General features: G+C 47.6%; 1 protein-coding gene across 1 annotated transcript; it reads left to right on the forward strand.

The window, feature by feature from the left end:
* The first annotated feature begins 20,426 nt into the window (after positions 1-20,426).
* On the forward strand, positions 20,427-113,044 carry LOC141096657 (vomeronasal type-2 receptor 26-like). The gene is made up of 3 exons (XM_073583369.1): positions 20,427-21,356; positions 62,528-62,651; positions 112,137-113,044. The coding sequence occupies exons 1-3, from the start codon at positions 20,427-20,429 to the stop codon at positions 113,042-113,044; spliced, it is 1,962 nt and encodes a 653-aa protein (XP_073439470.1).
* The last annotated feature ends 31,135 nt before the right edge of the window (positions 113,045-144,179 follow it).

The raw sequence follows: 144,179 nt of genomic DNA on the forward strand, positions 1-144,179 counted from the left end.
ATGAGAGACTGAGTACTTTCTTGACCTACTCATAGTGTCTGGGAGGGTGAGCTGGACTTGAGAGCTGCATATGGTGGAAGTAGCGGTGGACAGGGCGGACTGAGAGAGGGTTGATGATGGTGATGGAGTTGGTGTTCTTTCTGATGGCCTAGAATCAGTCTTTCGTTGATATAACAGTGGGATTCCCTGACTGCTGTGGCCTTGCAACGACACCTCAACATTTGCTGCTGTGCTAACCGGTGGGCTTACAGTGGGGGAAACAATGTAGCATTGCTGACTACCTTCTTTGTGATCAGTTGCACATGTGGCACTTGAGGTTTGGTGTTGTGTCCACGCTTGCAAGTGCATGGTGGTTAAATGTCTAAGCATGCAACTGGTATTCAAATTTTTCAGATTTTTCCCTCGGCTAAAGGTCTTTGCGCACTTCTTACAGATAACCTTGGCCTGATCATGAGGATTTTGTTCAAAAAAGTGCCACACTGCACTCTTCCTACTTTGGCAGACATTTTGCGGCCTAGCACGCTGTGATATTTTGACCCTCTGGACAAGCTGTCCAGCAACTCTTTTGATTTTTGGAACCTGTCTTTGGAGTGCTTCGTGCCTGCCAGATAACAGTTGTTGCGATGTCAATGTCTGCTGTGGATGCTCCTCATCTGAGCTATTGGAAGCAGCACCCTCTTCCCCAAATGGATGCCAATCTGGGTCAACAACTGGGTCATCCATCACCTCCTCTTCAATGTCATGTGCACCTTCCTCTGTGTCACCGTGTATGGTGGTATAGTGTGCGGGAAGGGGCACCTGAGTCTCATCAGGGTCAAAATCTGGCTCTGTACACTGCGAGGACAATGTAGTGCTCTGAGTGAATGTACCAGCAGAATCATCTATCAGCGGCTGTGCATCAGTGCACTCCATGTCAGATTCATCTTGGCCTGGGTAATTCACCATTTCACTTGATAACCCAGGCATGGTATGTGAAAACAGCTCCATGGAGTAATCAGTAGTATGGCCTGCGTCATCCTTCAATCTTGGTTGGGGTGAAGGACACAAGGAAAGGTGTGGTTCATGAACATGAGCCTTCAATGACGACTCTGTGCTTTTACTTTTTACAACTTCAGAAGAGGAGGCGATAGAGCTGGAGGCTGAGTCAGCAATGTAAGCCAAAACTTTTTCCTGCAGCTCTGGCTTTAAAAGCGGTTTGCCAACTCCTAGAAAAGTAAGCCTTCGAGGCCTTGTGGAGCCAGATGATGACGCAGGCTCAACACCTCCTGCATTTGGTCCTATTTTGCTTTTGCCACTACCATCAGATCCACCACCAACACCAGCTGCCAAACCCCGCCCAATTCCATGGCCTCTTCCACCAGCCTTCCTCTTTTTTGGTAGAAATGTAGACAAAATCCAACAAACTATATAGTAATGTAAAACAAGGTACAAGGTGTCTATAGGACAGGGGAGATTTTGAATTTCTGCACACACTTGTGGACACTGGACACTTATGGATTGTGTGAGGCCCACTGAATATCAGAGCGCTATGTCACAGGCTCGATGGCACAGGTGTGAAAAAAGTGACTACAGGATCACGGAGATTTTGAATTTCTGCACACACTTGTGGACACTGGACACTTATGGATTGTGTGAGGCCCACTGAATATCAGAGCGCTGTGTCACAGGCTCGATGGCACAGGTGTGAAAAAAGTGACTACAGGATCACGGAGATTTTGAATTTCTGCACACACTAGTGGACACTGGACACTTTTGGATTGTGTGAGGCCCACTGAATATCACAGCGCTATGTCACAGGCAGAAATTGGCTAGTGTATCACAAACTACAAGGTGTATATAGAATTGGGCAGAATAGGAATCTCCCTAGAGTGTAGGTCTGTAAGAACGGAACAAGTCCTCCACTTATCCTTCCACAGTGACACACAGATAGCTTCACTGTGGCCGTGATAACAGCCGTTACACGGTACTGAGAGGAGCGTGCACGTACACGGCTGTCCGGTGTACGTAAAATTGTCAAGCTCCGTGTTTTTTAAGTATACGGACTGACACACGCTGTCTCTCTATAGTTTTGAATGTGATCAAACAGCAAATATATTTAACTGTTTGAAAGCTAGACAAAGCTAGAAGGTGCAGGTCTGTAAGAACGGAACATGTCCTCGACTTATTCTCACAGAGTGACACACAGATAGATTCACTGTGGCCGTGATAACAGCCGTTACACGGTACTGAGAGGAGCGTGCACATACACGGCTGTCCGGTGTACGTAAAATTGTCAAGCTCCGTGTTTTTTAAGTATACGGACTGACACACGCTGTCTCTCTATAGTTTTGAATGTGATCAAACAGCAAATATATTTAACTGTTTGAAAGCTAGACAAAACTAGAAGGTGCAGGTCTGTAAGAATGGAACATGTCCTCGACTTATTCTCACAGAGTGACACACAGATAGCTTCACTGTGGCTGTGATAACAGCCGTTACACGGTACTGTGTGAGGAGTGTGCACCGCTGTATGGTGTGAAAAAATGCATGCTCAGTACCTCAGCAGGACAAAAAAAAATTGGGATTGCTTTTAAAAAAGCAGTTTGCAGAGCAGTGGGTAAACAGCAATGCAGCCGTCAGGAAGCCTTAGAAGGCAGCCCAACAACCAACACCACTGATACACCACAATATAGCCTCCCCTTGCACTGCACACACAGTGACTGGTGTGTTGTACAGGCAAAATCGCTAGCAGCAGAAGCAGTTTTTTTTTCTTCTTCCCTGCCTAACGCTCTCCCTTATACAGATTCAGCAGCAACCTCTCCCTATGCTAAGATCGGCAGAAGTAAGATGGCGGTCGGCGTTCACGCCCTTTTATACCCCCTGTGACGCCCCCCAAACCAAGCCAATCACTTGCATGCCCTTCTGAAAGATGGTGGTGACCCCTGCCTATGTCATCACATTGCCCACAGTGTCCGTGGATCCTGATTGGCTGAAAAAGAGCACAAAACAAACTTTTGAAACGCGACTTTGGCGCGTAAGTCGCCGACCTCGTGGCCGACCTCATCCTAGGGTCGGGTTTCGTTTCATGAAACCCGACTTTGCCAAAAGTCGGCGACTTTTGAAATTTTTCGACCCGTTTCGCTCAACTCTATTCACCAGCCTTCATCGAAGCTTTTCAGGTGATAGGATACCTCTGGAACTTGGTAAGAACGTGATAACACAGTTCACCTCAGCATCACAGGAGCATCATCCTCTGGTTGTCAGGTTAGACACTTTAATTGTGACTGTCAGTGGTGGATACTGCACTTGTGAGTGTCAGTGGTGGATTCTGCACTTGTGACTGTCAGTGGTGGATACTAGACTTGTGACTGTCAGTGGTGGATTCTGCACTTGTGACTGTCAGTGGTGGATTCTGCACTTGTGACTGTCAGTGGTGGATTCTGCACTTGTGACTGTCAGTGGTGGATTCTGCACTTGTGAGTGTCAGTGGTGGATTCTGCACTTGTGAGTGTCAGTGGTGGATTCTGCACTTGTGAGTGTCAGTGGTGGATTCTGCACTTGTGACTGTCAGTGGTGGATTCTGCACTTGTGACTGTCAGTGGAGGATTCTGCACTTGTGACTGTCAGTGGAGGATACTGCACTTGTGACTGTCAGTGGTGGATTCTGCACTTGTGACTGTCAGTGGAGGATACTGCACTTGTGACTGTCAGTGGGGGATACTGCACTTGTGACTGTCAGTGGTGGATACTGCACTTGTGACTGTCAGTGGTGGATTCTGCACTTGTGACTGTCAGTGGTGGATTCTGCACTTGTGACTGTCAGTGGTGGATTCTGCACTTGTGACTGTCAGTGGTGGATTCTGCACTTGTGACTGTCAGTGGAGGATACTGCACTTGTGACTGTCAGTGGTGGATTCTGCACTTGTGACTGTCAGTGGTGGATTCTGCACTTGTGACTGTCAGTGGTGGATTCTGCACTTGTGACTGTCAGTGGTGGATTCTGCACTTGTGACTGTCAGTGGTGGATACTGCACTTGTGACTGTCAGTGGTGGATTCTGCACTTGTGACTGTCAGTGGTGGATTCTGCACTTGTGACTGTCAGTGGTGGATACTGCACTTGTGACTGTCAGTGGTGGATTCTGCACTTGTGACTGTCAGTGGTGGATACTGCACTTGTGGCAATCAGTGGTGGATACTGCACTTGTGGCTGTCAGTGGTGGATACTGCACTTGTGACTGTCAGTGTTGGATACTGCACTTGTGACTGTAAGAGGTAGATACTGCACTTGTGGCTGTCAGTGGTGGATACTGCACTTGTGACTGTCAGTGGTGGATACTGCACTTGTGGCTGTCAGTGGTGGATACTGCACTTGTGACTGTCAGTGGTGGATTCTGCACTTGTGACTGTCAGTGGTGGATACTGCACTTGTGACTGTCAGTGGTGGATACTGCACTTGTGACTGTCAGTGGTGGATACTGCACTTGTGACAGTCAGTGGTGGATACTGCACTTGTGACTGTCAGTGGTGGATTCTGCACATGTGACTGTCAGTGGTGGATACTGCACTTGTGGCTGTCAGTGGTGGATACTGCACTTGTGGCTGTCAGTGGTGGATTCTGCACTTGTGACTGTCAGTGGTGGATTCTGCACTTGTGACTGTCAGTGGAGGATACTGCACTTGTGACTGTCAGTGGTGGATTCTGCACTTGTGGCTGTCAGTGGTGGATTCTGCACTTGTGACTGTCAGTGGTGGATACTGCACTTGTGGCTGTCAGTGGTGGATACTGCACTTGTGACTGTCAGTGGTGAATTCTGCACTTGTGACTGTCAGTGGTGGATACTGCACTTGTGACTGTCAGTGGTGGATTCTGCACTTGTGACTGTCATTGGTGGATTCTGCACTTGTGGCTGTCAGTGGTGGATACTGCACTTGTGACTGTCAGTGGTGGATTCTGCACTTGTGACTGTCAGTGGTGTATACTTCACTTGTGACTGTCAGTGGTGGATTCTGCAATTGTGACTGTCAGTGGTGGATTCTGCACTTGTGACTGTCAGTGGTGGATTCTGCACTTGTGACTGTCAGTGGTGGATACTGCACTTGTGACTGTCAGTGGTGGATTCTGCACTTGTGACTGTCAGTGGTGGATTCTGCACTTGTGACTGTCAGTGGTGAATTCTGCACATGTGACTGTCAGTGGTGGATTCTGCACTTGTGACTGTCAGTGGTGGATACTGCACTTGTGACTGTCAGTGGTGGATACTGCACTTGTGGCTGTCAGTGGTGGATTCTGCACATGTGACTGTCAGTGGTGGATACTGCACTTGTGACTGTCAGTGGTGGATACTGCACTTGTGGCTGTCAGTGGTGAATACTGCACTTGTGGCTGTCAGTGGTGGATTCTGCACTTCTGACTGTCAGTGGTGGATTCTGCACTTGTGGCTGTCAGTGGTGGATTCTGCACTTGTGACTGTCAGTGGTGGATTCTGCACTTGTGGCTGTCAGTGGTGGATACTGCACTTGTGGCTGTCAGTGGTGGATTCTGCACTTCTGACTGTCAGTGGTGGATTCTGCACTTGTGACTGTCAGTGGTGGATTCTGCACATGTGACTGTCAGTGGTGTATACTTCACTTGTGACTGTCAGTGGTGGATTCTGCAATTGTGACTGTCAGTGGTGGATTCTGCACTTGTGACTGTCAGTGGTGGATTCTGCACTTGTGACTGTCAGTGGTGGATACTGCACTTGTGACTGTTAGTGGTGGATTCTGCACTTGTGACTGTCAGTGGTGGATTCTGCACTTGTGACTGTCAGTGGTGAATTCTGCACATGTGACTGTCAGTGGTGGATTCTGCACTTGTGACTGTCAGTGGTGGATACTGCACTTGTGACTGTCAGTGGTGGATACTGCACTTGTGGCTGTCAGTGGTGGATTCTGCACATGTGACTGTCAGTGGTGGATACTGCACTTGTGACTGTCAGTGGTGGATACTGCACTTGTGGCTGTCAGTGGTGGATACTGCACTTGTGGCTGTCAGTGGTGGATTCTGCACTTCTGACTGTCAGTGGTGGATTCTGCACTTGTGGCTGTCAGTGGTGGATTCTGCACTTGTGACTGTCAGTGGTGGATTCTGCACTTGTGGCTGTCAGTGGTGGATTCTGCACTTGTGACTGTCAGTGGTGGATTCTGCACTTGTGGCTGTCAGTGGTGGATACTGCACTTGTGGCTGTCAGTGGTGGATTCTGCACTTGTGACTGTCAGTGGTGGATCCTGCACTTGTGACTGTCAGTGGTGGATACTGCACTTGTGACTGTCAGTGGTGGATATTGCACTTGTGACTGTCAGTGGTGGATACTGCACTTGTGACTGTCAGTGGTGAATTCTGCACTTGTGACTGTCAGTGGTGGATACTGCACTTGTGACTGTCAGTGGTGGATACTGCACTTGTGACTGTCAGTGGTGGATACTGCACTTGTGACTGTCAGTGGTGGATACTGCACTTGTGACTGTCAGTGGTGGATTCTGCAATTGTGACTGTCAGTGGTGGATTCTGCACTTGTGACTGTCAGTGGTGGATTCTGCACTTGTGACTGTCAGTGGTGGATTCTGCACTTGTGACAGTCAGTGGTGGATCCTGCACATGTGACTGTCAGTGGTGGATACTGCACTTGTGACTGTCAGTGGTGGATATTGCACTTGTGACTGTCAGTGGTGGATACTGCACTTGTGACTGTCAGTGGTGAATTCTGCACTTGTGACTGTCAGTGGTGGATTCTGCACTTGTGACTGTCATTGGTGGATTCTGCACTTGTGGCTGTCAGTGGTGGATACTGCACTTGTGACTGTCAGTGGTGGATTCTGCACTTGTGACTGTCAGTGGTGTATACTTCACTTGTGACTGTCAGTGGTGGATTCTGCAATTGTGACTGTCAGTGGTGGATTCTGCACTTGTGACTGTCAGTGGTGGATACTGCACTTGTGACTGTCAGTGGTGGATACTGCACTTGTGACTGTTAGTGGTGGATTCTGCACTTGTGACTGTCAGTGGTGGATTCTGCACTTGTGACTGTCAGTGGTGAATTCTGCACATGTGACTGTCAGTGGTGGATTCTGCACTTGTGACTGTCAGTGGTGGATACTGCACTTGTGACTGTCAGTGGTGGATACTGCACTTGTGGCTGTCAGTGGTGGATTCTGCACATGTGACTGTCAGTGGTGGATACTGCACTTGTGACTGTCAGTGGTGGATACTGCACTTGTGGCTGTCAGTGGTGGATACTGCACTTGTGGCTGTCAGTGGTGGATTCTGCACTTCTGACTGTCAGTGGTGGATTCTGCACTTGTGGCTGTCAGTGGTGGATTCTGCACTTGTGACTGTCAGTGGTGGATTCTGCACTTGTGGCTGTCAGTGGTGGATTCTGCACTTGTGACTGTCAGTGGTGGATTCTGCACTTGTGGCTGTCAGTGGTGGATACTGCACTTGTGGCTGTCAGTGGTGGATTCTGCACTTGTGACTGTCAGTGGTGGATCCTGCACTTGTGACTGTCAGTGGTGGATACTGCACTTGTGACTGTCAGTGGTGGATATTGCACTTGTGACTGTCAGTGGTGGATACTGCACTTGTGACTGTCAGTGGTGAATTCTGCACTTGTGACTGTCAGTGGTGGATACTGCACTTGTGACTGTCAGTGGTGGATACTGCACTTGTGACTGTCAGTGGTGGATACTGCACTTGTGACTGTCAGTGGTGGATACTGCACTTGTGACTGTCAGTGGTGGATTCTGCAATTGTGACTGTCAGTGGTGGATTCTGCACTTGTGACTGTCAGTGGTGGATTCTGCACTTGTGACTGTCAGTGGTGGATTCTGCACTTGTGACTGTCAGTGGTGGATCCTGCACTTGTGACTGTCAGTGGTGGATACTGCACTTGTGACTGTCAGTGGTGGATATTGCACTTGTGACTGTCAGTGGTGGATACTGCACTTGTGACTGTCAGTGGTGAATTCTGCACTTGTGACTGTCAGTGGTGGATTCTGCACTTGTGACTGTCATTGGTGGATTCTGCACTTGTGGCTGTCAGTGGTGGATACTGCACTTGTGACTGTCAGTGGTGGATTCTGCACTTGTGACTGTCAGTGGTGTATACTTCACTTGTGACTGTCAGTGGTGGATTCTGCAATTGTGACTGTCAGTGGTGGATTCTGCACTTGTGACTGTCAGTGGTGGATACTGCACTTGTGACTGTCAGTGGTGGATTCTGCACTTGTGACTGTCAGTGGTGGATTCTGCACTTGTGACTGTCAGTGGTGAATTCTGCACTTGTGACTGTCAGTGGTGGATTCTGCACTTGTGACTGTCAGTGGTGGATACTGCACTTGTGACTGTCAGTGGTGGATACTGCACTTGTGGCTGTCAGTGGTGGATTCTGCACATGTGACTGTCAGTGGTGGATGCTGCACTTGTGACTGTCAGTGGTGGATACTGCACTTGTGGCTGTCAGTGGTGGATACTGCACTTGTGGCTGTCAGTGGTGGATTCTGCACTTCTGACTGTCAGTGGTGGATTCTGCACTTGTGGCTGTCAGTGGTGGATTCTGCACTTGTGACTGTCAGTGGTGGATTCTGCACTTGTGGCTGTCAGTGGTGGATTCTGCACTTGTGACTGTCAGTGGTGGATTCTGCACTTGTGGCTGTCAGTGGTGGATACTGCACTTGTGGCTGTCAGTGGTGGATACTGCACTTGTGACTGTCAGTGGTGGATACTGCACTTGTGACTGTCAGTGGTGGATTCTGCAATTGTGACTGTCAGTGGTGGATTCTGCACTTGTGACTGTCAGTTGTGGATTCTGCACTTGTGACTGTCAGTGGTGGATATTGCACTTGTGACTGTCAGTGGTGGATACTGCACTTGTGACTGTCAGTGGTGAATACTGCACTTGTGACTGTCAGTGGTGGATATTGCACTTGTGACTGTCAGTGGTGGATACTGCACTTGTGACTGTCAGTGGTGGATACTGCACTTGTGACTGTCAGTGGTGGATTCTGCAATTGTGACTGTCAGTGGTGAATTCTGCACTTGTGACTGTCAGTGGTGGATACTGCACTTGTGGCTGTCAGTGGTGGATACTGCACTTGTGACTGTCAGTGGTGAATTCTGCACTTGTGACTGTCCGTGGTGGATACTGCACTTGTGACTGTCAGTGGTGGATTCTGCACTTGTGACTGTCATTGGTGGATTCTGCACTTGTGGCTGTCAGTGGTGGATACTGCACTTGTGACTGTCAGTGGTGGATTCTGCACTTGTGACTGTCAGTGGTGTATACTTCACTTGTGACTGTCAGTGGTGGATTCTGCAATTGTGACTGTCAGTGGTGGATTCTGCACTTGTGACTGTCAGTGGTGGATTCTGCACTTGTGACTGTCAGTGGTGGATACTGCACTTGTGACTGTCAGTGGTGGATTCTGCACTTGTGACTGTCAGTGGTGGATTCTGCACTTGTGACTGTCAGTGGTGAATTCTGCACTTGTGACTGTCAGTGGTGGATTCTGCACTTGTGACTGTCAGTGGTGGATACTGCACTTGTGACTGTCAGTGGTGGATACTGCACTTGTGGCTGTCAGTGGTGGATTCTGCACATGTGACTGTCAGTGGTGGATACTGCACTTGTGACTGTCAGTGGTGGATACTGCACTTGTGGCTGTCAGTGGTGGATACTGCACTTGTGGCTGTCAGTGGTGGATTCTGCACTTCTGACTGTCAGTGGTGGATTCTGCACTTGTGGCTGTCAGTGGTGGATTCTGCACTTGTGACTGTCAGTGGTGGATTCTGCACTTGTGGCTGTCAGTGGTGGATTCTGCACTTGTGACTGTCAGTGGTGGATTCTGCACTTGTGGCTGTCAGTGGTGGATACTGCACTTGTGGCTGTCAGTGGTGGATACTGCACTTGTGACTGTCAGTGGTGGATACTGCACTTGTGACTGTCAGTGGTGGATTCTGCAATTGTGACTGTCAGTGGTGGATTCTGCACTTGTGACTGTCAGTGGTGGATTCTGCACTTGTGACTGTCAGTGGTGGATATTGCACTTGTGACTGTCAGTGGTGGATACTGCACTTGTGACTGTCAGTGGTGAATACTGCACTTGTGACTGTCAGTGGTGGATATTGCACTTGTGACTGTCAGTGGTGGATACTGCACTTGTGACTGTCAGTGGTGGATACTGCACTTGTGACTGTCAGTGGTGGATTCTGCAATTGTGACTGTCAGTGGTGGATTCTGCACTTGTGACTGTCAGTGGTGGATTCTGTACTTGTGACTGTCAGTGGTGGATTCTGCACTTGTGACTGTCAGTGGTGGATACTGCACTTGTGACTGTCAGTGGTGGATTCTGCACTTGTGACTGTCAGTGGTGTTTAATTCACTTGTGACTGTCAGTGGTGGATACTGCACTTGTGACTGTCAGTGGTGGATTCTGCACTTGTGGCTGTCAGTGGTGGATTCTGCACTTGTGACTGTCAGTGGTGGATACTGCACTTGTGACTGTCAGTGGTGGATTCTGCACTTGTGACTGTCAGTGGTGGATTCTGCACTTGTGACTGTCAGTGGTGGATTCTGCACTTGTGACTGTCAGTGGTGGATTCTGCACTTGTGACTGTCAGTGGTGGATTCTGAACTTGTGGCTGTCAGTGGTGGATACTGCATTTGTCACTGTCAGTGGTGGATTCTGCACTTGTGACTGTCAGTGGTGGATTCTGCACTTGTGACTGTCAGTGGTGGATTCTGCACTTGTGACTGTCAGTGGTGGATACTGCACTTGTGACTGTCAGTGGTGGATTCTGCACTTGTGACTGTCAGTGGTGGATTCTGCACTTGTGGCTGTCAGTGGTGGATACTGCACTTGTGACTGTCAGTGGTGGATTCTGCACTTGTGACTGTCAGTGGTGGATTCTGCACTTGTGACTGTCAGTGGTGGATACTGCACTTGTGGCTGTCAGTGGTGGATTCTGTACTTTTGACTGTCAGTGGTGGATACTGCACTTGTGACTGTCAGTGGAGGATACTGCACTTGTGACTGTCAGTGGTGGATTCTGCACTTGTGACTGTCAGTGGTGAATACTGCACTTGTGACTGTCAGTGGTGGATACTGCACTAGTGACTGTCAGTGGTGGATTCTGCACTTCTGACTGTCAGTGGTGGATTCTGCACTTGTGGCTGTCAGTGGTGGATTCTGCACTTGTGACTGTCAGTGGTGGATACTGCACTTGTGGCTGTCAGTGGTGGATACTGCACTTGTGACTGTCAGTGGTGAATTCTGCACTTGTGACTGTCAGTGGTGGATACTGCACTTGTGACTGTCAGTGGTGGATTCTGCACTTGTGACTGTCAGTGGTGGATTCTGCACTTGTGACTGTCAGTGGTGGATTCTGCACTTGTGACTGTCAGTGGTGGATTCTGCACTTGTGACTGTCAGTGTTGGATACTGCACTTGTGACTGTCAGTGGTGGATTCTGCACTTGTGACTGTCAGTGGTGGATTCTGCACTTGTGACTGTCATTGGTGGATTCTGCACTTGTGACTGTCAGTGGTGGATTCTGCACTTGTGACTGTCAGTGGTGGATTCTGCACTTGTGACTGTCAGTGGTGGATTCTGCACTTGTGACTGTCAGTGGTGGATACTTCACTTTTTACTGTCAGTGGTGGATTCTGCACTTGTGACTGTCAGTGGTGGATTCTGCACTTGTGACTGTCAGTGGTGGATACTTCACTTTTTACTGTCAGTGGTGGATTCTGCACTTGTGACTGTCAGTGGTGGATTCTGCACTTGTGACTGTCAGTGGTGGATACTTCACTTTTTACTGTCAGTGGTGGATTCTGCAATTGTGACTGTCAGTGGTGGATTCTGCACTTGTGACTGTCAGTGGTGGATACTTCACTTGTGACTGTCAGTGGTGGATTCTGCAATTGTGACTGTCAGTGGTGGATTCTGCACTTGTGACTGTCAGTGGTGGATTTTGCACTTGTGACTGTCAGTGGTGGATACTTCACTTGTGGCTGTCAGTGGTGGATTCTGCACTTGTGACTGTCAGTGGTGGATTCTGCCCTTGTGACTGTCAGTGGTGGATTCTGCACTTGTGACTGTCGGTGGTGGATTCTGCACTTGTGACTGTCAGTGGTGGATTCTGCACTTGTGACTGTCAGTGGTGGATTCTGCACTTGTGACTGTCAGTGGTGGATACTGCACTTGTGACTCTCAGTGGTGGATTCTGCACTTGTGACTGTCAGTGGTGGATACTGCACTTGTGACTGTCAGTGGTGGATACTGCACTTGTGACTGTCAGTGGTGGATTCTGCACTTGTGACTGTCAGTGGTGGATACTGCACTTGTGACTGTCAGTGGTGGATTCTGCACTTGTGACTGTCAGTGGTGGATATTGCACTTGTGACTGTCAGTGGTGGATTCTGCACTTGTGACTGTCAGTGGTGGATTCTGCACTTGTGACTGTCAGTGGTGGATACTGCACTTGTGACTGTCAGTGGTGGATTCTGCACTTGTGACTGTCAGTGGTGGATTCTGCACTTGTGACTGTCAGTGGTGGATTCTGCACTTGTGACTTTCAGTGGTGGATACTGCACTTGTGGCTATCAGTGGTGGATACTGCACTTGTGGCTGTCAGTGGTGGATTCTGCACTTGTGACTGTCAGTGGTGGATACTGCACTTGTGACTGTCAGTGGTGGACACTGCACTTGTGACTGTCAGTGGTGGATACTGCACTTGTGGCTGTCAGTGGTGGAATCTGCACTTGTGACTGTCAGTGGTGGATACTGCACTTGTGACTGTCAGTGGTGGATACTGCACTTGTGACTGTCAGTGGTGGATTCTGCACTTGTGACTGTCAGTGGTGGATTCTGCACTTGTGACTGTCAGTGGTGGATACTGCACTTGTGACTGTCAGTGGTGGATACTGCACTTGTGGCTGTCAGTGGTGGATTCTGCACTTGTGACTGTCAGTGGTGGATTCTGCACTTGTGACTGTCAGTGGTGGATACTGCACTTGTGACTGTCAGTGGTGGATTCTGCACTTGTGACTGTCAGTGGTGGATTCTGCACTTGTGACTGTCAGTGGTGGATTCTGCACTTGTGACTGTCAGTGGTGGATTCTGCACTTGTGACTGTCAGTGGTGGATACTGCACTTGTGGCTGTCAGTGGTGGATACTGCACTTGTGGCTGTCAGTGGTGGATTCTGCACTTGTGACTGTCAGTGGTGGATACTGCACTTGTGACTGTCAGTGGTGGACACTGCACTTGTGACTGTCAGTGGTGGATACTGCACTTGTGGCTGTCAGTGGTGGATTCTGCACTTGTGACTGTCAGTGGTGGATACTGCACTTGTGACTGTCAGTGGTGGATACTGCACTTGTGACTGTCAGTGGTGGATTCTGCACTTGTGATTGTCAGTGGTGGATTCTGCACTTGTGACTGTCAGTGGTGGATACTGCACTTGTGACTGTCAGTGGTGGATACTGCACCTGTGGCTGTCAGTAGTGGATTCTGCACTTGTGACTGTCAGTGGTGGATTCTGCACTTGTGACTGTCAGTGGTGGATACTGCACTTGTGACTGTCAGTGGTGGATTCTGCACTTGTGACTGTCAGTGGTGGATTCTGCACTTGTGACTGTCAGTGGTGGATACTGCACTTGTGACTGTCAGTGGTGGATACTGCACTTGTGACTGTCAGTGGTGGATTCTGCACTTGTGACTGTCAGTGGTGGATTCTGCACTTGTGACTGTCAGTGGTGGATACTGCACTTGTGGCTGTCAGTGGTGGATTCTGCACTTGTGGCTGTCAGTGGTGGATTCTGCACTTGTGACTGTCAGTGGTGGATTCTGCACTTGTGACTGTCAGTGGTGGATACTGCACTTGTGACTGTAAGTGGTAGATACTGCACTTGTGACTGTCAGTGGTGGATACTGCACTTGTGGCTGTCAGTGGTGGATACTGCACTTGTGGCTGTCAGTGGTGGATTCTGCACTTGTGACTGTCAGTGGTGGATTCTGCACTTGTGACTGTCAGTGGTGGATACTGCACTTGTGACTGTCAGTGGTAGATTCTGCACTTGTGACTGTCAGTGGTGGCTTCTGCACTTGTGACTGTCAGTGGTGGATACTGCACTTGTGACTGTCAGTGGTGGATACTGCACTTGTGACTGTCAGTGGTGGATTCTGCACTTGTGACTGTCAGTGGTGGATTCTGCACTTGTGACTGTCAGTGGTGGATACTGCACTTGTGACTGTCAGTGGTGGATTCTGCACTTGTGGCTGTCAGTGGTGGATTCTGCACTTGTGACTATCAGTGGTGGATTCTGCACTTGTGACTGTCAGTGGTGGATACTGCACTTGTGGCTGTCAGTGGTGGATACTGCACTTGTGGCTGTCAGTGGTGGATTCTGCACTTGTGACTGTCAGTGGTGGATACTGCACTTGTGACTGTCAGTGGTGGACACTGCACTTGTGACTGTCAGTGGTGGATACTGCACTTGTGGCTGTCAGTGGTGGATTCTGCACTTGTGACTGTCAGTGGTGGATACTGCACTTGTGACTGTCAGTGGTGGATACTGCACTTGTGACTGTCAGTGGTGGATTCTGCACTTGTGACTGTCAGTTGTGGATTCTGCACTTGTGACTGTCAGTGGTGGATACTGCACTTGTGACTGTCAGTGGTGGATTCTGCACTTGTGACTGTCAGTGGTGGATACTGCACTTGTGACTGTCAGTGGTGGATACTGCACTTGTGACTGTCAGTGGTGGATACTGCACTTGTGACTGTCAGTGGTGGATTCTGCACTTGTGACTGTCAGTGGTGGATTCTGCACTTGTGACTGTCAGTGGTGGATTCTGCACTTGTGACTGTCAGTGTTGGATTCTGCACTTGTGATTGTCAGTGGTGGATTCTGCACTTGTGACTGTCAGTGGTGGATTCTGCACTTGTGACTGTCAGTGGTGGATTCTGCACTTGTGTCTGTCAGTTGTGGATTCTGCACTTGTGACTGTCAGTGGTGAATTCTGCACTTGTGACTGTCAGTGGTGGATTCTGCACTTGTGACTGTCAGTGGTGAATTCTGCACTTGTGACTGTCAGTGGTGGATTCTGCACTTGTGACTGTCAGTCTATTACTCAGTAATCATAGCTTTGTTATCTTCTGGGACTTCTGGATCGCGGCATTCTTCTTCTTGCAACTGATAAGAATCAATTCAGAAATATGAAAAGTCTTTATTAACGTAATTTCAGTATCTTGCTTGAAGTCTTCATTCCCTATTCTATACCAAATCTGGTAATTTTCCTATCCTATAATATCACAGCGTACCATAGCAATCAGTAATATCCATATAATTATTATCAGAATTTGTACCGTATATGGATTTCAATGTTTGGAATAATAAACCAATAATAAGTGATAATACATTATTATCCATATTCTTCATGTGATAGAACATTTTTTTATGTCATAGGTGTAATTATCTTTTTCAACCCATAGGTGTCAGTGTGTTTTATGTAACCAGTGTTTTCATCTTTATTAATAAGGAATATATTTATTATACTAATAATATGTAAGAATGTATAGCCATGAACCAAAATAAGAAGATATGAGTGAGCGAATGAATGAATAAAAGAATTGTTGCATATAACTCAGAAGTGAAACATTTTCCTTTGTAATGGAACCATATCCTCACTATATTTAATGAAGCAATATTCTATACTAAACATTACTTTATTAAATATTGATGGTTTTTTTCTTGATTGACAGGAAAAATAAAAATTTAAGAATTAAAAATAATAAAAAATAAAATTAAGAATAAAATAAGAATAAAAAATAAGGCCTTTATGTTGATGCAGAGTAGTTATGTCTTCAGTAACATATACCCTTAATATTTCCATGATCAGGATTATTTCTTAATTGTCATAAACTTGTATTCCCAAAATATTCAAAGTATGCAACTTTGCATGTAATACTCCTCTTAGTGTAAAGAAATGACTCTTTATAATACTTAATGTTATTATACCCAATACTTATACCATTGTACCTTATTAATATTTCCTTTTTATTAAAATGTGTGAAGAAGAGGTATTAATCAAATGTGATGATGTAGTCAGGATCAAAAACATATTTCCCCCTTAATACCAAAAAATATTGATTCATGAAATAATTCATTTATCCAAACCAAAATTAAAAATAATTAATTTATAAGTTGTGTAAATATTATACTTGCTTATACCATTATTTGTCTGAAGATGTGTGACCATTAAAATTAATTTGAATATCTTAAAATTATCCTTTGGAAAATTAATTTAAATGTAGATTTTCTTCATAAACCATTTTGATGTGCGATTGCACTTATCCACAATTAACTAAATCAAAAAAATAGTTACTAAAGAACTATAGAAATATATGTTGTGTAGATAATATTTCATTATATCCTAATATTCTAATAATTTAACTGATCTGCATATTTCTCCTAAAGACAGTTTTTCTTCATACAGAACCTCGAGGCGTCTCACACATCAAACGTATCACATTAGGCCTCTTTCACACTTCAGTTTTTTGTGTCAGTTAAAATCCGACAAATAGGCGGAAAAGCGGATCCGTTCCTAACTGATGTGAACGGATGCCACAGGATCCGTTTTGTGACGGATCCGCAGAATTAAGAATTTTAAAGGAACCGCTGGCCGGGAAGGAGAGAGAGAGAGAGAGAGAGAATTTTTTTTCGTCTGCCAGAAAGGATTTCAGGATTAATTTTCTCCCTGACTTCCTTTCTCCGGGCATGCGCAATGGAAAATGTGGATCCAACAACAAAAAAAACGTTGCAAGGTCCGTCCAGGCATGCCGGCGGACGAAAGAATTTTGGCGGATCCTCACAAAAACGGATCCAACGGATGGCCATCCGTCAAGATCCGCCAGTAATGCAACTCAATGGGGAAAAAAACGGATCCGCAAAAAAAAATGGCGGATCCGTTTTTTTTCAAAACCTGGCGGATTTTGACTGATGGTCAAAAACGGAAGTGTGAAAGAGGCCTTACTCCTAAGCAGCTGCTCATACACGCAGTCACTGTCACTCAGACTGTGTCACATATAAGTTTAAACCAAATTATCCCACATACAGAGGTGTGATGAATACACGTATTTTAACCCAAATTATCCTAATTATCAATCAATGCGTATTGTAAACTATTAAGTTTAGTATCTTAATATTTCTTTGAATATTCCCCAAATACACATAGCATAAAAATATATATGTTATATAAGCTATACTTAAAACGTTAGGCCTGAAGAAAAATTCCTTTGATTTGCAAAAGTTGAGACCCCCTTAAAAATTCTATTTCCTAAGGCTACAGGGACATGATATACTTATTATTAGAACAAGATTCAAATTTTACATGCTGTGGTAGTCATTCAAGCCAGCAGTAAAGGCACACACAGAACACATTTTAAAATGCAGTTAGTTATTTCCTTTTAAGTGTTAAATATAAAATCATGCAATTATTGCATCTTCCTGTGTAGATAAAGGCATAAATCCTTGTAAGAGAATTTTTCCCGATTAAGTCCTGCTTTGAAATGAAAATTCTAAGGAAAAATAAAAGAGAAGGTTAATATCATATTCATAATTCTAAATATTATTACTGGAGTAGATTTTAATTTTCACTAAAAAATACAGTTCTACAATCTCTACTTCTACAAACACTCTATATATACTGTATGACTATGTATATACAAAACTATAGAACTACAGAATTATACTCTATATAATAATTACATATAACTGACTAATACATTATATAACACTGTTACACAACATTTAATTACTTTTTTAGCCAATTCCTAAACCCAGACTTATTTCCCTGTAACTGATGGATTCTCTGAGCAAAGTGATCAGTTTACAGGCCATGATGTCACTCACCACCTGCTTCTGTCTGTCACATTCGGCCATCTTTTTTACAGAAAGAAGATCAGAACTCATCATTTTTCTTAATTCAATCTGTGTCTTTTCAGTGATCCTTTGCATCATTCCATAGGGCTTATAACAAACATGTGATTTTCTTCATTCTTCATAGATTTGATTTTGGGGAAAACTCAGTTTAGAAGGCTTTGCTAATACAGGCTTCTGATAAGATTTTACTCTGCCTGTCTTCACAAAATTAGCACGATTTACTTTCCTTTCACGATTCTCGTGTTTTCTGGCAAAATCAAGGGATTGCGCACATTCCAATAAAGAATCTTTTTGTGATGCAATAACACGAGATGCAGGATTTAGAAACCCAAATTTGCTTACAAAAGTCTTTAATAGGGACTGTGTTTTGACATTCTCCATGACCATTCTATACAAGCGGTGAAATATGGACATGAATGTGTAGGTACATTCCTTCCAACCAATCCTTAATTTTTGAAGAATATCAATATCTGGATAATTTTCATTTGATGCACAAAAAATCAGAATTTTTAATCTGTCCTTATCATTTAAATTCTCATGTGTCTCACCAGATATCTTTAAAGATAATCTCCTAGCAAAGTTTACAGGCATCCACATTTTAAACACCAGATTCTTCTCCTCGTTAGATAAATCAAATTTGTCAACACAGCTTTCAAAAACCTCAGAGTTTCTACAAACATGGATTTTGTTATCATATGCAGGAATGATTTTGCATATTTTTAGCAAATTTTTCCTTACTTTACTTCGGAGTTGGGCCTGTGAGTCGTCTATTTTTAGTGGTACATCTTTCCCTTGTACGTCCTCTACGTCAGTTCTGAAGTCTCCTCCTACTTCTCCATCTTGTTCCACGTCTGCAAAGTCACCTTCAATGGCCGCTACAGACACTTGATTACAGTCTTGTTTAATCTCCCTAACTTTACAGCCAATCTCGAGAACATCATTATTTTCCTTCACACAGCAATCATTTTTGGATTTCTCTGACACAGATCTATGAAATATATCTACCATTCGTAAAATATTTTTCAATTTATCTCTTTCTCTATTTAACGACACCAGCTTAGAATCTAACTTCAGATTTTCCACTTCACATTCTTCATATAAGCTGTGCCATAATACTTCTGAATTACACTTGTCTACAGACTTAAATTTCAGTTTACTCTGCTTAGAAAAAGAATTAATGACATCCATTTTATTTTTCTTACCTTGAAATATCTCAGCTTGTTCCTTTGATGGACAACGCTGGGCACTTGTCTTCACACATCTGGCTTCAGCACGTCTGGCACTTGTAGTACTTCTCAATCCATCTGGCAATTCTTAGTCCTCACTTCTAGGTTCTGTCTGATTCTTGTGAGTAGTGGAGTTCCTGATAACTTGCACATATGACTGACGTTAGCAAAGTTCAATCCCCCTTTGGGGCAAGTTGAGGGAAATCCACAAAAAAGTACAAAAATTCAGATCTGGCTGGCTCTCCAATGTAAAATAATGCGTATTCTTGTAAAATACTCAGGACTAGTTACCAGATAAAAATATAGTGGTTTATTTGGATTCTTCCATCAAAGAAAAGATTATTACAGAAAAACATAAAAATACGTGACGAGATTGTCCATTTGTTCATAGCAAAGCAACATGTATTCTTCTTTCTCTGGGATCCCAAATGGCAAATGGCGTCTGTCTCTGTTAAGAGCTTCTTGCGTAGTAAAGCTACATATATCAAGTTACATACCAGGTGTCCATTCAATGTCATGTCCGAGCAAGGGTGACTCCTCGAATGTGTTTCATGGTGATAGTGAAGGAGTGAGCGACCTCTACAGTGAGCCATGAATTATATACGTCTCTTAAAGCACGTGGTCTCTATAAATGGAGCTGTCCTCTACCATGAGCCAAGCTTACAAAAATAGCCTATGTCGTGTCAGCTAAAGCAATGTACAGAACTGGGTGTAATAAGAAATTAATGGATTATTAATATTTAACAATTTGGTTGGTCTTTTTTAAAATCTGTAAAACCGGCGCAATAATCTGACAACATTATTCCAATATCCCATATGTGAGTCAGAATGTCATGCCGGCATCGTCTCCATGCTGCTCCCATTTAGTTTTCACTCTTTCCCATCCATTCCAGCTTTTTTTTCAGCCCCATGAACTGTTTGTTGGGTCCACCTGAAAAAAATTGGCTTTCCAATGACTTGTATTGCATTCATTATTCGGTACGAATACCCTAATATTAGAAAGTATTTGTGCCGATATTTCCAAATCCCAATATTTCACTATTCGATCATCACTACAAACTGCCTTTTTGCTCAATGATATTGTGACTTATGAAGGTGTTTTTCCAACACATTAATCAGTCGTCTCCAAAATGTTTCTTGTGTTTTGCAGATCAGTTATGGATCCACCGATCGCTCATTATCTGACAGACGCCTCTATCCACATGTTTTCAGTACAGTCCAAAACCACCACATCCACAATATGGTAATCACCAAACTGTTGAAGCATTTTGGCTGGACCTGGGTTGGGATTTTAGTATCAGATGATGATAATAGAGAGAATGAGCTGCAGATACTAACAAAACTCATGAGAGAACATGGGATCTGTGTGGCCTTCACCATAAAACTTAAAGGCAATAAAGATTTGAATAACATTTCAGCTATTTCTAAGCATCCAGAAGTCAGTATCATTATCATTTGTGGAAGCTTCTCTTATGAGTTTATTATAATAGTGGGCTTATTTATTGACAAAACTTTCATCTTTCCACCATTCTGGGTCTCCAGTTACCTCATTACATATGAAGATTTTCCATTATTGAATGGAAGTCTAGCAGTGGACATTTCATCACAACCTTTTCCTGGTGTGGAAGACATTGTGAAAAACTACAGGAAAATTCCAATTATAACCCATGATAAGGAATCTTGGCTAAAATTATATTCAACATTAGATAATGGAGATAAAGATTCCTTCATTTCAGTCAATTGGACCGTGGACAATTATAATATTTCGTTTGCATTTACTGTGCCAAGTATGAGGAATTACCTCTCATCAGGGTTTTCTCCGAGATTATATTACGCAGTAGAAGTTCTGGCTAAAGCTCTACATGAAATGTTCTTATTCGTAAAAGACAAATATCAAGAAAATTCCACACCCGGATTTCTACAATACACACGGAAGTTACAGCGCTTCATCCAAATGACGAAGAATTCACCCGATACAGCGAAGCCTACATATTACTTTAATGAACAAGGGGAAGCTGTACATTCATATAAGATAACAAACTGGAGATTTACTCATAATACCGGTATTAAGGTTGTACAAAATATCGAAGTAGGAAATTTTACACCATGGACGGTCAGTGGCCAAGAGCTTTACATGACCACCCAGTCTATAACATGGAAACACGCAGAGGTGAGAAGCATAATATTATACAAGCTATAAACCCATTCTACGCCCCGGTGGCGAGCATTTTTATTGGTATATGGTCTCCTATCCTGCTATGTGCTGCCACCCTCCTATCCTGGTATGCAAGGTACCCCCCCAATCCTGGTATGCATGGCACCCCATTCTTCATCCTGGTATGCATGGTCCCCTCACCCCCAATCCTGGTATGGATGGTACCCCTTATCCTCCAATATTGGTATGCATGGTTCCCTCACCCTCGCTATCCTGGTATGCATGGTCTCCTCGCCCCCCCATCCTGGTATGCATGGTACCCCTCACCCCCCAATCCTGGTATGCATGGTCCTCTCAACCGCAATCCTGGTAAGCATGGTCTCCTCACCCCCCAATCCTGGTATGCATTGCCCCTTACCCCTCAATCCTGGTATGCATGGCCCTGTCACCCCCCAATCCTGGTATGCATGGTCCCCTCACCCCCAATCCTGGTATGCATGGTCACCTCATCCCCCCTATCCTGGTATGCATGGTACCCCTCATCCCTAAATCCTGTTATGCATGGTACCCCTCATCTCCCAATACTGGTCTGCATGGTCTCCTCACCCCCCTATCCTGATATGCATGGTCTCCTCACCCCCATATCCTGGTATGCATGGTCTCCTCAGCCCCAATCCTGGCATGCATGGTCCTCTCAACCGCAATCCTGGTATGCATGACCACCTCACCCCCAATCCTGGTATGCATGGTCCTCTCACCCCCCAATTCTGGTATGCATGGCCCCCTCATCCCCAATCCTGGTATGCATGGTCCTCTCAACCGCAATCCTGGTATACATGGCCCCCTCACCCTTCAACCCTTGTATGCATGGCCCCCTCACCCCTAATCCTGGTATGCATGGTCCTCTAACCCCCCAATCCTGGTATGCATGGGCCCCTCACCCCCCAATCCTGGCATGCATGGTCCTCTCACCCCCCAATCCAGGTATGCATGGCCCCCTCACCCCCAATTCTGGTATGCATGGTCCTCTCACCCCCCAATTCTGGTATGCATGGCCCCCTCACCCCCAATCCTGGTATGCATGGTCCTCTCAACCGCAATCCTGATAAGCATAGTCTCCTCACCCCCCAATCCTGGTATGCATTGCCCCCTCACCCCTCAATCCTGGTATGCATGACCCTGTCACCCAACAATCCTGGTATGCATGGTCCCCTCACCCCCAATCCTGGTATGCATGGTCCCCTCATCCACCCTATCCTGGTATACATGGTACCCCTCATTCCTAAATCCTGTTTTGCATGGTACCCCTCATCTCCCAATACTGGTATACATGGTCTCCTCACCCCCCCATCCTGGTATGCATGGTCTCCTCACCCCCAATCCTGGTACGCATGGTCCTCTCAACCAAAATCCTGGTATGCATGGCCCCCTCACCCCCAATCCTGGTATGCATGGTCCTCTCAAGCACAATTCTGGTATGCATGGTCCCCTCACACCCCAATCCTGGTATGCATGGCCCCCTCACCCCCAATCCTGGCATGCATGGCCCCCTCACTGGTATGCATGGTCCTCTCACCTCCCAATCCTGGTATGCATGGCCCTCTCACCCCCAATCCTGGTATGCATGGTCCTCTCAACCACAATCCTGGTATACATGGCTCCCTCACCCTTCAATCCTGGTATGCATGGCCCCCTCACCCCCAATCCTGGTAAGCATGGTCCTCTCACCCCCCCATCCTGGTATACATGGCCCCCTCACCCTTCAATCCTGGTATGCATGGCTCCTTCACCCTCAAACCCCCAATCCTGGCATGCATGGTCCCCTCACCCGGAAATCCTGGTATGCATGGTCCCCTCAGCCCCAAATCCTGGCATGCATGGTCCTCTCACCCCTCAATCCTGGCATGCATGGCCCCCTCACTCCCAATCCTGGTATGCATGGTCCTATCACCCCCAATCCAGGTATGCATGGTCCTCTCACCCCCCAATCCTGGTATGCATGGCCCCCTCACCCCCAATCCTGGTATGCATGGTCCTCTCAACCGTAATCTTGGTATGCATGGCCCCCTCACACCCCAATCCTGGTATGCATGGCCCCCTCACACCCCAATCCTGGTATGCATGACCCTCTCACCCCCCAATCCTGGTATGCATGGCCCCCTCACCCCCAATCCTGGTATGCATGGTCATCTCACCCCCCAATCCTGGTATGCATGGCCCCCTCACCCCAATCCTGGTACGCATGGTCCTCTCAACCGCATTCCTGGTATGCATGGCCCCCTCAACCCCACTCCTGGTATGCATGGTACTCTCAACCGCAATCCTGGTATGCATGGCCCCTCACACCCAAATCCTGGTATGCATGTCCCCCTCACCCCCCAATCCTGGCATGCATGGCCCCCTCACTGGTATGCATGGTCCTCTTACCCCCCAATCCTGGTATGCATGGCCCCCTCACCCCCAATCCTGGTATGCATGGTCCTCTCAACCGTAATCCTGGTATACATGGCCCCCTCACCCTTCAATCTTGCTATGCTTGGCCCCCTCACCCCCAATCCTGGTATGCATGGTCCTCTCACCCCCCTATCCTGGTATGCATGGTACCCCTCACCCCCAATTCTGGTATGCATGGTCCTCTCACCCCCCAATTCTGGTATGCATGGCCCCCTCACCCCCAATCCTGGTATGCATGGTCCTCTCAACCGCAATCCTGATAAGCATAGTCTCCTCACCCCCCAATCCTGGTATGCATTGCCCCCTCACCCCTCAATCCTGGTATGCATGACCCTGTCACCCAACAATCCTGGTATGCATGGTCCCCTCACCCCCAATCCTGGTATGCATGGTCCCCTCATCCACCCTATCCTGGTATACATGGTACCCCTCATTCCTAAATCCTGTTTTGCATGGTACCCCTCATCTCCCAATACTGGTATACATGGTCTCCTCACACCCCATCCTGGTATGCATGGTCTCCTCACCCCCAATCCTGGTACGCATGGTCCTCTCAACCAAAATCCTGGTATGCATGGCCCCCTCACCCCCAATCCTGGTATGCATGGTCCTCTCAAGCACAATTCTGGTATGCATGGCCCCCTCACACCCCAATCCTGGTATGCATGGCCCCCTCACCCCCAATCCTGGCATGCATGGCCCCCTCACTGGTATGCATGGTCCTCTCACCTCCCAATCCTGGTATGCATGGCCCTCTCACCCCCAATCCTGGTATGCATGGTCCTCTCAACCACAATCCTGGTATACATGGCTCCCTCACCCTTCAATCCTGGTATGCATGGCCCCCTCACCCCAATCCTGGTAAGCATGGTCCTCTCACCCCCCCATCCTGGTATACATGGCCCCCTCACCCTTCAATCCTGGTATGCATGGCTCCTTCACCCTCAAACCCCCAATCCTGGTATGCATGGTCCCCTCACCCGGAAATCCTGGTATGCATGGTCCCCTCAGCCCCAAATCCTGGCATGCATGGTCCTCTCACCCCTCAATCCTGACATGCATGGCCCCCTCACTCCCAATCCTGGTATGCATGGTCCTATCACCCCAATCCAGGTATGCATGGTCCTCTCACCCCCCAATCCTGGTATGCATGGCCCCCTCACCCCCCAATCCAGGTATGCATGGCCCCCTCACCCCCAATTCTGGTATGCATGGTCCTCTCACCCCCCAATTCTGGTATGCATGGCCCCCTCACCCCCAATCCTGGTATGCATGGTCCTCTCAACCGCAATCCTGATAAGCATAGTCTCCTCACCCCCCAATCCTGGTATGCATTGCCCCCTCACCCCTCAATCCTGGTATGCATGACCCTGTCACCCAACAATCCTGGTATGCATGGTCCCCTCACCCCCAATCCTGGTATGCATGGTCCCCTCATCCACCCTATCCTGGTATACATGGTACCCCTCATTCCTAAATCCTGTTTTGCATGGTACCCCTCATCTCCCAATACTGGTATACATGGTCTCCTCACCCCCCCATCCTGGTATGCATGGTCTCCTCACCCCCAATCCTGGTACGCATGGTCCTCTCAACCAAAATCCTGGTATGCATGGCCCCCTCACCCCCAATCCTGGTATGCATGGTCCTCTCAAGCACAATTCTGGTATGCATGGCCCCCTCACACCCCAATCCTGGTATGCATGGCCCCCTCACCCCCAATCCTGGCATGCATGGCCCCCTCACTGGTATGCATGGTCCTCTCACCTCCCAATCCTGGTATGCATGGCCCTCTCACCCCCAATCCTGGTATGCATGGTCCTCTCAACCACAATCCTGGTATACATGGCTCCCTCACCCTTCAATCCTGGTATGCATGGTCCTCTCACCCCCCCATCCTGGTATACATGGCCCCCTCACCCTTCAATCCTGGTATGCATGGCTCCTTCACCCTCAAACCCCCAATCCTGGCATGCATGGTCCCCTCACCCGGAAATCCTGGTATGCATGGTCCCCTCAGCCCCAAATCCTGGCATGCATGGTCCTCTCACCCCTCAATCCTGGCATGCATGGCCCCCTCACTCCCAATCCTGGTATGCATGGTCCTATCACCCCCAATCCAGGTATGCATGGTCCTCTCACCCCCCAATCCTGGTATGCATGGCCCCCTCACCCCCAATCCTGGTATGCATGGTCCTCTCAACCGTAATCTTGGTATGCATGGCCCCCTCACACCCCAATCCTGGTATGCATGGCCCCCTCACACCCCAATCCTGGTATGCATGACCCTCTCACCCCCCAATCCTGGTATGCATGGCCCCCTCACCCCAATCCTGGTACGCATGGTCCTCTCAACCGCATTCCTGGTATCCATGGCCCCCTCAACCCCACTCCTGGTATGCATGGTACTCTCAACCGCAATCCTGGTATGCATGGCCCCTCACACCCAAATCCTGGTATGCATGTCCCCCTCACCCCCCAATCCTGGCATGCATGGCCCCCTCACTGGTATGCATGGTCCTCTTACCCCCCAATCCTGGTATGCATGGCCCCCTCACCCCCAATCCTGGTATGCATGGTCCTCTCAACCGTAATCCTGGTATACATGGCCCCCTCACCCTTCAATCTTGCTATGCTTGGCCCCCTCACCCCCAATCCTGGTATGCATGGTCCTCTCACCCCCCTATCCTGGTATGCATGGTACCCCTCACCCCCAATTCTGGTATGCATGGTCCTCTCACCCCCCAATTCTGGTATGCATGGCCCCCTCACCCCCAATCCTGGTATGCATGGTCCTCTCAACCGCAATCCTGATAAGCATAGTCTCCTCACCCCCCAATCCTGGTATGCATTGCCCCCTCACCCCTCAATCCTGGTATGCATGACCCTGTCACCCAACAATCCTGGTATGCATGGTCCCCTCACCCCCAATCCTGGTATGCATGGTCCCCTCATCCACCCTATCCTGGTATACATGGTACCCCTCATTCCTAAATCCTGTTTTGCATGGTACCCCTCATCTCCCAATACTGGTATACATGGTCTCCTCACACCCCATCCTGGTATGCATGGTCTCCTCACCCCCAATCCTGGTACGCATGGTCCTCTCAACCAAAATCCTGGTATGCATGGCCCCCTCACCCCCAATCCTGGTATGCATGGTCCTCTCAAGCACAATTCTGGTATGCATGGCCCCCTCACACCACAATCCTGGTATGCATGGCCCCCTCACCCCCAATCCTGGCATGCATGGCCCCCTCACTGGTATGCATGGTCCTCTCACCTCCCAATCCTGGTATGCATGGCCCTCTCACCCCCAATCCTGGTATGCATGGTCCTCTCAACCACAATCCTGGTATACATGGCTCCCTCACCCTTCAATCCTGGTATGCATGGCCCCCTCACCCCAATCCTGGTAAGCATGGTCCTCTCACCCCCCCATCCTGGTATACATGGCCCCCTCACCCTTCAATCCTGGTATGCATGGCTCCTTCACCCTCAAACCCCCAATCCTGGTATGCATGGTCCCCTCACCCGGAAATCCTGGTATGCATGGTCCCCTCAGCCCCAAATCCTGGCATGCATGGTCCTCTCACCCCTCAATCCTGACATGCATGGCCCCCTCACTCCCAATCCTGGTATGCATGGTCCTATCACCCCAATCCAGGTATGCATGGTCCTCTCACCCCCCAATCCTGGTATGCATGGCCCCCTCACCCCCAATCCTGGTATGCATGGTCCTCTCAACCGTAATCTTGGTATGCATGGCCCCCTCACACCCCAATCCTGGTATGCATGGCCCCCTCACACCCCAATCCTGGTATGCATGACCCCCTCACCCCCCAATCCTGGTATGCATGGCCCCCTCACCCCCAATCCTGGTATGCATGGTCATCTCACCCCCCAATCCTGGTATGCATGGCCCCCTCACCCCAATCCTGGTACGCATGGTCCTCTCAACCGCATTCCTGGTATGCATGGCCCCCTCAACCCCACTCCTGGTATGCATGGTACTCTCAACCGCAATCCTGGTATGCATGGCCCCTTACACCCAAATCCTGGTATGCATGTCCCCCTCACCCCCCAATCCTGGCATGCATGGCCCCCTCCCTAGTATGCATGGTCCTCTTACCCCCCAATCCTGGTATGCATGGCCCCCTCACCCCCAATCCTGGTATGTATGGTCCTCTCAACCGTAATCCTGGTATACATGGCCCCCTCACCCTTCAATCTTGGTATGCTTGGCCCCCTCACCCCCAATCCTGGTATGCATGGTCCTCTCACCCCCCTATCCTGGTATGCATGGTACCCCTCATCCCCCCTATCCTGGTATGCATGGTACCCCTCATTCCCCAATCCTGGTATGCATGGCCCCCTCACCCCCAATCCTGGTATGCATGGTCCTCTCACTCCCCAATCCTGGTATGCATGGCCCCCTAACCCCCAATCCTGGTATGCATGGTCCTCTCACCCCCCTGTTGTGAGTTCATTCTCCCCTTCACCTTTGATGTCTGATGAACTCCCTCTGCTGGTGAAGAGAGGTAGTGAAATTGATTGGGATGGGAAGAACATGTCATGTCATCAAGACTGGAGAAGAGCAAATGTTGTTCCTATCTTCAAAAAGGGGAAGAAGGTGGACCCAGGCAACTATAGGCCGGTGAGTCTGACTTCTATACCAGGAAAGATCTTTGAACAAATTATTAAACAACATGTATGTCAGTACCTGGATAAGAATGGAGTGATTAAACAGAGTCAGCATGGGTTTGTAACTAATAAGTCATGTCAGACTAACTTAATTTCCTTCTATGACGGAATCACTGATTGGGTGGATCAAGGAAATGCTGTAGATATAGTATATCTTGACTTCAGCAAAGCATTTGACAAAGTATCTCATACAATCCTTTTTGAAAAAATGACTAAGTATGGAATGGACAAGGCAACTGTTAGGTGGATTCATAACTGGCTTAGTGATCGGACCCAAAGAGTGGTCGTAAATGGCTGCACATCCAGTTGGAAAAATGTCTCAAGTGGGGTACCACAGGGCTCTGTCCTGGGCCCTGTATTGTTCAACATCTTTATCAACGATTTAGATGAAGGAATTGAGGGTAAACTGATTAAATTTGCTGATGACACAAAGCTAGGAGGGATAGCTAATACTAGAGAAGAGAGAGAGAGGATTCAAAAAGATATAAATAAACTGGAGAAGTGGGCAGCAACTAACAGAATGGTTTTTAACAGGGAAAAATGCAAAGTACTACATCTGGGCAATAAAAATGAAAAAAGCATATACAGAATGGGAGGAATAGGCCTAAGCAACAGCACATGTGAAAAAGACTTGGGTATACTAATAGATCACAAACTGAATATGAGTCAACAGTGTGATGCAGCAGCAAAAAAAGCAAATGCAATTCTAGGATGTATTAACAGAAGCATACAGTCTAGATCACGTGAAGTCATTATTTCCCTCTACTCTTTGGTCAGAGCTCATCTGGAATATTGTGTCCAGTTTTGGGCACCACATTTTAAAAAAGACATCAACAAACTGGAGCAAGTTCAGAAAAGAGCAACCAGAATGGTGACCGGTCTGCAAACCCTGTCTTATGAGGAAAGGTTGCAGGATTTGGGATTGTTTAGTTTGCAAAAGAGAAGACTGAGAGGAGACTTAATAGCTGTCTACAAATATCTCAAGGGCTGTCACATTGTAGAAGGATCATCTTTATTCTCATTTGCACAAGGAAAGACTAGAAGCAATGGGATGAAACTGAATGGGAGGAGACACAGATTAGATATTAGAAAAAACTTTTTGACAGTTAGAGTGATCAATGAGTGGAACAAGCTGCCACGAGAAGTGGTGAGTTCTCCTAAAATGGATGTCTTCAAACAGAGGCTGGACAGACATCTGACTGGGATGATTTAGCGAATCCTGCTTTGAGCAGGGGGTTGGACCAGATGGCCCAGGAGGTCCCTTCAAAATCTACGATTCTATGATTTTATGATTCTATGATTTTATGATCTGAACAGGCAGAGTGTGATTGGACATCTGGAATTTCTGAGTGGATATAAGGCAGCCGACGCCCTGCAGGGCTGCTGGTGATCCTTTCTGCTCTGAGCTCTTGCATCCAGTTTAGTTCCTGTCTACTAAAAGCTAAGTTTTTGCCCTGCTATTATTCCATGAGATTTTGTCTGGTTTCCTTAGTGTTGGGACTGGCTGAATTCCATTTTTGTCTCTGATCAGTTGATCTCTTTGCTCTGTTTTCAGAATATACCCGAGTGCTGATATAGTGATTTTGAAGTCTAGCGACTTCAGGGCCTTTTTCCCTATCAGACGGTTGGGACATTTTTGGTAGGGTTTTTTGTGGATTGCAGCCAGCATCTTTTCTGTCCTGTCCTATCTAGTTAGTTGGGCCCCATCGTTGGCTCAGCCTGTCTTTCTGTCTGTGTTTGTGTTTTCATCTGTATTTCACTGACAATACATGTTGGGGGCTGTCTATTGCTTTGGGGTCTGCTCTGGGGCAGTTTAGATTTCCCCTTTCCTTCTTTAGGCTTATGTAGTTCTCTGGCTGTGACGAGGGGTCTAGGGCACCGTAGGAACCCCCCACGGCTACTGTTAGTTGTGGTGTATAGGATCAGGGGTCTGCAATCCGATAGCTTCCAATCTCTTCGGTTTTCTGGACTTAGCTTGTATGTTTGTTTTCTCCTCCTCCGGTGACTCATTCATAACAGAATCACCAGCCATACCGCAGATTCTAGGGTACTCAATAGCAAGAGAGAATTGTAAAAAAGAAAAAAAAGAAAAAAAGTGTCAGAATTTTTTTTTTGTGTGTAGATTTTTTCCTCTATTTCTCTGAGGCCATAGGGGGAATTTTTTCTCAAAGGAGATTAAGCAATTGTCTGATCGTGCGGAGCAGCTCACTGCTGAAGTGCGGGGAATTTCCGCCTATCTTGCTCATTCACATGCTGCTGAACCAAAGATCCCTACTCCTGATGTGTTTTTTGGGGATTGGTCTAAATTTCTGAATTTTAAGAATAATTGTAAATTATTTTTTGCCTTGAAGTCTAACTCATCGGGGAGCTCCGCGCAGCAGGTTAAAATTGTCATCTCTTTGCTGCGCGGCAATCCCCAGGATTGGGCGTTTTCTTTAAAACCTGATGATCCTATTCTGAGTGATGTGAACGCATTTTTTCAGGCCTTGGAGTTGTTGTATGATGAACCTAATGCTATTGATCAGGCTGAAAAGTCCCTGTTGGCATTGAGCCAGGGTCAGAATTCTGCAGAGTTGTACTGTCAAAAATTCCGAAAGTGGGCAGTCCTTACTACCTGGAATGATGGTGGCTTGGCAGCTCTCTTTCGGAAGGGTTTGTCAGAAACCGTAAAAGATACTATGATGGCATTTCCTGTTCCCTCTGGTCTTGACGATTCTATGTCATTAGCCATTCAGGTTGATCGGCGTTTGCGTGAACGCAAAACTGCACGAGAGGTGTTGCCAACCTGTTGAACAAATGTCTGAACCTATGCAATGTGATAGAGTTTTGTCTAGGGCGCAACGTCAGGAGTTCAGAAGGCGTAATAAGCTGTGTTTTTTCTGTGGAGATGCCTCTCAAATTATTTCTGTCTGCCCTAAACGAGAGAAACGTTTTGCACACACATTTGCTGTGGGTGGTGTTCAACCTAAGTTTCTTCTGGCAATTACTCTGATCTGCTCCCTGTCCACATTTTCCGCTAAGGCTTTTGTGGATTTGGGAACAGCTCTGAACCTGATGGACTTGGATTTCGCTAAATGTTGTGGGTTTCCTATGACACCTCTGCGGACGCCTATCCCTTTGAGGGGTATTGATGCTACTCCTTTGGCAAAGAATAAACCTCAGTTTTGGACCCAGGTGGTAATGCGGGTTGCCCCAGACCATCAAGAAAATTGCAGATTTTTGGTGTTGCACAATTTGCATGATACCATCGTTCTGGGGTTTCCCTGGTTGCAAATCCATAATCCAGTTTTGGATTGGAAATCTGTGTCTGTGGTGAGTTGGGGTTGTCGGTGTGCCCTTAGTGATGCTCCTATTTTCTCCACCTCTCCCCAGTCGCATGATGTTCCTGGCTGATTTTTATGATGTATTTAGTGAGAATGAGTCTGCGTCTTTGCCTCCTCATAGGAGTTATGACTGTGCAATTGAGCTGAGCCCTGGGTGTAAATTTCCCAAGGGTCGACTTTTCAATTTATCTGTACCCGAGCACGAGGCTATGCGATCCTATATTAAGGAGTCGTTGGAGAAGGGTCATATTAGACCATCCTCTTCACCCTTAGGTGCTGGGTTTTTTTTTGTGGCCAAGAAAGATGGTTCATTAAGGCCTTGTATTGACTATCGTTCCCTCAACAAAATTACTGTTAAATATCAGTATCCGTTACCCCTGATTTCTGATCTATTCTCCAGAGTTAAAGGTGCTTGCTGGTTTACCAAGCTTGACCTCAGGGGGGCGTATAATCTTATTCGCATTAAGCAGGGGGATGAATGGAAGACGGCATTTAATACTCCGGAGGGACATTTTGAGTACCTGGTGATGCCTTTTGGGCTCACTAATACCCCTTCTGTCTTCCAGTGCTTCATGAATGATATTTTCCGAGACTTTGTGGATACATTTTTGATCATCTATCTGGATGATATTTTGATCTTTTCCAAGGATTGGGACTCTCATGTGGAACATGTTCGGACTGTGTTTCGGATTTTGAGGGAGAATTCCCTGTATGTCAAGGGATCGAAATGCCTTTTTGGTGTACAGAGGATTTCATTTTTGGGATTTATTTTGTCTCCCTCAACTATTGAAATGGACCCTGCCAAGGTACAGGCCATTTATGATTGGGTTCAGCCCACTTCTTTGAAGGACCTTCAGAAGTTTTTGGGTTTTGCTAATTTTTATCGTAAATTTAAAGCTAATTTTTCTCGTATTGCCAAACCATTAACTGATTTGACTAAGAAGGGGGCTGATGTGCTGAATTGGTCTCCGGAGGCTGTTTCTTCCTTTCAGGAGCTGAAGCGAAGTTTCACTTCTGCTCCGGTTTTGCGGCAACCTGATGTCTCACTCCCGTTTCAGGTAGAGGTGGACGCTTCTGAGATTGGTGCAGGAGCTGTTTTGTCCCAAAAAGATCCTGTAACATCTAAAATGAATCCCTGTGCTTTCTTGTCCTGAAAGTTCTCATCCGAACGTAACTATGATGTGGGGAATCGGGAACTGTTAGCCATGAAATGGGCATTTGAGGAGTGGAGAAATTGGTTGGAGGGAGCTAAACATCAAGTCGTTGTCCTTACTGACCACAAGAACTTGATTTACCTGGAGTCAGCCAAACGCTTGAATCCTAAACAGGCTAGGTGGGCCTTGTTTTTCACACGTTTTGATTTTGTGGTCTCTTTTCTTCTGGGCACTAAGAATGTCAAGGCAGACGCCCTCTCTAGGAGTTTCTTTGCTGATTCTCCTATTTTGACCAAGCCTGCTACCATCTTAGGTGAGGGGGTAGTTCTTTCTGCCATCTCGCCCGATTTAAGATGTGTTCTGGAAGAGTTTCAGGAGGACAAACCTGAGCATTGTCCCATTGGAAAATTGTATGTTCCTGACCAGTGGAGGAAGAGAGTGATGTCTGAGGTTCATTGCTCCGCATTTGCTGGTCATCCAGGTATTTTTGGTACTAGAGATTTGGTGAGTCGGTCTTTTTGGTGGCCCACCTTGCCTCGTGATGTCAGGAATTTTGTGCAGTCCTGTGGGACTTGCTCCCGGTCTAAACCTTGTTCTTGCTCTAGTGGGTTGTTGATGCCTTTGCCGGTGCCCCGGTGGCCATGGACCCATATTTCAATGGATTTTATCTCTGATATGCCTGTCTCTCAGAGAATGACTGTTATTTGGGTGATTTGTGATAGATTCTCTAAGATGGTCCATCTTGTACCACTCCCTAAGTTGCCTTCATCCTCAGAGTTGGTGCCCTTGTTTTTGCAACAAGTGGTTCGCTTGCACGGGATTCCTGAGAACATTGTATCTGACAGAGGAGTTCAGTTTGTGTCTAGATTTTGGAGGACTTTCTGTTCCAAGCTGGGAATTCAGTTGTCCTTCTCCTCTGCGTTTCACCCTCAGACCAATGGGCAGACAGAGAGAACAAACCAGACTTTGGAGTCATATTTGAGATGTTTTATTTCTGCTGATCAGGATGATTGGGTTTCATTTTTGCCCTTGGCCGAATTTGCTTTAAATAATAGAGCTAGTTCTGCCACTTTGATGTCACCATTTTTTGTAACTTTGGGTTTCATCCTCGATTCTCTTCAGGGCAGGTGGAGTCTTCTGCCTGCCCAGGTGTTGACACTGTGGTGGAGAGAATGCACCTGATCTGGGACCAAGTGGTGGATAAGTTGTCTCTCTCCCAGGAAAAGGCCCAGCGGTTTTCCAACCGGCATAGGACCATTGGTCCCCGGTTTAAGGTGGGTGATATGGTTTGGTTGTCATCAAAGAATATCTCTATGAAGGTGGCTTCTCTAAAGTTTAAACCTAGATTTATTGGACCTTACAAGATTTTGGAGATTCTTAATCCGGTCTCTTTTCGATTGGCTATTCCTGTTACATTCAAAATCCATAACGTGTTTCATAAGTCTCTGTTAAAGAGGTTTGTTGAGAGAGTAGTTCCTGTGGTGGCACCTCCTGACCCTGTATTGGTTGAAGGTAATGTGGAATATGAGGTTGAGAAGATACTGGATTCTCATCTGGCTAGACGGAGACTCCAGTATTTGGTTAAATGGAAGGGTTATGGCCAGGAGGATAATTCTTGGGTCCCTGCATCCGATATTCATGCCAAAAGATTGGTTCGTGCTTTTCATCGGTCCCATCCTGATCGCCCTGGAGGCATGGATGAGGGTTCGGTGACCCCTCCTCAAGCGGGAGGTGCTGTTGTGAGTTCATTCTCCCCTTCACCTTTGATGTCTGATGAACTCCCTCTGCTGGTGAAGAGAGGTAGTGAAATTGATTGGGATGGGAAGAACCTGTCATCTGAACAGGCGGAGTGTGATTGGACATCTGAAATTTCTGAGTGGATATAAGGCAGCCGACGCCCTGCAGGGCTGCTGGTGATCCTTTCTGCTCAGAGCTCTTGCATCCAGTTTAGTTCCTGTCTACTAAAAGCTAAGTTTTTGCCCTGCTATTATTCCATGAGATTTTGTCTGGTTTCCTTAGTGTTTGTATTCAGCCAATCCTGGTTGGGACTGGCTGAATTCCATTTTTGTCTCTGATCAGTTGATCTCTTTGCTCTGTTTTCAGAATATACCTGGGTGCTGATCTAGTGATTTTGAAATCTAGCGACTTCAGGGCCTTTTTCAGATGGTTGGGACATTTTTGGTAGGGTTTTTTGTGGATTGCAGCCAGCATCTTTTCTGTCCTGTCCTATCTAGTTAGTTGGGCCCCATCGTTTGTTCAGCCTGTCTTTCTGTCTGTGTTTGTGTTTTCATCTGTATTTCACCGACAATACATGTTGGGGGCTGTCTATTGCTTTGGGGTCTGCTCTGGGGCAGTTTAGATCTCCCCTTTCCTTCTTTAGGCTTATGTGGTTCTCTGGCTGTGGCGAGGGGTCTAGGGCACCGTAGGAACCCCCTACGGCTACTGTTAGTTGTGGTGTATAGGATCGGGGGTCTGCAATCCGATAGCTTCCAACCTCTCCGGTTTTCTGGATTTAGCTAGTATTTTTGTTTTCTCGTCCTCTGGTGAGTCATTCATAACACCCCCCCAATCCAGGTATGCATGGTCCTCTCACCCGCCAATCCTGTCATGCATGGCCCCCTCACCCCCAATCCTGGTATGCATGGTACTTTCAACCACAATCCTGGTATGCATGGCCCCCCTCACACACCAATCCGGGTATGCATGGCCCCCTCACCCCCAATCCTGGTATGCATGGCCCCCTCCCCCCCCAATCCTGGAATGCATGGTCCTCTCAACCGCAATACTGGTATGCATGGCCCCCTCACCCCCAATCCTAGTATGCATGGTACCCCTCATCACCCAATCCTGGCATGCATGGCCCCCTCACCCCCCCTATCCTGGCATGCATGGCCCCCTCACCCCCTATTCTGGTATGCATGGTACCCCTCACCTCCCTATCCTGGTATGCATGGCCCCCCTCACCCCCCAATCCTGGTATGCATGGCCCCCTCACCCCCTAATCCTGGTATGCATGGCCCCCTCACCCCCAATCCTGTTATGCATGGTCCTCTCAACCGAAATACTGGTATGCATGGCCCCCTCACCCCCAATCCTGGTATGCAAGGTACCCCTCATCCCCCAATCCTGGTATGCATGGTCCCCTCACCCCCAATCCTGTCATGCATGGCCCCCCTCACCCCGCAATCCTGGTATGCATGGCCCCTTCACCCCCTAATCCTGGTATGCATGGCCCCTTCACCCCCTATCCTGTATGCATGGCCCCCTCACCCCCTATCCTGGTATGTATGGTCCCCTCATCCCCCAATCCTGGTATGCATGGTACCCCTCATCTCCCTATCCTGGTATGCATGGCCCCCTCACCCCCCAATCCTGGTATGCATGGCCCCCTCACCCCCTAATCCTTGTATGCATGGCCCCATCACCCCCCAATCCTGGAATGCATGTCCCCCTCACCCCCAATCCTGTTATGCATGGTCCTCTCATCCCCAATCCTGGCATGCATGGTACCCCTCATCCCCCAATCCTGATACGCATGGTACCCCTCATCCCCCAATCCTGGCATGCCTGGCGCCCTCACCCCCAATCCTGGTATGCATGGTCCCCTCATCCCCCAATCCTGGTATGCATGGCCCCCTCACCCCCAATCCTGGTATGCATGGTCCTCTCAACTGCAATCCTGGAATACATGGCCCCCTCACCCTTCAATCCTGGTATGCATGGCCCCTTCACCGCCAAACCCCCAATCCTGGTATGCATGGTCCCCTCACCCCCAAATCCTGGTATGCATGGTCCCCTCACCCCCCAATCCTGGTATGCATGGTCCTCTCAACTGCAATCCTGGCATGCATGGACCCCTCACTGGTATGCATGGTCCTCTCACCCCCCAATCCTGGTATGCATGGCCCCCTCACCCCCAATCCTGGTATGCATGGTCCTCTCAAATGCAATCCAGGTATGCATGGCCCCCTCACACCCCAATCCTGGTATGCATGGCCCCCTCACCCCCCAATTCTGGTATATAAGGCCCCCTCACTGGTATGCATGGTCCTCTCACCCCCCAATCCTGGTATGCATGGCCCCTTCACCCCCAATCCTGGTATGCATGGTCCTCTCAACCACAATCCTGGTATACATGTCCCCCTCACCCTTCAATCTTGGTATGCATGGCCCCCTCACTCCCAATCCTGGTATGCATGGTCCTCTCACCCCCCTATCCTGGTATGCATGGTACACCTCATCCTCCCTATCTTGGTATGCATGGTACCCCTCATTCCCCAATCCTGGTAGGCATGTCCCCCTCACCCCCAATCCTGGTATGCATGGTCCTCTAGACCGCAATCCTTGTATACATGGCCCCCTCACCCTTCAATCCTGGTATGCATGGCCTCCTCACCCCAAAACTCCCAAACCTGGTATGCATGGTCCTCTTACCACCCAATCTTGGTATGCCTGGTCCCCTCACCCCCAAATCCTGGCATGCATGGTCCTCTCACCCCCCAATCCTGGTATGCATGGCCCCCTAACCCCCAATCCTGGTATGCATGGTCCTCTCACCCCCCCAATCCAGGTATGCATGGTCCTCTCACCTGCCAATCCTTGTATGCATGGCCCCCTCACCTCCAATCCTGGTATGCATGGCCCCCTCATTCCCCTATCCTATTATGCATGGTCCTCTCAACCGCAATACTGGTATGCATGGCCCCCTCACCCCCAATCCTGTTATGCATGGTCCTCTCACCCCCCAATCCTGATATACATGGTACCCCTCATCCCCAATCTTGGTATGCATGGCCCCCTCCCCCCTCCTATCCTGGTATGCATGGCCCCCTCATCCCCCCCCTATCCTGGCATGCATGATACCCCTCATCCCCCAATCCTGATATGCATGGTACCCCTCATCCCCCAATCCTGGCATGCCTGGTGCCCTCACCCCCAATCCTGGTATGCATGGCCCCCTCATCCCCCAATCCTGATATGCATGGCCCCCTTACCCCAATCCTGGTATGCATGGTCCTCTCAACCGCAATCCTGGTATACATGGCCCCCTCACCCTTCAATCCTGGTTTGCATGGCCCCTTCACCCCCAAACCCCCAATCCTGGTATGCATGTCCCATCACCCCCAAATCCTAGTATGCATGGTCCCCTCACCCACCAATTCTGGTATGCATGGCCCCCTAACCCCCAATCCTGGTATGCATGGTCCTCTCTCCCCCCCAATCCAGGTATGCATGGTCCTCTCACCCCCAATCCTGGTATGCATGGCCCCCTCACCCCCAATCCTGGTATGCATGGTGCTTTCAACCGCATTCCTGGTATGCATGGCCCCCTCACACCCCAATCCTGGCATGCATGGCCCCCTCACACCCCAATCCTGGTATGCATGGTACCCCTCATCTCCCCTATCCTGGTATGCATAGTACTCCTCATCCCCCAATCCTGGTATGCATGGCCCCCTCAACCCCAATCCTGGCATATATGGCACCCTCACCCTTCAATCCCAGTATGCATGGCCCCCTCACCCCCAATCCTGGTATGCATGGTCCTCTCACCCCCCAATTCTGGTATGCAGGGCCCCCTCACCCCCAATCCTGGTATGCATGGTCCTATCACCCCCCAATCCAGGTATGCATGGTCCTCTCACCCCCCAATCCTGGTATGTATGGCCCCCTCACCCCAATCCTGGTATGCATGGTCCTCTCAACCGCAATCTTGGTATGCATGGCCCCCTCCACACCCCAATCCTGGTATGCATGGCCCCCTCACCCCCCAATCCTGGTATGCATGACCCCCTCACCCCCCAATCCTGGTATGCATGGCCCCCTCACCCCCAATCCTGGTATGCATGGTCATCTCACCCCCCAATCCTTGTATGCATGGTCCTCTCAACCGCAATCCTGGTATGCATGGCCCCCTCACCCCCAATCCTGGTATGCATGGTACTCTCAACCACAATCCTGGTATGCATGGCCCCCTCACACCCCAATCCTTGTATGCATGGCCCCCTCACCCCCCAATTCTGGCATGTATGGCCCCCTCACTGGTATGCATGGTCCTTTCACCCCCCAATCCTGGTATGCATGGACCCCTCACCCACAATCCTGGTATACATGGCCCCCTCACCCTTCAATCCTGGTATGCATGGACCCTCACCCCCAATCTTGGTGTGCATGTTCCTCTCACCCCCCCATCCTGGTATGCATGGTACCCCTCATCCCCCTACCCTGGTATGCAAGGTACCCCTCATCCTCCAATTCTGGTATGCATGGCCCCCTCACCCCCAATACTGGTATGCATGGTCCTCTCAACCGCAATCCTTGTATACATGGCCCCCTCACCCTTCAATCCTGGTATGCATGGCCTCCTCACCCCAAAACTCCCAAACCTGGTATGCATGGTCCTCTTACCACCCAATCCTGGTATGCCTGGTCCCCTCACCCCCAAATCCTGGCATGCATGGTCCTCTCACCCCCCAATCCTGGTATGCATCGCCCCCTAACCCCCAATCCTGGTATGCATGGTCCTCTCACCCCCAATCCTGGTATGCATGGTCCTTTCATCCGCAATCCTGGTATGCATGGTCCTTTCAACCGCAATCCTGGTATGCATGGCCCCATCACACCCCAATCCTGGTATGCATGGCCCCCTCCCCCCCAACCCAGGTATGCATGGCCCCCTCCCCCCCAATCCAGGCATGCATGGTCCTCTCAATCGCAATACTTGTATGCATGGCCCCCTCACCGCCAATCCTGGTATGCATGGTACCCCTCATCTCCCAATCCTGGCATGCATGGCCCCCTCACCCCCCCTATCCTGGTATGCATGGCCCCCTCACACCCTATCCTATTATGTATGGTCCCCTCATCCCCCAATCCTGGTATGCATGGCCCCCTCACCCCTCAATCCTGATATGCATGGTCCTCTCTCCCCCTAATCCTGGTATACATGGTACCCCTCATCCCCATACCGGTATGCATGGCCCCCTCACCCCCTATCCTGGTATGCATGGCCCCCTCATCCCCCTATCCTGGCATGCATGGTAACCCTCATTCCCCAATCCTTGTTTGCATGGTGCCCCTCATCCCCCAATCCTGGCATGCCTGGCCCCCTCACCCCCAATCCTGGTATGCATGGTCCTCTCACCCCCCAATCCTGATATACGTGGTACCCCTCATCCCCAATCTTGGTATGCATGGCCCCCTCACCCCCCCTATCCTGGCATGCATGATACCCCTCATCCCCCAATCCTGATATGCATGGTACCCCTCATCCCCCAATCCTGGCATGCCTGGCGCCCTCACCCCCAATCCTGGAATGCATGGCCCCCTCATCCCCCAATCCTGGTATGCATGGCCCCCTTACCCCCAATACTGGTATGCATGGTCCTCTCAACCGCAATCATGGTATACATGGCCCCCTCACCCTTCAATCCTGGTTTGCATTGCCCCATCACCCCCAAACCCCCAATACTGGTATGCATGGTCCCCTCACCCACCAATCCTGGTATGCATGGCCCCCTAACCCCCAATCCTGGTATGCATGGTCCTCTCCCCCCAATCCAGGTATGCATGGTCCTCTCACCCCCAATCCTGGTATGCATGGCCCCCTCACCCCCAATCCTGGTATGCATGGTGCTTTCAACCGCATTTCTGGTATGCATGGCCCCCTCACACCCCAATCCTGGTATGCATGGCCCCCTCACACCACAATCCTCGTATGCATGGTACCCCTCATCCCCCCTATCCTGGTATGCATGGTACCCCTCATCCCCCAATCCTGGTATGCATGGCCCCCTCACCCCCAATCCTGGCATATATGGCCCCCTCCCTTCAATCCCGGTATGCATGGCCCCCTCACCCCCAATCCTGGTATGCATGGTCCTCTCACCCCCCAATCCTGGTATGCATGGCCCCCTCACCCCCAATCCTGGTATGCATGGTCCTATCACTCCCCAATCCAGGTATGCATGGTCCTCTCACCCCCCAATCCTGGTATGCATGGCCCCCTCACCCCCAATTCTGGTATTCATGGTCCTCTCAACCGCAATCTTGGTATGTATGGCCCCCTCACACCCCAATTCTGGTATGCATGGCCCCCTCACCCCCCAATCCTGGTATGCATGACCCCCTCACCCCCCAATCCTGGTATGAATGGCCCCCTCACCCCCAATCCTGGTATGCATGGTTATCTCACCCCCCAGTCCTGGTATTCATGGCCCCCTCACCCCCAATTTTGGTACACATGGTCCTCTCAATCGCAATCCTGTTATGCATGGCCCCCTCACCCCCAATCCTGTTATGCATGGTACTCTCAACCACAATCCTGGTATGCATGGCCCCCTCACACCCCAATCCTTGTATGCATTGCCCCCTCACCCCCCAATCCTGGCATGCATGGCCCCCTCACTGGTATGCATGGTCCTTTCACCCCCCAATCCTGGTATGCATGGCCCCCTCACCTCCAATCCTGTCATGCATGGCCCCCTCACTGGTATGCATGGTCCTTTCTTCCCCCAATCCTGGTATGCATGGCCCCCTCACCCCCAATCCTGGTATGCATGGTGCTTTCAACCGCATTCCTGGTATGCATGGCCCCCTCACACCCCAATCCTGGTATGCATGGCCCCCTCACACCACAATCCTGGTATGCATGGCCCCCTCACCCCCAATCCTGGCATATATGGCCCCCTCACCCTTCAATCCCGGTATGCATGGCCCCCTCAGCCCCAATCCTGGTATGCATGGTCCTCTCACCCCCCAATCCTGATATACGTGGTACCCCTCATCCCCAATCTTGGTATGCATGGCCCCCTCACCCCCCCTATCCTGGCATGCATGATACCCCTCATCCCCCAATCCTGATATGCATGGTACCCCTCATCCCCCAATCCTGGCATGCCTGGCGCCCTCACCCCCAATCCTGGAATGCATGGCCCCCTCATCCCCCAATCCTGGTATGCATGGCCCCCTTACCCCCAATACTGGTATGCATGGTCCTCTCAACCGCAATCCTGGTATACATGGCCCCCTCACCCTTCAATCCTGGTTTGCATTGCCCCATCACCCCCAAACCCCCAATACTGGTATGCATGGTCCCCTCACCCACCAATCCTGGTATGCATGGCCCACTAACCCCCAATCCTGGTATGCATGGTCCTCTCCCTCCCAATCCAGGTATGCATGGTCCTCTCACCCCCAATCCTGGTATGCATGGCCCCCTCACCCCCAATCCTGGTATGCATGGTGCTTTCAACCGTATTTCTGGTATGCATGGCCCCCTCACACCCCAATCCTGGTATGCATGGCCCCCTCACACCACAATCCTCGTATGCATGGTACCCCTCATCCCCCCTATCCTGGTATGCATGGTACCCCTCATCCCCCAATCCTGGTATGCATGGCCCCCTCACCCCCAATCCTGGCATATATGGCCCCCTCCCTTCAATCCCGGTATGCATGGCCCCCTCACCCCCAATCCTGGTATGCATGGTCCTATCACCCCCCAATCCAGGTATGCATGGTCCTCTCACCCCCCAATCCTGGTATGCATGGCCCCCTCACCCCCAATCCTGGTATGCATGGTCCTATCACTCCCCAATCCAGGTATGCATGGTCCTCTCACCCCCCAATCCTGGTATGCATGGCCCCCTCACCCCCAATTCTGGTATTCATGGTCCTCTCAACCGCAATCTTGGTATGTATGGCCCCCTCACACCCCAATTCTGGTATGCATGGCCCCCTCACCCCCCAATCCTGGTATGCATGACCCCCTCACCCCCCAATCCTGGTATGAATGGCCCCCTCACCCCCAATCCTGGTATGCATGGTTATCTCACCCCCCAGTCCTGGTATTCATGGCCCCCTCACCCCTAATTTTGGTACACATGGTCCTCTCAATCGCAATCCTGTTATGCATGGCCCCCTCACCCCCAATCCTGTTATGCATGGTACTCTCAACCACAATCCTGGTATGCATGGCCCCCTCACACCCCAATCCTTGTATGCATTGCCCCCTCACCCCCCAATCCTGGCATGCAGGGCCCCCTCACTGGTATGCATGGTCCTTTCACCCCCCAATCCTGGTATGCATGGCCCCCTCACCTCCAATCCTGTCATGCATGGCCCCCTCACTGGTATGCATGGTCCTTTCTTCCCCCAATCCTGGTATGCATGGCCCCCTCACCCCCAATCCTGGTATGCATGGTGCTTTCAACCGCATTCCTGGTATGCATGGCCCCCTCACACCCCAATCCTGGTATGCATGGCCCCCTCACACCACAATCCTGGTATGCATGGTACCCCTCATCCCCCCTATCCTGGTATGCATGGTACCCCTCATCCCCCAATCCTGGTATGCATGGCCCCCTCACCCCCAATCCTGGCATATATGGCCCCCTCACCCTTCAATCCCGGTATGCATGGCCCCCTCACCCCCAATCCTGGTATGCATGGTCCTCTCACCCCCCAATCCTGGTATGCAGGGCCCCCTCAGCCCCAATCCTGGTATGCATGGTCCTATCACCCCCCAATCCAGGTATGCATGGTCCTCTCACCCCCCAATCCTGGTATGCATGGCCCCCTCACCCCCAATCCTGGTATGCATGGTCCTCTCAACCGCAATCTTGGTATGCATGGCCCCCTCACACCCCAATTCTGGTATGCATGGCCCCCTCACCCCCCAATCCTGGTATGCATGACCCCCTCACCCCCCAATCCTGGTATGCATGGCCCCCTCACCCCGAATCCTGGTATGCATGGTTATCTCATCCCCCATTCCTGGTATTCATGGCCCCCTCACCCCCAATCCTGGTACACATGGTCCTCTCAACCGCAATCCTGGTATGCATGGCCCGCTCACCCCCCAATCCTGGCATGCATGGCCCCCTCACTGGTATGCATGGTCCTTTCACCCCCCAATCCTGGTATTCATGGCCCCCTCACCCTCAATCCAGGTATACATGGCCCCCTCACCCTTCAATCCTGGTATGCATGGCCCCCTCACCCCCAATCCTGGTATGCATGGTCCTCTCACCCCCCCATCCTGGTATGCATGGTACCTCTCATCCCCCTATCCTGGTATGCAAGGTACCCCTCATCCTCCAATTCTGGTATGCATGGCCCCCTCACCCCCAATACTGGTATGCATGGTCCTCTCAACCACAATCCTTGTATATATGGCCCCCTCACCATTCAATCCTGGTATGCATGGCCTCCTCACCCCAAAACCCCCAAACCTGGTATGCATGGTCCTCTTACCCCCCAATCCTGGTATGCATGGCCCCCTAACCCCCAATCCTGGTATGCATGGTCGTCTCACCCCCCAATCCAGGTATGCATGGTCCTCTCACCCCCCAATCCTGGTATGCATGGCCTCCTCACCCCAAAACCCCCAGACCTGGTATGCATGGTCCTCTTACCCCCCAATCCTGGTATGCATGGCCCCCTAACCCCCAATCCTGGTATGCATGGTCCTCTCACCCCCCAATCCAGGTATGCATGGTCCTCTCACCCCCCAATCCTGGTATGCATGGCCCCCTCACCCCCAATCCTGGTATGCATGGTCCTTTCATCCGCATTCCTGGTATGCATGGTCCTTTCAACCGCAATCCTGGTATGCATGGCCCCATCACACCCCAATCCTGGTATGCATGGCCCCCTCCCCCCAATCCAGGTATGCATGGCCCCCTCCCCCCCAATCCGTGTATGCATGGTCCTCTCAACCGCAATACTGGTATGCATGGCCCTCTCACCCCCCAATCCTGGTATGCATGGTACCCCTCATCCCCCAATCCTGGCATGCATGGCCCCCTCACCCCCCCTATCCTGGTATGCATGGCCCCCTCACCCCCTATCCTGGTATGTATGGTCCCCTCATCCCCCAATCCTGGTATGCATGGTACCCCTCACCTCCCTATCCTGGTATGCATGGCCCCCCTCACCCCCCAATCCTGGTATGCATTGCCCCCTCACCTCCCCTATCCTGGTATGCATGGCCCCCTCACCCCCTATCCTGGTATGTATGGTCCCCTCATCCCCCAATCCTGGTATGCATGGTACCCCTCACCTCCCTATCCTGGTATGCATGCCCCCCCTCACCCCCCAATCCTGGTATGCATGGCCCCCTCACCCCTCAATCCTGGTATGCATGGCCCCCTCTCCCCCACTCCTGATATGCATGGTCCTCTCACCCCCCAATCCTGGTATAATAGTACCCCTCATCCCCAATCCCGGTATGCATGGCCCCCTCACCCCCCTTATCCTGGTATGCATGGCCCCCTCATCCCCCTATCCTGGCATGCATGGTACCCCTCATCCCCCAATCCTGGTATGCATGGTGCCCCTCATCCCCCAATCCTGGCATGCCTGGCCCCTCACCCCCAATCCTGGTATGCATGGCCCCCTCACCTCTCCTATCGCGGTTTGCATGGTCCCCTCACTCCTTTTAAAAGTCCAAAAAAAAGAAAATATTTATACTCACCCTTCTTTCCTGTACTCCAGCGCTGTTCTGCTGGAGACCGTGGCTGGAGTGCGGCCGGAATCGCGCTGCGCATGCGCGTTCCGGCGCCATTTTACTGATGACACACTTATGTCTTCAGTAAAATGGCGCCAGATTGTGCTATGCGCGAGCGCGATTCCGGCCCGGCGCCATATTGCTGAACACACACTGCAAGTGTGTCTTCAGTCAAATGGCGCTGGATCGTGCATGCGCAGCACGATTCCAGCCGCTCTCCAGCCCCGGTCTCCGGGCGAAGAGAAGCGCCGCGGCCACGCTCCTCCCGGACAGGTAAGTATGTATGTATGGCGTCGGACATGGCAGTATAAAGTGTGTACGGTACCGCCATCTCCGGCGCCATACACAATTCTCACCGCTGGCTGGCCTCACTCTGTCTGGAGCCAGACAGCGCAGGCATGTCGCGCTTGCGCAGTCTATAGAGGCTTCAGACAGAGGGACGCTACCCCGATTATATTATAGATACTAACTGAAGAGCCCGGTGCTGCCCGGGCATTGTAACTAACAACGGTTAGTTATAACAAATTATAATGATTATTTCTATATATATAAAGCTTAGTGTAGAGCCCCGCCCATTCCACATAGCCACATTCACTATAATAACCCACATCATCCCATCAGCCAGCGCCGCCGGACTACTACCCCTAATATCCCACATCATCCCGTCAGCCAGAGCCGCCGGACTACTACCCCTAATATCCCACATCATCCTGTCAGCCAGAGCTACCGGACTACTACCTCTAATATCCCACATCATCCCATCAGCCAGAGCCACCGGACTACTACCCCTAATATCACACATCATCCCGTCAGCCAGAGCCACCGGACTACTACCCCTAATATCCCACATCATCCCGTCAGCCAGAGCCACCGGACTACTACCCCTAATATCCCACATCATCCCGTCAGCCAGAGCCGCCGGACTACTACCACTAATATCCCACATCATCCTGTCAGCCAGAGCTACCGGACTACTACCTCTAATATCCCACATCATCCCATCAGCCAGAGCCACCGGACTACTACCCCTAATATCACACATCATCCCGTCAGCCAGAGCCACCGGACTACTACCCCTAATATCCCACATCATCCCGTCAGCCAGAGCCACCGGACTACTACCCCTAATATCCCACATCATCCCGTCAGCCAGAGCCGCCGGACTACTACCCCTAATATCCCACATCATCCTGTCAGCCAGAGCTACCGGACTACTACCTCTAATATCCCACATCATCCCATCAGCCAGAGCCACCGGACTACTACCCCTAATATCACACATCATCCCGTCAGCCAGAGCTACCGGACTACTACCACTAATATCCCACATCATCCCATCAGCCAGAGCCACCGGACTACTACCCCTAATATCCCACATCATCCCGTCAGCCAGAGCCACCGGACTACTACCACTAATATCCCACATCATCCCGTCAGCCAGAGCCACCGGACTACTACCCCTAATATCACACATCATCCCGTCAGCCAGAGCTACCGGACTACTACCACTAATATCCCACATCATACTGTCAGCCAGAGCCACCGGACTACTACCTCTAATATCCCACATCATCCCGTCAGCCAGAGCCACCGGACTACTACCCCTAATATCCCACATCATCCCGTCAGCCAGAGCCACCGGACTACTACCCCTAATATCCCACATCATCCCGTCAGCCAGAGCCACCGGACTACTACCACTAATATCCCACATCATCCCGTCAGCCAGAGCAACCGGACTACTACCCCTAATATCCCACATCATCCCGTCAGCCAGAGCTACCGGACTACTACCACTAATATCCCACATCATCCCGTCAGCCAGAGCAACCGGACTACTACCCCTAATATCCCACATCATCCTGTCAGCCAGAGCCACCGGACTACTACCTCTAATATCCCACATCATCCCGTCAGCCAGAGCCACCGGACTACTATCCCTAATATCCCACATCATCCCGTCAGCCAGAGCCACCGGACTACTACCACTAATATCCCACATCATCCCATCAGCCAGAGCCACCGAACTACTACCCCTAATATCCCACATCATCCGGTCAGCCTGGAGTCAGAACCAGAGCACTGAGTGGAACGGTCCTAACTTCCATACTGGGGATCCCTTTAAGAGAGGCCTGTGGTGAGAATCAGAGCGCTGAGGGATTTGCCCTAACTTCCATACAGGAGATCCCTTTAAGAGAGGCCTGGGTTCAGTACCAAAGTGCAGAGTGGATTTTCCCTCACTTCCGTACCGAGAATCCCTTTAAGAGGGGACTTAGGTCAGAAGCAGAGCGCTGAGTGGATTTGCCCTAACTTCCATGCCGGGGATCCCTTTAAGAAAGCCTGGGATCAGAACCAGAGCACAGAGTGGATTTGCCCTGACTTGCATACCAGTGATCCCTTTAATAGAACCCTGGGGTCAGAATCAGAGCGCCGAGGGATTTGCCCTAACTTCCATACAGGAGATCTCTTTAAGAGAGCCTGGAGTCAGTACCAGAGCATTTGAAGGCAATTGCCCTAACTTCCATACCAGAGATCCCTTTAAGAGGGGCCTGGGGTCAGTACCAAAGCGCAGAGTAGATTTGCCCTAACTTCCATACCGGGGATCCTGTTAAGAGAGGCCTGGGGTCAGTACCAAAGCGCAGAGTGGATTTGCCCTAAATTCCGTACCAATGAACCCTTTAAGAAACCCTGGGGTCAGAACCACAGAGCTGAGTGGAACGGTCCTAACTTCCATACCGGGGATCCTTTTAAGAGAGACTGGGGTCAGTACCAAAGCGCTGGATGGATTTACTCTGACTTCCATACCAATGATCCCTTTAAGAGGGAAGATGTGCCTATGGGATGGAGGATGTGTGATGGGTATATGGGCACGGGAGGGGGGATTCATTTCTGTCATGTGCTCTCTGCTCCTTTCTGGGGGTCAGACAATGGCTGGGAGCTTATGTTCCCGGGGATGCTAGATTTCTCCCACCATGCAAGTGTCTGCTGAGGTGTTGTCAAGTGGGAAAACTGTTGGTCATAGAAACCAATCACAGCTCAGCTTCTTTTGAACAGCTCTGGTGAAATGAAAGATGCTTCGTGATTGGTTGGTGACACACTCACACACATTCAATTTTATAAATAGAGATGTCATCATATACGGCCTCTGTCATTCCCATAGCCATCAATATGAATTCTGGATGTAAACTAATATATTTTACATACTGATTTCATCTACATAATTTCTTACTTTGTAATTCATTACCTGTATTTCTGTTTTAGTCTCACAGAACAAATCCAAAATGAAAATCATAAACCCCAAAAAAACAGAAAATAAAGAAAAATGGAGAATGTAGGAGCCCAAGAGATGGTAATAGGGATAGAGAGTAGAGATGATCGGGTCCCTGCTTATTCGGCAAGCTATGGCGCTATTAATGTACCTATTAAAATGTAGAAACAAAAGGGGAAAAACCCCGACCCAGGATAAAAAGGATTCAACCTGCAGTAGCCGGGATCAGAATCTATATGAATACAAGAAATACTGTCATGAGGGAAAAACCTGTGCTCCGATAGATTGCGCCTAGGCACCAAATACCGGCAGTGTAATCCTGGCTGCATGGAATCAGAGGAGTATAACATATGTGGCAGCATGATGTCACTGCCAGTAATGGGCACATACAGAGAAATCAAATGTGAGAAGAAAATAAAAGAAACGTTCTCACCCAATCAGATGACCGTATGGAGGGGAGTAGTAAATCTTGTGTTGTAGATTGATCCTCAGTCAATTAATTGTACATGCAATACCCTGTAGGCCCCTATTGTCTACAACTACCCCTGTGCTAACCATGCCCTGCACTCTCCCTCAGGTGGTGTCCCAACGCGTTTCATTCATAATCATCAGGGGCCTTGCTTGTAATAGGAGATAAAGTGCTAAGTGCTGAGCTATAGACACGTGGTCCCTCCACTCTCTATGCCAGTCTGCAGAGAGTGAAAGGAAGGACAGGGCTGATTTATATGGGAGATGATGCTCAGAAAAACTCTCCATTTCCTCTAAAGAAAACTGTCGACGTAACATAGTATAGTATAATCTCCTCCATGACACAGGTGGGCGCTTCAGGCTTATATAAGGTGCTTCCGATCCATGGAACCCATGCTGTGGCGGTTCCTGGGCTGCTAACCCACCCCTTCAATGTGTCCAAAGTACCCAGCGCTTGTGTATTGTGCTTCCGGCTCCTGGAGCTCTCGTCACATGATTTTCCAGGCCATTTAGTCCGAATTTTTATCACTCTTCAATATGTAAAAGGCGGATAAGTCCAGGTGCGCAGACCTGTTAGTATGTACGTTATGTATTCATAAGGAATTGAGCTTTTATTTAGTTCCATGTTTTTTCTTTCAGGTCTTATACAGACAAGAATGGTTTTTATTATAGGACATTAATATGTTCACTGGGCAGAAAGGAGAGCGGGATCACGCCCGGATGGTCTTAGCTTAGGCATACCCAGTGTAGCGGTTATATGGAAAGGTGAAGGAGGACTACATCGGACACAAGGTTTCCCGATAGTTATCCAGTGTAGTAGACAGTATTCAGGGAATGCGATAATTATAATACATGCTGGCGGCAATGACCCCGGTAAGGTAAAAGTTGGCGACCTGTTGTCACTCATGAAACAGGATTTATCTAGATTTGGGGAATATTTCAGCAAATCTACCATAGTGTGGTCAGAAATAACGGAGAACCGTGAAAACAGAAAAAACCTACATAAGAAAAATCCTCCAAATGGTATAAAATAGAAATGTTATTGAGTCATATCTTAACTCCTTTACCCCCAAGGGTGGTTTGCATGTTAATGACCGGGCCAATTTTTACACTTCTGACCACTGTCCCTTTATGAGGTGATAACTCTGGAACGCTTCCATGGATCCTGGTGATTCTGACAGTGTTATCTCATGACATATTGTACTTCATGTTAGTGGTAAAATTCCATTCATATAACTTGTGTTTATTTGTGAAAAAAACTGAAATTTGGCGAAAATGTAGAAAATTTCGCAATTTTTCAACTTTGAATTTTTATGCCCTTTAATCACAGAGATACGGCACACAAAATACTTAATAAGCAACATTTCACATATGTTTACTTTTACATCAGCACAATTTTGGAAGCACATTATTTTTTGTTAGGAAGTTATAAGGGTTAAAAGTTGACCAGCGATTTCTCATTTTTGCCACACGATTTTATTTTTACGGACCACATCACATTTGAAGTCACTTTGAGGGGTCTACATAATAGAAAATACCAAAAAGTGACAACATTCTAAAATCTGCACCCCTCAAGGTGCTCAACACCACATTCAAGAAGTTTATTAACCCTTTAGGTGCTTCACAGGAATTTTTTGAATTTTTAAAAAAATGAACATTTAACTTTTTTTTCTCAAAAACATTACTTCAGGTCCAATTTTTTTTTATTTTACCAAGGCTATCAGGAGATAATGGGCCCAAAAGTTATTGAGCAATTTGTCCAGAGTACGCTGATACCCCATATGTGGGGGGGACCACTTTTTTGGTGCATGGCAGAGCTCGGAAGGGAAGGAGCGCTGTTTGACTTTTTCAACGCAAAATTGATTGGAATTGAGATTGGACGCCATGTCGCGTTTGGAGAGCTCCTGATGTACCTGAACAGTGGAAACCCCCCACAAATGACACCATTTTGGAAACTAGACCCCCCCACGAAACTTATCTAGATGTGTGATGAGCACTTTGAACCCCCAACTGCTTTACAGAAGTTTATAACGTAGAGCCATAAAAATAAAATAATCATATTTTTTTCACAAAAATGATATTTTTGCCCCCAATTTTTTATTTTCCCAAGGGTAACAGGAGAAATTGGACCACAAAAGTTGTTTTGCAATTTGTCCTGAGTAGGCTGATACCCCACATGTGGGGGTAAACCACTGTTTGGACGCATGGCAGAGCTTGGAAGGGAAGGAGCACCATTTAACTTTTTCAATGTAGAATTGGCTGGAATTGAGATCGGACGCCATGTTGCGTTTGGAGAGCACCTGATGTGCCCAAACAGTGGAAACCCCCTAATTCTAACACCAACCCTAACCCCAACACACCCCTAACCCTAATCTCAGCCCTAACCCTAGCCCTAATTCTAACCCTAGCCCTAGCCCTAACACTAACCCTAACCCTAATGGGAAAACGGAAATAAATACATTTTTTTCATTTTATTTTTTTCCCTAACTAAGGCTACGTTCACATTTGCGTTTTTTTGCACTGTGTTTTTTGCTCACACAAACACATTAAAAAATCACATACAAATGCATACAAACGCTGTGTTTTTTGCATCATTTTCGTGCGCATGCGTTTGCATGCTTTTTTTATGCGTTTGTGTGTTTTTTTGCACATTGTTTGTCTTCCCCAAAAAAAAACAGATAACAATCTTGCAACACACACCACCAATGGGACATCGGTGGCGATGTGGTATGGTAATATATAGACCCTGTCTACTGCCGTATTCTTCACATTTGCTTGATTTTTCTCATGTCAACTTGGATGGCTCCCAGGCTTTTAAAAACTCAGACATGGGCCGGAGGTTGTATGGCAACCAATTTAATTTCCATATGCCACGGCCTCTTCCCCACACCGAAGCTCCGCCACTGCCCTTTGTAATGGTTGGGGATGAGGCTTTTCAAATGTGTGCAAACCTACTAAAACCCTACTCCAGCCGTGACTTGGACCAAACCAAAAAAATCTTTAATTACAGGCTGACCAGGGCCAGAAGAACTGTAGAGTGTGCTTTTGGGATTCTTGTCCCAGATGGCGAATTCTCGGCACAGCCAATAATCTTAAACTTGAAACAGTGGATGAGGTAGTGAAGGCGTGTGTGGTTCTTCATAATTTTGTGATGGCTAAAGAGCACCCGACCTTTGAACTCGATGATGCTGCTCCTAACCCACTGCCTGAATTAACTCAGCACCCTCTCAGGTCATCAGTTGAAGTTGGCCAAATGAGGGACCAATTTGCGGCCTACTTTATCTCTGATGTAGGACTGGTGCACTGGCAAGATGAAATGGTGTAAAAATGTTTTCGTGTGTGTATGTTAATGAAAAACCTGTTTTGAGACCTGTACCGTGTGCACTATGTCTTTTTACGCTCCAATAAAATAAACAACTTCCCATGTATACCTGTGAATTCATGATGTTCTCACACCTGGGCAGGTAAATACACATACGAGTTAAACTGCAGCATCGCTAGTCTGCGTGAAATATATTGGTACGTTAGCGACGCTGCAGGTTAAACATCATATGTGTATTCACCTGCCCATGATTGATAAATAGTTATGATACTAGGCCTGTTTATTGGCCATAGGCGTGGGTATTGGCAATATGATGTGGATTTTACCCATCAGTTGATTCAACACACACTTAGTAAGAGTATGTTGTTAATTGCAAGGTATATCTATAATCCCCCTGGCCTAGTATCATAATAAGTGAAAAGAGGATGGTAAAAACAGCCCATCCTCAAAACACTTTTTATGACACTTTGCAAAGTTTAAGGCGCTTTGTGTGTATGGCACAGTGTGTGTAGGTGGCGCAAAAAATATTACTCAAACTTTGTTATGTTAAACCAGAAATTTAAATTTATTTTTAAGCAAACAAATTATAAAAAACTTTATTTTTTTCTGCGTTTGGTGGCAGATGGTAGCAAGTTGGGGGTGTGCAGTGAAGATGAACAGCTTATAGTGGATGAAGGTGTTTTAGGGGAAGGGGCAACAAAACTTGTGGGGGAAGGGAGGCCAATGATGGGTATGGAGCTAGACACACTAGGAGGAGAGGACAGAGGTTCAGCGACAGTGGTCCTAACTATTTTTTGTCTCCTTAAACTGGCCTGCCTGGACCTCCTTGGACCCAATGCCTGCCTTGATTGTTGGCCCCACCAGGAACTTGGGTCAAATAAGGAATGTGGGTCCCCCATCTGCTGCTGTGGCTGCTGCTGCTGTGCCTGCTGCTGCTCTGCCTGCTGCTGCTGTTGCTGCTGCTGTGGCTGCGGCTGATGCTCTGTGGTGGCGGTGGCGGTGGCAGTGCTCGCCTTGCAGGAGGACTGGTGGCGGCAGTGATGGTCCAGGTTTGCGGAGTGGTGGTGGCAGGGCTAGTACATATTATAGTGTTGGCGGCAGGGCTGTTCCACGTTTGAGGAGTGGTCACGGTGGCTGTGCTCCAAGCATGCATTGGGGTGGTGGTGGTGCTCCAGACAGGATCAGCGCTTGCCATGGTGGTGTCGGTTAAGTGACCAGCAGCACTCAGACTTGTGGTGGTGTAGCGGTGGGTGTCCTGACTTTGAATAGAGGTGTCCGTGCAGTGGTATGCAGCACAAGTCGGTAGTGAGGTGCAGCGAGTCAATGGTGGCACAGTTTGAAATGACACCACTGACTGCTGCCCGTACCGATTCTGCTGCATAGCCTGCAAGAAAGCATTGTTGCAGGCCTGCAGCACACTCAGCTGTTGCTCAGGACTAAGGTGTTCCGCCATGCTCTTTTCAATTTTACTAAAAAAATGGTGCGCTGGTCTGTTGAGGTCGGCCTCCAGATGGTCAAGGCGCTGTTCAACAGAGTGGAAGCGGTGTTCCATGTGGTTAAAACCATGTTCCATGAGTGAAAAACCGCTTTCCACTCTGTCTGACAGCGACTTGAGGCTGGCATTAAAGGCCTCGCTCAAGTGCATAAATTCGGGCAAGACATTCCTGTCCAAGGCCCTCTGCCGCTGGCGGGTAGTGCCCGCATAACCAGTGGAAGAGACCTGGGACAGGGAAACACCTGATTGACCAGATTCCTGGTCAGCAGCTGTCCGTGTTGCAGATGTGCAAGGTGCTTCCTGGCTGTCGGATGGCTGAGACGGGTCCGAGGTCGTCCGATGAAGGACCGCTCCAGGGCCAGGTTGCAGGGTGCTGCTCCAGGTGCTGTGGAAGAAAGGAAAAACATTACTATCATGCATTTACAAGAAGCATCAGCTGTGGAATAGAAAAACAGATTAATAAAATTAAAAACCAAAAAATTATAATACTTACGCTCTGGTGGCAAGGACCGGTCTTAGGAACTGCAAAGCTTGATAGTACTGGTATTTTGTTCTGGTCCTTGCCGCTGAACAACTGCGAACCTGCCCCTCAGCACGAACATCAGCGTTGAAGCGGTCCTTGATCGAGCGCCAACGTGTTCGGACTTTGTTCACTGTTGGAAAAACAAACAACATTTAACAATTGTGTATGATGCACAATATATGCTATCATTAAACCCAACAGTGCCATCACGAACACGAGTCAATGCGGCACAATACAGCAATACAATACCCAAAGCAGTCACTGTTCAGGCAGATGACACTGTTGGGTTTCCTGCTAGAATATATCTAGCAGGAAACACAACAGTGCCTTCAAGGACAATAGTTACTAAAGGAAATACTTACTAAACGCCTTTTTGGAGGTTGCAGGGGCGCTGTCCCAGCCATCTATCAACTCTGCGGCCACCTCATTCCATAGCCACCGGGTAACCACATTGTCCTTGTACAGCTGGTCACGGCTGTCCCACAGTGGGGCACACTCCTGGACCAGGCGGATAAGGTGCTCATTATCCACGTAGACGCCTTCATCCTGTTGTTGAACCTAGAGAAAAAACATTCATTGGAATATTTGAATTTTGTGTGAATAAAAAGTTAAAAAAATCCAGAAAAGAGGAAAGATAGAAGATAAAAAATAAAGGAAATTACAAATCATTTGATACTTACATTCCGTATCACCACCGGGACTTGGCTTGGCTGCTCATGCTGTTCGCCCTCACTAGTCGCGTCCGCTGAAGATGACGATGTCTGGAAAAAAAAAAACATTAGCTATTTTGAGAAGCAGCAGATATACTTACCAAATGCACGAAAATAATCACCTCACGGTCTTCTTGCGCCAGTTCCTGCCGGGATGGGGAATATTCAGATTCAGAAGACATACTGCATGAAAAAATAATACAAAGCATTAGTACATATACAATTTAAAAGGACAGGCATACAGATGTAATAATACTCACATTCTTGCCGCTGAAGCTGGAATTGAAATTGGTGTCTTCTTTTGCAGTCTGTCTGCTCTCCAGTCTGTCTCTATAGTTGTGGTACAGTTCTGGCAGACACCTACTTTTATATAGACATGATTTTTTTGGAGGGGGTGGGCTTTATCATGTGTCCTGATAATCTTGACCTAGAAAAACGCATGCGCAAAAAAACGCATACGTACGCATGCCAATGCGCATGTATGCGCACCCATAGACTCTAATGTTAATTTTTTGCTCAAAACATGCGCATCCGTGCGCATGCGTTTTTTTAAAGCGTTTGGGAGGATCAAAAAATGTAACATGTAGCATCTGGAAATTATGGACGCACACTGGAAAAAAACGCAGCGCACGAAAAACGCATACAAACGCATACCAATGCGCACCAATGTTAAATATAGGGAAAAAAAATGCTTGCACATGTATGCGCAAAAACGCAGCGCAAAAAACCCAAGTGTGAAACCAGTCTAAGGGGGTGATAACGGGGGGTTTGATTTACTATTTATGGCGGTTTTTATATTTGGCAGCTGTCGCACGCTAAAAGACGCTTTCTATTGTAAAAATAGTTTTTGCATCACCACATTTTGAGAGCAAAAATTTTTCCATATTTTGACCCACCGAGTCATGTGAGGTCTTATTTTTTGCGGGACGAGTTGACGCTTTTATTGGTACCATTTTCGGGCACGTGACATTTTTGAATCGCTTTTTATTCCGATTTTTGGGACGCAGAATAAACAAAAACCAGCGTTTCATGAATTTCTTTTGGGGGGGTGCGTTTACACCATTACGCGTGCGGTAAAATTGATAAAGCGGTTTTATTCTTCGGGTCAGTACGGTTACAGCGATACCTCAATTATGTAGTTTTTTTATGTTTTGTCACTTTTATGCAATGAAAACAATTTTATATAAAAAATAATTATTTTTTGTATCTCTTTATTCTGCGAGCTATAACTTTTTTATTTTTTCGCTGATGATGCTGTGTGGTGGCTCGTTTTTTGCGGAACAAGATGATGTTTTCAGCGGTACCATGGATATTTATATCCGTCTTTTTGATCGCGCGTTATTGCAGTTTTTGTTCGGCGGTATGATAATAAATAATTTTTTTGTTTTGTTTTTTATTTTTTAAGGGGTTTGCTAAAGGGGTTAACTAATGGGACAGTTTTATAGGGCGGGTTGTTACAGACACGGCGATACTAAATATGTGTACTTTTATTTTTTTTTGCTTTTTTATTTGCAAAAAATGAATTTATTAGGGAATATTTTTTTTATTTATTTATCGATTTTTTATAAATTATTTTTAAACTTTCTTTTTTAACTTTATTACACTGTCCCAGGGGGGACATTACTGTCAAGTGACAGATCACTGATCTGTCACATCACAGATCAACGATCTGACACAGGCGCTGCACAGGCTTCCATCAACAAACTGGAGCAAGTTCAGAAAAGAGCGACCAGAATGGTGACCGGTCTGCAAACCCTGTCTTATGAGGAAAGGTTGCAGGATTTGGGAATGTTTAGTTTGCAAAAGAGAAGACTGAGAGGAGACTTAATTGCTGTCTACAAATATCTAAAGGGCTGTCACATTGTAGAAGGATCAACTTTATTCTCATTTGCACAAGGAAAGACTAGAAGCAATGGGATGAAACTGAATGGGAGGAGACACAGATTAGATATTAGAAAAAACTTTTTGACAGAGTGATCAATGAGTGGAACAAGCTGCCACGAGAAGTGGTGAGTTCTCCTTCAATGGAAGTCTTCAAACAGAGGCTGGACAGACATCTGACTGGGATGATTTAGCGAATCCTGCTTTGAGCAGGGGGTTGGACCAGATGGCCCAGGAGGTACCTTCCAACTCTACGATTCTATGATTCTATGATTCTATGATTCTATGCCTGCGCTTTCCTGGCAGTGAGGAAGCCGGCTCCCTGCAGGCCCTAGAAGGTCCCTGCCACCATGCTGAATTCGGGGACCTGCAGAGAAGGAGGCCCCCAGAGCATCGCTGCACATTGCGCTGCTGCCGGGGTCTCAGGGAAGCACGAAGGGAGCCCCCTCCCTGTCGATGCTTCCCTAAACCCCCGGTACACTGTGATCGTGTTTGATCGCAGTGTGCCAGGGGTTAATGTGTCGGGGGCGGTCCATGACCGCCCCTGACACATAGTGTCGGGTGTCAGCTGTGATAATCAGCTGACACCTGGCCGTGATCAGCGGTGCTCCCCCCATGAGCGCCGCTGATCGCTATGACGTACTATGCGATCCTTGGGGATTAAGTCCCAGGGGATAGTACATCATACGTCAGAAAGGGGTTAAAATATTCTAAAAGGGATAACAATACCCACAAAAAAATGAAAAAAATGAAAAAACAATCAAAACATTGAGCAGATGGAAAAATTACATCCAATAATAATGGGAAATGTACAACAGCTTGTAATAGTATCCCAGAATAAAGAAATAACAACAAAATGCTAAAAAATGCCAGGAAAAATCAAACACTGCAAGAAACTGGAAGTTCTAACACATCGAACTGGATCTACAAGGTGGGTTATAGTCATCTAAGAAACAGGAACCCATGTGAATAAAATCATCAGAAATACAAATGATAATAGTCAGGGACCTGGAAGACCATTCAATCTGTTTGCACATCATGACCGGTCAGTAGGTGGACAAAATATAAAAAGTGCATGACAATAATAGAAAATATACAGTATATCTAATAATAGAATAATCATAGTCACCCAGGATTACAGCGTAGGTGTACGTTGTTTTCTCATCCATGCCCAATTATGTGCATTCAGTAAGGCCAGCTGTACCACAGTGGTTGGCCTATGGGTTAAATGAGGACATCGGTGGAAAGAAAGGAAATGGGCATGGATGGAGTTTTGTAGTTTTTTGGTTCTTGGACTGTACTGCACTGGGACTTTAAGGGAGTAGGAAAGGGTTAAAGGAAAGTGCGGGAAAGTTTTGGAGGCTGCTTTGTGTGAAAGGGTGTGGGTTAGTACAGTATATACAGGGGATTGGGCACGAAGAGGCTTGTCAGCCATATTACCTTCATCTTGGGGCCCAGTTATCCCGCCCCGTCTTTTATCGGTCTTTCTTTGATAGATTTGGATGTCACGGGCCGCTAGTCTTGGTGTAAGATGTGTGATGTCCCAGCCTCTGACTCTGTCCCAGACTCCACCGGGTTAACCCATCAGGTAAATGTATTGTTCCTGTCCACAAGAACTTGTCTATGCGCCTGTGGTTAGGTGGACCTTCACTGTGACTGTGTTGGCCATTGTGATGTCAGGGTGATATACTTCATATAAATGGCTCATTACTAAAGATGATTAAATCTTCTGAAATTCACGAGGTTTGTTGATTATTCTGAATACTATGTCTCCCAGTAAATTGAAAAGCCACAAATCGCTCTACATTAAGAGTACCGTTACACTAAGCAACGCACCAGTGATCCCGACAATGATACAACCTGGTAAGGATCGCTGGTGCGTCGCTACATGATCGCTACATGGCCGTTAAACAGGCAGACTTACCCAATGACACAGCAACGATCCAGCGATCCATAGAACGACCTCGGCGGTCGTTGGTACCTTGTCACACAGCAGCTATTCTGAACGATTCCAACCTGCGTCCCTGAGTTCTGCGTCACCAACGAGGTCGCTCGCTGGCATCAAAGACAGCGATGCATGCTGGCCAGTGGGACGCCAACGATGAAAAAATAGCTCAGGACATTCGAGCACGATCAGCGATATCCAGCGAGGGGACCGGTCGCCGCTATGTGTCACATGTAGCGATATTGCTGGCGAGATCGCTGTTGCGTCATAAAATCGGTGACACTTCAGCAAACTGGAGCAGTTGGCAGCAACTAACAGAATGGTTTTTAACAGGGAAAAATGAAAAATACTACATTTGGGTAATAAAAATGAAAAAAGCACATACGGAATGGGAGGAATAGGGCTAAGCAACAGCACATGTGAAAAAGACTTGGGTATACTAATAGATCACAGACTGAATTCGAGTCAACAGTTTGATGCAGCAGCAAAAAAGGCAAATGCAATTCTAGGATGTATTAACAGAAGCATACAGTCTAGATCACGTGAAGTCATTATTTCCCTCTACTCCTCTTTGGTCAGACCTCATCTGGAATATTGTGTCCAGTTTTGGGCACCACATTTTAAAAAAGACATCAACAAACTGGAGCAAGTTCAGAAAACAGCGACCAGAATGGTGACCGGTCTGCAAACCCTGTCTTATGAGGAGAGGTTGCAGGATTTGGGAATGTTTAGTTTGCAAAAGAGAAGACTGAGCGGAGACTTAATAGCTGTCTACAAATATCTAAAGGGCTGTCACATTGTAGAAGGATCAACTTTATTCTCATTTGCACAAGGAAAGACTAGAAGCAATGGGATGAAACTGAATGGGAGGAGACAGATTAGATATTAGAAAAAACTTTTTGACAGAGTGATCAATGAGTGGAACAAGCTGCCACGAGAAGTGGTGAGTTCTCCTTCAATAGAAGTCTTCAAATAGAGTCTGGAAAGACATCTGACTGGGATGATTTAGTGAATCCTGCTTTGAGCAGGGGGTTGGACCAAATGGCCCAGGAGGTCCCTTCCAACTCTACGATTCTATGATTCTATGATTCTCACTATGTGAGATGGGGCCTTTAGACTACAATTGCTCTGAAAAGACATGTAATACTCTGATGTCTCATAGGACTGCATCCAACACTTTTAAGCTTTTTAACACCAACACTGCCTTTGTAACAAATGGTAACCAGGTAATAACCAACACCAACTCAAACTGACGGTGTCGCTGTTAAAGGTAACATCCCGCTGTGATGGAGACGAGTGATGTGCTGTATATTCCATAATGTCCTCTGGTTCCTCATCACTTATATGATTGACAGAGGTAAAGGAGGCCATTTGTGACCTGCGTGTAGAAGTCCTACTGCCCAGATGGCTGGTGCCAGTCGCGGTGGTGGCGCTTCTGCTGCAGCTCCCATATTCTTAGCCATGATATGAGATCTACTTCTACACTGCCCCGTCCAGTGCCATTGTCATGGTTTCTTTTATCATAGATTTTGTACAACATGATATTACATTTTCATAATCTTTTCACTCTCTATGTCCGGTTTCACATTTGCGCTTTATGGCGCTGCGACGGCCTGCGCACGGCCGCCGCTAAGCCCCGCCCCCTGCCGGCTCCCTGCCCGCCCCATCCGGTCATCGCCGCCTACTATCGCACATGGACGCTTACGATCTACGCACCCTATCTTTAGCATAGGGTGCGCAGATCGTGCGCTGGCCGTGCGCTAGCAGGATTTTGCCGTGCGCTGCGCACTTTTGAAGGTGCGCCGTGCGTGCCGAAATGCAACATGCTGCATTCGGCGCACACGGGCGCACCTTCAAAAGTGCGCAGCGCACGGCCAGAGCATGATCTGCGCACCCTATGCTAAAGATAGGGTGCGCAGATCGCAAGCGTCCATGTGCGCTAGTAGGCGGTGATGACCGGATGGGGCGGGCAGGGAGCCGGCAGGGGGCGGGCCTTAGCGGCAGCCGTGCGCAGGCCGTCTCAGCGCCATAAAGCGCAAATGTGAAACCGGCCTTAGATGTGAAATTCTGACTGACACATATTACAGATTTTCTTGTTATGACTTGCATCAGCTTTCTTGTACAATAAGAATTAATTAAACCCCTGTGTAATAGTGAAGTAAATGTAGCAGGACAGATACCAGCTCTCCCATCTTATTGATCGCTCACACTGAGTATGACACTGCTTCTGCTGGCTCCTCTCATATCTCTCCCACCTGTCATTTGAATTTCTGTTTTCTTTACAGAATACTACTCTCATTGCCTTCAGAGCTCCTGTTGCACAACATGTTACTGTCTGGAGTAGTTTAGAGTTTTCTCTTCTGATATCTGTTGCTGAGCTGTGAGTGTTGCTGTCCTCTCAGTACTCTAAATAATTTTAACATGTCTACTGCATTCCCTGCCTCAGCTTTTATACTGCCTGTGATAGTCTGTCCTGATTGCCTGAGTTATACCATGTGATGAGGTAACTGCACGTTTGCACCTGAAGTCTTTTGACCCTTCTGTGACTAATGTAATCTTGTATAATGTGTAAAATGGAGGCGGCATTTTTGGGGGGTTTGAAGTAATAAAATCACACATTGCTTGCACTGTCTGGGACCTGCGAATTTCATAAAAATCATCACATATTTGATTTCTGATGATCAATTAATTTGTCTCTACTCATGACAAGATAAAGAGGGATTATTGGCCGTGTTAAATGTAACCATCAATTCTTACCAGTATAACTAATATCCATGAAATAAACCCATGACTGCCTGTGACTTAGGCAAAATGGCCGCAGCAGCCTTTTATTAAACATTGCCACAAACTTGGGGCGCTCACAGCCTTGGCACCCCGAACATTATATAACATTACCCAGCTGATAGGTCTGGTGCAGAGGCAGAACCCACAACCTTCCTAATCTTCCCCGGTCGCACCGCACCAGCCCAGAGAATGAGGTATTAATGACACTGAATTAGTACCCCTAACTTCACAGGACTTACGCCTCCAAGTTGCCTTGGACTGTCACAGAAGCCACCATACCCTACTAGTGCCTTCCCACCAAATGCCATAACCACTGGACCAGCCTCTAACCTGGACCTATCCCCCGCCGATGTGACAGGAAGAAGGGAGGGTGGGCAGCGGGATCCAGGGTGCAAGAGAAGGCAGGAACCCTCCCCTGTCCCTTATATATCCCCACACAACCCCGCCTCCAAAACTCCCTCCCACCAATCAGACTCCAGAACACCACCACAAATCCCTCCCATCCTGATTGTCACACAAGTTAACCCCTTCACTCCCACCCTCTAAATTGTCCTGCAGCCTGTCCACCCTGTGGCTCCTTCACTGGTCTCATTTATCAGCATTCAGTCTTTGTCCCTCCGGTAACGTTCTCATCTGTTTCTCAGGTCCCAGTATCCCGCTGCTCAGATCCCTGCTCACCTGGAAGCTGGAAAAAGGCGAAACCGACAATTCACACCTGCTGCTATGACTGCGTCCTGTGTCCAGAAGGCGAGATCTCCAATATAACCGGTATGTACAGTCTGAGGGGTGTAACTGGCATCCGGCACCTTCTTATAGAAGATGGGCTCCGCATCGTCCTCATTCACACAGTGCAGAGCAGGACATCACTCAGGGAGCGGTGTGCGGGAAATCAGCCCCTGTACTGTCTGCAGCGGTCACCACCCAGCACTGTCTGCACCAGTCACCGCCCAGCACTGTCTGCACCAGTCACCACCCAGCACTGTCTGCACCAGTCACCACCCAGCACTGTCTGCACCAGTCACCACCCAGCACTGTCTGCACCAGTCACCACCCAGCACTGTCTGCACCAGTCACCACCCAGCACTGTCTGCACCAGTCACCACCCAGCACTGTCTGCACCAGTCACCACCCAGCACTGTCTGCACCAGTCACCACCCAGCACTGTCTGCACCAGTCACCACCCAGCACTGTCTGCAGCGGTCACCACCCAGCACTGTCTGCACCAGTCACCGCCCAGCACTGTCTGCACCAGTCACCACCCAGCACTGTCTGCACCAGTCACCACCCAGCACTGTCTGCACCAGTCACCACCCAGCACTGTCTGCACCAGTCACCACCCAGCACTTTCTTCAGCGATCATCGCCCAGCACTGTCTGCACCGGTCACCGCCCAGCATTGTGTGCAGCGGTCACCGCCCAGCACTGTCTTCAGAGGTCACCGCCCAGCACTGTCTGCACCAGTTACCACACAGCACTGTCTGCAGCAGTAACCACCCAGCTCTGTCTGCAGTGGTCACTATTCACTGCCACCATCACTATCCAGCACTATTTGCAGTGGTTACTGCCAAGCACTGTCTGCAGCGGTCACTATTCACTGTCGCCATCACCGCCCAGCAATGTCTGCAGTGCTCACCGACCAGCACTGTCTGCAGATGTAACAGCCCAGCACTTTCTGCTGCGGTCACTATTCACTGTCACTGTCACTGCCCAGCACTGTCTGCAGCTGTCACTGTTCACTGCCGCTGTTGTAGAAATCGCAGGAACGTGGGATGTCGTCACAGACAGGAGGCAGATCAAGAGTTGACAAGTTTATTAACAACACGTTTACTCCACGCAGGGAGTGGGAGAGGAAGGGAGAGTGTTAGGAAGAAGGGATGAACTGGGAGCAGGTGAAGAGTCTTTGAAGGATGCGGGGAGTTCCCGCACTCATGAACGCCAATCACTGTGCTCAGTCTAGTGTAAGAAACCGCAGGAACTAGGTTTCACTCCCCGGTGTATACAGGTACTTGGCTAAGTGGCCCTAGCCTAGTCACCTTTTTCTCACTGCGCCACACGCACGTTACAGTCTGTGGTTTCAACAGCGGATCACCTCCTGACACGTAGATTAGCGGGGTACTGGCAGTCTGTCGACCACCTATCGTGGACCTGTATGCCAGGGATCTGTCAAGTCGGCCTGTGCCCACGGATTGCTCTGCTTCACAGCCGACTGCACCTGACTGTCCGCTTAGCTTTCCCGCCAGGACTCCATCCCTTTTCCCATGAGCAGTGTTTTTTAACCTGGTCTCATCTACTGTAGTCACATGCAAGGGTCGGTCCTTGTTGAAACAATGGTGACAGTGCCGGCAGTTCCGGAACTGGTGAGACAAAGGCACACCCGATCTTGCTCTTCCTCTTACATTCCACCTCTCTTTTTGCTCGACAATCCACGGGTGAGATTTTTCTTACCTTACGCAGGCACTCTTCCAGTCCTTGAACTATTTGTCACCAAACAAGCTGATCCTGATTGCATCGGTTAGGGGGTATGCATGCTGTGGATTGTTCGGAGTGCCGTAGGATAGAAGGAGCAGTAGATTCCACTGGAGCAACTGAATAAGGTTGTCCTCGAGGAATGGAGGACACATTTTCCCTATTGAACCGTCAACATCGGATTCTTCCTCCTCATATTCAGCAAGGACTGGCGGAACTATATCTGGAGCATCCAGTATCTCTCGTTCTCGGTCGGGATCTCTTGATAAGCAGGGTTGCAACATGTTTCGATGTACTATGCGCGTGGCGGCACTTTCCATTCCCTTAGGCTGAATCTCAGAAGGGTCCCTTAGCGTCAACTCTACGCTTCACCCGATACGGGTTCTTCTCCCACTGGGAATCTAGCTTATCTCGAGGGTGTCAGTCTTGTACTAGGACACAGTCTCCCGCCTGGAGAGCTGTCCCACGCAGAGGAGCGATCGTGGGATGTTCCAATTCTTGAAGCGTGCTCCTACCAGATGATGCAAAATCTGCAACCGATGTCGGTGTTCTCGAACCCAAGTGGACACCCATGTTCGTGGATAGTCCTCCTCGGGCTCTACTCCAGTTCAGTAATTTCTTTCCCTGGTCAACCAAACAGGAGAGTATAAGGCATGTAACCGATGGTGCTGTGTTATATACCCATACCAACTCAGCCACATACTCAGGCCATCGGGCCTTCATATCATCTTCCAAGGTCCTCAGCATTTGGATCATATGCGGTTAAACCGCTCGCAGGCCCCATTTCCTTGGGGATGGTAGGGTGTCATCCAAGACTTCCCGATCTGATACAACCAATGTAACTCCTCCATCACCTTTCCAAGGAAACAGGCGCCATGATCCGAGTGTATGCGCTTTGGACACCTGTACACCTGGATATAGTTCTTACAGATGGTGTATGCCGCTGATTTAGCAGTCTGATCTCACGTCGGAGTCACAACAGTAAACTTCGTGAACTGATCTGTCATCACTAAGCAGTGACCATATCCCTGATGCACTGGGACAATGGTCAGATAATCTATCATTAACAACTCTAGAGGAGTAGATTAAACTATGGCCTGTGTGGGGACCGTTTGTTCAGGTGGCTTGGCCAACTCGCAGTTCCGATATTGTTGACAGTTTTTAATTGAGGATGATAAATTAGTCGCTGTCACAAAATTGAAGGTATTTTCTGGTCCGAAATGAGCTCCTCTTTCTTGTGCCTGGGTAGACACCTGGGGCAACAATGTTTCAGGGATAACCAATTGCCAGGTGACACCCAGCTCCCATGGCAGTAGAACATTCCGGTACAGAATTCCTTCGCACAACTGTAATTTCTCCCACTGTCACAGCATCCGCAGAGTACCTGTTATGAATGGGTCACTGAGGAGAAAAAGATTAAACAAGCTAAGTCAGAAAACCAGAGAGGTTGGTAACTATGCAGATTGCAGATCCCTGATCTTAATCACACAGCTAGCAGCAACCGTGGAGCGTGCCTACGATGATCCTAGACGCTTTGTCACAGCCGGAGGACTACATAAGTCTAAAGCAAGAAAAGGGGAAAACTAACTGCCCCAGAGCAGACCCCAAAGGAAAGACAGCCCCCACACATGTATTGACGGTGCAACAAGATGAAAGCACAAACACAGGTGGGAAAATAGGCTGAGCAAACGATGGGGCCCAAACTAACTAGACAGAATAGGAAAGGAAAGACACTGTCTGCAATCTGCCAAAAACCCTACAAAAATAATGTCCAACACTTCTGATAGCAAAATTAGCCCTGAAGTCACTAGACTTCTCCCACTATATCAGCACTCTGAAATATTCTGAGACAGAGCAAAAGAGGCCAATCTAATAAAGGACAAAAAAAGCAAATTGGCAAATACAGATAAATAAGAGTGGAAATTCAGCACAGCGCCAGCCAGGGCTGGCTGACCACACAGAAAACTGAATAGACCAACAAAATCAAATGTGAACATTAGCAGAAAACTTAGCTTGAAATGACTGGAACAGAGCTGAAGACCAAGACCTGACAAGCAGAAGGAATCACCAGCACCAGAATAGGGCGTCGGCTGTCTTAACCCCTTCACCCCCAAGGGTGGTTTGCACGTTCATGACCGGGCCAATTTTTACAATTCTGACCACTGTACCTTTATGAGGTCATAACTCTGGACTCTATGGATCCCGGTGATTCTGACAGTGTTATCTCATGACATATTGTACTTCATGTTAGTGGTAAAATTTCATTCAAATAACTTGCGTTTATTTGTGAAAAAAATGGAAATTTGGCAAAAATTTTGAAAATTTTGCAATTTTCCAACTTTGAATTTTTATGCCCTTAAATCACAGAGATACGGCACACAAAAAACTTGATAACTAACATTTCCCACATGTTTACTTTACATCAGCACAATTTTGGAACCAAAATTTTTTTTTGTTAGGAAGTTATAAGGGTTAAAAGTTGACCAGCGATTTCTCATTTTTACAACACCATTTTATTTTTAGGACCACATCACATTTGAAGCCACTTTGAGGGGTCTATATGATAGAAAATACCCAAAAGTGACACCATTCTAAAAACTGCACCCCTCAAGGTGCTCAAAACCACATTCAAGAAGTTTATTAACCCTTTAGGTGCGTCACAGGAATTTTTTTGAATATTTAAAAAAAATGAACATCTAACTTTTTTTCACAAAAAAAATACTTCAGGTTCAATTTTTTTTATTTTACCAAGGGTAACAGGAGAAATTGGACTGCAAAAGTTATTGTGCAGTTTGTCCTGAGTACGCTGATACCTGATTTGTGGGTTGGAACGACTGTTTCGGCGCATGGCAGAGCTCAGAATGGAAGGAGCGCCGTTTGACTTTTTCAATGCAAAATTGGCTGGAATTCAGACCGGACGCCATGTCACGTTTGGAGAGTCCATGATGTACCTAAACAGTGGAAACCCCCTACAAGTGACCCCATTTTGGAAACTAGACCCCCCAAGGAACTTATCTAGATATGTGGTGAGAACTTTGAACCCACAAGGGCTTTACAGAAGTTTATAACGTACAGCGGTACAATTAAAAAATCATATTTTTTCCACAAAAATGATCTTTTCACCCCAATTTTTATTTTCCTAAGGGTAACAGGACCCTAAAAGTTATTTTGCAATTTGTCCTGAGTATGCTGATACCCCACATGTGGGGGTAAACCACTATTTGGGCGCATGGCAGAGCTCGGTAGGGAAGCAGCACCATTTGACGTTTTTGGCTGGAATTGAGATCGGACATCATGTCGCGATTGGAAAACCCCTGATGTACCAAAACAGTGGAAACCCCCCACAAATGACACCATTTTGGAAACTAGACCCCCTAAGGAACTTATTTAGATGTGTGGTGAGAACTTTGAACCCCCAAGTGCTTCACAGAAGTTTATAACGCCCGGGCGTGAAAATAAAAAATTTGTATTTTTTCCACAAACATGATCTTTTAGTCACCATTTTTTTATTTTCCCAAGGGTAACAGGAGAAATTGGACCCCAAAAGTTGTTGTCCAATTTGTCCTGAGTATGCTGATACCCCATATGTGGGAGAAAACTACTGTATGGGAACACGTCGGGGATCGGAAGGGAAGTAGTGACGTTTTGGAATGCAGACATTGATGGAATGGTCTGCGGGTGTCATGTTGCCTTTGGAGAACCCCTAATGTACCTAAACAGTGGAAACTCCCCACAAATGACCCCATTTTGAAAACTAGACCCCCTAAGGAACTTATCTAGATGTGAGGTGAGCACTTTGAACCCCCAAGGGCTTCACAGAAGTTTATAATGCCAGGGCATGAAAATAAAAAAATCATATTTTTTCCACAAACATGATCAATTATTCCCCAATTTTTTTATTTTCCCAAGGGTAACAGGAGAAATTGAACCCCAAAAGTTGTTGTCCAATTTGTCATGAGTACGCTGACACCCCATATGTGGGAGAAAACTACTGTATGTGCACACGTCAGGGCTCGGAAGTGAAGTAGTGACGTTTTGGAATGCAGACATTGATGGAATGGTCTGCGGGTGTCATGTTGCCTTTGGAGAGCCCCTAATGTACCTAAACAGTGGAAACCCCCCACAAATGACCCCATTTTGAAAACTAGACCCCCTAAGGAACTTATCTAGATGTGAGGTGAGCACTTTGAACCCCCAAGGGCTTCACAGAAGTTTATAATGCCCAGGCATGAAAATAAAAAAATCGTATTTTTTCCACAAACATTATCAATTATTCCCCAATTTTTTTATTTTCCCAAGGGTAACAGGAGAAATTGAACCCCAAAAGTTGTTGTCCAATTTGTCCTGAGTAAGCTGACACCCCATATGTGGGAGAAAACTACTGTATGGACACACGTCGGGGCTCGGAAGGGAAGCAGTGCCATTTTGGAATGCAGACTTTGATGGAATGGTCTGCGGGTGTCATGTGCGTTTGGAGAGCCCCTGATGTACCTAAACTATTGAAACTCCCAACAGGTGACCCCATTTTGGACACTAGACCCCCCCACGGAACTTATCTAGATGTGTGGTGAGCACTTTGAACCCCCAAGTGCTTCACAGAAGTTTATAACGCTCGGACGTGAAAATAAAAAATTTTTTTCCACAAAAAAGATATTTTTGCCCCCAATTTTTTATTTTCCTAAGGGTAACAGGAGAAATTGGACCCCAAAAATTGTTTTGCAATTTGTCCTGAGTAGGCTGATACCCTACATGTGGGGGTAAAACACTGTTTGGGCGCATGGCAGAGCTTGGAAGGGAAGGAGCACCATATGACTTTTTCAACTCAGAATAGGCTGGAATTGAGATCAGACGCAATGTTGCATTTGGAGAGCCCCTGATGTGCCCAAACAGTGGAAACCCCCAATTCTAACTCCAACCCGAACCCCAACACACCCCTAACCCTAATCTCAGCCCTAACCCAAGCCCTAACCCTAGCCCTAACCCTAACCCTAACCCTAGCCCTAACCCTAGCCCTAATGGAAAAATGGAAATAAATACATCTTTTTAATTTTATTATTTTTCCCTAACTAAGGGGGTGATAACGGGGGGTTTGATTTACTATTTATGGCGGTTTTTATTTTTGGCAGCTGTCGCACACTAAAAGACGCTTTTTATTGTAAAAATAGTTTTTGCATCACCACATATTGAGAGCTATAATTTTTCCGTATTTTGACCCACCGATTCATGTGAGGTCTTATTTTTTGCGGGATGAGTTGACGTTTTTATTGGTACCATTTTCGGGCACGTGACATTTTTTGATCGCTTTTTATTCCGATTTTTGGGACGCAGAATGAACAAAAACCAGCGTTTCATGAATTTCTTTTGGGGGAGTGCGTTTACACCGTTCCGCGTGCGGTAAAATTGATAAAGCGGTTTTATTCTTCATGTCAGTACGGTTACAGCGATACCTCATTTAGGTCGTTTTTTTCTGTTTTGTCGGTTTTATGCAATGAAAACTATTTTATATAAAAAATAATTATTTTTGCATCTCTTTATTCTGCGAGCTATAACTTTTTTATTTTTTCGCTGATGATGCTGTGTGGCAGCTCGTTTTTTGCGGGACAAGATGACATTTTCAGCGGTACCATGGATGTTTATATGCGTCTTTTTGATCGCGCGTTATTGCACTTTTTGTTTGGCGGTATGATAATAAATCATTATTTTTTGCTTCGTTTTTTATTTTTATTTTTTAAGGGGTTCGCTAACGGGGTTAACTAATGGGACAGTTTTATAGGGCGGGTCGTTACGGACGCGGCGATACCTAATATGTGTACTTTTATTGTTTTGGTTTTTTTATTTTCAAAAAATGAATTTATTGGGGAATATTTTTTTTTTTCACTAATTTATTTGGCGATTTTTTTAAAATTATTTTTACACTTTTTTTAATTTTTTTTTTACTTTATTACATAGTCCCAGGTGGGACATCACTGTCCTGTGACAGATCGCTGATCTGTCACATCACAGATCACTGTGACAGATCAGCAATCTGTCACAGGCAGTGCACAAGGCTTCCTCATGCCTGCGCTTTGCAGGCACTGAGGAAGCCAGCTTCCTCCAGGCCCCCGAAGGCCCCCGTCGCCATCTTGGATCCGGGGGCCTGGAGGAAAGGAGTCCCCCGCAGCAGCGCTGCACATTGCGCTGCCGTGGGGGGCTCAGGGAAGCACGGAGGGAGCCCCCTCCCTGCCGATGCTTCCCTTTAACTCCCGGTACACCGCGATCATGTTTGATCGCGGTGTGCAAGGGGTTAACGTGTCGGGGGCGGTCCGTGACCACCCCTGACACGTAGTGCCGGGTGTCAGCTGTGATAATCAGCTGACACCCGGCCGCGATCAGCGGCGCTCACCACGTGGGCGCCGCTGATCGCGCTAGACATACTATCCCGTCCATGGGCATAGGGGCCCAGGTCCCATGGATGGGATAGTACGTCTGATGTCAGGAAGGGGTTAAATCCAGTCTGATATTCCTGAGGTCCAATCGTCATCCTCATTATCAGGTGGCAGATCTCTACTGATTAAATCAGCCTCACTACCTCCAGTTACCACCAGAGAAAGCCTGGAAGGAGAACTCACAACTGGTGGACCGGAAAATGAACTCACAACAGTACCCCCCCTTGAGGAGGGGTTACTGAACCCTCATCCACGCCACCAGGCTGATCAGGATGGGCCCGGTGAAAAGCATGAACCAATCTATGGGCATGAATATCAGAGGCAGAGATCAAAGAATTATCCTCCTGGCCATAACCCTTCCATTTGACCAAATACTGGAGTCTCCGTCTAACCAAACGAGAATCCAATATTTTCTCTACCTCATATTCCACATTGCCTTCAACCAACACAGGGTCAGGAGGTGCCACCACAGGAACTACTGGCTCAACAAACCTCTTCAACAGAGACTTGTGAAATACGTTATGGATCTTGAACGTAACTGGGAGAGCCAATCGAAAAGAAACAGGATTAAGAATCTCCAAAATCTTATAAGGTCCAATAAATCTTGGCTTAAATTTTGGAGATGCAACCTTCATAGAAATATTCTTATATGACAACCAAACCATATCACCCTCTTTAAACTGGGGACCAATGGTCTTATGCCAGTTGGAAAATCGCTTGGCCTTTTCTTGAGAGAGTGACAACTTATCCACCACTTGGTCCCATATCTGCTGCATTCTTTCTCTCAACCACAGTGTCCACACCTGGGCAGGACGAAGATTCCACTTGCCCTGAAGAGACTCGAGGATGAAACCCCAAATTACAGAAAAAGGGTGACATCAAAGTGGCAGAACTAGCTCTATTGTTCAGTGCGAATTCGGCCAAGGGCAAAAATGAGACCCAATCATCATGATCAGCAGATATAAAACATCTTAAATAAGACTCTAAGGTCTGGTTTGTTCTCTCAGTCTGTCCATTGGTCTGGAGATGAAACACGGAGGAGAAAGATAACTGAATTCCCAGATTGGAACAAAAGGCTTTCCAGAATCTGGAAACAAACTGGACTCCTCTGTCGGACACAATGTTCTCAGGAGTCCCATATACCGAACCACCTGTTGTAAAAACAAGGGCACCAACTCAGCGGAAGATGGCAACTTTGGGAGTGGTACAAGATGGACCATCTTTGAAAATCTATCACAAATCACCCAGATAACAGTCATTCTCTGAGAGACAGGAAGATCAGAAACAAAATCCATTGAGATATGGGTCCATGGCCTCTTGGGCACCGGCAGGGACATCAGCAACCCACTAGAACGAGAACAGGGCTTAGACCGAGAACAAGTCCCACAGGACTGCACAAAATTCCTGATGTTACGAGACAAGGCAGGCCACCAAAAAGACCGACTCACCAAATCTCTGGTACCAAAAATACCTGGATGACCAGCCAATGCGGAGCAATGAATTTCAGATATCACTCTCTTTCTCCACTGGTCAGGAACATACAATTTTCCCATAGGGCAACGCTCCGATTTATCCTCCTGAAATTCCTCCAGGGCGCATCTCAAATCGGGCGAAATGGCAGAAAGAACTACCCCCTCACCTAGGAAGGTAGTAGGCTCGGTCACATTAAGAGAATCGGCAAAGAAACTCCTAGAAAGGGCGTCTGCCTTATCATTCTTAGCGCCCGGAAGAAATGAGACCACAAAATTAAAACGCGTGAAAAACAAGGCCCATCTAGCCTGTCTAGGATTCAAGCGTTTAGCCGGCTCCAGATAAATCAAATTCTTGTGATCGGTGATGACCACAACTTGATGTCTACCTCCTGCCAACCAATGTCTCCACTCCTCAAATGCCCATTTCATGGCCAACAACTCCCAATTCCCCACATCATAGTTGCGTTCAGGTGGGGAGAACTTTTGAGAAAAGAAGGCACAGGGATTCATCTTAGAAGTCACAGGGTCTTTTTGGGACAAAACAGCTCCTGCACCAATCTCAGAAGCATCTACCTCCACCTGAAATGGAAGTGAGACGTCAGGTTGCCATAAAACTGGAGCTGAAGTAAATCTCCGCTTAAGCTTCTGAAATGCTGAGACAGCCTCAGGAGACCAATTCAGCACATCAGCACCCTTCTTGGTCAGATCAGTCAGTGGTTTGACAATACCAGAAAAATTACCTATAAATTTACGATAGAAATTGGCAAAACCCCAAAAATTCTGGAGAGCCTTCAAAGAAGTAGGCTGAACCCAATCATAAATGGCCTGTACCTTGGCCGGGTTCATTTCAATAGTCGATGGAGACAAGATAAATCCCAAAAATGAAATCCTCTGTACACCAAAAATAGCATTTCGATCCCTTAACAAACAGGGAATTCTCCCTCAAAATCCGGAACACAGTCCGGACGTGTTCCACATGAGAATCCCAATCGCTAGAAAAGATCAAAATATCATCCAGATAGATGATCAAAAACTTATCCACAAAGTCACGGAAAATATCATTCATAAAGGACTGGAAGACAGAAGGGGCATTATTGAGCCCAAAGGCATCACCAGGTACTCAAAATGTCCCTCAGGAGTATTAAACGCCGTCTTCCATTCATCCCCATGCTTGATGCGAATAAGATTATGCGCTCCCCTGAGGTCAAACTTAGTAAACCAGCAGGCACTCTTAACTCTGGAGAACAAATCAGATATCATAGGTAACGGGTACTGATATTTAACTGTCATCTTGTTAAGGGAACAATAATCAATACACGGTCTTAATGAACCATCCTTCTTGGCCACCAAAAAAAAACAGCGCCTAAAGGTGACGAGGATGGTCTAACATGACCCTTCTCCAATGACTCCTTAATATAGGAATGCGTAGCATCATGTTCGTGTACTGATAAGTTGAAAAGCCGACCCTTGGGAAATTTAAACCCAAGCATCAACTCAATTGCACAGTCATATCTCCTATGTGGAGGCAAATACACAGACTTACTCTCACTAAATACATCAGAAAAATCGGCTAGATAATCAGGAATATCATGGGACTGAGGAGAGGTGGAGGAAACAGGAGCGTCCCTAAGAACACACTGACAACCCCAACTCACCACAGACACAGATTTCCAATCCAAAACTGGATTATGAGTTTGCAACCAGGGAAAACCCAGAACAATAGTATCATGCAAATTATGCAGCACCAAAAATTTACAATTTTCTTGGTGGTCTGGGGCAACTCGCATTATCACCTGGGTCCAAAACTGAGGTTTATTATCCGCCAAAGGAGTGGCATCAATACCCCTCAAAGGAATAGGCGTCCGCAGAGGCGTCATTGCAAAACCATAATGTTTAGCAAAGTCCAAATCCTTCAGATTCAACGCTGCTCCTGAATCCACGAAAGCCTTAGTAGAAAACGTGGATAAGGAGCAGATCAGAGTAATTGCCAAAAGGAACTTAGGTTGTACACTGCCCACAGCAAATGTGTGTGCAAAACGTTTCTCTCGTTTAGGGCAGACAGAATTAACATGGGAGGCATCTCCACAGAAAAAACACAGCTTATTACGCCATCTAAACTCCTGATGTTGCGCCCTAGACAAAACCCCTTCACATTGCATAGGTTCAGACGTTTGTTCAGAAGGTGGCAGCGCCTCCCGTGTAGTTTTACATTCACGTAAACGCTGATCAACTTGAATGGCTAATGACATAGAATCATCCAGACCAGAGGGAACAGGAAATCCCACCATAACATCTTATACGGTCTCTGATAAACCCTTCCGAAAGAGAGCTGCCAATGCACCATCATTCCATTTAGTAAGGACCGCCCACTTTTGGAATTTTTGACCGTATAAGTCTGCAGAATCCTGACCCTGGTTTAATGCCAACAGGGTTCTCTCAGCTTGATCAACAGCATTAGGTTCATCATACAACAACCCCAAGGATTGAAAAAATGCATCCACATTAGTCAGAATAGGATTTTCAGGTGTCGGAGAAAAAGCCCAATCCTGGGGATCGCCGCACAGCAAGGAGATGACAATTTTAACCTGCTGCTCAGAGCTCCCCGATGAGTTAGGCTTCAAGGCAAGAAATAATTTACAATTATTCTTAAAATTCAGAAATTTAGACCAATCCCCAGAAAACACATCAGGAGTAGGGATCTTAGGTTCAGCAGAATGTGACTGAATGAGGTAGGAGGAAATTCCCTGCACTTCAGCAGCAAGTTGCTCCACACGATCAGACAATTGCTTAATCTCCATTAGGAAAAAAAAAAATCCTCCTACGGCCCCAGAAAGAAAAAAGAGGAAAAAATAAATAAAAAAAAAAAGTTCTGACACTTTTTGTTTCTTTCAACTTTAACAACTTTTTCCTGCTTTTGAGTACCCTAGAATCTGTGGTATGGCTGGTGATTCTGTTATGAATGGGTCACCGAGGAGAAAAAGATAAAACAAGCTAAGTCACAGAAAACCAGAGAGGTTGGTAACTATGCAGATTGCAGATCCCTGATCTTAATCACACAACTAGCAGCAGCCGTGGAGCGCGCCTACGATGATTCTAGACGCTTCATCACAGCCGGAGGACTACATAAGTCTAAAGCAAGAAAAGGGGAAAACTAACTGCCCCAGAGCAGACCCCAAAGGAAAGAGAGCCCCCACACATGTCTTGACGGTGAAACAAGATGAAAGCACAAACACAGGTAGGAAAATAAGCTGAGCAAATGATGGGGTCCAAACTAACTAGACAGAATAGGAAAGGAAAGACACTGTCTGCAATCTGCCAAAAACCCTACAAAAATAATGTCCAACACTTCTGATAGCAAAATTAACCCTGAAGTCACTAGACTTCTCCCACTATATCAGCACTCTGAAATATTCTGAGACAGAGCAAAAGAGGCCAATCTAAAAAAGCACAAAAGAAAGCAAATTGGCAAATACAGATAAATAAGAGTGGAAATTCAGCACAGCCCCAGCCAGGGCTGGCTGACCACACAAGAAACTGAATAGACCAACAAAATCAAGTGTAAACATAAGCAGAAAACTTAGCTTGAAATGACTGTAACAGAGCTGAAGACCAAGACCTGACAAACAGAAGGAATCACCAGCACCACAATAGGGCGTCAGCTGTCTTAAATCCAGTCTGAGATTCCTGAGGTCCAATTGTCATCCTCATTATCAGGTGGCAGATCTCTGATTAAATCAGCCTCACTACCTCCAGTTAACACCAGAGAAAGCCAGGAAGGAGAACTCTCAACTGGTGTACCTACCTACTGTCAATGTAATGCCTTTATGCATCTGTATCTGTACTTGTTCCTGCCTTTCTACTGCAATGCTCTGAATTTCCCCATGGTGGGACGATTAAAGGATTATCTTATCTTATCTTATCTTAAAATGAACTCACAACAGTACCGAGGAACAGAGCATCTCTTTCTTACTGTTTGGGAAGTTGATAGGATGACACCCACCGTATCAATCGAGCCAGTTCTTCATCTTCCTGTTGCATCCGGTCCCACTCAACATGGGATTGCACGAGCAGACATGCATGTGATGTCGTCTGTACTTGCTCCAGCGTGACTGTCACCGTCCTGGCAAAGTCCCTGAATCTGGGAGCTTCTTCAGCCTCCAGTTTCTCGACACAGTTAGGCCCTGGCTCCCTATAGTTCACTCAGAACAAAGCATCGGCATGGGTATTCTCTGCTCCTCTCTTGTAGGTGATTTTATAACAAAACTTCACCATCCGAGGTACCCAACGTTGTTCCAGCACCCCAGGTTTTGCTCTTTCCTGATGAGCCAATGGATTGTTATCCATGCGCACGTGAACTTCAGAATCGGACAGATAGTCAGCAAATTTCTCCGTCATGACCCACACCAACGCCAACAACTCCAGCTTGGAAGAACTGTAGTTATTCGGGTGCTTCTCTGACACATGAAGAGAACAACTTGCATAAGTGATCACTCGCTCTTTTCCTTTCTGAATCTGGGATAGCTCTGCTCCTAGTCCATGCAAACTTCCATCCGTATGTAGAATGAACGGCTGCATAAAACCGGCATAGGCCAGCACTGGTGCCTCCGTCAAGGCCAATTTCAGGGCTTGAAACGCTTCCTCTTGTTGATCACCCCATTGTACAGTCCTGTTTCTATAACTAGTTGGTACCCCTTTCAATAGCTCCAGCAGCGAGTTCACGATGTGGGTAAAGTTGTTTACAAAACGTCTGAAATATCCCATGTGTCCTAGGAAAGCCCGCGTGTCTTTCACAGTCTTTGGGGTAGGCCAGTCTTGCACTGCGGCAATCTTTCGCTAGATGGTCTCACTCCTTCTGGAGAGACAACCTGTCCCAGATACTCAATTTGAGTGCGAAACAGATGACACTTTTGCAGCTTCACTTTTAGGCCATGCTGTTGTAGATGACCCAACACCTGTTTCAGTCTCCGGAGATGTTGTTCAAACGAGGGAACAAAGACGATGATGTCATCCAGATAGATCAGAGTGGCCTTGAATTTCAAATCCCCCAAACACCTCTCCATAACTCGTTGAAACATACCTGGGTCATTGGCCAGGCTGAATGGCAACCAGTCAAAATCGTATAATCCCATGGGGAGTATGAAGGCTGCTTTGGCTCGGTCTTGCTCGGACATCGGCACTTGCCAGTAGCCACTGGCAAGGTCCAACGTGGAAAAGTAATTAGCATTTCCTAAGGCGGACAGGGACTCCTCAATCCTCGGCAGTGGTTAAGAATCCCGTACTGTACAGGCGTTGAGTTTGGGGTAATCCACACAGAAACATAATGCTCCATCCTTTTTCCGCACCAGACTGAGGGGCAGCCCATGGGCTCTGACTCTCTAATAACTTCCTTCCGCAGCATCTGGGTCAGCATGCCTTTAACCTCCTGGTACATTTGGGGAGGAATTTGGGGTTAACGCTCTCTTATAGGCGCACCATTTCCAGTAGGAATCTCATGTGTGATTGCTGTCGTGCACCCAAAATCGTCCTCCTGTCTCGCAAACACATCTTGGTATCTTCCCAACAAAGCCTCCACCTGCTGCACCTGCTGTGGTGAGACCTCAGTCAGCTCAGCTCTCATCTGTTCCAGGATTTGGCATCCCTCCTTCAAATATCTAGTGTCGGTTGACAAAGCAGTGTCCACGGTCACCATCCAAGGATCCCCTTGTTTGATAGTCATCTGTACAGCCTGAGGTGATATCTACTCTTCTGGCATACCCAGAACATGAGCCGCTTCGCTTCTGGGGGGTAGTATAACATCCTTTTCCCCCAAATTCACACAGCGTACAAGAACTGTTCCATCACGCACTGTAGCAAATGTTCACGCCACAAGAATTCCCGGCAGTAACTGGTCAGCATTACTCAGCTCGATCTGAACCTCAAACCTTCCAGGGTGAACAAGCTCGGACAGACAGGGTAAGCATTGTCTCACCCGGTGGTAGGGCCCTGTTGATTGAAGTTGGGGCAATTACTTTCCCCAGTTTCTTTCCACCGCTGGAGGTCTCTTGGGCTTGAGCCGCCCTAATCAGCTGCTGGAAGACTCTCCTCTGAGGTGTATGGGTACTCCATTGTTTAAGTAACCTGTCTGGGGACTTATTGATTATAAGACTTCCAAACTCTCTCAGCACATTCATGCCTAGTGTGACAGTATGTTCGTTACTTGCTTCTCTAGCTGTCAGCATCACTCTTTTTCATCCTAAGTCATTCCCACAGACCACTATATTCATCCAGACCACCCTGCGACTGGGATGGGAATTGATTGGCGGCTGTGAGCTTGATCACCGGTCCCCATTCAGGCTGCATAGCATCAGTAAAGTGCCGGTGGAAGTATACTTTGGGCATTGAGGACACCTGTGTCCACTTATCGACTAAACAATGTGCAGCTTGACCATTCATCTCTGCCCAATCGAGTGGGCACATGAAGACCAGGTTTGCGGGACTTCTAGTACTCCTTCTTAATGGTACAGGCTCCAAGCAGCGTCCCCCAGGCTCAGAGCCTCCTAGTATAAAGGGCAGAGTGAAGGGGCCTACCTCATCGGGTGCACCACCAGGCTACGTATCCTACTTCTCCACAGTTATAGCATGTTGGGGGTTTTTCTCTGTGGGACATTCTCATCTCAAAGTGGGTAGTAGGTTCACATTGATTTATAGCTGGGCTCACAGCTACTACTGGTACTTTCTTTGAATCAGTCAACTCTTCACGTATCTGTAGTATCTCCTTTCGCAATTCCTCCACCCATTGGGGTACAGTAACCGTGGTTGCGAACACCTACCCACTCCGGACCTTCCCCACCGGAACTGTCACCCCTTCTTCCTGCTCGTGCGTGCGCACTTCACTCCTATTTCAGAGAAAGTCATGCTGGGTTTAACTATCAAGCGCTCCCGCAGAGCGTGTTTCAGTAGCACATCCCGTAGGCCCGTCACTAATTGGTCTCGCAGCACTACGTCAATAGACCCTATGCCTACACCGTCTTTGAGAGCAATGGCAGTGTGAAGTTCATGCAATGCATTCATAAACTGGGCCACTATCTCCCTCTCTCTTTAAACTTTGCCGAACAGGTGCATACACACGTTCCTTGCGTCAGAAGGGTCCCCTTGCATCTCCTCAAGTATGAGCAAAACTTTATCTACAGTGTCTCTCGCCTGTGGGGGCCAGAGCATGACAGAGCCCCTGGCCTCCCCATCTAGTGCCATCATAGCCTCCTCTACGTCTAGGGTCGGAGTCATGGGATGCAACCTCATCATTCCCCTTATACGCTCAGTCCAACTCCAAAGCATAGTGTTATTCCCCGTGAACTTCGGAAGGTTATTTAACATGGCCCCCAGGGAGATACTGGATCTAGGGCCCCCTCCAACTGCTTGATCTGCCGCCTCCACGCCATTGACCGACATCCTGCCGACTATGCCAAATGTAGAAATCGCAAGAACGTGGGATGTCATCACAGACAGGAGGCAGATGAAGAGTTGACAAGTTGACAAGTTTATTAACAACACGTTAACTGCGTGCAGGGAGTGGGAGATCAAGGGAGAGTGTTAGGAAGAAGTGCAGGAGCAAACAATAGTTTGATAGGAAAGCAAATAAAGTTATCAGTCGGTAGTCTTCTTGGTTGCAGCGTCTCGTTCTCCAACCGACAACAGCGGCACGTGACATCTCGGAGCTGTCTTTAGAAAATGGGTTTCCAATCCACAGAGCGAGTGAAAAGTCTTTGAAGGATGTTGGGGAGTTTCCGCACTTTCTTACAATAGACTGTGCTCAGTTACTTGGCTAAGTGGCTCTGGCCTAGTCACCTGCTTCTCACTGCGCCACGTGCACGTTACAGTCTCTGGTTTCAACAGCGGATCATCTCCTGACATGGAGATTAGCCGGATACTGGCAGTCTGTCATCCATCTACAGTGGACCTGTATGCAGGGGATCTGTCAAGTCAGCCTGTGCCAACGGAATGCTCTGCTTTCACAGCCAACACTGCACCCAACTGTCCGCTTAGCTTCCCCGCCTGGACCCCTTCCCTTTCCCGCGCGCAGCACTTTTTAACCCAGCCCCACCTACTTTAGTCACATGCAAGGGTCCTTGTCTGAAAATCTTTGTCTACAACATTGGTGGCAGTCTGGGCAGTTCTGGAACCGATGTGAGAAAGGCACATCCAATCTAGTTCTTCCTCTTAGGCCTGTTTCACACTTCCGTTTTTGTGTCCGCCAAACGGATCCGTTTCCGTTTTTTTGACAGAAACTGATGCAAACGGATCCGTTTTTTTGACGGATCCGCGGTAACCGTAATGGAAGTCTATGGGACAAAAAAAACGGATCCTGCAAAAAATGGCGGATCCGTTTTTTACGGAAAACAACGGATTTTGACGGATTTGAAAAAACGGAAGTGTGAAACAGGCCTTACACTGTCACTGCCCAGCACTGTGTGCACCGCTCACTGCCCAGTACTATCTGCATCGGTCACTCTTCACTGCCGTTGTCACCACCCAGCACTGTCTGCACCGCTCACCACCCAACATTTCCTGCATCGGTCACCTCCCAACACTGTCAGCAGCGTTCACCGCCCAACACTGTCTTCTCTGGTCACCACCCAGCACTGTCTGCATTGTTCTCTATTCACTGTCACTTTCACTGCCCAGCACTGTCTACTGCGAGCACTGTTCACTGCCAGTTGCCGCCCAGCACTCTCTGCACCGGATGCCGCCCAGCACTCTCTGCACCGGACGCCGCCCAGCATTGTCTGCAGTGGTCACCACCCAACACTGTCTGCAGAGGTCACTGTTCACTGTGAGGTACACAACTCAGCAGATGGTATCACACATGATTGGATTAGATACCCAGCTCAGCCTACAGTATCACACATAGGATTAGGCAGTCTTTCTCACCAGCTCACTGCACTCTCAGCTCATTTCGGTCCATGTGTGGTGCACAGGCCTAAGAAATGATCATGCATCAAATCCAATGATGCGGTAATCCACTTTGTAAAACCCCACCCCTTACTATTGATTGGTACTTGTGTTCACTGTGCATAGGCAGAAAGCTGCCAATCAGTGGAGTGGGCGGAGTTATACAGAGCTCAGCATTCTGGGAACTGATAGGCAGCAGATAAAACAGAGATTTTCTCAAAATGAAAGCAAGCAGCTGTAAGTGATCCATTGCTGGAATCAGGATCTCAGCCCCTACATCATGCTGCTCTTAGATGGGGTTGGAATAAACAGATTCTTTTTACCTCTGTCTCTTCACAGAGTGTGCGTGTCACCAGGAGCGCTGCTCATTGTTGCATGTGTCCTCTCAGTGTAATGTGGCACGCGTGCCTCCCACACCAGGACTGCGGGATTTTACCTCCTTTTGGTTGTATTTCTGGCAATCCGGCCACATCCTCTACTAATACCTGCTCTGTGGAGTCATCATCACGACTTACTGCTAATCAGCTGATGACTGAGAAGAGACCATTGTGTGCTGCGGAACACTTCAGGCTGAGGGGGCAGAGCTGGAGGGGTGATTTTTTGAGGGATTTCTTACATGTATAAACGTAACTAGAGACAAGTGATGAGCAAATAGTGAAATATTCGGATTTGGGAAAATCGGCACAAATCATTTGTAATGTCCGTGTATTTGTAAGGGGTTGCAATGTATAGCATCTGCCTTTTAGTTACGTCTCGGGTTGATATAAAATATTGTGTAAGTCTCATCGTCTGGTACTGTGTATATATGAAGGGTATTTTAGCTTCTTCTGCCCAATGTATAATGTTTAATTATAGGGAAAGTGCAGTGCTAAATTCAGCCACTAGATGGGGGCACAGCGATCATTGAACTGTACATAGTATAGGAGGAATAAGGGAATCAGTATGGGAATAGTTAAATATAGGAGGGTTCATGGTTAATAAGGCAGGAAGGACGTCCTGATAGAACTCAGTTGAGGCCAGTGCGTCCATTTAGCTCGGGTGGGCTATATAGCCCGATGGGGCTGTAGTGCAGACAAACAGCATTGGAGTCTACAGTGAAGGAACAGACACTACAGTGGTGACCAGAGCAGTACAGGGACACAGGCCGACTCCAGCGACCCGTTTCGCTCAACTCTAGTGTTCGTCCATGCCGATTCGTGAACAGTGAGCAATATGTTCCAAGCAGTTTTATTAACTGCTGCTTCTGTGATGGAGCAAACCTCTCCCTCAATGGGACACGTGTTATCCCTATTCCTATTTTTTATTAAACCAATAAGTCTGGTATCTGGTCCAAATTAGGGCGATCTAATGGGGACAACAAACTGCAAAGTTGGTGACCTCCCTTTCATAATAACTTTTTAGCCTGTTGACATGAAAGGTCCATTCATGATCACCTGTTTAACCCCTTAAGCCCCAAGGGTGGTTTGCACATTAATGACCAGGCCAATTTTTACAATTCTGACCACTGTCCCTTTATGAGGTTATAACTCTGGAGCTTCCATGGATCCTGGTGATTCTGACATTGTTTTCTTGTGACATATTGTACTTCATGTTAGTGGTAAAATTTCATTTATATAACTTGCGTTTATTTGTGAAAAAAACAGAAATTTGGCGAAAATTTTGAAAATTTCGCAATTTTCCAAATTTGAATTTTTGTGCCCTTAAATCACAGAGATATGGCACACAAAAAAGTTAATAAATAACATTTCCCACATGTTTACTTTACATCAGCACAATTTTGGAACCAAAATTTTTTTTTGTTAGGAAGTTATAAGGGTTAAAAATTGACCAGCAATTTCTCATTTTTGCAACACCATTTTATTTTTAGGACCACATCACATTGGAAGCCACTTTGAGGGGTCTACATAATAGAAAATACCCAAAAGTGACACCATTCTAAAAACTGCACCCCTCAAGGTGCTCAAAACCACTTCAAGAAGTTTATTAACCCTTTAGGTGCATCACAGGAATTTTTTGAATATTTAAAAAAAAAATGAACATTTAACTTTTTTTCACAAAAAAATACTTCAGGTTCAATTTTTTTTATTTTACCAAGGGTAACAGGAGAAATTGGACTGCAAAAGTTATTGCACAATTTGTCCTGAGTACGCTGATACCTGATATGTGGGGGGGAATGACTGTTTCGGGCATGGCAGACCTCAGAAGGGAAGGAGCGCCGATTGACTTTTTCAATGCAAAATTGGCTGGAATTCAGATCGGACGCCATGTCGCGTTTGGAGAGTCCCTGATGTACCTAAACAGTGGAAACCCCCCACAGTGACCCTATTTTGGAAACTAGACCCCCCAAGGAACTTATCTAGATGTGTGGTGAGAACTTTGAACCCCCAAGGGCTTCACAGAAGTTTATAACATGCAGCCGTACAATTAAGAAATCATATTTTTTCCACAAAAATGATCTTTTCACCCTCAATTCTTATTTTTCCAAGGGTAACAGGAGCCTAAAAGTTATTGTGCAATTTGTCCTGAGTATGCTGATACCCCACATGTGGGGGTAAACCACTATTTGGGCGCATGGCAGAGCTCGGAAGGGAAGCAGCGCCATTTGACGTTTTTGGCTGGAATTGAGAACGGACACCATGTTGCGTTTTGAAAGCCCCTGATGTACCAAAACAGTAGAAACCCCCCACAGATGACACCATTTTGGAAACTAGACCCCTCAAGGAACTTATCTAGATGTGTCGTGAGCACTTTGAACCCCCCAGTGCTTCACAGAAGTTTATAATGCCCGGGCGTGAAAATAAAAAAATTCTATTTTTTCCACAAACATGATCTTTTAGTCACCAATTTTTTTATCTTCCCAAGGGTAACAGGAGAAATTGAACCCCAAAAGTTGTCCAATTTGTCCTGAGTACGCTGACACCCCATATGTGGGAGAAAACTACTGTATGGGCACATGTCGGGGCTCGGAAGGGAAGTAGTGACGTTTTGGAATGCAGACTTTGATGGAATGGTCTGCGGGTGTCATGTTGCTTTTGGAGAGCCCCTGATGTACCTAAACAGTGGAAACCCCCCAAAAGTGACATCATTTTGGAAACTAGACCCCCTAAGGAACTTATCTAGATGTGTGGTGAGCACTTTGAACCCCCAAGGGCTTCACAGAAGTTTATAATGCCCAGGCATGAAAATAAAAAAATCGTATTTTTTCCACAAACATGATCAATTAGTCTCCATTTTTTTTATTTTCCCAAGGGTAACAGGAGAAATTGGACCACAAAAGTTGTTGTCCAATTTGTCATGAGTACGCTGACACCCCATATGTGGGAGAAAACTACTGTATGGGCACACGTCGGGGCTCGGAAGGGAAGTAGTGACGTTTTGGAATGCAGACTTTGATGGATTGGTCTGCGGGTGTCATGTGCGTTTGGAGAGCCCCTGATGTACCTAAACTATTGAAACTCCCCACAAGTGACCCCATTTTGGAAACTAGACCCCCCACGGAACTTATCTAGATGTGTGGTGAGCACTTTGAATCCCCAAGTGCTTCACAGAAGTTTATAATCATTTTTTTCCACAAAAATGATATTTTTGCCCCCAATTTTTTATTTTCCTAAGGGTAAAAGGAGAAATTGGACCCCAAAAGTTGTTTTGCAATTTGACCTGAGTATGCTGATACCCTATATGTGGGGGTAAAACACTGTTTGGGCGCATGGCAGAGCTTGGAAGGGAAGGAGCACCATTTGACTTTTTCAATGCAGAATTGGCTGGAATTGAGATCAGACGCCATGTTGCGTTTGGAGAGCACCTGATGTGCCCAAACAGTGGAAACCCCCCAATTATAACTCCAACCCTAACCCCAACACACCCCTAACCCTAATCTCAGCCCTATCCCTAGCGGGAAAATGGAAATAAATACATTTTTTAAATTTTATTATTTTTCCCTAACTAAGGGGGTGATAACGGGGGGTTTGATTTACTATTTATGGCGGTTTTTATGTTTGGCAGCTGTCATACGCTAAAAGACGCTTTTTATTGTAAAAATAGCTTATGCATCACCACATTTTGAGAGCTATAATTTTTCCGTATTTTGACCCACCGAGTCATGTGAGGTCTTATTTTTTGCGGGACGAGTTGACATTTTTATTGGTACCATTTTCGGGCACGTGACATTTTTTGATCGCTTTTTATTCTGATTTTTGGGACACAGAATGAACTAAAACCAGCGTTTCATGAATTTCTTTTGGGGGGGTGCGTTTACACCGTTCTGCTTAACAATGAATCGTTTATTTGTGGTAGGGGCTGGGATGGGGGGTGGTCCACTGCTTACCACGACCAGGTGACATGGACACCAGGCGATGTAAGGATGAGGCTGAGACAGATTTCAGTTGTAACAGTTCCAGATTTATTCGTCATCCTCCTGACGACCACTGCCATGCACCGCAGCCTCTTTACACTTCTCCGTTTTCAGGCCCGCGTACCTGTACCTTTCCTCCAGTCGAAGTAATGTCCCTCGTGGATCTTTCACTGGGGCTGTCCAAGACCAATCTACCACCAGCGCTTCACCTGCCCGAGGTCGTCGTCCAATCGGTACCCCCGGGGCCTCGCCTGTCCTGCGGTATGTCGTGTCCGACCCACCACCTCGTCTGTCCTGCGGTACGTCGTGTCAGGGCCACCCCCCTGACTGTCTTCTCCTGTCAGTCCCCCGGTCAAGCTCTTCACCGTTCCTGACTTCCGTTCTAAGTCTTCTTCTATCGAGCTCCTCCTGAGACTGACTTCCTGGAACCCCAACCACTCCTACTTATCCCCTCTCTCACCGGGAATTCCCCTCCTGGGTTTCTATCTCCCCGCCCCCCATTACTATGCGTTTCTCGAGCAATAAGGCCGGTTTCACATTAGCGCTTTTTCAGCGCACGCACCGCCGGGGGTAGCTCCGCCCCCGAGCCGGCTCTCTGCCCGGCGTGCCCGCCCCTTGCTTGTAGCGCCGCCTACTAGCGGACAGCGGCGCCTGCGATCGGCGCACCCTATCTTTAGCATAGGGTGCGCAGATCGTGCGCAGGCCGTGCGCTAGTTGCGCTTTGACCTGCGCTGCGCACTTTTGACGGTGCGCCGTGCGCGCCAAAATCAAACTTTTCGGATTTTGGCGCGCACGGCGCACCGTCAAAAGTGCGCAGCTCAGGTCAAAGCGCAACTAGCGCACGGCCTGCGCACGATCTGCGCACCCTATGCTAAAGATAGGGTGCGCCGATCGCAGGCGCCGCTGTCCGCTAGTAGGCGGTGCTACAAGCAAGGGGCGGGCACGCCGGGCAGAGAGCCGGCTCGGGGGCGGAGCTACCCCCGGCCGTGCGTGCGCTTAAAAAGCGCTAATGTGAAACCGGCCTAAGCCGTTGTTAAGTCCAAAGCTACTCTCCCCTGCCATCTTGTGGTCATTTCTCGGTACTGCACTTTCCTATTCACCTTTGCCAGCTGTCACCCTTCTAACCTGTCAATCTCCGTCTCTAGTGCACAAACCGTCCCCTCCTACTACCAGTCAAGTCTGCCCGACAAGTTGCCTTCTCCACATATTAAACATGGTAAAACATATGTGTAACAAGACATGAACAGGGATGACAAAGACCATATTACTATGTGACAATTAATCAATAATAAAGTATAGTGTAATATAGTTATTCTAACCTCCTCTGGATAGGAAGGAAGCTGAGCATGAATATAACACACAGATAGTGGGTACGGAAAGTATTCAGACCCCTTTACATTTTTCACTCTTTGTTTCATTGCAGCCATTTGAAAAAACTAAATATCACATGGCCATAAGTATTCAGCCCCTTTGCTCAGACACTCATATGTAAGTCTCATACTGTCCATTTCCTTGTGATCCTCCTTGAGATGGTTCTACCCCTTCACTGGAGTCCAGCTGTGTGTAATTAAACTGAGAGGTAGTGTTGAGCGATACCATCCGATATTCAGAAATATCGGATCGGATTGGATCGGCCCGATACCCCAAAAAGTATCGGTATCGCCGATTCTGATACCGGAAGTCCCATTCAAGTCAATGGGACAGAAATATCGAATTAAAAAAACCCCTTTCTTGCCTTGTACATCCTGTTCGGGAGGGGGGAAGAGTGTGGACGGTGCGTGGGCGGACACTGTGCGTGTCTGTGTGTGCGGGCGGGATCTGTGTGGGCCTCTCAGGGCGATGCCTGCTACAATGACAGTGATTGACACATTAGCCAATGATGGGACAGTAGTAGTCCCATCATCCGGCTAATGTGTTAAATGTTAAAAAAAAAAAAAAAAACACTACATACATACTACATGCATGCTACATACATACTACATGCTACATACATACTACATACATACTACATACATACCACATATATACTACATACATACTACATACATAACACATATATACTACATACATACTACATACATACTACATATATACTACATGCATGCTACATACATACTACATGCTACATACATACTACATACATACTACATGCATGCTACATACATACTACATGCTACATACATACTACATATATACTACATGCATGCTACATACTACATGCTACATACATACTACATATATACTACATACATACTACATTAAACACAGAAAAGAGAAGCGATCAAAAAAGGTCCAAAAAAACTAAATAATTCAAAGGATAAAAAATTGAAACTTTATTGAAATATGACCAAGGTACAGGGAAAGTGAAAACAAGCCAAACATGACCATGGTAGCACAAGGGCGACAAAGTGGGGCATACAAGGGTTTCTGGACAGTGTATGGGAAAGCAAATTGCTAAGGCATTGTTATGTTGGCAACATTGAAAATATAGCACCCATCCCCAGAATACACGTATTATAAATACCACCCAACAGGATATATTAATATAACAACACTGAGTCAAGATATACACATCTTTACCTGTTGGAATGGGAAATGAAAGTCCACCCAAGTATGACCCCCCCCAACGCACGTTTCGGCAACTGGCCTTTCTCAAGGGGTGATGGGAAATGAGGGAAGTGAGGGATATTTAAAATAGAGTCCACCAATAGGATGATGAATCACACACATGTAAGGAATCAGGCCGATCATATGGTTAATAGGAATCACTCACAAGGGTGGCGCTTGTAACCATGGTTGCATCACACAAACCACATAGCTCCATATGACAACAACCCATGTAGCGATATCCAGCAGGAAGGGGGCAGACAAATACTACAACCAATGTACAATTATAAGAACCATCACTGTCCCATATAGGGTATCATAAAGGATCTCCAATATATAGACATGGCAGAGCTGCGCCCCGTCCTATGTTTATGACAACAGCGGGCACACTAATAATGGGCGGTAGTAACGTCAGGACGGCCACTCCCCCTACTGAGTCACATGAGAAAGCACGTCCTATCATAACGACGCGGTCCCAGAAGAGACCACGTCATAAGCTCCTCCCCTTAAGGACTCAGAGGTGGCGACACGTCTAACCTTAGTGACGCACTCCGTCACCTTGGCAACCCTGGCGGCGGACAACGTCAGCATCGCCCAATCATGGCCATGTCACCAACTCCTCCCCCCTATGAGTCATATGTGACGCGGCGTCCAACCATAATGACGCGCTCCGTCGCCCTGGCAACCCTGACGGCGGCCAGCGTCGGCATCGTATGGTCATGACGCCGCAAGGGTTAGTCACATGACCCGATGCCGAAAGCCGACCGACATGTGGGAGACAGCGGCGCGTGCGCGTACGGCGGAACCGCCGAACACATATCAAAAAAAAAAAAAAAAACAAAAAAAAAAAAAAAAAAAAAAACAAAAAAAAAAAAAAACATGTTGATGCAAAGCATAATCAGATCAAATGTAAATACTATAACTACAGGAGGAAAAGGAATCAGAGGCAGGTATAATAATAACAACTAGATAGCATGGCATTAGTTACTAGTGCCTGGAGCAAATGCGATTAGTGGATCATACATACAACCATATAAAGATTTAGTATAAACATATAGCGCCAATAGGGCATATATAGTCAAGGGAAGAAAGACATAGCATGGATATATTATAATAGCATCTTGTAATAAATAGATGGAACATCAATAGAAGTACACCAAAGATCATAAATAGACGATGTACGTTGCCACGAAGATACCCATATCATTCCTCATCTGAAAGACTCGATATGCCCAAAGGTATCCAAATATGAAAGGGCCAAGAAGATTTCCAAAGATTGAAACACGGACGTGTAAAATTAGAGAACTCTAAAAATAAAAACATACAAAATTAGAAACTTAAAAATAAAACATAAAAACATAGGTCCAAGGCCACAACACGGCCATGTAAGCAGATGGAAAGCGTTTAGAGGAAAGGAGCAAAACTGATTGCCTCATTTAGTCCCTTTGGATGAACCGTATCCAATAGCCAAATCCAGCGTGTCTCACACTGAAGAAGTCGCTGGGTGAGATTACCGCCACGAACACCTGGATTGATAGCATCTATGCCGCGAACGCGGAGCAACGATGCATCACAATCATGTTTAAATTTAAAATGACGCGGTAAAGTCCTAAGTGTGGCCGGATCATCATGACCGACTGCCGCCTGTATCCCCAATACATGCTCGCGGACTCTAATCTTCAATGGCCGAGTAGTCATGCCTACATAAATCAAGTTACAAGGACATAATGCAAAGTAAATGACATACCGGGTAGTACACGATATACGATGCCGAATAGTAAATGTCCTATTCCTTGATGAATTGAAGAACGCGTCCGCCTGATCAATATTGGGGCAGGCGACACATCGGCCACAGGGAGCACAACCACACCTAGGACGTCTCACGTTCAGGAAAGTTTGTTTGGGTTCGGACTGGTAGTGGCTACGAACCAAATGATCTTTAAGATTCATAGAACGCCGGATGGTAATACTAGGTTTGTGAGGAATTAACTGGTTCAAAATGGGGTCCGTCTGAAGGATGGGCCACGCCCTTTGTAAACAGCTTCTCATTTTAGAAAATTGAGCGTGATAATTGGTGATAAAGCGAATTTTATTACAAGATCTATTATCTCTCTGCTTGTATAGCAGGGATTGGCGCGTAGACCATCTAGCACGATTGTAAGCTCTCTTAATTGCTCGCCTGCTATAACCCCTCTCCAAGAACCTATCCGAAAGATCCTGGGCTTGAGATTCAAAATCTTTGTCACTGGAACAGATCCTGCGTAAACGCAGGAACTGTCCAATTGGAATCGAATTTATTAGTGATTTGGGGTGAGCTGAGGAGGCGTGAAGAAGCATATTGGAAGAAGTTTCCTTCCTAAAAATGCTAGTCTGGAGTATATTGTCATTATCTCTCCACACTTTGACATCAAGAAAGCTTACCTTGGTCATGTCATACTGATATGTTAAATGAATGTTTCTGTCGTTTGAGTTAATCCTCTCCATAAAGTTGGATAATTGTACCTCATTTCCCTGCCAGACCAGAAAAATATCGTCGATGTACCGCACCCAAAGGGGGATGCGGTCCATCGACTGATACTGGTCAGACAGGGGGAGGTCCCTCTCCCACAGCCCCAGGAACAGGTTGGCATACGATGGTGCAAACGATGCCCCCATCGCTGTCCCCTGGAGCTGCAGGTAGAAGGACCCCATGAAGGTAAAAAAGTTATGTGTTAGGGAGAACTCAAGCAATTCCAGAACCAAGGAAACAATCTCAAGAGGTAAGTTGGACATATTAAGAAAATATTTTGAAGCTGAGAGTCCATCTTTATGCCGAATACTGGTGTATAAGGATTCTACATCCCCCGTCACCAGCATGGTACCGATGCCAATGTGAAGCCCATCAATTCTCTTTAGAAACTCACCCGTATCCAATAAAAAAGAGGGCAGGCTCTCCACAAGGGGTTGTAGCTTAGAGTCAATCCAACGATTGACTCTTTCCAGGTAGTTACCAGAACCAGAAATAATCGGACGTCCTGGTGGGGCCTCCAGACTCTTGTGTACCTTGGGCAACAGGTAGAATGTTGCTATGGTTGGTTCCTGTACCTTGAGGGAGCCAGCCAATTCCTTAGTAATAACCCCATTGGAGACAGCTAAGTCAAGGATTTTATTTAATTGAGTTACAAATGACGAAAGAGGGTTAAACGTTAGACGTTTATAGCAGATGTTATTGTTTAGTTGTCGAAGGGCCTCCTTCTCATAGAGGAGTTTGGGCCAGATAACCACATTTCCCCCTTTGTCAGCTGGTTTTAACACAACATCTGGAAGCCCCCTCAGGACGTCCAATCTACTGCGTTCATCGCGACTAAGGTTGTCTCTACCAATACCTCTTGGGATATTCATAAAGTCTCTGGTAACTACCTGGACAAAGAGATCGACAGCTGAACAAGATGTAAGAGGGGGGAATTTTTTGGACTTGATTTTAAGAGATTGAGGAATCTTACCTCCTTCGCCAAATTCGTGTTCGGTGGAAAGATCCTCAAGGTCTTGTAAGGCTAGTTGTTCCGTTTCTGTGGGAAAAAGACTTTGCAAATCAGGGTCAAAGAAATGTTTTTTAAAAATCAGGGATCTAGCAAATAAATGTAGATCCTTTATGGCCATGAAGGTGTTGAAATGAGATTTGGGAGAAAAGGTGAGTCCTCTACTTAATAGTGACAAGTCAGAGTCGGTCAGAACGTGAGAACTAAGATTAATTACCTTATTACTTTTCTTGCGTTCAGGAGACTTGAATTGCATCCGCTTATAGGGATGGAAATTGACATCTCTCACTCTCTTTGGCCTTGAACCAGACCGTGTTGTTATAGAAGATGTAGACCACTCTGAAGAGTCACTCATAGAGGATAGAGAACCCACTGAGGAGACTCCACGTAGGCCTGGAGCTTTGCTGTTAGGTTTCCTCCAAAAATAAACACCCTTATTTGCAAAGTCTTTAATATCACGTTGAAATTTAGAGGCCTGAGTTTCGTTGATTTTTTTAACACATAAGTCCAAATTCTTCTCAATTCTAGATTCAAAAGCAGCAATCTTCTCAGATGCACATACTGCCTTAAAATTTCGTTCAATATCATCTATTGTTTTATCAAGGTCTACAATGATCTTAGAATTACGCTCAATTAGCAACTTCATAAAGATTAACGAGCAGGTGCCACAAGCTTCCTCCCAACGTTTGATGAAGTCATCATCCTCAATTGGAAAAGAAGGAGTGACCCTAACCCGAAGACCCCTCGGGATCATATTAGAGGAAACATATTTCTCCAAAAAAGCCCTATTCCACCATATTTTGGTGCGTTTTAATAACAGCTTTTCAATCTCAAGGGCTTGACTATCAAGTGATTGATCCTCAGACAGCTGTGACTCGATCCCACTGGATCCGAATACCTGGTCAATTTGTCCAAGCCAGGCCTTGTCTTTAGCCCGGAAATCCATATCCGAAAGAACAAAAAAACCTGTGCATAACACAGAAATATTAGAACATAACCACATTAAGGATAAACAACCCATAAACATTAATGTATATAATGAAGTGACGGGTTTAGGAAGCATATGGACAATCGCAAAAATATGACAATAAACACAGAAAAGAGAAGCGATCAAAAAAGGTCCAAAAAAACTAAATAATTCAAAGGATAAAAAATTGAAACTTTATTGAAATATGACCAAGGTACAGGGAAAGTGAAAACAAGCCAAACATGACCATGGTAGCACAAGGGCGACAAAGTGGGGACCTTGATGCTGCAGTTCTCTACCCAAGATCGTCGTGGGACACACTCGTGGACTGCTTCGGATCGTGGGTGAGTATTTTTGTGGTTTGTTATGTTAATATTTATTCCGTAAAAGACAATGGCTTCGGGGAACAATGTGACAAGTATTGGTAAGTATGTTACTCTGTTATATGTACTGTATGTCTATGTATGTATTGTATGAATGTATTGTATGTAGTATGTATGTAGTATATATGTGGTATGTATGTAGCATGTAGTATGTATGTAGTATGTATGTAGCATGCATGTAGCATGCAGTATGTATGTAGCATGCATGTAGTATATATGTAGTATGTATGTAGCATGTAGCATGCATGTAGCATGCATGTAGTATATATGTAGTATGTATGTAGCATGTAGTATGTATGTAGCATGCATGTAGTATGTATGTAGTATGTATGTAGCATGTAGTATGTATGTAGCATGCATGTAGTATATATGTAGCATGTAGTATGTATGTAGTATGTATGTAGTATGTATGTGGTATGTATGTAGTATATATGTAGTATGTATGTAGCATGTAGTATGTATGTAGCATGCATGTAGTATGTATGTATCATGTAGTATGTATGTAGCATGCATGTAGTATGTATGTAGCATGTAGTATGTATGTAGCACATATGTAGTATGCATGTAGCATATATGTAGTATGTATGTAGCATATATGTAGTATGTATGTAGCATGTAGTATATATGTAGTATGCATGTTGCATGCATGTAGTATATATGTAGTATGTATGTTGCATGTAGTATGTATGTAGTATGTATGTTGCATGTAGTATGTATGTAGCATGTAGTATGTATGTAGTATGTATGTGGTATGTATGTAGCATGTAGTATGTATGTAGCATGCATGTAGTATGTATGTAGTATGTATGTAGTATATATGTAGTATGTATGTAGCATGTAGTATGTATGTAGCATGCATGTAGTATATATGTAGTATGTATGTAGCATGTAGTATGTATGTAGTATGTATGTAGCATGCATGTAGTATATATGTAGTATGTATGTAGCATATATGTAGTATGTATGTAGCATGTAGTATATATGTAGTATACATGTTGCATGCATGTAGTATATATGTAGTATGTATGTTGCATGTAGTATGTATGTAGTATGTATGTTGCATGTAGTATATATGTAGTATGAATGTAGCATGTATGTAGTATGTAGTATGAATGTAGCATGTATGTAGTATGCATGTTGTATGTATGTAGCATGTAATTTTTTTTTTTTTTTTTTTTTTTTTTACATTCAACACATTAGCCGGATGATGGGACTACTACTGTCCCATCATTGGCTAATGTGTCAATCACTGTCATGGTAGCAGGCATCGCCCGATGGGACTTGTAGTCCCATCGGACGATGCCTGCACAGACCCCCGAAGCCTGCACAGCCCCCCGGCAGGCCGGCACAGCCCCCCGGAGCCTGCACAGCCCCCCCGGCAGGCCGGCACAGCCCACCGGAGCCTGCACAGCCCCCCTGGCAGGCCGGCACAGCCCCCCCCGGCAGGCCGGCACAGACCACCGGAGCCTGCACAGACCCCCTGGCAGGCCGGCACAGCCCCCCGAAAGGCCCGTACAGACCCCAGAGAGGCTGTACAAGGGAAAAACAGGATTTTTCTTATTCCGATACCGGAAGTCCCATAGACTTGAATGGGACTTCCGGTATCGGAATCGGCGATACCGATACTTTTTTTAAAGATCGGCCGATCCATTCCGATCCGATACTTTGAAGTATCGGACGGTATCGCTCAACTCTAGCGCTGTCATATCCTTAGCGGATTCTCGCTTGCAGCGAACAAAAACCAGTTCCGGCACAGGATTTTCCAACAAATCATAGTCCATGAGGTTTATTCATCCTTCATAAACCTCCAGCAGTAATATGCAACAGCATGTAAACAGCATGGTGTCCATTATAATGCTTTACTCTGGTTATCAGTGTCCAGTACGCAGGCTCTCTTAGCCTCACAACTATCTCACCCAAGTCAGGGCTCCTCATGCGGCTTCAGCATTCCGCACACGTTCATCCCCTCCAGGGAACACTCAGGCACACGTCGCCATTGCTCACGGCGTTCACACGTGCTGCCAGGCAGGAAGCTCCATCTCCTCACGGGACCTTCCACACTGGACCAACCAGGTCCCAGCATTCACCTCATGTGACCTACCCTGGCCACATTATATGGTCTATAGCCACACCCACCGGGTCACGTGACTATGACCTCATCACAGGTCCTTCACACACTCACAGTCTTTTACTACGGGCGTTTTCAGACACACCCCTGGGTGGGTTTGTAGGTAACCGACCTGCCCAACTCTCGTGTTACCTGGAGACTTCTCCCTTATACTTTAAAATTACACCTCAGCACTATCATTGCTGATCAATACACATAACTAAGTCTCCATCTCAAAGCCACCGACTCTGAGATACACAACCATCCTTCAGGATTCTGCCACTCATCCTCTCTGTTGGAACCTCCATACAGCGCCCCCTTGCGGACATATTGGTTACTACACCACATACCTCGCCCCTCTGTTCAAACTTGTGGGGTTGAACACACATTACATCAGGCTCACGAGACCGGGCACTCGTCACACCTTGCCCCACAGGTCGAGAGAACCTTCTCCATTCATCATACGGCCTCCTCTCTACATTAGGCCTCCCCTGCCCCCCAGCGGTCAGAATATCGGTCCCGCTCTTTGACCCTCCAGTTACAGTGCATCATCAGACACGGTCCAGTCATCACTTTCCTCTCGTTGTTTGTTCCGTCCCCCGACCAGCTCCCCCGGTTGGAACGGTCATCAGTCCTAATCAGGCCTACTGTCTGGCCTGAGTCTGATTCATTCAGGGTCTCACAGGAACTATGGTCTCTCAACGTCATCCTGCCAGTCGAACTACCACTTGCTGACATTCTTCGGCCATCTGCCCTGTCACTTCTTGTCGGAACTCTCCGGGTCCTTACATCTTGTTGGGTTGCAGGAGGCCGCCATCGGGTATTCCGTACTTCTTTATTAATTCTCCGGCTTTCCTGCCTCAAATGCTCAATCTCTTGCAGGTACCTCACTCGATACTCCAATAGCATCCGAAAGTCTCTCAGGCTCTCCCCGGAGTCAACCACTAGGATGGGAATCCTACCCACTTCACTGGATACTTGATCTTCATCATCAGGAGGGATCCTCACTCTCACCACACCGGAGATATTTACAAGGTCTTGCATTACCTTCCCGAATCTTCCAATAATTCTCCCAATTAGAGATTTGGGTACCGGCACCACATCTTTCCACAAACCCAGCTGATCCATAGCCTCCCTTGCTAACTCTAGGCGTCGAGCAGCCTTCACATTACTCTGCCTGACCCGCTGTTTGGTGTAGAGACATTTTAGATGCATCTCTTTTAGGACAGCTACTCGGTTAGATGTATCTTCTCTGTCCGATACTATCACCAACTGCCGAGTCTCAGGTGCCCAGTGCACCTCACACGCCTTGACCGCTTCTTTGAAAGCCTCATGCACACCTTCCTCCGCACAGGCTTCTTGCATGTCCTCTGGTACGTCAATCGCCAACTGGAAGGTTGTGGTCTTGCTCTCTTCCTGGGCCGAAGGCTCTAGCTTTACCACGGATACTTCCCTCACAGCCGTTGACTCGACCAGGTTACTGTCTTCTTCTGCTCTTAACTCCTCAACTTCACATGATTTGATCACTTCATGACCCTTTGCCACGAGTGCTACTGGCCGTTCTGTCCTGTTATCACTTATGCTCACCCGCGGTAAGTCTTTGTCCAACTTCTCCCGCAGAAGACTTTTAACTACTCCTCTGAGTTCTTCCATTTCTTCCCTAAGCGTCTTGTTCACATTTTGCCACATTGACAGGTGACCACTGAGCTCCAAGACTTTTTTCTCAAGCCCTACCACATCCTCTCTTAAGGTGTTGTTTATGCTCTGCCACGTTGACAGGTGACCTCTGAGCTTAAGTACTTCTTTCTCAAGCTCCTTCACTCTGTGCTCGGCTGTTTGTCTCATCACACTTTCTCGTTTGAGCTGTTCCTTTATTGTCTCTTTTATTAACTGTTTCTCCTGCTCCAGTTCTCTTTTGGCCAATATGTGTTGCACCACTACTTCTTTAATCATATTGTCAAAGGGTACCCCTGGGTTAGTCCCGCCAGTCGAGTGAACCCCCCAGTTACCCTCTCACTGTGTCTCTACACCCGTTATCTTCTCGACCAGGTTACCATCCGTCCTGTCACAAGCATCAGTCAGCACAGCACTAGGTTCTGTCCTAGGGGTGGCTACTGGTAATAACATGTCACAGCCACACCACACCATACGGTGAACCCCCAAGGCACTCTCTTTCCGTGTGTCAGCTCTGCTCTTTTTGTTTACCACACCCTTCTCATTCACACTGATGTACCCTTTAGATGACGTCAGGTCGGTAAATTCGTCCGACGTCATTCTTTCTCCGGTCGCCCCTACGTCTGACCTGTCCACCTTAGGAGGCGACAGCATCTCAGTGTCTGCTAGCCCTACAGTAGACACATCTCTATCATCCTGGCATAGGTCATCAAACCTGACCAAGTCCCGGCCCCACTCCATGGCATAAACTAAGTCTGGTGGTATACTGCCACCTTGGCACTTACTGCCTCCGAACTCCTTAAACACTACTCTGTCTACCGCATAGTTCACTGTGACCCCATGTGCACAGCAAACCTGGACCATTTTCTCGGTCAGACAGAGAGTGAGAGGAGATCCTACCAGAGTCACCTGACTCTTTGAGTCCAACCGTCCCGATATCCCTTCCCGGTGTAGCATCACGGTACACATTTGCGGCCCGTCATCATTCGGAAAGAATATCCCACATTCTGGAAATGACATACACATACATTGCGGTACTCCAGACATACCCACTGAGTCAACCAGTGCTGTCATTCCTTCAAACTTGGCCCCTTTCTGGACCACCACCCCACTTTGGGTTGCTGCCCCCTCCCGGGACTCCACCCCCTTTTGGGTTACCACCCCGCTTTGGGTCACCGCCCTCTTCTGGGACTCCACCCCCTTTCATGATCTCCCCATGTCCATTAAACCGGTCATCTCAGACCACAGTTCACACAACACAGTTTATGTCTTAACGATACCACACAAGTCCTTGTTGGCACCACCACAGCTCCTGCTGTCTCCGATCACTGACACCACCAGCTGCTGTTCACCCACACAGCGGCTGGAGTCACTGCAGCACCTGCTGCGCCGTCTTTGTGGACCCGCCGATCCACCGGAAGCCGCTTGTCACCTTCGTAACCCCGCCGAGTTACCGGAAGCCGCTTGTCACCTTCGTGACCCCACTGAGCCACATCAAGCCGCTTGTCACCTTCTTGACTCCCACTGAGCCACCGCAGGCTGAGTTGAGAAAAGAAGAATAGAAAAACACCACACAAAAAACTCAAAAACTCACGTGTCCTTTCTGTGTGCTATTCAGGATGTACCGTCTCCACCGTCCAACACACAGGGCGCATCGGGTGCTATTCAGGGAGTGACCCTCCTGCCAGGGTTTCCCAACACTCCGGCCACACCAACACAAAACTTACGTGTCCTGTCTGTGTGCTCTTCAGGACGCACCGTCTCCACCTGAGACCGCCCAACACACAGGGTGCACCGGGTGCTATTCAGGGAGCCGACCCTCTTTCCAGGGTTTCCCAAGACACCGGCCTCACCAGGGCCAGGGGCTTAGTGGGTGCTATTCAGGACATCCGTCTACGCCTGAGACTGCCCAACCCTTACGCCTCACCAGGTCCAAGGTCATACCACGTGCTCCAGGGCTCTTCCCAACACTGACCCTCCAGGACCTTGCTCACTGAACCCCCCAGGAACACAGTCTTTACCACTGACCCAGGTCAGTACACCACGAACACCAGTCCGTTGCCTGTGTCGGCCACACAGGTCCTCGGATACCTCTTCTCCTCAGAGGTACCCTATAGCAATCATCAGTCTCTTTCTCCTGAGGAAACGGCCGTACTGGGCTCACCGATCCAGACAGGGCCTTACTCACTAGGCTGCCCCACGGTTCCAGAACCACAGCTGGGCAGTGGCTTCCCCAACCGTCAGCCTTCCTGGCTCAGTGTTGCCAGCACTGCAACATGCACTTTTTGGAAACCGTTGCCCTTAGCAACCAACTTTGCAGTCCTCTTCCGTTGCTCCCAGCAACAAGGCTACAACATTGCCCATAGCTTCTCCACCAAATGTGAGGTAGCGCTGTCATATACTTAGGGGATTCTCGCTTGCAGCGAACAAAAACCAGTTCCTGCACAGGATTTTCCAACAAATCATAGTCCATGAGGTTTATTCATCCTTCATAAACCTCCAGCAGTAATATGCAACAGCATGTAAACAGCATGGTGTCCATTATAATGCTTTACTCTGGTTATCAGTGTCCAGTACGCAGGCTCTCTTAGCCTCACAACTATCTCACCCAAGTCAGGGCTCCTCATGCAGCTTCAGCATTCCGCACACGTTCATCCCCTCCAGGGAACACTCAGGCACACGTCGCCATTGCTCACGGCGTTCACACGTGCTGCCAGGCAGGAAGCTCCATCTCCTCACGGGACCTTCCACACTGGACCAACCAGGTCCCAGCATTCACCTCATGTGACCTACCCTGGCCACATTATATGGTCTATAGCCACACCCACCGGGTCACGTGACTATGACCTCATCACAGGTCCTTCAAACACTCACAGTCTTTTACAACGGGCATTTTCAGACACACCCCTGGGTGGGTTTGTAGATAACCGACCCGCCCAACTCTCGTGTTACCTGGAGACTTCTCCCTAATACTTTAAAATAACACCTCAGCACTATCATTGCTGATCAATACACATAGCTAAGTCTCCATCTCAAAGCCACCGACTCTGAGATACACAACCATCCTTCAGGATTCTGCCACTCATCCTCTCTCTTGGAACCTCCACACAGCGCCTCCTTGCGGACATAGTGGTTACTTCACCACAGTAGCATGTATGTATGTATGTTGTATGAATATAGTATATATGTAGTATGTATGTAGTATATATGTATGTTGTATGAATGTAGTATATATGTAGCATGTATGTAGTATGTAGTATATATGTATGTTGTATGAATGTAGTATATATGTAGTACGTATGTAGTATTTATGTTTTTTTTTTTTTTTACATTCAACACATTAGCCGGATGATGGGACTACTATTGTCCCATCATTGGCTAATGTGTCAATCACTGTCATTGTAGCAGGCATCACCCGATGGGACTTGTAGTCCCATCGGACGATGCCTGCACACACACAAGATCCCCGGCAGGCCCGCACAGACCACCAGCACAGGCCCCCGGCAGCCGGCACAGACCACCGACAGCTGGCACAGACCACCGACAGCCGGCACAGGCCCCCGATAGGCCCGTACAGACCACCGGCAGCCGGCACAGGCCCCCCGGCAGCTGGCACAGATCACTGACAGCCGGCACAGGCCCACGAGAGGCCCGTACAGACTACCGGCAGCCGGCACAGGCCCCCGGCAGCCGGCACAGACCACCGACAGCCAGCACAGGCCCCCAAGAGGCCCGTACAGACCACCGGCAGCCGGAACAGGCCCCCGACAGGCCTGTACAGACCCCCGAGAGGCCCGTACAGACCACTTGCAGCCAGCACAGGCCCCCGAGAGGCCTGTACAGACCACCGGCAGCCAGCACAGGCCCCCGACAGGCCTGTACAGACCCCCGAGAGACCCATACAGACCACCGGCAGTCAGCACAGACTACCGGCAGCCGGCACAGACCCCCGACAGTCGACACAGACCCCCCACAGTCGGCACAGACCCCCCGCAGTAGGCATAGACCGCGCATCATGATGCGCACAGACCTCGCATCATGATGACATCATTTCAGCAGCCAATCACAGCCACAACAGTGGCTCATTGCATTATGGGGACTTCCGATACTGGTATTCAATACTGAAAAAATATTGGTACTCGGTATCGGAATTCCGATACAGCGAATATCGGCCGATACCCGATATTTGCAGTATCAGAATGCTCAACACTACTGATAGGACTTGATGTGTAAAGGCGCACACCTGTCTATCACAGCTCACAGTCATGTCGGACCGGCTCCTGTCTCCTGTGACCTCACTGCTCCAATGTTCTCCCTCCCCCGCTGTCTTCTGGGACAATGACTCGTGTATATGCCTAGGGGGGTATTATCAGAACACAAAAATAGGCTGAAAACTCGGCTTATACACGAGTATATACAATCCTCCATTGCTGCTCAAACCCATGTAAAAGATCCATTCTGCCTGGATGGGAAGTTTCCAGAAGAAGTGCTTGGTCTTGTGCAGATTGGTCAATGGCTCTCCTGGCTCTTTCCCTTGAGGAGGCTGGTTTCAAGTAACATGAGGCTTGTCCATGTTCCTGACATGGGTCTTAGGTCTGACAGACTGAGCACAATACCGGCCCTCACTTGTTACACTGGATTCAGAATTTAATTCTCATGCTTTTGGTGTCTGGTAGAATCTGATTTCCTGACATTGATCATACAGCTCCCCAACTCCTGTATTATAGTCACCTTACAGCGGCTTCACCCGCTATGACAGCAGCTCCATTGGGATTCGGGGGCAAAAATGTGCTGTGGAGCTCACAAAACTCTGGTTTCACAGCACATGGTGGCCCTCTGCTAATTGTCAGCGAGGGCCGCATAATGACACATGGGCCTGTTTTATCTGGCATTGTAATGTGATGGGAATATGGATTCCTCTATCTGGTAACTATTTGGCACGAGGGAGGGTCCTCCCAAATGTAGGAGTGAGAGCCCTCACAGATGATAAAGGAAAAATAAAGCCAATGCTCCATGTGAACACATGCTATAAGGGAGGTATAATTTGCTTTTGTATTTTTATTTTGCATTATATACATGTAATTATGAAGGAAATAATGTTTCTTATCATTTTTCCCTTTAAAAATAATTTAGGTTTGATTTGGTAGGTCTTTTCTAAAATCCATAAAACTGATGCAATAGTCTGACGTAATTCCCAGATACCATATGTGAGTCAGAAAGGTCTGCGGCATCGTCTCCATGCTGCTCCCATTTAGTTTTAACTCCTTCCATTCATTTCAGCTTTTTTCTCAGGACCCCAGACCTGTTTGTTGGGTCCAGCAGAAAAATATTTGTCTTTCCCATTGACTTGCATTGGATGTGATATTTGGTGCGCATATGTGAGGGAAGGCCATGGTCGTAGTCATGACCGAGGGCACTAGTGTATCTGTGCTCTGGTCTCCCATCACATGAAGATAGTGTCTCTTGCTCAGCAGCATACCTGTGGCCTCACTTTCAGTATCATCAGGGTCTCCTCTGCTTCGTTGGAGTCCTCTTTCATTCAATTGCGCACACACTGAGACACAGTCCAATTTCAACTGTAAACATAATGCTTTAATTTCTTCTGTTCACAGCACATCCATATTAGCTACATCAACAGCAATAGGCTCCAAACAGACAACATATTCCACTTTCCCCTGCATCACTTCCTATGGCCTCTAGTACATTACAGGGTCTTACCATCTCTGGCGATAACACAGCATCCTCTGTGTTCAAACTCACTGCGCTTGGGTGTTCCATCAGCCATTTTGCCATGGTTCTGAGGGCATCAGCTCATGCGATAACCTGCCATATTCTGGAGTGACCGGTGTCCCTGTACTGTTCTGTGCACCAATACACAGAAACAGAACACAATATGAAAAACGTGCATAAATACTCTGCTGTAAAATACATATAAGGCTAAGTGCACACGTACCGGAACTCTCACGGAAATTACCGCGAGAATTCCGGAATTCCAGTCCGCGGGAAAATCGCATTTTAAATTCCCGCGATTTTCCCGTGGAAAAACTAGCATTTTGCAAGCGTATTTAGCTTGCAAAATGCTAGCGTTTTCCAAGCGATCTGGAGCATCGCTTGGAGAACTGATTGACAGGTTGGTCACACTCGTCAAACATAGTGTTTGACGAGTGTGACCAACTTTTTACTACTGAGGCCGCCTATGCGGCATCAATAGTAAAAGATAGAATGTAAAAAAAAATAAAAAATAGTGTTATTCTCACCCTCCGAAGTCCCGCGCATCCGTTCCCAGTAATCCTTTGCGAAAATGCCCGCGATGACGTCAGTTCTCGCGGGATCGCGACATCTCGCGGTAATTCGCGATGACGTCGCGCGAATGACCGCAAGACTTCGCGATCCCGCGAGAAGGGACGTCATCGCGAGCATTTTCGCAAAGGACTACTGGGAACGAGAGCCTGAAGAGAAGCGGGAAGGCTGCGCGGGACGCCAGAGGGTGAGAATAACAATATTTTTTATTTTTAAATTCTATTTTTTACAGGGATATGGTACCCAAAGCCCGGAGGACAGTCTCCTCTCCTCTGGACCATGAGTACCATCCGCAATTGTTCTGCCTACTTTCCGCATGGTGTGCACAGCCACATGCGGGAAATAAGCGGAACAATGCATTCCTATGGGTGCGGGATCGCCGCGATTCCGCAAATTAATGAGCATGCTGCGGTTTTTACCGCAAAGCGATTCCGCCGCGGTAAAAACCGCAGCATTAGCACAGCATTGCGGAATCCCATAGGAATGCATGGGATGCTTATTTTTCGCGTTTTCGCGGCAAAATCGCACGGTTAAAACCGCTGCGGAAACGCGAAAAAAACGCCACGTGTGAACTCAGCCTAACTGTAAGTAGCAAGTGCTAGTAAAAGATGTTAACAAAACCAGGGTATTTTGTTGATATGTTTTTCTGCAAAAAAATGTACGCTAAGCCACTCCGCCACGTCAAGGCTTACCCTTCTCGGAGCAGTCCTATCCAATATATTTAAAAACCTGAACATGTGAATATACCTTCATGAGCAGGGTTCAGAAAGGCGCTACCCGGTATGGGCTCGCTGGGCGAAATGGTTCAGGTTTTTAAATATATTGGATAGGACTGCTCCGAGAAGGGTATGCCTTGATGCGGCGGAGTGGCTTAGCGTACATTTTTTTGCAGAAAAACGTATCAACAAAATACCCTGGTTTTGTTAACATCTTTTACTAGCACTTGCTACTTACAGTTATATGTATTTTACAGCAGAGTATTTATGCACGTTTGTCATATTGTGTTCTGTTTCTGTGTCTTAGTTCTTGGTTGGTGTGAACAGAGTCTTATTGACCCGTTCAGTTTTTGTGCATGTTTCATGTGTTTTTAATCTTTTGTTCTGTGCACCAATGTAGTCTCTGTTCCTTCACTGTAGACTGTTTGCCTGCACTTCAGCCCCACCGGGCTCTGGAAGGCTGCCTCCTGTACTTAAACATTACATGGTCCGGTGCTTTCCAAGCTATATAGCCCAACCCAGCTAAATTGGCGCTCTGGCCCCAAATTACTTCTATCATGAAGTCCGCCCTACCTTATTCACTGTGACCCCTCCTATATTTAACTATTCACATATTCAATGATCTCTGTGCCCCTATCTAGTGGCTGAATTTAGCACTACGCTTTCCCTATAATTAAACTTTATACATTAGGCAGAGGGAGCTAAATTACTATACTTATATACATAGTACCAGATGATGAGACTTACACAATATTTTATATAAACCTGGGACGTAACTAAAAGGGGTTAGAGGCAGATTTTATACATTGCAGCCCCTTACATTCCTCTTCCTATTAAGATGGTTGTCCTCAACTATACAATGTTTTATTAAATACATGCAATACTCCACGCAGGGAAGAAAATGGTAAAAGAGGTAGAACAATTATATTGACTCAATGTGAGCCGAGTCTGCACAAGGATGCATGAGAATCTGTGAGCATGAACACGAAGTGCCTGGCTCACAGTCCTCCAGGTAATGTTCTTAAATTACCATCTTGTACAGCAGGCAAAACATGTACAGTGGGACGCTTTTCATGGGGTTTACAGTCCTTGGGGGTGAACTCCCTTCCTTTGTGGATAGCGCTGCCTTCATACACTATGTGCACTGCCTGTCCTTATAGCAGTCTGTTGCCACTGGTGCATGTAGTCCATGGCGCAGCCCTAGGGCGAATCTCTGCTTTCCAGCAGAAAAGGCGCAACGGGCGCAACAAAAACAAAAGAAAGGAAAATATGTAAACAACGTTCACTTCTGGCCAGCCGGCCTCATTACACCTGACTCTGGGTGTGCTCTAAGGCTCCTTTGCCCGCAGGGATGCAGAACAGTCCCGAAAAGCGGTACTGTTTTGTCCAGCAATATAATGGCTGGCTGAAGTTTTAGTCATTTTTTATGTCTCAGTTATTAGAGGCATTGTATATTTTGTGTGTAATAATCCTTCCTATGTTTTATATTGTAAGGTAACAGCACCATCTGCTGGCGGTTTAATGTATAGATTCTAGTTTAATTTGCAATGCATTATGGGAAGTTCCTAGGGCATTGTGGGATTGCTCCTGTTGCATTGTGGTCTTATTATGACACTGTGAAGGGAACAGCAGCCATTGTTCCTCCATGCTTCTGAGGAGAAAAACACATCACTCGCTTTCTTCCTGCTCCTTAAACAGCCTGCTCTAAGTATAGTTGGAAAGCACTATCTAAAGCTATCTAAAGTTATTGAGGGTCAGCATCGCCTCTGCTAATTCTCCCGGGAGGTTTTCCCGTGATTAATAATTCAAAAACATCTAAAATCACTCGACTTTACGTCTGTACTTTTATCCATCTACCTTCCTCTAGCAGAGAGTCTGGACTGGCAAACTGACACTGAAATATAAGTGAAGATTTCAAAGTACTCCAAAACTGTATACTGGTGTACGTTTCAAATACATTTCCCTTTTTCTCATTTTTATATTCTGGTGTAATCCATACTGAGCCTGTGAGAGTTTGTGTCTTACTCTGGTAAAATATAAGGAGATTTAAAATGACACCAATACTGTATGCAGCTGAACGATTGTAAAACATTACCCTTTTTCAAGTTTTTATATTCTTGTGTAATCCAAACTGAGCCTGTGAGAAGCTGTGTGTTACTCTTGAAATATATATGTAGATTGCCAAATGACCCCAACACTGTATACAGCAGTACGCTTGGGATCCATTCCCCTTTTACTGCTTTTTATATTGTTGTGGAATCCATACTGGGCCTCAGAGCGTCTGTGTCTGCCTCCTGAAATAAATACGGAGATTTTGAATGTTGAAACTATACTATGTATACCTTGGATCTGGTGATACTGTACCCTTTTTCGACTTTTTAGATTGTTGTCGAATCCATACTGGCCATGACAGCATCTGTGTCTGCCTCCTCAAATATATACGTAGATTTAGAATGTTGAAATTATACAATATATCCCTGTTATCTGGTGTTAAAATGAAACGCCACGCAGGGCCAGGGGTTGCTGAGTACCGGGCCTTTCAGGCTCTTTGAAGGGGGAAGTATGTTACGGTGGCGATTGGGACTCGGTCCGTGGCCCTGGGTGTCCAATAAAGAAGATGACAGTTCAGATGAGGAGGAAGATGGTATGATAATTAATTTGGAAAAAGGGGATCGTGACTCCACCCGTGGTAATCGGCTAGGGTAGCCGACGCTGCAAAGCAAATCCTCTGGGCCGGTGTTAAAGCAGCCAAGATGATCAAGCTCTCCACAGGCAGAGCTGTATCCCAGGGCAGTTGAGATGTAGTTTGTGAGCCGTTGACAGTGATGGTGAGTGTAGCGTGTGTAGCTGGTGAATTGTAAACGCCACCATGGACACAGTTGGGTGCAGTTTCTGACTTTTTCCTGTAAAGTTTTGTGCCCAAGATAACCCGATTGGTACTGTGTCATCCGAGGGAGGGGTCCGGCAAACTCCAAGCTAGATCAGGAACACCTGTTCAAGACTCGTCCTTGTGTATCCTTTCTAGGCCGTGTCTCTGCGCTGATCTCTCCCTTCCTTCCTGCTGTGCGCCTTTGCAAACAGTGTCCCAAGCCGGCAGCCACGGATCACACTGGGCGACGTGGGTCAGGCTCCGGGGTCCTTTAATCCAACAGCTGCCTTTTTGAGCATTTATTGCAGCTGCGACTGAGGCACTTAAAGTTACCTCTGCCTCCATCTTTCTAGCTGAGCCCTGTATTTCTCCACTACCTTCAGGAGCCACCTTCCGCAACGAGGCCTGGTCCGTCCTCCAGAAACGGGCTTCACAGTTGGCTTATTGCACTTCCCGTGCCCCAAGGACCCCTTCCTTCCAGTCTGTGAGCTTGGACAAGATTTTTCTCTCTTCTCTGACCCTCAGTCCTCTCACAGCAATCCTGGTCTTACTCTGTCCTGTTACCGACTGACAACTCTCTAGAAAGATCCATTTTCCTCAGACTAGCTACACCCATCAACTGTCAGCTTGCTCTCTCTGATTGGATGCCCACAATCACTCCCATATCTAAGCTCCTCCCACTGTACCTACCTTCCACACTAACCCCCAAGACCCTTTCCTAGTCAGTCTGGGATGAGGCCATCCTCCCGCCTGGTACACCCAGAAAGGACTGACCTACTAGTGTGTGTGTTGAGTGCAGGGTTAGGAGTCCTGAGTGGTGATCCCTCCTTACCAGAGGGTGAGATACTACACCTTTGGATGAGGTGCAGTACCTCTGTGGCGACTGTACCCTCAGGGGCGCCATAATACCCTTTCTTAAATTTCGATATTGTTGTCGGATCCATACTTGGCCTGAAAGCGTCTGTGTTTGCCTCCTGAAATGTATACGGAGATTCAGTATGTTTAAACTATACTATATATACCTTGTATCTAGTGATACTGTACCCTTATGCAAATTTTTAGATTATTGTCTAATCCATACTGAGCCTGTGATCATCTGTGTCTGCCTCATGAAATATATACGTAGATTTGCAATTATCCCTAGACTGTATAGTGCTGTCCGCTTCTGAAACAGTACCATATATCTGCTGTTATTTTTAGTCCATTTTCAAAAAAATTATTACGTATGGTGGACGAGGCCGCGGACGTGGGTGTGGGGGGGCCAGCTGGTACTGATGGTGGTGGTGCATCTGCTGGTAGTGCCAAAAGCACAATAGCAGCTAAGGCAGGAGGTGTTGAGCCTGCGACATCAGCTGGCACAAGAAGGCCTTTAAGGCTCCCTTTTCTGGGATTAGGTAAACTGCTTTTAAAGCCAGAGCATCAGGAACAGGTTTTGGCTTACATTGCCGAAACAGCCTCCAGCTCTATTGCCTCTTCTTCTGAAGTTACAAAAACTGCAAGCACAGAGTGTCAGTGCAGGCTTCTGGTCAGGAACCACCCCTTTCCTTGTCTCCTTCACCCCCACTAAAAGTGAAGGATGCGGCAGCCCACATTTCTTATTACTCCATGGAGCTCTTTTCACAGGTCATGCCTGTGTTATCATGTTAAATTCTGAATTTCCCAGTCCAACATGAATCGGAGATGGAGTGCACTGATGCACAGCCACTGCTAGATGATTCCGCTGGTACATTCACCTACAGCACTACATTCCTCTCGCACTCTATACAGCCAAAATGTGACACTGATGAAACTCAGGTGCCCCTTCCCACATACTATACCACCTTACACAGTGACACAGAGGAAGGTGCAGATGAAAGTGCCAGTTCTCTGAGCAGGTGGGGGTCCTACTCATGGGCGACAGCAGTGGCACAGGGCCCCTCATAGTACGCAAAAGTGTCTCTACCGGTGGGAGGGCCCACTCGCCATCAGACATACTGTCGTACTATGAGGGGCCCAGTGCCAGTGCCGTTGCCCACGAGTGGGCCCCCCATGCTTGCTCAGGGCCACAGCACTTGCAATACTTACCTCTCCCTGCTCCACCACTGTGATGTCTTCCGCCTTTCCTGACAGTGACATTCAGGTTACAGAGCGCAATGACATCACATCTGTATGCCCTTTACCGAAACAGTAAAAGTGCAGAGAGCTTAAAATGGCAATGCTGAGGAGTCCAGAGTAGTAAATGTTGGGAGCAATTTTTGGGAGCAATATACACTGGAGAATGATATTTGGGGCCCATCATACACTGGAGCATCATCCATTTGGCCCATCATATACTGGAGCATTCCAAATGGGGGACATCAGACACTGGAGCAGCATTTACAGGGCCCATTATACACTAGAGCATTAGAAATGGGGCCCATTATATATGGACTCTATGGAGCATTATTTGTGCCCATAAGAAAGTGGAGCATCATTCATGGGGACCATCATTTACTGTAGCATTATGTGCAGCTCATCATATACTGTATGGTACATTATATGGGACCAATTATTCTGTATGGAGAAATATATGGGGCTCATTATTCTGTATGGCACACTAGGTGGTGGCCATAATACTGTATGGAGTAATATACTGTCCATTTTTTGAGCAATTGTAGAATTTAAAATAGATATCAGTCATGTCATGTAAGCAGTGAAGTATTTGTCATTGTACTATACCTATATTTCTGTGCCGTATCGGAACATTATGAATTGTGGTATGTGTTAAAAGGGCGCACTGACACTCTTTGGCCCAGGGCACTCGAAAACCTGGCGCCAGCCCTACCCCCCCACAACTTTAGCCAAATAACCCCCAGTTTTCAATGCGTAACTATTATTATAAAGTAAATTAAGGTTGCCAAGCTTAAGTAATAAGAATTGATGTCGTTGGCATTGAATTGGGCACTGTAGGTGTGTTTACTGTCCTCCACTCCCTGCCGACTTTGCTTCCCCTTTGACTTGCATTTGGTTTTGAGTTTCAGTCGGACCCCGACTTTTCCCTATAGTTGGCCGATTTCGTTCGACCTGACTTTTTAGAAAGTCGGGTTTCATGAAATCCGTCTCGACCCGAAAAAAGGCAAAGTCGCTCATCTCTAATCATTACTCAACAAATCATTGTCAGGTAGCACATTCAGTTTCCCATCATCATCATCATCATCATCATCATCATCATCATCATCATCATCATCATCAGGGTTAATGTTACCCTTATTATCAGGTTGGGAAGGGGTGTCAGGGACTTAGTATGCAACCATCCTTCCAAAATCAGTCCCCAATAAAAAATCCATGGGAAGGTTTTCAGACACCCCCCCTTCCCTCACCCCGCTCCCAGCACCCCAATCAAGAAAAAACCGGGCCACTGGCAAGGGACAGTGGGTGCCCCCAATCCCGATGATGGTCAGGGTTTTCCCCTCAATGAACTCTTCAGGGGCCGCCAGTCCAGGATGGATGAGGGTTCGTTCAGCTCCGGTGTCCTTGAGGCCTGTAGAAAGACGGGCCCCTACCTGGATGTGTTGAACGTTGTCATCAATCCTCCCAACCACACCTCCCACTAAAAGAACAGAGGCGTTGGACCCAGAGGCCTTGGCTGGGGGTTTCTTCTGACTCTCTGTACAGGTGGCAGTGTGATGACCAGTCCGATTGCAGGAAAAACACCTGCAAGGGTCTGATGTAGGCCTGGCATTGGCAACAGGGACAGGGCCTCCGGAATGAAAGCTGGCAGGGGCACTGGGGTTGTGCATCTTTGTCCGCATTCATTGGTTCTCGGTCCAGGATGAATTGTCGGACCTCAGCTGGGCTAAGATGCAGGAACTGGTCTTTGATCATCTGGTCCTTCAGCAGGTCAAAGGTATCAACTGACAGTCCATGGATCCACTGGTCAAAGTGGGTCCTGAGTCCTTGCGCCACATCACTATAACTATTGTGTGGACCACGTTGGAGGTTCCAGAACTTCTTTTGGTATACCTCAGGTGTCAGCCGGTATTTGGCGATCAGGGCCTGCTTGATGGAGTCATAGTTGTTATCTTCTTCTGGCCGGAGAGAAACAAACGCCTCCAGGGCTTTGCCTTTTAGCCCTGGGGTCAGATATCTGGCCCATTGGTCCTTATGCAGCCGGTACTGTCTGCAGGATTTCTCAAAGGCCCGCAGAAACGTGTCCAAGTCCCCATCCTTTTCCATCATGGGAAAATGCTCTGGCCGGGGTTTAGGACGCTGGGCGCTGTGGGGCTCACTGCTCCGGGCTGTGGGGAGTACTCCCCCACCGCCGGGCCATCTCCAGTTCATGGTCTCTCTGAGTTTGGGCCTCCTGCTGCTGGGCCTCTCGCTGGCTTGGCGCTCGGCTCTTTCGGCCCCCTGCTCGGCTCTCTGCTCTTCTTGAGCTTGCTGGATGAGCTGCAGATGTCCAACATGGTCTTCGGCAGGGAGCTGCTGTAGGACCATTTGTAGATAGCGGTCCATGACTTCCTGGCTACCGGTCAGGCCGACCTGCACCAGCTGGACCTCTGTGACTGCACCATCGGGACAGGTGCTGCCTTCCATGCCCTGGCTCTCATCCCATTGCACTAGAGCTGCGACCAACTGGGCTTTGATCTTGTCGGTGCCATCAATCTGGTTTGTCCTGCACAAGGCCCTCAGGGCATCCTTATTATGCTGCTTATAATGGGATTATAATTATAATGTGCTGCACATGGAGGTAAAGGCAGCCACACATCCCCACCACACATCCTTTGCTCAGATACTCATATTTAAGTCCCATGCTGTCCATTTTCTTGTGATCCTCCTTGAGATGGTTCTACTCCTTCATTAAAGTCCAGCTGTGTGTAATTAAACTGATAGGACTTGATGTGTAAAGGCGCACACCTGTCTATATAAGACCTCACAGCTCACAGTGCATGTCAGACCAAATGAGAATCATGAGGTCAAATGAACTGGCCAAGTCGCTCAGAGACAAAATTGTGGCAAGGCACAGATCTGGCCAAGGTTACAAAAGAATTTCTGCAGTACTCAAGGTTCCTAAGAGTACATTGGCCTCCATAATCCTTAAATGGAAGAAGTTTGGGACCACCAGAAGTCTTCCTAGACCTTCCTTGCGACCATGTGATATTTCAGATTTTCTTTTGTAATTAATTTGTAAAAATTTCTACATTTCTGTTTTTTTTTCAGTCAAGATGGGGTGCAAAATGTACATTAATAAGAAAAAATGAACTTTTTTGAATTTGCCAAATGGCTGCAATGAAACAAAGTCAAAAATTCAAGGGGTCTGAATATTTTCCGTACCCACTGTATATTTGGCAAGTATACAGATTGTTTCCCGGGAGGCCTGTGCATCCACCTATTTGGAAAGTGTGCGGCTCCATTCTTTCTAAATAGATAAATAGACAGATAATAGATACAGTAGATAACAGATAGTTATTCTTCCCGCAATAAAAGTAACACATTGTGAAATTTTCCTACAGACAGCGAGAGCTGCATGAAATGCCAAAATGACAAATTGCCAAATGAGAAGAGAGACCAATGTCTGCCTAAAGTGATGGAATTCATCTCTTACCAGAATGACACAATGGCTTCTGTATTCTCCTGTATCTCGGTCTTCGGATGTCTTGTGACCGGCTTCACATTTGGGATATTTATTTCCTACCGGGACACTCCTATTGTGAGAGCCAATAACCGGAACCTGAGTTACCTCCTCCTGGTCTCCATCTTTCTCAGCTTTCTCTCTGTGTTTTTGTTCCTTGGACGTCCCAATGATGTAACTTGTAGATTACGTGAAACCAGTTTTGGATTTTTCTTCTCAGTAGCCGTCTCTTCACTTCTCGCCAAGACTGTCATGGTTTGTGTTGCTTTTAAGTCCACCAAGCCTGGAAGCACTTGGAGAAAATGGCTGAATGTCAAACTGCCCTATACCATAGTGTTGTCGTGTTCATCTCTTCAGGTTGTAATCTGTGCTTTCTGGTTGTCTATTTCTCCACCATTCCAAGATCTGGACGCTGAGTCTTATCCTGGGATTCTCATCATTCAGTGTAATGAAGGCTCAGATATCTGGTTCTACTCCATGTTGGGTTATCTGGGGCTCCTGGCATCTGTGAACTTTGTCCTGGCTTTTTTGGTGAGGACATTACCGGACAGTTTCAATGAGGCCAAGTACATCACCTTCAGCATGCTGGTGTTCATCAGTGTCTGGATTTCCATGATCCCGGCTTATCTGAGCACCAGGGGGAAGACCATGGTGGCTGTTGAGATATTTGCAGTGATGGCTTCCAGTGCTGGACTTTTAGGTTGTGTGTTTTTCCCAAAATGCTTTATTATTTTGTTTAAATCTGGAATGAATAAAAAAACGGAGCTGCTCAGAAAAAGAAAGGAATGACTGCACAATATGAGGAACCACTGATAATAATGACTAATTCTGTACATTAATCCCATAGAAACCATTATAAAGTAAGATGCAAGATTCTCTATCAACCTGTGCATGAAATAAACATTTACAGATTTCTTATCCTGTTACCTCCAGTAATTGATGCATTTATCAGGACGTCCCATGTTTGTATTAGAGTTTGGGAAATGTAGAAATTTCTCTGTGGTTTTGGTAAATTATCTGCTTCCTCCTTACAGAGAATATTTTATCAGTTTCTCCATGATAAACCGGACTCATCATGGAATAGCGGCTGCAGAGCTGAGCACAACACAGCTTTTATCTTATAATTTCTCATCTCCATTGTGGAGATACGAGTTTAAAAATATAGGTTATAATTTATGAAGAGCCCAACTGGGCATCACCAGAGATTTTTATCTGGGAGTGTGTAGGGTAAAAAAGGAACATGTCTCTAGAATGTCAAAAGAATGTGCTTTTCTCCTATGAGATGTAATGATAGATAGCTCTGCTCTCAGCCCTGATCTCTGCTAATATCTACTGTAGAAAGTGATTACAAACATGTTTAGCTTTCATCTCTCAGCAGTGAGTGTGGGAGGAGGAATTACAGCTGTGCTGACCGTTTATTGAGGAGAGAGCTGCAACTGCAGAAGTGTTTGTAATCACAACCAGCTCAGCTCTTCTCCACTTTCCCCCTCACCGACTGCTGTGAAATAAAAGCTATAAGAGGTGTTTGTAATGAGATTCAGATCTGTTTTATACTCCACAGTAGCTGCTGGGTCGCCCTCGCCTCCCAGGGCTGTGGGGTACTTGGTATCGGGCCGGTGTCAGGGGGCTGTGTCACAGCGGCGGTGACCCGGTCCGTGGCCCTGGGCTCCCAATATCAATGGTGGTTTAGTTTATATGGATAGTTTGTGATGCCACCTGTGGTGTTCGGCAAATATGATGTTAGGCCGACGCTACATGCAGATCCTCTGGGACTGATGGTGTGTGCAGCATAGATGGTAAAGCTCCCCACAGGTGGAGCTGTAGTCCCAGGGCAGTGTAGGCAAGCAATGGCGGGGAGGCGCAGATGGTGTAGGTATAGGTACCCAGATGTAGCGGTGCGGGAATAACTGGAGGACACCAGAGTGTGCGGTTCCAAAGCTTTACTCACTGTTTGCAGTTCACACAAATGCCTGCCTCTGTGCCGTGTTCTCCAGGTCAGGGCTCCAGCCAACCTCCAGGCAAGATGGGATTCTCTCCTCCAACACTCCGCCAATGTGTACCTTCCTGAATGACTCCTCCAATGTGCCTTTAGGTGCAAAGCACTCCAGTACTTAGTTACCCTGGAATGCCTCTCTCTAGGTGTTCCTAGTGTCTACTTGTATGACAGACAGCTGTAGCCTGATCAGGGAACTCTGTATCCTGAGTCCTGGCTCACTATCCAAGTGCTGTTGTGTCCCAAGTCTATATCTTAGGAGAAGGTGCAGTACCTCTGTGGCGACTGAAGCCTCAGGGGCGCCACACTGCAAAGAGCAGGGCTGAGAGCAGGGCTCCTTATCATTACATCCCACAGGAGAAGGCATGTTCTTCTAACCTTCTGGTAGAATATTTAGGATAGAAAAAAGTGCAAATAGGGTCTTATCTCCAATTAATGACAGGGAGCTACTCACCTGATAGCGCAGTTTGAAAGCATGTAAAAATCAGCTGCTGCAGATCCACAGGTCGGCAAGACGACCTTTCAGACAGGATATAATAGATAAATGTGGATATTATCCGCACTGCTGTGACAAACAAATCCAGATATAGTTATAATACACTCTGGTGGTTTATTCAACGCGTTTCAAGGTCTGTTACTTCTTCAGGAAAATTACCACAGAAAATTACTCACTGTCTTCACATGTCTCTGTGCTAATTTTCCTCATTTATTCATCATACCTAACAGACCGGACATTCAGCGTCTCCCACTCACACACCACCTCCTCACCTCGCCCCCTATCTGTCGGAGTCCCACAAGGTTCAGTCCTTGGGCCCCTGCTGTTCTCTATTTACACCTTTGGCCTGGGACAGCTTATAGAATCTCATGGCTTTCAGTATCATCTCTACGCTGATGACACACAGATCTACATCTCTGGACCAGATATCACCTCCCTACTAACCAGAATCCCTCAATGTCTGTCCACTATTTCATCCTTCTTCTCCGCTAGATTTCTGAAACTCAACATGGACAGAACAGAATTCATCATCTTTCTCCCATCTCACGTGAACCCCCCTACGAACCTATCAATTACAGTAAATGACTGCCCTCTCTCCCCAGTCCCACAAGCTCGCTGCCTCGGAGTAATCCTTGACGCTGATCTCTCCTTAAAACCACATATCCAAGCCCTTTCCACTTCCTGCCGACTTCAGCTCAAAAATATTTCACGAATCCGTTCATTCCTCACCCAAGAATCTGCAAAAACCCTAGTCCATGCCCTCATCATCTCTCGCCTTGACTACTGCAAACTCCTGCTCTGTGGCCTCCCCTCAAACACTCTTGCACCCCTCCAATCTATTCTAAACTCTGCTGCCCGACTAATCCACCTGTCCCCCCACTATTCCCCAGCTTCTCCCCTCTGTCAATCCCTTCACTGGCTCCCAATTGCCCTGTGGTGACCCCTGAGTGTGTTAGTGCTGTGTTCTGGTTGCATGATTCTCTGTGTATGACTCGATCTGTTCTCTGGATTCTGCTTTGGATTCTGTCTGGTACCATCTACGTCTGTTTGGTTTTGATCTCTGCTTGGCTCTGACTATCCGTTCTGTCTCATCCCTGGTACTTTACTGAGATCTTGTATATGACCTATGGCTTTGTCCCTCCTGTACCTCGATTGCCTGTATTGTGCATGACCCCCGCTGTGCCCGACTTTGAGTTTTCTACCTTCTTTGAAAGCAGGACGCTAAGCCCCACCCCCTTGTAGTCACATGACCTTAGGTCCTGTGCCTGCTTTCTAAACTTCTACATTCAGGTCCCGTGCATCTTTATTTTCCGGCTGTTCTTGTCCCCAGGAGTCCCTACGGTGCGGGTGAGTCCCTGCCTAGCGGAGGCTGTACGCTGGCGCTGTCAGGACCCTGACATGTAATAGCTCCAAAAAGTTAGTGATACTATCGCTTTCAAATCTTTGGTCACATCCTTTTAGTTTTTTTCAAAAAAACAAACAAAATAAAGTTCACCAAACACTCCATTTGACAGATGTGTAGGCCACATTAGCTCCTATTAAAGTGTAGTCCACACACAAACATCATGAAATTAGTGTTTCTTATACCTGTTAGCAGCTGTTCAGGAATAAGCACACTAAGCCCCCCTTTGTACTTTTCTGCCTATCTTTATCAGTCTACCAAGATGAAGAAGGCAGGGAGTAAGGCACATGGGCGTGGACGTGGAGTTTCAGCAGGGAGAGGAGGTGGGGATTCTGCAGGGAGAGGACGTGGAGATTCTGCAGGGAGAGGACGTGGGGATTCTGTGCCTGCTGCTGGCACCAGTGAGTCAGCATCCCCCAGTTTTACCAGGCAACAGTCCTTTATGCGCAGCTTTGTAGGACCTCGCCGTACCCCAGTAATGCGGGAGGAACAAATTGAAGCCGTTGTCGGATGGATGGCAGCTAACGCATCGACTTCAATGACTTCCACGTCCTCTCAGGGCCAGAGCACTGAAGAGCAACCATCTGTCTCTTCACCACGTGCCAAAGTGCCCAGGCAGTCAGAGAGCCCTGGACAGGAGCCATCACAGTCTCTACTTCTGTTCTCTGAATCTGTTGGCTTGGAAAGAGGGGGCCAGCCAAGCAGCATTCAAGAATGTGAAGAAGAGGGAGTATGCAGTGATGCGCAACTTCTTTGTCCCTCTGAATCTGAAGAGGCAGGTGGGCCAGTGCCTATGGTCAGCACACCTCAGTACGCATCAGATGATGACGAGACTCAGGTGCCACTTTCTGGTGCGTACGGTGCTGGCGAGACAACCCAGGAGAAGCAGGTGTTTGAAGAGGGGAGAGTAGATGATGAGGTCCTTGACCCATCATGGCGTGAGGAACAGGAAGTTGGTGCAAGCAGCTCTGAGGAAGAAATTCTCCGAACGGCGAAAAAGGAGGGAGAGGGAGGGGGCAGACTTGGTTGCCTGTAGCCTCCACTTCGGCACCTGTTAGGAGCATTCCTCTTTCAAAAGCCAAAACGGGCGCTCCCAAGACTTGCAGTGCGTGGTCCTTTTTTGACACAGTTGCAGATGACATTTGCTTTGTCAAATGCAAGCTGTGTCATCAGAAAGTTAAATGAGGGAAAAATGTCAGCAACCTCAATACCACAAATATGTGGAAACATGCGCGGACCAAGCACGAGGTGGAGTTACACAGACACACTGAAGACGTAGGCCAACGTACAGCACCACCTACCACCTCTTCAGCTCGTGTTGGGGCCTCTTCCTCCAGCTCACACACAACTCGTTCAGCTCCCTCACAGGATCGCCAAGGAAGAACCTCTGGCACTGTTGTCCAGAGACCCAGTGACATTCCACCCACAGCACCATGTTCCCAGTCATCCTCACACTCCCAGGCCACTCTACAGCCATCGGTAGCACAGGCACGGGATAAAAGGCGGCCATACTCTGCAAACCATCCCCGAGCACAGGCTCTGAATGCTGGCATTGCCAAACTACTGGCCCTTGAAATGCTCTCATTCAGGCTGGTGGAGACTGACACCTTCCGGAACTTCATGGCATTAGCAGTCCCACTATACACCATGCCCAGCCGCTTTTATTTCAGCAGGCAAGCCGTCCCTGCCCTGCAAAAACATGTGGAGGGAAAAATAAAACATGCGCTACTAAACGCCGTCAGTAGCAAGGTCCACCTGACCACCGATGCGTGGACCAGTAACCATGGACAGGGATGATACCTTTCCCTCACTGCCCATTGGGTCAATGTTGAGGAGCCGGGTACAGATCTGGAGAGTGGCGCTGTACGTGTTCTGCCAACTCCACGGATTGCAGGAATCCAGTCTGTACACATAGACTCCTCCTCCTACTCAAGTTCCTCTGAAACAGCGCAGCAGGAGCCTGTTACGACCGATATGAGCACAGCCGTGGCCAAACGTCAACAGGCCGTACTTAATTTCTTTGGGGAATCAAAGCCACACAGCGCAGGAGCTCTGGAATGCCATCAAGCAGGAGAGCGACGTTTGGTTTGTGCCAGCGAATCTCCAGCCGGGTTTGGTAGTGTGTGACAATGGTCAAAATCTGGTGGCAGCTCTTGGCCTAGGCAACCTCACTCACATCCCATGTCTGGCACATGTGCTGAACTTGGTCGTGCAGAGCTTTCTGAGGGACTATCTGGATCTTGATACACTGCTGCACAAGGTCCGCATAGAGTGCACTCACTTGCGGCGTTCCAGCACGGCAAGATCGCGCCTTGCTGCTCTGCAGCGTCGATTACACCTTCCAGAACATCGCATCATATGTGACCTACCCACCAGGTGGAATTCAACGTTACATATGTTGGAGTGGTTGTGTGAGCAGCAGGCAGCAGTCATGGAGTACCAGCTGCATCAGGCACAAACAAGTCGCACTGTGCGCCGGTCACACTTCAGCACCACTGAGTGGGCCTCTATGGAGGACATCTGCCTCATTTTGCGTGCCTTCGATGATTCCACGCAGATGGCGAGTGCAGATGATGCACTAGTCAGCATGACTGTCCCTCTTATCTGCCTGCTTCAAAAAACACTGCAAGCAATAAGGGAGGAGGTTTTGGAAGAGGTGGAGGATGAGGAGTCACAAATGCCATCTGCTTCTGGACAGTCTACGCTACGTGGTTCCTCACAAAGGCCTAGGCAGGGGACACTTTGTTAGGAGGATGAGGAGGAGTCAATGGAGGAGGAAGACATCTCTCCAGAGGAGGGAGGTACACAAAGCTCTAGTCAGTATGTACAGCGAGGATGGGGTGATGCAGAACAGGCAGAGATGACGACTCAAGCAGGGGACAGCGTTTCTTTGGGAGTCTGCAGCACATGGTTGATTTCATGCTGCAGTGCCTGAGAAATGACCGCCGCATCGCCCACTTTCTCAACACGACTGATTATTGGGTGTACACCCTCCTAGATCCTCGCTACTGGGACAACTTACAAAGCCTCATACCACCGTTGAACTGGGAGCGTAAACTGCGGGAGTACCAAGACACACTGGTGCAGTCCATCATGTTCTCCATTCCACCCGACAGCAGTGGTGCTAGTGCTTTACAAAGCACCTCTGTGCGTCGAGGCAGTGGAGGAAGCTCGGCACAAAGAGGGAGCAGAGGCAGCGCCTCAGCACAAGCCAAACTATATAAAACTTGCTGCAAGTTGGCCTCCTGCTCTGTCTACATTCCCATTACTAGTAGTGGGAATGTGGACAGAGCAGGAGACCTTGCCGGACACACATCAGGGGATCAACTGACGTGACTGAGCCCCTGTAACCCAGGAACAAGTGTGGATTGTGCAGACGCCACTTCTGAGCAGCAACTGGCAGGGTTGGAGGCCAGGGGAGATACTAGAGACAGTGGAGCCAGAGGCCTAAGTGGAGCACTGTTACAATCAGTATTAGAGTACAACCGATATAAAACCTGCTTCAAGTAGGCCTCAGCCTGCTCCATGATTGATCATGGGCTTCCACACAGTCAGTTGTTGCTCGGAAGTGCCGTCTGCACAGAGAAAAACACATGCTCTAGTGTTAGTGGGGTTCAGTAACGCCAGCTGCTCCCCTGCTGTGTGGACGACAAAGTCTCCTGCTGCCTCCAAAATCACACTACATCTTACTTTCTACTCGCTCCAAGTAGGCCTCATCCTGCTCCATGATTGATCCTGGGCTTCAACACAGCCAGTTGTTGCTCGGAAGTGCCGTCTGCACAGAGAAAAACACATGCTCTAGTGTTAGTGGGGTTCAGTAACGCCAGCTGCTCCCCTGCTGTGTGGATGACAAAGTCTCCTGCTGCCTCCAAAATCACACTTCATCTTACTTTCTACTCGCTCCAAGTAGGCATCAGCCTGCTGCATGATTGACCCTGGGCTCCAACATCGCCAGTTGCTGCTCAGAAGTGTTTTTGGCACGGGTACTCCCTCCTGCTCAGCCTGGTTCCAGCACGCCTGCTGTTTCCGGGGATTGTCAACGTCACTTTGCCACCAATACATAGTCCTGTCGTGTTGCGGTCGGGTTAGCCGAGTCTATGGTGCCTGCAGTTTAGGTGCTTCCTATGTGGTTTGCGGGTTCTGGTAATAAAGGCTGGTTCCGTAGTGCCAATAGGACAAGCACCCCCTCTAGGACTGTGGGTTTCGGTAACTGCAGCCGGCTCGCGGCCTTGCAACGTTGCTTTTCAGGGGTAGCTTCTGCTACCCATCCGGGTTCCAGCACCGTCAGCTAGTTCTCGGCAGTGCCTTTGGCCTAGGTGCCTCCTTCTCGCTATCCGAGTTCCATCAACGTCTGCTGGTCTATGGTAGTACTTTGCAGCACAGGTACCTCCTGCTTAGTAACCATGTTCCAGCACCGTCAGCTGGTCCATGGTTGTGCCATTGGCTCTTGTTCCTTCTGCTGCCACTCTGGGTACCAGCACCATCAGCTGGTTCTCGGTAGTTCCATTGACTCTTGTAGCTTCTGCTACCCATCCGTGTTCCAGCACCGTCAGCTGGTTCTCGGCAGTGCCTTTGGCCTAGGTGCCTCCTTCTCGGTATCCGAGTTCCATCAACATCTGCTGGTCCTTGGTAGTGCATTGTAGCACAGGTACCTCCTGCTTAGTAACCGTGTTCCAGCACCATCAGCTGGTCCACGGTTGTGCCATTGGCTCTTGTTCCTTCTGCTGCCTCTCTGGGTACCAGCACTGTCAGCTGGTTCTCGGTAGTTCCATTGACTCTTGTAGCTTCTGCTACGCATCCGGGTTCCAGCATCGTCAGCTGGTTCTCGGCAGTGCCTTTGGCCTAGGTGCCTCCTTCTTGGTATCCCCCTGAGGAAGCGGTTTTACCGCAAAATGCGCATTGGGGTTTCTCCTGGATGCCAGCACTTTCTTGAGACTGTCTAATGGGTATGTTTTGACCTCTATAATCTCTCAACTGGGCAAATGTGCAATATTGTCTCTCTTTGATTGATCTCTTTGTATTACTGGGAGTCTCACAACACTCCTTTCATTATGACTGTTTTCATGTATTAGAGTGACTCTTTTTTACTCTTTGCACACATGTGTTTTGCCCTGTGTTTAGTGTACAATGCCAGCTACTCTATTCACCCATTGTAGTCATTTGTTATTGCTGCACAGGATTTTTGTTTGCATCTGGCTACCTCTTAACACTTGTTTGTGTACTACACATTTTTAACTCCTTCATCTATTGTCCTGTTCCCTATTGTTGCCTCAATAAAGTTTTTCACTTTGTTTGTAGCTCTGGACTGAGAGTCCTCTTTTTTCTTCCATTGACTCTTGTAGCTTCTGCAACCCATCAGGGTTCCAGCATCGTCAGCTGGTTCTCGGCAGTGCCTTTGACCTAGGTGCCTCCTTCTTGGTATCCGAGTTCCAGCAACGTCTGCTGGTCCATGGTAGTGCTTTGTAGCACAGGTACCTCCTGCTTAGTAACCATGTTCCAGCACCGTCAGCTGGTCCACGGTTGTGCCATTGGCTCTTGTTCCTTCTGCTGCCACTCTGGGTACCAGCACCATCAGCTGGTTCTCGGTAGTTCCATTGACTCTTGTAGCTTCTGCCACCCATCCGGGTTCCAGCACCATCAGCTGGTTCTTAGCAGGGCCTTTGGCCTAGGTGCCTCCTTCTCGGTATCCGAGTTCCAGTAACGTCTGCTGGTCCATGGTAGTGCTTTGTAGCACAGGTACCTCCTGCTTAGTAACCGTGTTCCAGCGCTGTCAGCTGGTCCACGGTTGTGCCATTGGCTCTTGATCCTTCTGCTGCCACTCTGGGTACCAGCACCGTCAGCTGGTTCTCGGTAGTTCCATTGACTCTTGTAGCTTCTGCTACCCATCCAGGTTCCAGCACCGTCAGCTGGTTCTCGGCAGTGCCTTTGGCCTAGGTGCCTCCTTCTCGGTATCCGAGTTCCAGCAACGTCTGCTTGTCCATGGTAGTGCTTTGTAGCACAGGTACCTCCTGCTTAGTAACCATGTTCCAGCACCGTCAGCTGGTCCACGGTTGTGCCATTGGCTCTTGTTCCTTCTGCTGCCACTCTGGGTACCAGCACCGTCAGCTGGTTCTCAGTAGTTCCATTTACTCTTGTAGCTTCTGCTACCCATCCGGGTTCCAGCACCGTCAGCTGGTTCTCGGCAGCGCCTTTGACCAGCACCGTCAGCTGTTATGAATGAGTCACCATAGGAGGCAAAAACAGAAATACTAGCTAAGTCCAGAAAACCAGAGAAGTTGGCGGCTATCGGATTGCAGACCCCTGAACCTAACAACAACAACTAGCAGTAGCCGTGGGGGGTTCCTACGGTGCCCTAGACCCCTCGATCACAGCCGGAGAACTACATAGCCTAAAGACAGAAAGGGAAATCTAAACTGACCCAGAGCAGACCCCAAAGCAATAGGCAGCCCCCATCATATAATGACGGTGAAGCAAGATGAAAAAACACTCACACAGATAGAAAGATAGGCTGAGCAAATGATGGGGCCCAGGCTAACTAAATAGGACAGAATAGAAAAGCTGCTGTCTGCAATCCGACAAAACCCTCTCAAAAACAAGAGCCAACAGACTGATAGGGAAAAAAGCCCTGAAGACGCTAGGCTTCAAAAAGACTATATCAGTACTCAGGTATTTTCTGAAGACAGAGCAAAAAGGAATTCAGCTCACCCAGCAGGGGAAGGCAGAAATCCAGAAAAACAAGGCAAAACAAAACCAAAATACAAATGCAAAAAACAGAGCAGAAAACTTAGCTTTTGAGGAGCAGGAATCAGACTGGTCTCCTAGAATCCCTCAGAGAAATCACCCGCAAGGCAGAAGGATGTCGGCTGCCTTATATCCAGTCAGCAATCCCAGTCACCCAGTCATCATCATTCTGCTCAGGTGCTTTGTAATCAGCCTCACTACCTTCCTTCACCAGAAGAGGGAGTTCAACAGACCTCAATGGTGAAGGGGAAAATGAACTCACAACAGTCAGCTGGTTCTTGGTAGTTCCATTGACTCTTGTAGCTTCTGCTACCAATCCGGGTTCCAGCACCGTCAGCTGGTTCTCGGCAGTGCCTTTGGCCTAGGTGGGTCCTTCTCAGTGTCCGAGTTCCAGCAACGTCTGCTGGTCCATGGTAGTGCTTTGTAGCACAGGTACCTCCTGCTTAGTAACCGTGTTCCAGCACCGTCAGCTGGTCCACGGTTGTGCCATTGGCTCTTGTTCCTTCTGCTGCCACTCTGGGTACCAGCACCGTCAGCTGGTTCTCGGTAGTTCCATTGACTCTTGTAGCTTCTGCTACCCATCCGGGTTCCAGCACCGTCAGCTGGTTCTCGGCAGTGCCTTTGACCTAGGTGCCTCCTTCTTGGTATCTGAGTTCCAGCAACGTCTGCTGGTCCATGGTAGTGCTTTGTAGCACAGGTACCTCCTGCTTAGTAACCGTGTTCCAGCACCGTCAGCTGGTCCACGGTTGTGCCATTGGCTCTTGTTCCTTCTGCTGCCACTCTGGGTACCAGCACCATCAGCTGGTTCTCGGTAGTTCCATTGACTCTTGTAGCTTCTGCCACCCATCCGGGTTCCAGCACCATCAGCTGGTTCTTGGCATGGCCTTTGGCCTAGGTGCCTCCTTCTCGGTATCCGAGTTCCAGCAACGTCTGCTTGTCCATGGTAGTGCTTTGTAGCACAGCTACCTCCTGTTTAGTAACCGTGTTCCAGCACCGTCAGCTGGTCCACGGTTGTGCCATTGGCTCTTGTTCCTTCTGCTGCCACTCTGAGTACCAGCACCGTCATCTGGTTCTCAGTAGTTCCATTTACTCTTGTAGCTTCTGCTACCCATCCGGGTTCCAGCACCGTCAGCTGGTTCTCGGCAGCACCTTTGACCAGCACCGTCAGCTGTTATGAATGAGTCACCGTAGGAGGTAAAAACAGAAATACTAGCTAAGTCCAGAAAACCAGAGAAGTTGGCGGCTATCGGATTGCAGACCCCTGAACCTAACAACAACAACTAGCAGTAGCCGTGGGGGGTTCCTACGGTGCCCTAGACCCCTCGATCACAGCCGGAGAACTACATAGCCTAAAGACAGAAAGGGAAATCTAAACTGCCCCAGAGCAGACCCCAAAGCAATAGGCAGCCCCCAACATATAATGACGGTGAAGCAAGATGAAAAAACACTCACACAATTAGAAAGATAGGCTGAGCAAATGATGGGGCCCAGGCTAACTAAATAGGACAGAATAGAAAAGCTGCTGTCTGCAATCCGACAAAACCCTCTCAAAAACAAGAGCCAACAGACTGATAGGGAAAAAAGCCCTGAAGACGCTAGGCTTCAAAAAGACTATATCAGTACTCAGGTATTTTCTGAAGAAAGAGCAAAAAGGAATTCAGCTCACCCAGCAGGGGAAGGCAGAAATCCAGAAAAACCAGGCAAAACAAAACCAAAACACAAATGCAAAAAACAGAGCAGAAAACTTAGCTTTTGAGGAGCAGGAATCAGACTGGTCTCCTAGAATCCCTCAGAGAAATCACCCGCAAGGCAGAAGGGTGTCGGCTGCCTTATATCCAGTCAGCAATCCCAGTCACCCAGTCATCATCATTCTGCTCAGGTGCTTTGTAATCAGCCTCACTACCTTCCTTCACCAGAAGAGGGAGTTCAACAGACCTCAATGGTGAAGGGGAAAATGAACTCACAACAGTCAGCTGGTTCTCGGTAGTTCCATTGACTCTTGTAGCTTCTGCTACCAATCCGGGTTCCAGCACCGTCAGCTGGTTCTCGGCAGTGCCTTTGGCCTAGGTGCCTCCTTCTCGGTATCCGAGTTCCAGCAACTTCTGCTCGTCCATGGTAGTGCTTTGTAGCACAGGTACCTCCTGCTTAGTAACCGTGTTCCAGCATCGTCAGCTGGTCCACGGTTGTGCCATTGGCTCTTGTTCCTTCTGCTGCCACTCTGGGTACCAGCACCATCAGCTGGTTCTCGGTAGTTCCATTGAATCTTGTAGCTTCTGCTACCCATCCAGGTTCCAGCACCGTCAGCTGGTTCTCGGCAGTGCCTTTGGCCTAGGTGCCTCCTTCTCGGTATCCGAGTTCCAGCAACGTCTGCTTGTCCATGGTAGTGCTTTGTAGGACAGGTACCTCCTGCTTAGTAACCGTGTTCCAGCACCGTCAGCTGGTCCACGGTTGTGCCATTGGCTCTTGTTCCTTCTGCTGCCACTCTGGGTACCAGCACCGTCAGCTGGTTCTCGGTAGTTCCATTGACTCTTGTAGCTTCTGCTACCCATCCGGGTTCCAGCACCATCAGCTGGTTCTTGGCAGGGCCTTTGGCCTAGGTGCCTCCTTCTCGGTATCCGAGTTCCAGCAACGTCTGCTGGTCCATGGTAGTGCTTTGTAGCACAGGTACCTCCTGCTTAGTAACCGTGTTCCAGCACTGTCAGCTGGTCCACGATTGTGCCATTGGCTCTTGTTCCTTCTGCTGCCACTCTGGGTACCAGCACCGTCAGCTGGTTCTCAGTAGTTCCATTTACTCTTGTAGCTTCTGCTACCCATCCGGGTTCCAGCACCGTCAGCTGGTTTTCGGCAGCGCCTTTGACCAGCACCGTCAGCTGTTATGAATGAGTTACCGTAGGAGGCAAAAACAGAAATACTAGCTAAGTCCAGAAAACCAGAGAAGTTGGCGGCTATCGGATTGCAGACCCCTGAACCTAACAACAACAACTAGCAGTAGCCATGGGGGGTTCCTACGGTGCCCTAGACCCCTCGATCACAGCCGGAGAACTACATAGCCTAAAGACAGAAAGGGAAATCTAAACTGACCCAGAGCAGACCGCAAAGCAATAGGCAGCCCCCAACATATAATGACGGTGAAGCAAGATGAAAAAACACTCACACAGATAGAAAGATAGGCTGAGCAAATGATGGGGCCCAGGCTAACTAAATAGGACAGAATAGAAAAGCTGCTGTCTGCAATCCGACAAAACCCTCTCAAAAACAAGAGCCAACAGACTGATAGGGAAAAAAGCCCTGAAGACGCTAGGCTTCAAAAAGACTATATCAGTACTTAGGTATTTTCTGAAGACAGAGCAAAAAGGAATTCAGCTCACACAGCAGGGGAAGGCAGAAATCCAGAAAAACAAGGCAAAACAAAACCAAAATACAGATGCAAAAAACAGAGCAGAAAACTTAGCTTTTGAGGAGCAGGAATCAGACTGGTCTCCTAGAATCCCTCAGAGAAATCACCCGCAAGGCAGAAGGATGTCGGCTGCTTTATATCCAGTAAGCAATCCCAGTCACCCAGTCATCATCATTCTGCTCAGGTGCTTTGTAATCAGCCTCACTACCTTCCTTCACCAGAAGAGGGAGTTCAACAGACCTCCATGGTGAAGGGGAAAATGAACTCACAACAGTCAGCTGGTTCTTGGTAGTTCCATTGACTCTTGTAGCTTCTGCTACCAATCCGGGTTCCAGCACCGTCAGCTGGTTCTCGGCAGTGCCTTTGGCCTAGGTGGGTCCTTCTCAGTATCCAAGTTCCAGCAACGTCTGCTGGTCCATGGTAGTGCTTTGTAGCACAGGTACCTCCTGCTTAGTAACCGTGTTCCAGCTCCGTCAGCTGGTCCACGGTTGTGCCATTGGCTCTTGTTCCTTCTGCTGCCACTCTGGGTACCAGCACCGTCAGCTGGTTCTCGGTAGTTCCATTGACTCTTGTAGCTTCTGCTACCCATCCGGGTTCCAGCACCGTCAGCTGGTTCTCGGCAGTGCCTTTGACTTAGGTGCCTCCTTCTTGGTATCTGAGTTCCAGCAACGTCTGCTGGTCCATGGTAGTGCTTTGTAGCACAGGTACCTCCTGCTTAGTAACCGTGTTCCAGCACCGTCAGCTGGTCCACGGTTGTGCCATTGGCTCTTGTTCCTTCTGCTGCCACTCTGGGTACCAGCACCATCAGCTGGTTCTCGGTAGTTCCATTGACTCTTGCAGCTTCTGCTACCCATCCGGGTTCCAGCACCATCAGCTGGTTCTTGGCATGGCCTTTGGCCTAGGTGCCTCCTTCTCGGTGTCCGAGTTCCAGCAACGTCTGCTTGTCCATGGTAGTGCTTTGTAGCACAGGTACCTCCTGTTTAGTAACCGTGTTCCAGCACCGTCAGCTGGTCCACGGTTGTGCCATTGGCTCTTGTTCCTTCTGCTGCCACTCTGGGTACCAGCACCGTCAGCTGGTTCTCAGTAGTTCCATTTACTCTTGTAGCTTCTGCTACCCATCCGGGTTCCAGCACCGTCAGCTGGTTCTCGGCAGCACCTTTGACCAGCACCGTCAGCTGTTATGAATGAGTCACCGTAGGAGGCAAAAACAGAAATACTAGCTAAGTCCAGAAAGCCAGAGAAGTTGGCGGCTATCGGATTGCAGACCCCTGAACCTAACAACAACAACTAGCAGTAGCCGTGGGGGGTTCCTATGGTGCCCTAGACCCCTCGATCACAGCTGGAGAACTACATAGCCTAAAGACAGAAAGGGAAATCTAAACTGCCCCAGAGCAGACCCCAAAGCAATAGGCAGCCCCCAACATATAATGACGGTGAAGCAAGATGAAAAAACACTCACACAGATAGAAAGATAGGCTGAGCAAATGATGGGGCCCAGGCTAACTAAATAGGACAGAATAGAAAAGCTGCTGTCTGCAATCCGACAAAACCCTCTCAAAAACAAGAGCCAACAGACTGATCGGGAAAAAAGCACTGAAGACGCTAGGCTTCAAAAAGACTATATCAGTACTCAGGTATTTTCTGAAGACAGAGCAAAAAGGAATTCAGCTCACCCAGCAGGGGAAGGCAGAAATCCAGAAAAACCAGGCAAAACAAAACCAAAACACAAATGCAAAGAACAGAGCAGAAAAATTAGCTTTTGAGGAGCAGGAATCATACTGGTCTCCTAGAATCCCTCAGAGAAATCACCCGCAAGGCAGAAGGGTGTCGGCTGCCTTATATCCAGTCAGCAATCCCAGTCACCCAGTCATCATCATTCTGCTCAGGTGCTTTGTAATCAGCCTCACTACCTTCCTTCACCAGAAGAGGGAGTTCATCAGACCTCAATGGTGAAGGGGAAAATGAACTCACAACAGTCAGCTGGTTCTCGGTAGTTCCATTGACTCTTGTAGCTTCTGCTACCAATCCGGGTTCCAGCACCGTCAGCTGGTTCTCGGCAGTGCCTTTGGCCTAGGTGCCTCCTTCTCGGTATCCGAGTTCCAGCAACGTCTGCTTGTCCATGGTAGTGCTTTGTAGCACAGGTACCTCCTGCTTAGTAACCGTGTTCCAGCACCGTCAGCTGGTCCACGGTTGTGCCATTGGCTCTTGTTCCTTCTGCTGCCACTCTGGGTACCAGCACCGTCAGATGGTTCTCGGTAGTTCCATTGACTCTTGTAGCTTCCGCCACTCATCCGGGTTCCAGCACCGTCAGCTGGTTCTCGGCAGTGCCTTTGGCCTAGGTGCCTCCTTCTCGGTATCCGAGTTCCAGCAACGTCTGCTGGTCCATGGTAGTGCTTTGTAGCACAGGTACCTCCTGCTTAGTAACCGTGTTCCAGCACTGTCAACTGGTCCACGGTTGTGCCATTGGCTCTTGTTCCTTCTGCTGCCACTCTTGGTACCAGCACCGTCAGCTGGTTCTCGGTAGTTCCATTGACTCTTGTAGCTTCTGCTACCCATCCGGGTTCCAGCACCGTCAGCTGGTTCTCGGAAGCACCTTTGGCCGAGGTGCCTCCTTCTCGGTATCCGAGTTCCAGCAACATCTGCTGGTCCATAGTAGTGCTCTGTAGCACAGGTACCTCCTGCTTAGTAACCATGTTCCAGCACCGTCAGCTGGTCCATAGTTGTGCCATTGGCTCTTGTTCCTTCTGCTGCCACTCTGGGTACCAGCACCGTCAGCTGGTTCTCGGTAGTTCCATTGACTCTTGTAGCTTCTGCTACACATCCGGGTTCCAGCACCATCAGATGGTTCTCGGCAGTGCCTTTGGCCTAGGTGCCTCCTTCTCGGTATCCGAGTTTCAGCAACGTCTGCTGGTCCATGGTAGTGCTTTGTAGCACAGGTACCTCCTGCTTAGTAACCGTGTTCCAGCACCGTCAGCTGATCCACGGTTGTGCCATTGGCTCTTGTTCCTTCTGCTGCCACTCTGGGTACCAGCACCATCAGCTGGTTCTCGGTAGTTCCATTGACTCTTGTAGCTTCTGCTACGCATCCGGGTTCCAGCACTGTCAGCTGATTCTCGGCAGTGCCTTTGGCCTAGGTGCCTCCTTCTCGGTATCTGAGTTCCAGCAATGTCTCCCCTGTCCTATAGTGACATTTTTCACACCTGCGACATTGAGACTGTGACATAGCGGTGTGATATTCACTGGGCCTCACACAATCCAACAGTGTCCACAAGTGTGTTCAGAAATTCTACATCTTCCCTGTCCTATAGTGACATTTTTCATACCTACGACATTGAGCCTGTGACATAGCGGTGTGATATTCACTGGGCCTCACACAATCCAACAGTGTCCACAAGTGTGTTCAGAAATTCTACATCTCCCCTGTCCTATAGTGACATTTTTCACACCTGCGACATTGAGACTGTGACATAGTGGTGTGATATTCACTTGGCCTCACACAATCCAACAGTGTCCACAAGTGTGTTCAGAAACTCTACATCTCCCCTGTCCTATAGTGACATTTTTCACACCTGCGACATTGAGACTGTGACATAGCGGTGTGATATTCACTTGGCCTCACACAATCCAACAGTGTCCACAAGTGTGTTCAGAAACTCTACATCTCCCCTGTCCTATATACACCTTGTACCTTGTTTTACATTACTATATAGTTTGTGGGAGTTTATGTACATTTTTACCAAAAATGAGGAAGGCTGGTGGAAGAGGCCGTGGAATTGGGCAGGGGTTGCCAGCTGGTAATGATGGTGTTGGTGGTGGATCTGATGGTAGTGGCAAAAGCAAAATAGGACCGAATGCAGGAGGTGTTGAGCCTGCGTCATCGTCTGGCTCCACAAGGCCTCGAAGGCTTAGTTTTCTAGGAGTTGGCAAACCGCTTTTAAAGCCAGAGCTTCAGGAAAAAGTTTTGGCTTACATTGCTGACACAGCCTCCAGCTCTATCGCCTACTCTTCTGAAGTTGTAAAAAATAAAAGCACTGAGTCGTTATTGGAGGCTCATGTTCATGAACCACACCTTTCCTTGTGTCCTTCACCCCAACCAAGATTGAAGGATGACGCAGGCCGTACAACTGATTACTCCATGGAGCTGTTTTCACATACCATGCCTGGGTTACCAAGTGAAATGGTGAATTACCCAGGCCAAGATGAATCTGACATGGAGTGCACTGATGCACAGCCACTGATAGATGATTCTGCTGGTACATTCACTCAGAGCACTACATTGTCCTCGCAGTGTAATGAGCCAGATTCTGACCCTGATGAGACTCAGGTGCCCCTTCCCGCACACTATACCACCATACACGGTGACACAGAGGAAGCTGCACATGACATTGAAGAGGAGGTGATGGATGACCCAGTTGTTGACCCAGATTGGCATCCATTGGGGGAAGAGGGTGCTGCTTCCAATAACTCAGATGAGGAGGAGGAGCATCCACAGCAGACATCGACATCGCAACAGCTGTTATCTGGCAGGCACGGAGCACTCCAAAGACAGGTTCCAAAAATCAAAAGAGTTGCTGGACAGCTTGTCCAGACGGTCAAAATAGCACAGCGTACTAGGCAGCAAAATGTCTTCCAAAGTAAGAAGAGTGCAGTGTGGCACTTTTTTGAACAAAATCCTCATGATCAGGCCAAGGTTATTTGTAAGAAGTGGGCCATGACCTTTAGCTGATTGAAAAATCTGAAAAATTTGAATACCAGTTGCATGCTTAGACATTTAACCAGCATGCACTTGCAAGCGTGGACACAACACCAAACCTCAAGTACCACATGTGCAACTGATCACAAAGAAGGTAGTCAGCAACGCTACATTGTTTCCCACACTGTAAGCCTACCGGTTAGCACAGCAGCAAATGTTGAGGTGTCGTTGCAAGGCCAAAGCAGTCAGGGAATCCCACTGTTATATCAACGAAAGACTGAATCTAGGCCATCAGAAAGAACACCAACTCCATCACCATCATTAACCCTCTCTCAGTCCACCCTGTTCACCGCTAGTTCCACCATATCATAGAATCATAGAATCATAGAATCATAGAATCGTAGAGTTGGAAGGGACCTCCTGGGCCATCTGGTCCAACCCCCTGCTCAATGCAGGATTAGCTAAATCATCCCAGTTAGATGTCTGTCCGGCCTCTGTTTGAAGACTTCCATTGAAGGAGAACTCACCACTTCTCGTGGCAGCCTGTTCCACTCATTGATCACTCTAACTGTCAAAAAGTTTTTTCTAATATCTAATCTGTGTCTCCTCCCATTCAGCTTCATCCCATTGCTTCTAGTCTTTCCTTGTGCAAATGAGAATAAAGTTGATCCTTCTACAATGTGACAGCCCTTTAGATATTTGTAGACAGCTATTAAGTCTCCTCTCAGTCTTCTCTTTTGCAAACTAAACATTCCCAAATCCTGCAACCTTTCCTCATAAGACAGGGTTTGCAGACCGGTCACCATTCTGGTCGCTCTTTTCTGAACTTGCTCCAGTTTGTTGATGTCTTTTTTAAAATGTGGTGCCCAAAATTGGACACAATATTCCAGATGAGGTCTGACCAAAGAGGAGTAGAGGGAAATAATGACTTCACGTGATCTAGACTGTATGCTTCTGTTAATACATCCTAGAATTGCATTTGCCTTTTTTGCTGCTGCATCACACTGTTGACTCATATTCAGTCTGTGATCTATTAGTATACCCAAGTCTTTTTCACATGTGCTGTCACTTAGCCCTATTCCTCCCATTCTATATATGCTTTTTTCATTTTTATTGCCCAGATGTAGTACTTTGCATTTCTCCCTGTTAAAAACCATTCTGTTAGTTGCTGCCCAATTCTCCAGTTTATTTAAATCTTTTTGAATCCTCTCTCTCTCTTCTCTAGTATTAGCTATCCCTCCTAGCTTTGTGTCATCAGCAAATTTAATCAGTTTACCCTCAATTCCTTCATCTAAATCGTTGATAAAGATGTTGAACAATACAGGGCCCAGGACAGAGCCCTGTGGTACCCCACTTGAGACATTCTTCCAACTGGATGTGCAGCCATTTACGACCACTCTTTGGGTCCGATCACTAAGCCAGTTATGAATCCACCTAACAGTTCCCTTGTCCATTCCATACTTAGTCATTTTTTCAATAAGGATTGTATGAGAGACTTTGTCAAATGCTTTGCTGAAGTCAAGATATACTATATCTACAGCATTTCCTTGATCCACCCAATCAGTAATACCATCATAGAAGGAAATTAAATTAGTCTGACATGACTTATTAGTTACAAACCCATGCTGACTCTGTTTAATCACTTCATTCTTATCCAGGTATTGACATACATGTTGTTTAATAATTTGTTCAAAGATCTTTCCTGGTATAGAAGTCAGACTCACCGGCCTATAGTTGCCTGGGTCCACCTTCTTCCCCTTTTTGAAGATAGGAACAACATTTGCTCTTCTCCAGTCTTCTGGCACTTCTCCTGTTCTCCAAGAATTTTCAAAGATTATGGAGAGGGGTTCAAAAATGTCTTCTGCTATCTCCTTCAGTACTCTGGGGTGTAATTCATCTGGACCTGGAGACTTGAATTCATTTAGGTTAGCTAAGTGTTTCCTCACTATCTTTCTGTTTATAGATATCCTGGATTCTTCTATTCCCTTAATAGGACAGTGAATAACAGTTGATGTTACATTTCCTTTCTGAGAGAAAACAGATGCAAAATAGGAATTTAAAAGTTCAGCCTTCTCAACATCCTGTCTTACCATTTCATCATTTTCATCCTGTAAAAATCCTATAGCATCTTTGACTTTTCTTTTACTTTTGACATATCCCCAAAATCCTTTATTATTGCTTTTGACATCTCTCGCAAGCCTCAATTCATTTTCAGCTTTAGATAATCTGATTTGTGCCCTGCAGGTTCTGCAGACAGCATTATATTCTTCTTTAGATATGCCTCCCTCTTCCCATTTTATAAACATTTTTTTCTTCCTTTTTAGCATGTGCTTAAGTTCTGTGTTCATCCATCCTGGTTTCCTTAAATGCTTCCTATTCTTCCCTCTTTTCGGAATTGTTAACAACTGTGCTTTGAGAATTTCATTTTTCAAGATTTCCCATCCTTCCTGGACATTTTTGTCTTTAAGGATATCCAGCCATTGGATCCCTCCAATTCTCTTTCTGAATCCCTTAAAATCTGCCTTTCTGAAATCTAACCTTGACGTCTGAGTCTTCACAGGTCTTCCGCCTCTAGTTATCCAAAATTCTAAAATAGCATGGTCGCTACCTCCTAGGGTCCCAGCCACTTTTACCTCCTCAACCATTTCCTCCCTGTTTATAAGGATTAGATCCAAGGTAGCAGTTCCCCTTGTTTTCTCCTTTACCTTTTGGAAGATAAAGTTGTCAGCAAGAGAGGATAAGAATTTCCTTGACCTGTTAGTTTTGCCTGAGAGAGATTCCCAACAAATGTCTGGATAGTTGAAATCTCCCATGACAACTATGTCATATTTTTTGGAGAACTTGGCCATTTGATGCATAAAGAGTTCATCCATATCTTCAGCTTGCACAGGCGGCCTGTAGTAAATGCCTAAAATGGTGTCCTTTCCATTGTTCTGTCCTTGTATTCTTACCCAAACAGTTTCCACAGAACTCCCAGTCTCTGAAGCTTCAATCTCTGTGCAGATATACGCATTTCTAACATACAATGCGACACCCCCTCCTCGTTTATCAAGTCTGTTTCTTGCAAATAAGTTGTATCCTTCTAGTCTTGTATTCCAATCATGTGTATTGTCCCACCAAGTTTCAGTGATTCCAATGACATCATATTTCTTTTCCTGTGTTAGTAGTTCCAATTCTCCTTGTTTGTTGCCCATGCTTTGTGCATTAGTATAGAAACATTTTAGTTTGTGATTGGTTTCTCTTTCTCCAATATTTTTATTAATTAGATTCTTTCGTCTTTGTTCTTCCTTTCCACTTCTAATAGCAGAGTTCTCAATAGCATTTGTCAGGTGTATGGCTTTTTCTGGTCTTTTGCTTCTCTTCCCATGTTGTTCTAGTTTAAAGCTCTCCTTACAAGTGTAGCAAGGCGACTTCCAAATACCTGCTTTCCAGTCTTCGTAAGGTGCACCCCATCTCTAGCAAGTAGTCCATCGTATAAGTAGTTCACTCCGTGATCCAGAAATCCAAATCGTTGCTGACGGCACCATCGACGTAGCCAGTTGTTCACCTGCAGAATCTTATTCCACCTCCTTGTTCCATGGCCATCCACTGGGAGGATGGAAGAGAAGACCACCTGCGCTCCCAGTTCTTTCACTTTCTTGCCTAAGTCTTCAAAGTCTCTGCAGATGGTTTCCAGGTCGTTTCTTGCGGTGTCATTTGTCCCCACATGTAGTAGCAGGAATGGGTAGTCATCTGTAGGTCTGAAGAGTCCTGATATCCTGTCAGACACATCTTTAATTTTTGCACCTGGAAGACAGCACATTTCTCTTGAAGTTATATCCGGTCTGCAGATAGCGGCCTCTGTTCCTCTCAACAGGGAATCCCCCATGACCACCACTCTCCGTTTCTTCTTCACAACATTTTTCTTTCTCCATCCAGGAGGACTCTGAAGGTGTACAAGGTTGCTGTTTGTTGGCAAAGTCTTATCCTGATGTATTTCTTCATCGTTTTCCTGCGTGAGAGCCTGGTACTGGTTTCTGAGCAGTATGGGTGCTGACTGCCTCCTGATCCTCCTGCTTCTCTGGGTCACATGTCTCCATTCCTCTGTTTCTTCAGGTGCACTTCGAATTTCTTCTCTTTCTGTAACATGAAGAGATAATTCTGCTCTGTCCAAGAACTCTTCACCTTCCTTAATGATCTTCAACGTAGCTAACCTCTCTTCGAGATTTTGCAACTTTTCCTCCAACAGGGTCACAAGCTTGCATTTGTGGCATGTGAAGTTTGGCTTTTCCACTGGTAAATCTGTGAACATGTAGCAAGAAATGCAGCTCACCAAATGGCTCCTGGCCTCTTCCATCTTGAGATTTCTTAAAAACGATGAAAGATGAGCCAAAATATGCAGCTCTCAAGTCCAGCTCACCCTCCCAGAGACTATGAGTAGGTCAAGAAAGTACTCAGTCTCTCATCCACGTACACTGGGTTTGAACGCCCACATTGCCAAACTAATCTCGTTAGAGATGATGCCCTATGGGTTGGTGGAAAGCGCAGCTTTCCGCGAACTCATGGCCTATGCAGTACCACGCTATGACCTACCCAGTTGCCACTTCTTCTCTCACAAAGCCATCCCAGCCCTCCACCATCATGTGAAAGAACACATTGTCCATGCACTCAAGCAGTCAGTGAGTGGAAAGGTGCACCTCACAACAGATGCATGGTCCAGTCGGCATGGCCAGGGCCGTTACGTGTCCATGACTGCGCACTGGGTTAATGTGGTGGATGCAGGGTCCAAAGGGGACAGCGGTGGTGGGACAGTGCTGCCTAGCCCACGGTATAGGAAACAGTTGGCTGTAGGCGTTCGACCTTCCTCCTCCTCATCCAGAAGCGAAAGCTCGTCCACAGAGAGCAGTCGTACGAGCACTCCATCTGCAGCTGCCACTGTTGCACACGAGGTGTCCCCCTATCGAGCAGCTAGTGGAAAGCATCAGCAGGCTGTGTTGCAGATGATGTGTTTTGGCGACAGACACACCGCGGAGGTGCTGGCCGAGTACTTTCAGCGACAAACTGAGTCATGTCTGGGCAGTATACATCTTGAGGCAGGCAAGGTAGTTAGTGATAACGGCCATAATTTTGTGGCAGCCATAGCCCTTTCAAAACTCAGCCACATACCTTGCTTGGCTCACACCTTGAACCTGGTGGTGCAGTGCTTCCTCAACAATTATCCGGAGTTAACAGCCCTGCTCCAGAAGGTGCGAAGACTGTGCGCGCACATCCGCCGGTCGCCTGTACACTCCATTCGTATGCCAAAGCTGCAGCGATTGCTCCACCTTCCCATCCACCGCCTCATTATCGACATTGCAACAAGGTGGAACTCCACCCTGCACATGGTTGAGCGACTGTGCGAGCAGAGGCAGGCCATAATGCATTTGTGGGAGGATACACGGCCAGGCACTTTGAGAGCAGACATGGAGTTGACAGGTGTGCAGTGGTCGAAGCTGAAAGACCTCTGTAAAGTCCTTCAGTGTTTTGAGGAATGCACACGGCTGGTAAGCGCAGACGACGCCATCCTAAGCATGAGCATCCCACTTATGCGTCTGCCCATGCAAACTTCTGACGCACCTTAAGGAGCAGGCGTCTGCAGCCAATGTTGACGAGGAGGAAGAGGTGGAGGGAATCCTTGATGACATTCAGCCATTGTCTGCTCAGGGACCTCTCCTGGACGAGTTGGAGGAAGAAGAGGAGGAGGAGGATGATGATGGGGATGATTACTTAGGGGAGGAGGATGCATCTTGTGGGGCAAGTGAAAATGTTGGCGTGGCAAGGTCTGGTACAGGGTTTGTGCGTGACTGGAGGGATGTGGATTTGCCAGAAAGTGCTCCTCCAACCAGCACTCGCAGTGCATCATTGACACCGGGAACATTGGCCCACATGTCAGATTATGCCTTGCAGATCCTAAAAAGGGACCCCCGCATTGCCAAAATGATGAATTATGACGACTACTGGTTGGCCAGCATCCTGGATCCACGCTATAAAGGCAAATTACAAAACATCATGCCACAGGAGAACCTTGACCTAATATTGGCTAATAATCAAGCAACTCTGGTAAACCGGTTGGTTGAGGCATTCCCAGCACACAGCAGCGGTGATGGTTCTCGCACGAGCCGTATGGGACGGGGGCAGTTTGGCAGAGGTGTTCGTGGTGCACACAGCAGAAGTGCCGTTGGAGACAGGGGTTTCATGACAATATCGTGGACTGATTTTTTAAGTACCGCTCACACAACTGGTAATACTGCATCGATGGAATGTGACAGGAGACAGCAGTTGTCAACTATGGTTACAAACTACTTTTCCTCCCAGATCGATGTTCTCCCGCACAGGTCATTCCCCTTTGACTATTGGGCCGCTAAACTGGACACCTGGCCTGAATTGGCACAAAATGCCTTACAGGAGCTCGCTTGCCCAGCTGCAAGTGTGCTATCGGAAAGAGTCTTCAGTGCAGCTGGATCAATCCTGACAGAAAAAAGGACCCGTCTGTCAACCCAAAATGTGGATTATCCAACCTTCATTAAAATGAATCATGCATGGATTTCCAAGGATTTTGTCCCACCTTCCCTTGATGACACATAGGTTGCCAGAAAAATGGCTTGCTTTGGTCCTCCTCCTATTCCGCGAACTTGACCTATTTCGCCTTTTGCAGCAGCTGAATGTCCCACATCAACATATGCCACTTTGTAAACCGCCCTAACTGGGCTGCCCCCCCATGGCCGGGGTCACCACCTAGCGCACGAAACCGTGCGATTGCCGTTGCCCTGGACAGGTGGGTAGGCCGACTCTTGGGCGTGGGCACTGGCACAGGGTCCCTCATAGTGCAATCAAGTGTCTCTGACGGTGGTGGTGCACACCCGCCGTCAGACACACCGCCGTACTATGAGGGGCCCAGTGCCAATACCGACGCCCACGAGTGTGCCACCCTTGCTTGGGCAGGGCCCCAGCATTTGCAATGTTTACCTCTCCCTGCTCCTCCGCTGTGTAGTCTGGTTTGTCAAACCCTTCACTGGGAGTGCCACTACAAATTGATTGAACTGAAAGATGATGGTTAAGATGCAGCTATGCCCTGTCCTGCTGGCCGGGCTCTAGCTCCAGATGATCAATGGCTCCCATTTCTTATGGACGTCGACTCACAATGACATGCAGTGGTGGTTTATCATCAGCTTTCACAATATTCCTACTCACAAACGTGTGACATTCCGGCGCACATTTTAAAATGTGCCCTCTCATGCCAATCAAATAGAATCGCCTACGGCCTGTGGCTTCTGTTTTTTGCACTCCAAAGTTATGTGACAGATCATGATAGCCAGTGAGCACCATGTTTACATCGCTCCCTGTGATAAAAATTTGATTGAGATGAGTAACAGTGATGGAATCAACGGAAGTGCGATACAGCAAGACTTTATTCACAAAAAAATGTTTTCACTGTCTCAACACACAAATTAATTGAGGGTCAGCATCGTCTATGAGAATTGTGATGGAAGTTTTTCATGTGAATAGTAATTCCTGGATTTCTGCAATCACTAGCCTTTATGTCAGTAATTGTATGCATCTCATTTCCTATTGCAGAGAGGCTGGACTGTATTACTGAGACAGAAATATATATGAAGATTTAAAAATAACACCAAAAGTATATAGTTGTGTACGCCTCAAATGCATTTCCTTTTTTCCACTTTGTAGATTGCTGTGTAATCCATACTGAGAACACGGAGATTTTACATGTTTAAACTATGCTATATATATCTGCTATCCAGTGATAAAGTACCCTTTCTCAACTTTGTACAATCTGGTCAAATCCATACTGGGCCTGAGAACATCTGAGTCTGCCTCCTGATCTATAGACATATATTTTTAATGTGTAAACTAGGCTACATATATACGTGTTATCTGTGAAACTGTACCCTTTATCAACTTTCTACAATGTTGTTGAATCCATACTGGGCCTGAGAACGGCTGCCGAGCTGTTAAGCAAGCTACAGCACCTGTGGTTTGGACACGTAATTTTTTCAGGAATGACGGTTAGGCCTAACTCCGGAATTGCGGTTGACCTGAACTTACTGGGAAATCATCGTTCGCTGGGAATAATCTGAATCCCAGATCCCCATCACTAACGGAGTTCAGCAGATTATCTGCACCTGTAAGCGACAAAAGCTGTTCCTTTCAGTGTAGCGTGCATGCAGCCCTGGACATGTACTGGAATGCTAGACCTGTTATTGCTCGATCTCACGTACCAGAGCCTCGCGTATCCCTCTAGTAAGCTTGACGCGTACTGCGGGGGCATGCCGGAGTCTCGGTTGTTAACGGAATAAAGCTGAGAAATCGCTAGCACAACTACAAACACACATACCACACCACACACAGAATGGACAAAGCTTTCAAAGTGTGCATCTTTTCTTTAGGTGGCATGGTTGTGGTTTCCCGGGTGGAGTCCAATTAAGCCACAGGCTCCACTCCTGGTGGTGCCCTTTTGGACATTCCTTTAAGGTTCAGCTTTGCAATCATACTGCCCCCGGAAACCAAAAACTTTGTCTTCATGGACGCTGTTTGGAGGTTCGTGGGCATAACGCCGCCCGATCGGCAGTCGGCATATGGGTCGCCCTCCCAGTGCTGTGGGGTACTCGGTACCGGGCCGGTGTCAGTGGGATGTGTCACAGCAGCGGTGACCCGGACGGTGGCCCTGGGCGCCCATGTAAATGGCGTGGTATAATGGTAAAGAGTTTATATAGATAGTTTGACGCCACCTGTGGTGTTCGGCAACATAGATGTTAGGCCGATGCTGCATGCAGATCCTCTGGGACTGATGGTGTTGTGCAGCAAAGATGGTGAAGCTCCCCACAGGTGGAGCTGGAGTCCCAGGGAAGTGTAGATGTAGTGATGGGGGAAAGGCACAGGCGGTGTAGGTGCTGGTACCCAGATGTAGCGGTGCTGGAATAACGGTAGGACACCAGAGCGTGCAGTTCCAAAGCTTTACTCACAGTCTGCAGGTTACACAGATGCCTGCCTCCGTGCTGTGTCCTCCGGGTCAGGACCTCAGCCAACCTCCGGGACCAAAATGGAAAGCTCCCTTCCAACACTCCGCCAAAATGTACCTTCCTGAACGTCTCCTTTCTAGCGCTTGTGGGGGAAGCACTCACAGGACCGTGGTTCACTGAAGCGCCTCCTGTCTAACAGATGTTCCTCAGACTTTACTTGTATGGCAGACAGCTGTAGCCTTTTCCTTCTGGCTCCCACATGTCGATGCTGGGGACTCCGAGCCTTATTTGGGTACAGAGCATTTATAGCTGCTACTTCCCCCCGGTTTCTGCTGCAGGAACGTCAGTGTCCCTACAAACTCGGAGACCGGAATCGGGACCATGCGCTCCAGCTAGGAGTGAGCCTTAACTCTGCTCATCCTCCAGCTCCCCTTCTCACGTCCACACACTCTTCCTTCCCTGCACAGAGTGCCCTAACTTACCTCCTCCCGACCACAAAGAGCAGCTCCTCAGCAGTCAGGTTCAGAGGTCTCCCTGCTAGCCTGGAGTGGGAAATGTGTTGTGTGTTGGTTTCACTGCTAGAGAGATCCTTCGTTGCACCCAAGCTTGACAACACACTCCCTAGGAGGAAGGTAATGCCACAGTGGTGACCGTACTCTTGGGGACACCACAAGTGCACTGAGGCCCAGCCACTGCTGGATGAAGCTGCTGGTACATTGACCCAGACCACTACATTCTCCTCGCACTCTACACTGCCAGAATCTGACCCAGAGGAAACTCAGGTTCCCCTTCCCACATACTATACCACCTTACACGGTGACAAAGAGGAAGGTGCAGATGAAAGTGCAGGTTCCTTGAGCAGGTGGGTGGGGCATACTCATGGGCGATGGCACTGGCACAGGGCACCGCATAGTACGCAAAAGTGTCTCTGCCGGTGGGAGGGCCTAAACAGCCAAGTGCAGTGAGATGGAAGATGGGGACGACAAGGAGTTCAGAGTAGTGCAGGGATTCCCTAGCAAGGAGACTTATGTAATTGTTTTCAATGTTGGGACAGCAATTTTTGGGGAGCACTATACTCTGGTGAATGATATATGGGGCCCACCATACACTGGAGCATTCAAAAGGTGGACTTCAGACACTGGAGCAGCATTTACAGGCCCATTATACACTAGAGCAGTAGAATTGGGGCCCATTATATATGGAGCATTATTTGGGCCCATAAGACAGTGGAGCTTCATCCATTGGGACCAACATATATCATAGCATTATGTGGAGCTCATCATATACGGTTTGAAACATTATATGGGATCAATGATTCCATATGGAGAAATATATGGGCCTCATTACTCTGTATAACGCACTAAGCGCTGGCAATAATACTGTATGGAGTTATATACTGTCCGTTTTGGAGGTATTGGAGAATTTAAAATGGATATCAGTCATGAGATGTAAGAAGTGAAGTATTTTTCATTGTACTATACTGCTATTTCTCTGCCGTATCGGAGCATCATGAGTTGTGGTATGTGTTAAAGGGGCGCTCTTTGGCCCTGGGCCCACGAAAACCTGGAGCCAGCCCTACCCCCCCACAACTGTAGCCAAATAACATCCATTTTTCAGTGCGTAACTAGTATTATGAAATAAATTAAGGTTGACAAGCTTAAGTAATAAGAATTGATGCTTTTGGCATTCAAATGGGCACTGTAGGTGTGTTTCCTGTTCTCCTCTCACTGCCAACTTTAATTCCCCATTGACTTACATTGGGTTTCGTGTTTCGGTTGGACCCCCGACTTTTCCCTATAGTCGGACGATTTTGCTCGACCCGACTTTTGGAAAAGTCGGGTTTCATGATATGAAACTCGACCCTAAAAAAACAAAAGTCACTCAACTCTAGTTTTTGGTTCTCACTCTGGATCTCCCTGACGACGACCCTGAAGACGACGACCCTGAAGACCACACCGAAGAAGACCAAAAAGATGACCCTGAAGAAGATGACCAAGATGACAAAGAACATGAAGACAACCACCAAGATGCAGAACAACAAGAGACAGAAGACCAAGAAGCAGAAGAACAAAGAGCAGAAGGACCAAAAGCAGAAGAACATTAAGCATAAGACTAAAAATCAGAGCAAAAGATATTATCTAAATTCTAAGCAGAAGAATTCTAAGCAGTGTTTGGAGGTGAGTCCGTTCCTCCTCGTGATGCCCCTGGAAAATGCCTGCTGCTGCAGGCCAAACTGAACGCGGACAAATCCTGTTGTAAATCTTTTGTGACAGGCAGAACGGAAGGTGTAATCCTCAAACTTTTATAGATAACAACTACAGGAATGCCTGTCACCATAAGAATATGATGATGAAGAAGAAGAATAGAAAGAAGATAAAGATGTAGAATATGAAGTAGAATAATAGTTGAATAAGAAGAATATGAAGAATGTAAAAGAAAAGAATAATAGGAAGAAGGTGAAGAAGAAGAAGATGAATAAGGTGAAGAAGAAGTTGATGGAAAAGATGCTGCTGAGGATGATGAAGGAGAAAGTGTTGGAGAAGTAAAAAAGAAGGTGAAGGGCATGGAAGTAGTGAAACATACATATCTAACAAAATATACAAAAGGTTAACATAGTCAATATCTTCGTAAATCCGAACATCTTTAAAAAAAAAATGTATTCCTGCTATTCCATTTGATTGGGCTAAACCTCTATGCCTTTAATGTCTCCTCCACCTCCCCCAATACATTCTACATTATTCTTAGTTGTTTTTCTTCATGTAGAATTAAACTACAAGGAAAGAAAGGGTTTTTTTTAATTCCGATATTTCTGTTCCATTGACTTGAATGGAACTTCCGGGATTGGAATCGGCGATACCGAATAGTTTTTTCATATCGGCCGATCCAATCCGATCCGATATTTTTCAATATCGGGTGGTATCGCTCAACACTAATTGCCAGGCATCTGGTGTTTCTCTAATCCCTTTTTTCCTTAAGAAGAAAACATCAAGGGACAGTACATTGGAGAGAAGGAGAGAGAAGAATTCCAGTGACTGCTCACTGATGAATAACAATTTATACCTCTGGTATCCTCTTTGAATTTGGACATATTAGTATCCAGGTGCTTTCATATATATTAATATATAATATTCCTTGTATTGTCTGTATTGTCCTATATGAGTAGCCATGTGAATAGGACTCTCTCCTTCTCCTTTCCTCCTTTATGAGGATTATCAATGTATATTACTTGATAAAAGATCGTCTGTTTCTATTATATGTGTATTTTTATAGGTATGGTATCTTATTGTTTTTCTTATAATCAATACATGGTTATATTCTTAATATGCGCATTAATGGCTCTGACTGTGGTGGATTAATCCTTTTTCTCCTGCCCTTGCTGCCACAGGGCGTGCGCAATGGCTGGGTAATGGCTTTTTTGGCCGTCCCGCCCACTGTGCGATTTCCTGTCGGGCGGCTAGGGTTGTGGAGTTGAGTCTGTTTCCTCCTGTGACGAACAGCCCACGGCCGTTCGTCCACTTACGGAGGCGACTAACGGGGGTCCCGCTGCCACCAAAACGCGACGGACAGCGGACCCTGTGTCACCACTATGTCACAGTCCCACCACTGACACGGGTGTATCAGCGGACGGAGGGACGAGACACACTGCCGGCACACGGCTATCACAGGCACAGTTGGGGCTTATCTTAGTTATCCCACCACTGGCACCATGTGACCAAAAATATCCAGCAAGCTAATCTCGCTCTACAATTTGCCGCAGGGGGAGTTTAATTTGGATGCCCCACCACTGCTATCAATCTTCCAAGTACTGCGGGGATTTATGTATTTGCCAGGGAATGCCTTATAGACTTTCCTATGTGACATCACAGAGAGGTGCATTCTGGGTTGATCCCACCTCTCTTATCCATGTTATGTTTTGGCTACAAAACTTAGATTAGCTATAACTTTATGGGAGAAGCTGGTATGGACTCGTCAGTGGTATCATGTTTCCCAGCGTAATGAGCCTATCAAGAAAACATCAAACATCTATGCGATATGACCGTCCATTTGGGCGCAAATCCTATCTCATGTTCTGGACAGGGTAGAACTTCGAAAGATACGCGGTATCAAAGCTGGGACCGCTCAGGTTACAAAAATATGATTTTCATATCTCTACTTGGTACGGTTTTCGCAGGCTAGGCTCTTATAGTTTTATTCAAACCTCTTTGT

This window comes from Dendrobates tinctorius, unplaced genomic scaffold, assembly GCF_039654945.1.
Source record: "Dendrobates tinctorius isolate UK_male_01 unplaced genomic scaffold, ASM3965494v1 ptg000077l, whole genome shotgun sequence".
Taxonomy (NCBI): Eukaryota; Metazoa; Chordata; class Amphibia; order Anura; family Dendrobatidae; genus Dendrobates; species Dendrobates tinctorius.

Coding starts and splice junctions, on each gene's coding strand:
- LOC141096657 (XM_073583369.1), top strand. CDS start 20,427: ATGGTAATCACCAAACTGTTGAAGCATTTTGGCTGGACCTGGGTTGGG. Junction 21,357..62,527: donor TAACATGGAAACACGCAGAG/GTGAGAAGCATA, acceptor TCTGTTTCTCAG/GTCCCAGTATCCCGCTGCTC. Junction 62,652..112,136: donor CGAGATCTCCAATATAACCG/GTATGTACAGTC, acceptor ATTTTCCTACAG/ACAGCGAGAGCTGCATGAAA.